The 144,179-nt window shown below is 36.3% G+C and overlaps 1 protein-coding gene and 1 long non-coding RNA gene across 48 annotated transcripts; both read right to left on the bottom strand.

Moving 5' to 3' along the window:
* Positions 1-25,423: 25,423 nt before the first annotated feature.
* Positions 25,424-142,178, bottom strand: ZNF644 (zinc finger protein 644). 47 transcript variants are annotated; one of them, XM_071217265.1, is made up of 11 exons: positions 141,831-141,888; positions 141,530-141,642; positions 123,629-123,687; positions 104,569-104,647; positions 101,373-101,461; positions 90,445-90,505; positions 46,129-49,157; positions 45,352-45,957; positions 43,285-43,407; positions 27,919-28,021; positions 25,424-27,115 (listed from the first exon to the last, which is right to left on the bottom strand). In XM_071217265.1, exons 6-11 carry the CDS (start codon positions 90,486-90,488, stop codon positions 26,923-26,925), a joined length of 4,098 nt encoding a protein of 1,365 aa, XP_071073366.1. In that variant the 5' UTR covers positions 90,489-90,505; positions 101,373-101,461; positions 104,569-104,647; positions 123,629-123,687; positions 141,530-141,642; positions 141,831-141,888; the 3' UTR covers positions 25,424-26,922. The 47 variants fall into 47 exon arrangements, with proteins under 47 accessions (XP_071073366.1, XP_058159169.1, XP_058159172.1 ...); XM_058303186.2 differs by lacking the exons at positions 101,373-101,461; positions 104,569-104,647; positions 141,530-141,642 and adding exons at positions 137,659-137,817; positions 139,778-139,867; positions 140,451-141,036 and having other exon boundaries at positions 141,831-141,880; XM_058303189.2 differs by lacking the exons at positions 104,569-104,647; positions 141,530-141,642 and adding an exon at positions 137,659-137,817 and having other exon boundaries at positions 141,831-141,907.
* LOC131279712 (uncharacterized) lies at positions 56,480-60,984 on the bottom strand. Its single transcript, XR_009187142.2, has 2 exons — positions 59,843-60,984; positions 56,480-58,874 (listed from the first exon to the last, which is right to left on the bottom strand). It is a non-coding gene; the product is annotated as an uncharacterized lncRNA (long non-coding RNA).
* Positions 142,179-144,179: the final 2,001 nt, after the last annotated feature.

The following is a 144,179-nucleotide window of genomic DNA, read 5'->3' as shown; positions in this document are numbered from 1 at the left end:
TACAAACTCCAATTTTTAGAGTTCTCTGCTCAGGCTCCTGTGTTTGAAAGGTCAGATACTTAATCAGAGAGACTACTTTAGTTTCCTTTTACCTCTATTATTTTACAACATAATGGATAAATTTTTAAAGCTCTATGAAATTCTCAATTTAAGCTGAAATCTTTTTTTTTTTAAATGTGGCTTATGACAAAGGAAATAAGATTAGTGGATTTTTTACAGGCTTACTCAGAAGACTATTTTAATATTTGTACAACAAAACTTCTGTAATATAAAATTAGGGTCATATTCAGCCTTTGTTATGAGATGATGTGTTCAAGTTTAAGCAAATTTGGTGCATCCCACTGGGTTCTGTTATTCAGTGAGATGTGCTCCCTGAGTCAGAGGCCAGATGGTGGATGCAGAAGTCTTTTGCTAAAATATGTCTCTGTAGCATTAGAGGAGGTAGCATTAGACTTGGTGACCAGGCTGACACTGAACGCAACTCAGTCACGGTATTTAAATCACATTAAGACTCTTTTATTTACAGCTCCCCTTTGCTTTATGTTTAATGGCTAGCCTCCATGTGGCAATATGATATGCTACCAGTTCTGCCTTTCACCCTTGAAAAATGAACTCTGCATCCCTTTTAGCAGTAAAGATTACATCAAAAATTAATTTTGTTACATATACCAATTATAATTCAGCATAAACTTAATTAAAAAGGAACCTTACTCTTTATAAGCTACTTTTCATATTCTTGATATTCTTTGGGCTAATTTTATTAGTGTTAGGGTGGACACTTTCCTTTATAATTATAGAATTTTAGAAGTAAATGGACAAGAGATCATGTAGTCATTCCCTACTAATAGGGAAATTAAATCAATTCTGACACTTTACTATTCTTTCAACTCCTAGCATTCTTCTGATAATGTCTAATACACTTTAAATTTGCTTTCATCATAGTCATTGTCATCTTTATCGCATCACCATCATCAATTGGTCACACTGGGAAATACTATGTGTTTCCTTTTTAAAGTATTATGGAGGTCTTCTATCTGCAAACTTTTTTTTCTTTCTTCTGGTCAGTGGAAAATTCTATTTATTCAGAAAAAAATCTGGCATTTGGGTGTTTCTGACGGTGTCACAGTATTAGAAAAGGGTACTATGTGAAACCTGTGGCAATGATGGAAAGAGAGCTACTCTCAAGCGAGAAGCCCTCTTTCTTCCTGAGTAGTTTCAACAAATGCTTTCCTGGAATACCTCCCTCTTCCCTCAGTGCAAGTTACTAAGAAATAATTTTTGGCGGGGAGGAGGGCAGGGAGAGTGGAGTCTGGCTCTTCAAGCATATCCACTGGGTTGATTCTGCTTATTCCTAAGGAAGGCTCCTCCCCAACATCCCTAAGTGTTCGTTCTCATTTCTCTGATTTCTATCTTCAGAAATTAGGCTCTCTTTGACTTGTTCACTCTTGACAAGCCTCTCATCATGTTCACTTCAGCTCCTACTCAATACATAATCCTCTTACCTATTCCCTAGTTATGTGACTCCTATTTTGTCCTCCCTCATCCACACTCCTGACATCAACCTAAAAGACCTGTTAAAAGGATTCATATTTACACTTACACATAAAAAGCTCTTTCCTGCAGAAGGAAGTGTCAAGATCCAACAGAGGTACAAGAGGTTCATCACAAGACCTTGGAATACAGATTCTTATTATATTCTTGGTCTTAGAAATCCTTGATAATAGGGTTCTTCTTTAAACCTGTAATATGAATACACCTTATTTACTAAATGATCAGGCCTAAGCCAGATGTCTACTAAAAGAATCAACTCACCCCAAAGCATATAGAATTTAAAAACTCAAGCTAAGTCTTACTAAGCAAGTTATATATTTTCTTTAGGACCAAAGAAATCCATGTTTAAGGTATTATTCATAAAGGACCTATTGAAGTTTGTTCATCTTTAAATTTAGACCAATTTGGCAAAATTATTCAGCTGTATCTTTTCTAAGAAGTAAAACCTCCAGAATGAAAAGTCATCACTTGAGAAATGGTTGGATTTTATTCCACCATGGTAGTTTATAGGTCAATTTAATTTTTTTTTTTATTTTGTAGGTCAGGTCTTTTTTATTTTCTTTTAGTGACTTCATATTAACATCAGTTTCTTCTGGACAGATTAGATCTATCATTGTTAATTAATCTCAAAAAATTCACAAATTAAGACAAGTTAGGGTACAGGAAGGTAGAACTATAGGGGAGAGGCAATCGCATGGCTGGGAATAGCAAGCTTGCCTACTATTATATAAAAGGGAGTTTAAAACTAATTGTGATATGAGGATAACTTCCAATAAAGAACCAAATAAGCCAACCAAACAAAAAATAATAAACACTAAATCCTCTCTACTGGTTATGGTGATTGACTCCATAACCTGTTTCACCACAGGAAAGGGGTAAGCCAATCATAACAATCCTACTCCCTCTGCGAGTGATTGTTTGAGAAGGGGCAAGTGAACACAGTCTGCCAAGGAGAATGGGAGAAGTCAATGAGGGAGAACCTGGGAATGTTTCCTTGCTCTTAAACCTTAAAATTTAAATGATCCTGAGGACTGACTACTTAAAAATTTTTAAATGACTAGTTATCTACAGAATAGCCCATATTAAACGTTCAAATGAATTTCCCCTTTCCCCAAAGATGAATGTAACAGACTGTAAGATGAATTAAAGAAAGAAGTGATAAATTAATAATGGATTGCAGTCAATTCTTTTAGAAGCTCTCTTGGGTTTGTTAGTTTTGGGTATTTAAACTATTCCAATAGAAGGGTTTTAAAAGTATGTCATTAGTAGGTTGTTTTCTTTTCCTTTCATAAAAAAGTACAAGGTCCCTGATCTTTTTCAATCTACTACCTGCTATCTCCCCAGATTACAAATACCAACTGCAGAGGGGCCAATTCAGACTAAAAAAAAACTTGTTTATTACTAATTTAAATCAACTTTTTTCCCCCCTGAACTAGAGGTCAGGGTGAAGAGTGGTCTCTAAAATTCCTTTTCCCTGGACCACTCTGATTACTGTCTATGTGGTAGGAATAGGAGGCAGTCTGACCTTCCACAGGGAGGCAGCCTTGAGCTCAATTTACCAAGGAACTTACATGAGAGGTAAGAGAGAAACGACAAAAGCACAAAGAAAACCAAGAACAAACAAAAGATTACAAAAGAGAAAAGAGTTCTCACTCTAGAAACAAGCACTTTTAACCTGGTTACCTAAGAACTCCACCCTACAACCCAACGACCAACAGCCAGAATCTATTAGCACTGCTTCTTGTGAGACATGAGGACTGAGATGGGATATACCCACTCCTGGAAACTGGAGTGTGCCACTAACATGTGTTACAAGAGAAATGGATTTTAGAACATACCATGGGTCATAATAATAGTTAAGAATATAAACTCTGATGCCAGACTGCCTGGACTTGAATTCCAGCTTCACCATTTATGAGCTGTTGGGGGAAGTAGCTCTCCCTGCCTTATGTTTCTCATTGTAAAAGATGATATTTTCTACTTTGGATTGCTCTAAGAATAAAATAAGATTAATACATGTAAAATATCTGGAAAAGGGCCTGGCACATAGCAAATGCTCAATAAATGTTATTATTATAAACACTATCATTATAATTATAGTATCTGGCTATGAAAAGGAGTTTTGCATTAAAAGGAAAAATAGGTGGTAGGTGTTAAGGATAGTAGGGTCAAACAAGGTTTTTTTTTTTTTTCTTTTTAAGATGGGAAAAGCAACATCTTAAGTGTGGAGTTGGGATTTTGCCAAGAGTACACAAAGTGAGAAAGGGGCAAGGAAGGCATGGGTAATACAAGGGAATGATGTTAATTAAGGACTGATAAATGTAATTTGGGTAAGTTGGTAAGGAAGAATATGAAGGGGCTGAGAGTCAGCAAAAAGGTGGTAAGCTCAATTGACCGTAGGTCCTGGAGAGGTTGAAGGATTAGTGGAGTCAGGGTTTAAGAGAATAAAACTGGAAAGATAGGAAGTGGTAATTTGGAATAGGAATATTGAAACTGAGAATAAAGGGGGGCTGTAGTTAGGGGTACAGACAAGGTTAAGGGAATAATCATGAGAGCAAGAGGCAGAAGTAGGGTGAAGAATAAGTTCAATGGAGAGATCTTATGTTCTTATATGATTTACAATGGCATAGAGGCCCTATGTGGCCTAGCTCTACATTATTTCTTTGACTATATCTTATACTTTTCCCCATGCTTTTCTTTTCTCCAGCCATATGACCTTCTTGTGTTCTTTCAGCATGCTCCCACTTCAGAGTCTCTTGCACTTGCCATTCTCTCTGCCTAACATACCTTTCCCTAAAATAATTACATGGCTAACTCCCTCACCTTTTTCGGGGATTTGCTCTAATGTCACTTTCTCATGGACACTGAAATCCTCAAGAATTAGGACTGAGGTAGTGCTGTAGACAGAGCCCAATACCTAAAAATCTTCAAGGTTTTGGCATACTGGGAACTGGAAGATAACTGCAACAAGGAGGAACAGGGAGTGGTAGAGCCTGATGGCATGAGCTTCAAAACTGAGGATTTCTGGAGAGCAGGGAGGAAGAAGAGTTTGGAAATAAGCATGAGGAACAAATAGCATCAGACCTTTCTTCCCTCTAAAGAGTTAAAAACAATATGAAGTTTATTAAGGTTATTGGTAGGTCTTACCAGGCTTCATCTATTCACTGATAATTGTATATACTTCACTTTCCTTATATTTTGAGGCAGTTCAATAGATCCAGAAAATGGATGAGAATAAAGTAAAATTTAATGTTGTACCAGTATTATCAACTTAGAACCTTTTGGTTTTAGCAGAAAATATGTGAGGAAGTGACTTCCTTTTAAACTGCATGGGCCCAATACCACATAGTAGTCTGTTTTCTCCTATCATCAATTCAAACAGCAACATTAGCTTTGGTCTTAAAGAGAAGGGAATTTGCCTGCTGTGTCCAGGAGGAAACATGACAGTAGCATACATATAAGAGAGAAACAGATATTTAGAGTTACATATCAGAAAACTTAAGTTTCTTCCATCTTCTCAGTGAATGGCTTTATATCCCTATTGCATTTGCTTTCTGAGAGAAAAGAGGTCTCATGAAACTATGATCCATTAGCTATGGACCTCTCAAAGAGCATATAAAATGACAGCAGTGGTCTGGAAAAACCATGTTCACACAGTATTTTTTACTTTAGGTAAGTAATGTTTACTTCTGAAATAGCATGCTAACAGACGTTTTAAATTAGCAGCTTGGTCATCTTGAGCCAAGAGAAATGAACAGCAATAAACATCGCCTTCTGAGGAGCGATGTAGCTCAGTGGTTGAGCGCCTGCTTCCCATGTACGAGGTCCTGGGTTCAATCCCTGGGACCTCCTTAAAAAAAAAAAGTCACCTTTTAAAAATAGTCAAATTCAAAATTTAAAAAGTAAAATACTAAGTTTAAATCACAGGGTAAGAAATTTACTCGTTTCAGTCATTCATGTCTTTGGTTCTAACTTCTGAATAATTAAATACTCTCATTCATTATATACTTCAATGCACTCTCATGAAATATATTTCTAATGACTGTAGTGAATAGAAATAAAGCACTGCTCCGATAGTCTAAAAGGACTGATTCATAAGCTATATTGCTGGAAAAAAAAATAGAGGATTTGAGGCAGCTAAAAGGAACACTGCTTTGAAGCCTAACTACCATGTTTTTAGAACATGTTTTCATAATGATTTAGGGATAATTATCTGGAAAGGGAAATAATATACCACCCTGATTTATACAATCTTTACTCTTATCCATTAAATAAAGGGTTTCATATAATAAAGTATCACACAGACTACAGTATCACTTATCATACTGAAAAGTTTACCAATAACTGAGATGCCAGAATGGAGCCTGGGGAAGTGAGTTGGGTGAACTTGGAAGGTTATATATTCAAAATAATTTATAGATTAGCTTCTGAAGTTTGGATCAAGACCCAGATTAAATACATACTGAATATAATCTCTAAAAATGACATAAAGAAAAAATTTAAAAGCCCATACAGTATGGAAAAGAAGAAAGTGCATTTCGATAAATCAGAAAACAAAACAAAAAAGAAGGCAAATGGAATTTGATTGTGGGAGAAATTCTTAACCCAAACAATGGATGGGAAGACTTCTACAAAAGAGGGGACAGGGGCTCTTAGAGGCTGGGATGCTGTTGGTTCAGACATGGCACAGAGGCAGAGGGAGTCTTCACTAAACCTCAATATTGGTATGTCTCACTCCTTCCCTACAAACACCATAAAGAAGTTGAACAGAGAGAGTATGTATAGACAGGATAGCAAGAAATTTGAAATAAACAATGAGCAAACAATAATCACTAATATTTGAGTAAAACCAACACCATGAATGTAGGGCATCAAACTCAACAAATAGAACCAACCTGAGAAAAAAATAGATCAAAAAGAAAAAGTACAAATGCCAAAAAACAAATGAAACAAAACATCAAACCCCTAAACAAGTCATCAGATAGACTAGAAAATGAACATAGCTTTAGAATCAATTAGTTGAGTTGAAAGACCAAGCCATGAACTTTTTCCAGATACAGTGCAAAAAGACAAAGGGATGAAATGCAAAAAGGAAACATTAAAAGATATGGAAGACAGATTCAGATCCACCAAAAGACATCCCACAAGGAGAGATCAGAGAGCATTAAGACAAACAAGTAAAGAAATAATAAAAATAAATAACCCAGAGCTGAAAACAGACTTCAGTAGTAAAATTTAAAGTATTCACAAAGTGCTGAAGATCAATGAAAAAAAGAGGACACAAACTGATGAACTTTCAGAACATAAAGGATAAAAATATAATCTCATAAAGTATAATAAGATTCACTAACAAAGGAATTACATCAGATTGGCACCAAACTATCTGCAATGCTGAATATAAGAGGACAATGGAACAGAATCTTCAGAGGTCTAAGGTAAAACACTATTCTAACTCCAATCAAATTGGAAATAAATGTATCTTCAGATGTACAAAGACTAAAGAGACCTTACCATCCATATCCCCTTTCTAAAAAGAGTTCCCTGAACTCCCTGAATGATTCTGAGAAGAAGGCATGCATATATAAAACTGTGGTGGGCAAAGAACCAATAAAAATATAAGAATTGAAGTAACAAGGATTGATCCAAAATAGTAAAATCGAAGATATATTTGGGGTGATTAAAAATAAAAGAGATTGTTGAATGGGCAGGAAGTAAAGCATGCTAAAGTTCTTGTACAGCAGTACAAATATTGACTGATGATGCTAATTAAGAATTATGTTAAACTTTGTTTAAAGTTGTTAGGGTGAGGGAATTATGAGAAAATGGGTGGTTTCAACAAAGTTCCCTTTCCTTCTTCTCCCAACACCAAGCTTTTAGAGTCTCCAAAGCTGGGGCTTATAGGCAAATGGTGCAAATGTGAGGCCTGGGGCTCTGTTGGGGTTCTGTAAAGAGAAAAAAAGGGAACTGGTTTGGAACTTTCTTTTCCACGTGTTGAAGCTCAGGGGTGAGGAACAGAAGGTGGTAGATCCTAGAGAAAGTTTGACTATCAGGTATCTATAGATTTCAAGAGGACTTGAATGGGAAGATTAAGTACTTCTACTCCCTGCCCTTGAAGCTGAGGGAAGACAAGAGAGCTCATGGAGCTCAGGGACCAGGGATGCCCTTTAGTTACCTCAGCAGGGACTGTCACATTCCTTCTTACTTATCTAGAGTATTAATAACATGTAGGATACCCCAAAAAACAAACCTGGACTCAATGAGCTGAAAGAATAAAATAACACATTTAAAGTGATGCAGCAACTAGAGAGGAAAATTAGAATAATAAGAACATGTACTCAGTAATATAGAAATGCTAGAGGAGAGCAGATACTGCTGAACTGGTTGAGCATCTGCTTCCCACATACAAGGTCCCAGGTTCAATCTCCAGCCCTGGTACCTTAAAAACAAAACAAAACAAAACAAAACAAACAAACAAAAAAACCCCACACACTTCCAAAAGCTTAACTTTATTTTTAAACTAGAATTTTAATTGATGAATTTAAAATTTAACACATAGGAAACATACATATTTAATGTTAACCTCATCTGTTATTACTGGTTTGAAATATTAAGTGCAAGAATATCTTGAAGTACAAAGTAAACAAATGGAAATCATGAGGGAAAAGATTGAAGAAAACATCAAAGAAATCTAGCATGCAGATAACAGGAGTTATGGAAGAAGAAAAAAGAACAAATGCAAACAATAAAATTATTCAAGAAATGACAGAAGAAAATTTTACCTGATTTAGATAATGACTTGAGACTGTTCATTAAGTTTCAGGCTGGACTGATGCACACATTTAGACATGCCTCGGTAAGGTTCCTGAAGTCTAAGGATAAACAGTGAATCTTATAGTCATTCAGGCATAAAGAGTAAATTATTTATGAGGGAAAAAAATCAGACCGGAAATGAAACATCTAGTCTCTACGCACCTTGAGACTAACTGCATCTATTCATTATGAGAGAACAGGACTGCCCATAAGGATCATTTATCCAATCAATTTCTTATTCTCCTTTCAGGGCAAAGTAAACAACAAATGAACCAGAAAAGAAACCTCACACTGGAAGAAGAGAAAGGCAAACCCTGGTAAGCCATGTACAATTAAGTTTTTAAATGGATAAGGATAGAACTTCTCACAATTGTGAAAATAAGAACTGAAGATTTTTGAAAAAGAAGAGTAATAAAATTATTTCAAAGATCTCATGGTGGGAGAATAGTGACAGAGGTAAAGTATATTACAAAGAATAACAGGGAACTTGCTCTGTCAGTTATCAGACCATAGTATAAAAAAACCTGTTATCAATTAAGTATAGTATTGATTTAGGAAAAGAGAAAAGAACAATGAAACAGAATAGAGATTCCAGACACATGATCCAGGATACATGAGAATTTGATATGTGACAAAGGTAGTGGCTCAACTCTGTTGAACAAGGGAGAACTGTTTGGGAAACGGATGTGGCTCAACACACAGAGTATCTGCCTACCATACAGGAGGTCCAAGGGTTCGATATCCAGGGCTTCCTGGCTCGTGTGGTGAGCTGGCCCATGCAGGGATGGCCCCGCGTAAGGGTGCCCTACGCACAGGAGAGGACCCTGCACAAGGAGAGCTGCCCCAAGCAAAACCGCAGCCTGCCCAGGAGTAGTGCCACACACAGAGAGAGCTGATCCAGAAAGATGATGCAACAAAGAGACACAGATCTCCAGTGCCGCCTGCTGAGAATACAAGTGGACACAACACACAGTGAATGGACAGAGAGAGCAGACAATGCGGGGGGGGGGGACACGACATAAATCTTTAAAAAAGAGAGAGAAAAGAGAGAGAGAGAACTGTTTAATGAATGATGTTAGTATAGCAGGTTACATATTTGGAAGAAGAGAAATGGACTCCTATGCTTCACCATATACAAAAATAAATTTCAAATAAAGATTTAATTCATGTGTTGTTGCATCATAACCTGAAATCTGCCCACTTCCCTAGCAACAGCTAACAGCACAAAACCACAAGTCCGCCCACAAGTTTCTGCCAATCCCCAGCCGCCCCGTAGCCCTCACTCCTCCTGCTCTACCCCGCCCTCCTCATTCTCTATATAACCCACTGCACTTCCTTAATAAACCGGACTTGCGTACCAGACCTGGTCTCCGCGGCATTCTTTCTCCCCTCGCCGCGCGTCCTCCACGCCTGAGAGCCCCTCTGAGGCTGTCTGCCGCAGCCTCAGACGCCTTTGCAGTCAGCTGACCCCTCCAAACCCCCCCGTCAGAGTCGGGGTGCAAGCCGCCCCAGCCGCAATGTGTTTCCATAGTATAGTGGTTATCACAAATGAAGATTTAATTTGAAAAAAAAAAGGCAAGAAAGCTAGAACTACAAGTATTAGTTTTAAAAAGAGATGTGTTTCTTCATTTGATATGATCCTTTATACAAATAAATGCATACATCTGAAAAAGTAACAGAAAAAAAAACATTAAGAAAGCATAATACACAAGCGAGGCGGACTTGGCCCAGTGGTTAGGGTGTCTGTCTACCACATGGGAGGTCCACGGTTCAAACCCCGGGCCTCCTTGACCCATGTGGAGCTGGCCCATGTGCAGTGCTGATGCGCTCAAGGAGTGCCCTGCCACGCAGGGGTGTCCCCCGCGTACGGGAGCCCCACGCTCAAGGAGTGTGCCCCGTAAGGAGAGCCGCCCAGTGCGAAAGAAAGTGCAGCCTGCCCAGGAATGGTGCCGCACACATGGAGAGCTAACACAACACGATGACGCAACAAAAAGAAACACAGATTCCTGTGCCGCTGACAACAGAAGCAGACAAAGAAGACACAGCAAATAGACACAGAGAACAGACAACTGGGGTGGGGGGGAAGGGGAGAGAAATAAATAAAAATAAATAAATCTAAAAAAACAGGAAAGAAAGAAAGCATAATACACAGATTAAGCAAGATTAAGCCTGAACATATATATATAGCCACCAAAATATGAACGGCTATGTTAACCTATTCATTCCAAACAGGGTGAAAAAATAAGATGATCTAGCTACAAGTCACTAACGAAAGGCAAAACTAGAATAAAGGCCTTAGGAAAAAAACAAAAATCAGGTAAATAACACAAAGAAAAAATTGTAATTTTCTGCATTTGAAAAACGTAACAATCCATGAAGTAGATTCGAATAGTCATGAGCCTTTATATACTTAAAAATAATGTTTGGAAAAAAGAAAGCAAAAACTGAGAAATGGACACAATAGCAATTATACTAGGACCCCAACATACTTTTCACAAAATCTGAAAGAGAAAACATAAATAAAATACAGATAATTTGAGCAGCATCTTCTTAAATCTTAATTATACATTACATAAAATTCTATATATAAATGCATAAAGTATGTAAATATATGTCGCAAACATACAAAACTTGTATCCCCAAAATTAGATATTACATTTGTTTTTAAAAGACACGTGACATTACCAAGTAAATATCATTTAGGCCACAGAGAAATTTTCAACAAATTTTCAAAAGGAAGAAATTGGTTAAAAGGGAAATTAAAGTAAAATGTAAGCTAATAAAATTAAAAAGACAATGATAATTCCATATATCTAAACCTGTGGGATATGGTGAAATTGAGATGCATAGAAAAATGAATCCTTTTATGTTCTTGTAAAAACCAAAAATACTGAAAAGTTAAGCCTTAAATTCTGGAAGCTAGAAAAACAGAGTTAATGAATAAAATACCAAGAACAGGTTCTTGAGACTAATTAAAACAAGGAAAAAACTTCAGTAAGTTTAAGTAACAAAAAGAAATAAGCAAGATTAAAGCATTAGTAATGTGAGGGAACAATGCCAACTATGGACATTTATACAAATTAAACCAAGATTTTTGAAAATCTAGAAGAAATAGATCCTTTTCCAGGTAAGGATAACTAAAACTGGCACAAAATAATAAGAAAACTAACCACCAATGATTATATAATTTTTTAAAAAAGGATTAAAATAACCCTGTACCTCAAAAGGTAATAAGCTGGGAATAGACATGGCTCAAGCACTTGAGCACCTACTTCCCACATGGGAAGTCCTGGGTTCAGTTCCCTGTGCTTCCTGAAAAACCAAAAACTAACAGCAAGCAAAACAAACGAAAAATCCAACTCAGGGAAGTAGATGTGGCTCAATGGTTGAGCGCAGGCTTCACACCCACATAAGAATTCCTGGGGTCAATCCCCAGCTCCCAGTACCTCAAAAAAAAAAAGAAGAAAAAAGAAAAAAAAAAACCATAATAAGCTGAGCTTATGGATATGAAAATCTTTAAGAAAGTAGCATTGTTCACATTATGAAAACTCAGAGAACAGACTTTCTAACACATTCTATGAAGCTAGCAAAATTTGGATACCAAATTCAAACAAGGAAATGGAAACATCAATTCCTCAAGGAAAATATAAGCAAATAAAGTTTACCAATATTAACCAATACATCAACACTGAGGAGGAATTTCCACAGAAATCTGAATGGTTCAATGTTTTCTACCCTATTAACATATTACATCAATAAATTAAAGAAAAATCATGAAAACCTTGAGAGACTGAAGACATAAAACAATTTCACAGTCCACAGTTTACTTTACAAAAAAATCTATTAAGCAATGAGATACAAAATTACTATTTTTAACTTGACAAAGTAAGTCTAAGAGAAACTTTCAGAAAAAATCATGATTAATGATGAAACAGTAAAAGCATCCTGTTTCAATCAGCAGCAAGACAGGAATGCCAGTAAAATTCAATACCATACTGGAAATCATTGATAAAGAATAGGTATCAACATTGGAGAGCAAAAGTGTCTTACCTTGCAGAAGACACAATTGGCTAGTAATTTCAAGAGAACTCATATGGTCCCATTTTTCTCAGCTTACTTTATAAATTCAATGCACTTCTAAGCAAAACCTTTGGGCATTCAGATGGAATTTGAAAAATGCTTTCTAAAATACATCTGGATTTCTGGGAAGACAGATTAGAAAGACACAGGACTCACTTCTCTCCCAGAAAAATAGCTAGAGGACAGGCAGAAAACGGCCTGGAAAAAAAATGTTCTAGGGGTTAGGACTCCAGGCTGGACACAAGGCTGAAGGGAGGTGAAAAGGAAAAGAATCGCCACAGTAAAATTCTGAGAAAAAGTTGCAGCAGTAGGAACCCACCTTCAGAGCAGACAGCATTGAATTCTCTGGCCTCTGGCCAGTAACTACAGAGGGAGCCATGGAGCCCACGCCAGAAAAGGGAGAGAGAGGGAATCAGCCTACAGCTAACTGAGCTTTTGGCCAACAAATTTGGTGTATGTCCCAGGAGCCCTTCCAGGCTGGGTGGGGTGGCAACATTGTTTACCCTGGGAGCCAGCAGAGATTCCACCCTCTCAAATACCACTCCACTGACTGGGATTGGTTGTTGAGGATGCAGAGGGGAGTGGAATTGTTAACCACCCAGGAAAAGGGAAACGACTCCCAGCAAAGCAGAACAGCCTCTGAGAAAGACTGATTTGCTGAATAGCTCTGAGCAAGATCCTCTGTCACGCTGTTCTGGTTTAGGTTGCAGCAAACATATTCCCACCAGGATTTGAGGTGAGAGGTCTGCCAAAGAGCGCCATCTGATGGTAGATCAAGGAAGTGCGTGCAAGGACATTAAAAAAGTAAATAAAGGAGAGGATTTTTTGGGCCTTTATAGCGGGACTTCTTAAACTTTTTTGTTCTATGGACCCCTTCACCAATTAGGTGAAAACCAAAGACCCCTTACTAAGTTCACACTACAGTATTATTTAATAAATATATGACACCCACACCAACATGTCCTCACAAGAATGTTTTTTTGAATTTCAATTCAAACTCATGATCTCCTGTGAAGAACCCCCGCTTTACAGCCTTCCTTCCCAACACCCTTAGAAGTAGGTCTGCCACCAAATACTGGGTACATGGCCCAGATGAGAAAATAAACAAGAACAAAAGAGCTAGAACAGGTTGAAACAAGAATCAAAGAATGGCAGTAACACATAGCCTCTCATCAATAATCCCTACTCAAGAGAGAAATTGGGCATCTAAGTACACTCACCATCATAATCAGATGCCTAGAAAGCAGCAAAAAATCACAAGCCATACTAAGAACATGGACAATATGGCTCAAGCAAAGGAATATACCTAAGCCCCAGACGAGATCCAGGATTTGAGACAACTAATCACTGAGGTTTATACAAATCTTCTAAATCAAATCAATGAGTTGAAAGACAATGTGGCTAAAGAGATAAGGACAGTAAGAAGACACTGGGTGAGCACAAAGAATTTGAAAACAGGAATAGTAAAATAACTAAGTATAAGGCAATGAAAAACACAATAGGTGAAAACAAAAAGAAATTAGAGGGAAGCGGACTTGGCCCAGTGATTAGGGCATCCGTCTACCACATGGGAGGTCCGTGGTTCAAACCCCGGGCCTCCTTGACCTATGTGGAGCTGGCCCTCGCACAGTGCTGACACGCGCAAGGAGTGCCGAGCCACGCAGGGGCGTCCCTACACAGGGGAGCCCCACATGCAAGAAGTGTGCCCCGTAAGGAGAGCCACCCAGCACGAAAGAAAGTGCAGCCTGCCCAGGAATGGCGCCGCACACATGGAGAGCTGACACAAGATGATGATGCAACAAAAAGAAACACAGATTCCCGCGCCGCTGACAACAACAGAAACGGACAAAGAAGAACATGCAGCAGACACAGAGAACAGACAACTGGGGCAGGGGAAGAGGAGAGAAATAAATAAATCTTAAAAAAAAAAAAGAAATTAGAAGCATTTGACAGAAGACTCAAAATGATGGAGGAAAGAATAAGTGATGCAGAACGAAGAATAGCTGAAATTTCAGACAGTGAAGAACAGAGAGAAAAAAAGAATGGAAAAAATTGAGCTGGGGTTTAGGGAGTTGAATGATAACATGTAGCACAACAAGCATCATGGGAGTTCCAGAAGGAGAAGGGAAAAGGGGCAGAAAAAGTATAATGATAAGGGAGTTCACAAAAAAAAGAATCTGTCTTTGCAGGAAGCATAAGGGAAACGTATAGCCAGGAAATAATTACAGAAAGAATAATAAAAAAGTAAGAAGACAGATGAAAATTAGATACAACATTTGAAAGCCAAAGAAGAAAATGGTAAGTAAGTAATACATTTACAATAATATCACCAGATGCAAATAGATTACGTTCCCCAATCAAAAGATACAGGCTGATAGAATGGATTAAAAAAACATGAGGCATCCATATGCTGTCTATAGACTCACCTAGAACCAGGGATACAGCAGCTGAAAGAGAAGGGGTAGAAAAAGGTATTCCATGCAAACAGTAACCAATAGAGCAGAGGTAGCCATACTAATATTGGATGAAACAAATTTTAATGCAAAAAAGTTATGAGAGATGCAGACGGCATTATATATTAATAAAAGAGACAAACCTGTAGGAAGAAGTAACAGTCATAAATATCTACGCACCCAACAAAGTTGCCCCAAAATACATGAGGCAAACTCTGACAAAACTGAACAAAGAAATAGTCATCTCTACAATAAGAGATGTCAATACACATATCATATCATTAGATAGAACAACTAGACAAAAGATCAACAAGGATACAGGGAACTTGATCAATATGATAAATGAGTAAGACCTATTAGCCATAGAACATTGCATCCCAAATCAACAGGTTATACATTCTTCTCAAATGCTCATGGATCTTTCTCCAGGATAGACTACATGGTGGGTCACAAAGTAGATCTTAATAAATATAAAAAGACAAATTATATCAAAGCACCTTCTTAGATCACAATGGAATGAAGAAGTCAGTTAATAGAGGAAATGGGAAAATCTGCAAATGTGTGGAGGCTAAACAACACACTCACAAATTATCATGGCTCAAAGAAGAAACTGTGAAAGAAACTAGTTAAGTATCTCAAGACAAATGAGAACACAACTTATCAAAACTTACTAGATACAGTGAAAGGAGTGCTAAGAGGGAAATTTATAGCCCTAAATGCCTATATTAAAAAAGAAATAAAATGAAAGACCTAACTGAACACCTGGAGGAACTAGAAAAAGAACAGCAAGCCAATCCCAGAGTAAGCAGAAGGAAAGAAATAATATAGATTAGAACAGAAATAAATGAAATTGAGACAAAACCAAAAGCTGGTTCTTTGAGAAGATCAATAAAATTAATCTCATGAGAGATTTCTCATAAGAGAAAATGAGAAAATGAATGCCAACAAATCAGATAACCTCAATGAAATGGACAAATTCCTAAATGCACAAACAACCTATATTGACTCTATAGGAAATACAGCAACTCAATAAACTAACCACAAGCAAAGAAATTGAATCAGTCATCAAAAATCTCCCAATAAAGAAAAGTCCAGGACCAAAGTCTGGCTTCACAGGTGAATTCTACCAAACATTTTGAGAAGAATTAATACCAATCCAGTTTAAACTCTTCCCAAAAAGTTGAGGAGGAAGGAAAACTACCCAACACATTTTATGAAGCCAATATCACCCTAATACCAAAGCAAGATAAATATATACTACAAGAAAAGAAACTTACAGACAAATCTCTCTAATGAAAATTGACATAAAATTTTTCAGCAAAATACTTGCAAATAGAACCCATATAAAACAGCATATAAAACAATTACACATCACAATCAAGTGGGTTTTCTTCCTGGTATGCAAGAGTGGTTCAACATAAGAAAATCAATTAACTTCATATACCGCATTAACAAACTGAAGGGAAAAAAAACCACATGATCATCTTGATTGATGTAGAAAAGGCATGACAAAATCCAGCATTCTTTGTTGAAAAAAATATTTCAAATTACAGGTATAGAGGCAAAGTTCCTCAACATAATAAAGGGCATACATAAATTTCCCACAGTAAACACTGTACTCAAAGGGGTAGATTTAAAGCGTTCCCTCTAAGATCAGGAACAAGACAGGATGTCCAGTGTCACCACTGTTATTCAACACTGTGCTTCTAGCTACAGCAACTGGGCAAGGGAAAAAAAAAACGTATCTGAATTGGAAAAGAGGAAGTAAAACCCTCACTATTTACAGACATGATCCTATATTTAGAAAATCCTAAAATATCTACCACAAAGTTACTTGAGCTAATGAGTTCAGCAAAGTGGCAGGATAAAAGATCAACATGCAAAAATCAACAATGTTTCTGTACACTAGTACTGAATAATGTGAGAAGGAAATCAAGAGAAAAATTCGATTTACAATAGCAACAAAAAGAATCAAATATCTGGGAATTTAACCAAAGATGTACAGCACCTACTTTCAGAAAACTAAAAAACATTGCTAAAAGAAATCAAGGACCTAAACAAATGGAAAGACATTCCATGGTGTATTAGTCAGCCAAAGGGGTGCTGATGCAAAGTACCAGAACTGTGCTTTTAAAAAGGGTATTTATTTGGGGGTGAAAGCTTATAGTTACAAGGCCCTAAAGAGTCCAACTCAAGGCTACTTCCTTACCAAACTCTGTTACCACGGGTTGAAGCAAGATGGTGGGTGACATCTGTGAAGGTCCCACCTTCCTCTTCCCTCTTTAGGCTCGGTGTCCAGCTTCTGATCTCAGCTGTAGGCAAGCATAGGGCTCATTCCTGGGGCTTGTTTCTTCCCAGGTTCAGCTGCTCTGTTCTCTTCACAAGGTCAGCTATAAACTCTCAGGTGCATGGCTCATCTCTCTTTCCGGTGCCTTTACCTTTTCTATGGAGCTATCTCTCTTCCCCTGTGTATCTTCTCTGTATATCTACTTTAGTGTTCTTGATTGAGTGTTCATTTATATAGTCCACCAAGGGGGCAGGGACTCAACACTGAGTCACCCTAATGATGTGGTAGAATCAAAGCCCTAATCTCAACATAATTTAATCAAAGACATCTCAGCTGAATTGAATACAGCCAAAGAGTATTAAGCCCAGAGGAAAAGACCAGTTTACAAACATAATATCTCTTTTTGGAATTCATAAATATTCTCAAACTGCCACACATGTTCACGGACTGGAAGTCTAAATATCATGAAGATGTCAATCCTACCCAAACCAATTTATAAATTCAATGCAATATCAATTAATTCCAACAGCTACTTTACAAAAATTGAAAAGTCAATTACCAAATTTATATGGAAGGTAAAGGTACCTGTATAGATAAAAACATCCTAAAAAAGAGTAATGTAGGAGGACTCTCACTGCCTGACCTGGAAACATAATACAAAGCTACAGTGGTCAAAACAGCACAGTACTGGCATAAAGATAAACATACTGACCAATGAGATAGATTTAAGAGTCCAGGAATTGACAGTCACCTCTAGAGTCAACAGGTTTTTCACAAACCTATCAGGTCTACGTTACCAGGACATTTAACAAATGGTGCTGGGAGAACTGGATTTCCATAACCAAAAGAATGAAAGAAGACCCCTATCTCATTGCTATACAAAAACCAACTCAAAATGAGTCAAACACCAAAACATACAATCAGGGACCAAAGAACTCCTGAAATATAATGTAAGGAAACATATACAAGACCTTGTAGTAGGTGGTGGTCTCTTAAACCTTACACTCAAAGTATGAGCAATGAATGAAATAAACAAATGGAAACGCCTCAAAATTAAACACTTCTACACCTCAAAGCATTTTGTGAAGAGGGTGAAAAGGCAGCCTACTCAATGGGAAAATATATTTGGAAATCACATATCTTTCAAGGGTTTAATATCCATGATACATAAAGAGATCCTATAACTCAAAAATAAAAACAAATGACCTGATTTAAAAATTGGCAAAAGACCTGAATAGACATTTTTCTAAAGAAGAAATACAAATGGTGAAAAAACACAAGAAAAAATGCTCAGCATCATTGGTTATTAAGAGAATTCAAATCAAAGCTATAATGAGGTATCATTTCACACCTATTAGAAGGACCATTATTAGCAGAACAGAAACTACAAGTGTTAGAGAGGACGTGGACAGGAATGCTTATTTACTGTTGGTGGGAATGTAGAATGCTACAGTCACTGTGGAAGTCTGTTTGGTGGTTCCTAAGGGAGTTAGATACAGATTAACCAGTGACCTGGCAATACCACTACTAGGTATATAGCCAGAAGAACTGAGAACAGTGACAGGATCAGACATCTGCACAATGATGTTCCTAGAGACATTTTTCACAAGTGCCAAAAGATGGAAAAAACCCAGGTGTCCGTCAATTGATGAATTGATAAACAAACTGGTATATACAAATGATGGAATATTTTCAAATGTAACTAGAAATGAAGTTGTGAAGTGTATGACAATATAGATGAACCTGGAGGGCATTATGTTGAGTGAAGCAAGCCAGGCACAAAAGGACAAATATTGGATGACCTCACTATTATGAACTAAATATAATGAGCAAACATGAAGTTGACAGCTAGTGTATAGGCACCATACAAAAGAATGTAGTTAGCGAATGGAAAGCTGAGGTTTAATCTATGCAGAATTGGTAAAAAGTTGTATGTAAATGTTTGTAAATGAATAGCAATGGTGAAAGTACATGATAGGATTTTTAATTAGTTGTGCTAATATAGGGTATGATAGTGGTTTGTTTTTTGATACATTTTCTTTCTTTTTGGAGTAATGAGAATGCTTTAAATAGACAGAAAATGTGCAACTTAGTCATTATACTAAATGTCACTGACTGTACACTTTAGATAAGCTGTGTGGTATATAAAAAAAATAATAGGGCACTTGGATGAAAATATACTCAACATAAGATACTCAACAACATACTTTTTCTTTTTGAGGTACTGGGGTTGGGGATCGAACCCTGGATCTTGTATGCAGGAACTCAAGAACTGAGCTACAGCAGCTCCCTTGAGTTGGTTTTTTTATTTGTTCATTGTTTTTTTGTTTTTAGGAGGCACCGCGAACCAAATCAGGGCCCACAGGTGGGAAGCAGGCACTCAACCTGTTGAGCCACATCCACTCTCAGTACTTTGATGATGCTCTTTCATAATTTGTCACAAACGTTTCGCATTAATACAAAGTATTTGTGGTGCGGTGATGTACAAGAGCCCTGTATGATGCTATGCATGTTTATTTTGTAAGTTCACAACCTTTACTATATACTTATGTACGTTCATGTATGAATGAAATACTTCAATAAATTGCTTAAAAAAACAAAAAAACTCTGCAGAATGCATCACATAGACACAAAAAGATGGAAAAACGGTAAAAGATCTAGACGGCACAGCGAGAAGACATGACATACATTTAAGTGGAGTCACAAAATAATGACAGAGCAAATGCTGCAGGAAATAGTTGAAGAGGTAATGGTTAGGAAATTTTCAAAAGCTCATCAGAGATCCCAAATGTGACAAAAATGAAGAAATTCCCATCTAAACCAATCAAAGAAAAGACTTTAGAAAGCCAGATATAAAGACAAATGTAGGGAAGTGGATTTGGCCCAAGGGATAGGGCGTCCGCCTACCACATAGGAGGTACAAGGTTCAAACACAGGGCCTCCTGACCCGTGTGGAGCTGGCCCATGTGCAGTGCTGCCGCATGCAAGGAGTTCCATGCCCTGCAGGGGTGTCCCCCGCATAGGGGGGCCCCCCCGCGCAAGGAGTGAACCCTGCAAAGAGAGCCGCCCAGTGCGAAAAAAGTGCAACCTGCTCAGGAATGGAGCTGCACACACGGAGAGCTGACACAGCAAGATGACCCAATAAATAAATAAATAAAGACAAATACAGTAAAAACAGTCAGAAAATAAAGGACAGATTATTTAAAAGTGAACAACAGTTCAACGTGCAAGAATAAAAGCCAGAGAATGGTGGAACAGCTTCAAGGTGCTGAAAAAACAGTTGCCAACCTAGAATTCCAGAACCAATAAAAATGTCCTTAGAGTATAAGTGATTAAATTTGTCTTGAGAGAAACAAAAATCAAGAGTATTTTTCAGAAGACCTGAAAAAATTGAAAAGGATGAACTCAATTATGCTAAAATTAAGATCTATTTAACGAGAGCCACCAAGTAAAATATACAACACTTATAACCAAAGGACTCATAGAATCCTAAGTCAATATGAAAAAAGAGACTCCAAAAGAAAAAAGAAAAAATGGATAAAGAATTTGTAAAGGCACTTTTCAAAAGAGAAAATCCGAGTGGGCAATAAACATATGAAAAAATGATCAACCTCATAGTAATTGGGGAAATTTAAATTAAATTCACAATGAAATACCATGAACACATTCACCAACTAGAAAAAATCTAAAAGTCTGTGACAAAATTACTGGTGAGGAAACAGAGGAGTAAAATGTTTATGTACTCCCATGGGAGCATAAACTGTATAATCATGTTAGAGAACAACTTATGTGACCAAAAAATTCCACTCTTCAGCATGTACCCTAGAGAAATTTTACAGATACTTACTAGGAGACATACAGCAATGTTCACAGCCCCACAGACCTTAATAGCCACAAACTGTGAAATCAAAAACGTATATCAACAGTAAAAATGGGTAACTATAAACAGTAGCATATCCATACAATGCAATAATACACAACAAAACAAAATGCAGCTACAGGCAACAACACAGATGAACTTCAAAGATAATGTTAAGCGAAAGCAAATCGAGAATATATGTGGTATGATCCTTTGTTTCTGTAAAACACAAACACAGATAAAACTAAACCATTTGTATTCATAGGAGGTCAGCCTGTAAAGAATAGGAAAAAAATGATTAGAAAAGTCGGAATAATGGTAATGTGAGAGAGGGAATTCAACTAGGGTAGAGAACATGGGGGGTTCTGGGGATGCTAGCAATGTTCTAAATCTTGATCTTGTGGGTAACTGAAAGATTCTTGAAATGGTAATATGTTTATACATATCACAATGAAAGTTTTTCGACAAAAGGGACTTTGTGCGCAATTCTAAATTTTGGGTATATATAATGTTTTAGAAAGTCTAGCCCATTAAAATAACAATTTAGCCTTCTAAATTCAATTTAAAATGTATAAATAACTGACTTTGTGACTTTTTTAAGTAGAGATTTTACTACACTGCAAGAGGTACTAGAATATTCAAGAGAATTCAAGGTTCTACATATTTATTAAGAGTTTAATTTATTATATTTATAAGGAATATTTATGTACTTGAAAAGGTTTTAAATAAGGGAACTACGGTTCCTGAAAAACAAATTGAATATATTACATTTATAAATGAAATTTAAAATGTTTAAAGAAGTTTAAGTTGTAAATGGGACCAAGCTTGATATTTAGAAGTCCCTTATTTATAAATATTTGCTAAATTCATCAACAGAAAAAGAAAATCCCACAGGTTAGTCTTAAAAGTTTAAGAAAAAAATTATTTGGATTTATTTAAGAAATCAAGCATTCATTTGTAAAAGCCAACTTCCAAATAATCTTTTCCTGCCAATGTCTTCAGAAGATGCAAAACAGTTCACATTTAATCTCTTTTTCCCACTGCATAAAATCAAAAAGCTTGTTTATCTGTTAAGTGCTATGGATTTTCCAGAAAAATGCACATAGACACCCACACAATTTTGGAATCAATTTCAAGATATTCAAAGACCTCTTAAAAGTCATCTAAGGACTACAGGTTAAGCAACACTTATGCTCTCTATTGTCCCAGAGGCCAATGACAAAATCAGAGCTGAAGTTTTTGAGATTCATCATCTAGCAAAACATAATTATAAACTTATTATTTTAAATCTGAAAGTTAATGCCTTTACAGCAAAAGTTCACTTATTTTGTTTTCCTTGTTTTTTTGTTTTTTTAGAGATTTATTTATTTATTTAATTCCCCCCTCCCCCCGTTGTCTGTTCTCTGTGTCTATTTGCTGCGTCTTGTTTCTTTGTCCGCTTCTGTTGTCGTCAGCGGCATGGGAAGTGTGGGTGGCGCCATTCCTGGGCAGGCTGCACTTTCTTCGGGCTGGGCAGCTCTCCTTACGGGTGCAGTCCTTGCGCGTGGGGCTCCCCTACACGGGGGACACCCCTGCGTGGCGCGGTACTTCTTGCACGCATGAGCACTGTGCATGAGCCAGCTCCACACCGGTCAAGGAGGCCCGGGGTTTGAACTGCGGACCTCCCATGTGGTAGACGGACGCCCTAACCACTGGGCCAAGTCCGTTTCCCTTATTTTGTTTTCATTTACCACTTAAATATGAACAAGATATCACTTTTTACCAACTAAGTAAACAAAGTTTTCTTTAAAAGACTATGTTGGCAAGAGTGAGAGGAATTATAAGCCATTCTCATACACTGCAGGTAGGAGTACAGAGTTACATGACTTCACTGGATGATAATATGCAAATTCATAGACAGAGCTTTAAATGTGCAAAAAACATTCAACTCTTTCATCTACCAATTCCACTACTAGAAATTTATCCTAAGGAAATACTTTTGGATGTGCACAAAAATTTACAGCAAAAATGTTGATCAAAAGCACTCTTTAAAATGCTAAAAATCTGTAGACAACAAAATGGTCAACAATACAAGAGAGTAAAGAGAGTATTTGTATGGTAGAATGGAACACTACATAAATAAAAATTTAAAGTATTTTTAAGAAGAATATTTAATGGCATGAAAATGCGTGTGGATCTACTGCTAAGACAATAAGGGTCATTTTCTATATAGCATGATTTAATGATTTTTAAAAAGAAAAACAGGATCTATAAACAGGAAAAAAAAAGTCTGTAAGAGTCATATAATAAATTTTTAGTATGGGGGAATTCCATGTATTTTATCTAAAATCTTAATAACAAGAAAAACTGTCCCTTCTCCCCCAAGGGTTTTTTTAGATTATAGCCATTCTTTGTCCTTGTTCATGTTTGCTTTTGTCCTGATCTAAGATAAGAAACATGCAGTATGAGGCATCAACTTATATCTTTTCTTTTCTTATTGTTGTTGTCTGCCTAGGCAATTAAAGTTACAATTCAAGTAGCTATGATAATTAAGCAAAACCAAGGTAGTATGCTCTCTCCATAATGCAGAAGAGAGGACCAAGAAAGTTATGGCCTATTCATGGAGGATCTATAATTGAACTCAGCTGGCCCTCAAAAAAGAAAAAATTTCCTCATCTTTAAATAAACTTGATAGCCACTCACTGCAGCAGGGTTGAAAGCTGCTTCTAGTCCATAATTTAAAATACCACTGAAGCTGACTGCCTCTTGTGACATTCAAATGTTAACATAAATTAGTATCTAAAGGTTTAATTTATATACCATGCTGCTCTCAAATTTAAAATTAACTTGGAAAATAGGATACTGTATAATATATTATGATCACAATCACATAGAAACAAGATAAATAAGAAAAGAAATGTTCCAAGCTGTTAAAAAGCAGCTGTTTTTGAGTAATGGCACCACAGGTGATTTTCCCTATCTCTTACTTTTTCATTTTTCGAATATTTCTGAAATGATCATATATTACACTTTTGTCGTGAGAACAAAAGCAAAATTATCCTTTGGATTAATATAACTGTATGGTCCCTGAGGAGGTGTGTATGTACTTAGGTATGCCTACTAAATTACTACCAAAAACCCATCATCTCCATCACCTATAATTAAATATATGAAAACTCAAATAGAGATAAGGGCTAAGTCATGGTTCTACTATATTCTAAAGAGGCAGAGTGGAAAATAACACTTTTGGAAAAGTTAACTTGTCTTGCTATTAAATAAATCAACATTTCTAATTGGTTAAAAAAAAAAAAAAGTCCAAATACTAAAGAGGCTCACCTATCTCAGGCAATGATAAAGAATGATAAAGGACTTAAAAAGATTAAGTTAGGAAACACTGAATGCTAACATTATCCTGAAAGGAAAATCTGTCATGTAACTTGAGACAATATTTTATAATTTTCTTCTAGTAGAAGCGGAACAAAAATATATTTTGCCTTTCTATTTGTTAAATGAAAGATAAACTTTGAATACTTCATAAAGAATTCTTTAAATATTTGTAATCCAAGTATTTTACTATGAAAAATGTGTGTTTAATTTACTTTTCAGGATTCCTTTTAGTTAACTATTTCTAATTTGAATCATTCTATTTAGATGATTAATTGTTTACATCCTGAAGGAGAAATGATTGTTTTAAACATACAAAAACAAAATTTATTCTAGGTTTGGTTCTGAAACTTGTGGTCAAAGTAACTTTTCTACTTATATTTATATATCTTGATAGTTTGCTAAGAAAAAACTACAGAGATATAAATTTAAGAGCTGAAAGGGACTCTAGTGAAAGCTACCCTTCCCACCAGGAATCCTATAGTTTATTTTTCCTGGTAAAATCTACTTTCTATGTGGTGTTCTGCAATTAAAAAAAATATATTTAAAGACATAAATAACTCCCAATGAGTCTTGCTCAACAAGAGATAACCTGTAGCACTATACAAACTTGACAGATTTTAAGACAAAAGCAAAGAAATTTAATGTTTTAGTCTTGTCATTACAGGCAAATGCAGTTTCTATTAGACCTTTTGAAAAACTGCTAATTTATGAGTACTTTTCCCTTATTTAGTATCCCAGGGATCAGGAGATCCTTGGATGGAAATGACCCATCTATTTCAACCTCTTAATTTCATATAAAAGGTAGTTCTGGATTTGGAGATTTAATTAATTATGAAGGAGAAAACAATGACCAATCTCACATACATTACTGACCAATTCACTCTTTCTAGAAAAACTACCTTCCGTGAAGAGAATAATCAGGTAAGTAGAAACAATTTAAATCAAATCAAAGACAACCTCAAATAGACTATTTCCACCAATGCTAAAAATAAATGCTTCACAGTATAGACATTATTATTTTCTTTAAGCCTTTTTTTATTTAGAGATTTTTTTTCTGGTAAGGAGATATACCAAAGGAAAGCAATTTCACTGGCAGTGAGGTATGTATATATTCTACCAAAATACTCCTTATTTTAATGGTTCTTAACTTTTATTTACATATGAAGTATCAATGCATATCCTTGGTTCAACTCTAGTATTATCCATACTACATGAAATAAAATGAAATGGTGCTTGCATACAAAACTGTTATTTGTAAAGCAAATCTGATTTTAGATTAAAAGAACTAATGTTTCTTCAAAGTGTTTAAAAGAAGAATCACAATTTATCATGACTAAGACACCTGCACCATATTTTCCATTCCTCACAGCACATTTATTTCAGTAATTCCGTTATGTCGGTTTTAGCATGAGCATAGTGTTACACGATTTTCGTACATATAATCACATCCAAAACAAGTTCTAAATTGTAAATTGTAAACATTCTCATCATATGTAGAAATATCTCAATTGGTGTATTAAGTTTTGCTAACTGATCAAATTTGGAAGAGAATATAAATGAGAAAGCCTATTCTAAATTGTGTAGTGAGCATCATTTATTAATTACATTTCTACAATGTTAAATAAAGAGGCAAACCTGTCCTGTAAGCATGTCATATTTTACGCAAAACAATAAAAAGAAACAAATTGTTAACAAAAGGATGTCTTGCATTAAAGAACATTAGATTTTAAAAATCTATTATGATACAAAAATGTAAAGGGTAATAGCATCTTTGTTGACAAAGTAGGAGGTAGCATGGATGCACCACTTTATTGTCTGAGAAATGCGACTGGAGTAAAGAATATTTCCTTACCACAAATAATTTCCAGGACTATGTACATATTTCTTTTAGAAATATTTGTTTAAACAAATCTTCCTCCTCTTTTTAGTATAAAAAAAAAACCGTTTCATGTGATTTTAAAAAAACACTTACACATCTAGATAGAATAGTACTCATTGCCCTATTTGAGTGAACAGTCTCAAACTATGAAGTACATGATATTTAATGCCCTAAGTTGAGTAAATTTAGTTAGCAGTTCCTGGTATTATACAAAACACTAAATACATACAAACAAAATATAATATCTTATTTTTCTATGCAAGTCTTGTGGGGAATAAACAGAGCCTTAATTCTGGTAACACTGCAGAAAACATAATTTTCCAATAGTCTGTCTATAAGTACCCATGTGCAACAAGTTTATAAATGGCTGCTTACATGTAATGATCTTTTGAATGAACACAGTTAACTGACAAAACTTAGTAAACCTTAAAAACACATCTTCCACCGTATATAAAATATATAGACTACTTACTGTTTTTAGTACTCAATTTGCTCTGATGTCTCTATAATTCAATTTTCCCCATTTTCCTGCTTTAGTATTTATAAATGGATAATTTATTGTGACTTTTTTAAAAAAAGACAAAGAATTTCAAATTTACATCCAATTCAAATTTGCTATTTAAAAGGTTTCCTTGTTCTATGAAGCTGCTTCTGCCATTAGTAGAGAAAATGAAGTTTCTGTAATGGATGCCGGCTTTTTAAGTAGTGACGTGACTTCCACCATGCCAGCTCCAGTCCGTGGAAGATTAGCGTTTACAATGTGTCGTTGTAAGTGCTTAATCCAGTCTTCCTGAACAGACAATGGTCCTCGAAAGACTAGGCCACAAAACCTATAGAAGAAGTTAACAATTCTCTTAACATAACCAATTCCCTTTATTTAAAACCAATCCACAAAATTCCAAACATAGGAGTAAATAAACATTACCACTTATTAGAGTACTTAACTAACAGTTTCTAAATAAATATGAAGTTGAAATGTTAAAACAGTATCAAAATCACTTCCAATTCCTATGTTTACCAATGACAATAAAACTTAAGTGGAGAGGTGGGAGCATTATTAGAAAGTTAAAATTAATTAAGAAGTCTTCATACCTTATACATCTTAATACAATTAAAACAATAACTATATCTCTAAAATGTATTACTCTTTAGGGAAGACCTTTCCCCAATTCAGAATTCCTTAAACTGCAATATGTCTATTCATGTTTGTGTATAGTGTGTGTTTAAGTATGGAAAAGGGTGTGAACAAGTATATAACGCTATACTTACGACATAAGAGGGGAGAGAAAATGTGTTTGCAATAAGAAACACAAGACTTTAAACAATTCAAACCAAACCAAATTAAACCAAACAAGTAAATCAAATAAAATACAAAACAACAAAAAGCCACTTTTATAAATTGCATCATAAGAGTTTCTTGGGTAATGGATAAAACTTAATTCATTAGCTGTTGAAATAAAGTACAATGTATTATGACCTAAGATTTTAAGCCTGTATCCAAAACTTGATCTATAACTTGAATGTTGAGAATGCACCTTCTGCCACAATTTTAAAATCCCAAATAAAATTGCTAATATGTCATAAAACAAAATTTGAAGAATCTGACCAGATTTGACAATATAGGCATATATACCTGCATCGGAGAATATAAACCTCGTCAGCACCATGAGGTAATGTTAGCATTTTCTTCTTGCTTCCAGATCTTGACCTTGATTTCTTTTGCTTACAATCTAAGGCTAAAAAAGGGAAGAAAAAGACTTAACTTACTTATATATTCAATATATACAAAATGTAGATATATATTTCTAGAGGTCAGACTATCTAAATCAAATTAGAAAAAGCCTGCATTTATTTGCCCATTTCCTGAAGCATGCATTAACTTCAGCTGAGTCTCTAATGGCAGATACATCTACTTATATTTTTCTTGTACTATTTTTTCAAATAATTGCTTTACCATACCAAACTAGAACTGAAAAAATAATTTAAATTTACTATAAATAGGACAGTTGTCACAATGGTAATCTTTTCTCTTTGATCATTCATACATTATTTAAACATTTGATTAAATCTCCCTTATTTCCAGGAAAATTATAAGCTTATATTTAAGATCAACAAATTAAATTTGTATCTGATGACTACTCTATTAAGTAGGTCTCACATGCTTTTGAAAACTTAAGGGAACACCAACAATGTAATAAAAGGCTCAACAAAAAATCAATTTTCATTGTGGTTCACTTTGAGTTCTATAATAAACAGCCCTTAAACATTATACTCTGGCCCTACATTTGAAAGTGGGAAAAAAAAAACCTCAACGGCCTTGCATGTAGAGGTCTCATTTTTATTTTACTAGAAAATAATTATAAATCCAGGCTATATCATGTAAATTTATAAATGGACAAGAAGTTTAATACTAACTATTCTTGGCATTATTTTCATTTTACATTTTCTATAATAGTTTATTTTAAAAATATGATTGAAAAAGGGAGGAATACCAAAGATTTTTAAAGGTGACAAAAATTCTAGTGTTCTTAAAATTTTTCCATTACTTAATTCTTCCTTCCATCACTTATCCTAAAAAAAAATTTTTTTTAAGTTTTTTTTTAAAAGGTAAGAATAGATAGGACATAACATTTTATTTGTCCTTGGATATACAGCTATACCATTTCTTCAGACAAAGGGATGACAGTAATCCAGGGTGCTGCTGGTCAATTAGCAAGAAGAGAAAGTAAGAGATTATTTCTAGGGATCCAAGGGGGAGGGATACAAATGTAACAGAAGAGTTACCCAAATGGCTTTTCTTCTGTTAACCTGTAATGTGAAATCCCCTAGGAAAATTCTAGGTAAGAAAGAATAGGAACTGTGAAATGAATTGTTCAAAGTCCAGATTCCAAAAGAATAGATGCGCCTATCACAAAACCAGTAAACATAGTCCCTTATGGTAGTAAAGTGGCAATGCTAACAGAAATGTCATTTAGAAAATTAAAAACCAGAGAAGCCTAAATTTGATTTAAGCCACTGGTTTCAGGTTCTTGTTACCTGTCTGTTTAAAAGTAAACTCTAAGACCCCCTCTTTTTTTGCACATCCTCAGAAGAAGAGTCTAATAAGTAAAGAACTACTGGAAGTCAAGTTAAATATTAAAGAAGGGCTAACTAACTCAAGCTAAACAACCAAAATATGGACTACAAAAATCTTACTAGGTTCTCACTAGTTACCTTGGGTCAGTGCATGGCATATAGTAGGAACACAACAAATACTCCTGAAATAAAAACCAAAGCAACTCAGTAATTTAACCTTTCAAAACTTAGACAGTATGACTAGAAATTAGTTCTAATATAGATAGCATTACAGGAGTACAACACCTCTGTATCATTTGTTTAACTGAGTATGTTGTTAGCAGTCACACTTAAATTTTTCAATACCTAGATATAAATCACTGTTCTAACTCATGCATAGTGAATAAGGAAGCAAAGTTAGGTTCTTTGCAATCAGTAGGAAGAGTGAGGTATCATTTACCTTGTAATCAGCACCTTATTTCTCCTAATTGCTTTGTTGAGAAATTTGAATTTACATGGATTTTAAGCCATTCACACACTGAAGAGTTCAGCGGACTCAACAGGGATAAATGCTACTAGATGTCAGCTATTTTTCCCCGCTATCTATAAGGCAATCCACACATAATCCTTGTTTCCGTTAGGTGGAACAGAGCAAGTATTTGGTATCATAAGGTTATAGTAAGATCTTACTTTGATGAGCTTGCAGGTTGTCAAAATTGCCACACTATACTCAAACTCACTTAAAAATGCAAATAAATTATTGCAGGATATAAATAGAATACATTTTAACAATTCTTTAAAAACTGTATAGAACACTAATGTTACACATGTAAAGTAAATTTCAGGAGAGGGACAGAAAATGGTGGGCAAGTATGCAGGAATGTTTTATCAGTTACAAACCACGTAAGTTACATTTAGATGCTGTAATAATGTAAAAATGAAAGTAAACTTGACGTTTACCCTTAAGTATAGAAATGCTTTTGACTTTAATAGAGAAAAAAAGATCATTTTCTGACTTTTGATGCTGTATAAACTCTATAGAGACTGAAGTTTGGCTGTTTTATGAATGATGAGAATATTAAATGAGAATGTCATTTTTGTACTGGTTAATACTTGAAAGTATTGTGATCTTGGAAAGGAGGACAACTCTGACAGCATATGACATACCCTCCAGTACCAAAGACTCCAAGTAAGGTTACAGAGAACTTCATGCACTGGGAATTCTTGGAAACTTAACCATAAGATACAGATAATAAAACCTGGGACTTCTGGTAGTTATAAATGACTCAGTGGCTTAATAAACTCCACCTCTAAAATTCTTATCTCCTGAAATGTTATTTTTTTTTTAGCAGTAGAGTATAAATTCATTTTACATGGATAGTTCTTTCTGACACCAACCTCTAGCCTCTACCCCTGCGATATTATACAACATTTTAAGAATATCTGTAGAAAACTGAGCATTTAACATATTAATATGCACATAAAGGGGACATCTATATGATATCCTCTAAATCCGGGGTTCTTAACCTTTTTTGTTCCATAGACCCCTTGGCCAGTCAGGTGAAAACCACAGATCCCTTACTCAGTGCACACTATATATACTGTGTATTAAATATATCACACCCGCATGAACACATCCTCACAAGAATGTTTATTTGAATTTCAACCTCTTAACCTCTGGTTAAGATCCCCTGCTCTAAATGAAAAAGATGATTTACACAAAATGTTCTACTAAATGAAAAATATGATGAACAAACATGTCTATTATACAAACGTTCTCATTTAATAGATTGCATTGTATCTACAGGGAAAATAGTTTTATTTTGGGCTATACCAGAAATCAATGAAACATCAAAAGCAGAACTCTTCAATATTTGTGATAGCCAAAGGTTTAACAGTTATTTAGATAAACAATCTGCCAGATAAGTTTGTCATACAACAAAACCTTTCTTGTAATAGCATTTTATTTGTACTTATTTGTTAGTGTAAAAACAAAAAAAACTTTTTCCTTCCAATACATTTGAAATCTAACATGGTTCTCTAAACTTGAAATTTACAAAAATTACTAGATTCATTTTAGAATTCTTCATTTCTTCTCTTTGAATCTAAGAACTTCTTTAGAAAGGCACATATGCAGTCACTCAAACCTTTCTAAGGTTCCTGGAATTCAGGGTGGCAAAAAATAGTTATTATTTTAAACCAGAAGACAGTCAAAAATCTCTGAAGTTATCTGAATTATAAAGGATCTAAATCCCTACTGGAAATATTCTATTTTTAAAGAGAATAGAGCTGCAAGGCCACATACCAAAGTTTTAGAAAATGTCTTTCACTAAAACAGCTATTTTGATCATAGAGGAATATTAAAGAGAAATATAACCAACTTATGAGCCCTCAAATAGGACATCATACTGTTATGCTATGAAATACAACAACATCATCATAACAGTGCCTAAAGTACTAAGCCATATCAGTAAAAAAGCTAGTCAATAAAATAATTCAACACATACAAATTCAAGTCTGGTTTTTTTGAGACATTATATAGTCTTATACATAGAAAAAAAGAATTCACTTTTGGCTCTGACACTGAAATAGAATCCTCTGCCCTTTCCATCTTTCTGCCTAATGTATAAAATAATTGTCTCAATGAATTCTATTTTCCTTTTCCTTCTCTACAGAAATGATGTCACAGAATGAGGACAAATATATTTCATAAAAACCTCTGAAGTAACTGTGATAAAGGAACACACCATAACTAAATTAGCATTCACCACCAAAATACTTTTATTTGCCATCATCTTCCCCTGCCCAATTACTTGAAAGTCCCATTTCACCTGCTTCAGTCCTAACTGTTGTTGGTTTCCCTGGAGTAAAGTTAGACTTAACATAATGACCAGATTATATATACCCAAAATAAGAAGCATGGTAGAGTCCTACTAATGGGATGAACATTTGGTCTCCATCCATTGGCCTGCAGGCCAAAGCAGTTACAAGCTCGTTCAGGAAGACAGTAGGTATAAATAAGGATGACATCAATTGGCAAACCATCATTCCACCATTGTTAAAAAGCTGGTAGTAGTAGTGGGGGTGGTGAGATGGCACCAGGATGCAGATGTCCTGAGGGATAGACAGTGTGAGATGCATAAATAAATTCAATTCTAACTGTTGCCACTAATCTTTCAAAGTCTTAAGCCCCGATCATACAAAGGACTGCAAATAGCATTTTCTTTTCCTGCGCCCCAAATTAAAAAGAAATGGGGCTTTTATTTTTTAATTTGAAGAAACATGTTAGCTAGGATAAAGTGGTGTTGGGGGTGGGGATGGTATGAGGGAAGCACGTTTGCAGAGAAGCCAAACTCTTCATTTCTTCAGTTTATACTTTTCTCTCCACTCACAGTGCCTACAGGATCAGCTTCATGGTTTAACACTCTGCTGTTGCAGGTTTGAAATTCCTAAGTTTTAAACAAGGGTTCCCACATTTCATTTTGCACTGGGCCCTGCAAATTATGTAGCTACTTAAGTACCTACTACCCACAATGAAAAAATCAGCACTGAGCCCCAACCCTTTATCTCTTAGCCCACTGAATTAGCTATTAAAACCAAAACTGTTAAATTCCCACTCTATGTGGTTCATTAAAATTGGAAATGGTTTCCTACTCCCAATATCTTTGCTCCTAGCTATAACCCCATAATCAAACCAGTCAGTATTCCCAAGATGTACATATAAAGTAGTTTAAGTGGTTTATTGTCAAGAAAAGCAATATTCCCCTACCAATCAGGAATTAAGCATACAGATATACAATTAGCAACCTCAGACGTGTTTATTTTCATCATCATTTGTCCTTGATATTTTCACTCTAAAATTGGGCAAAAATTTTCAGTACTCTTTCATTAATTTTAAGTTTCCATTCCCATCGACAATAAATCAACCCAGAATTACAGAGCAATCAGTGGCAGTTATTTAGATCCTGCATGTCTTAACATTTTTTACCTGGAAGAGGACAAAATGCAAAATATCAGAAATGAAAGATTTCCTTTGCTTTATTGTTAATAGGTTTGTAGTGTAACAAGTATTAGTCTAATTAGACAAATAGCTTGAGTTTGTTCTATAAAGTAGCAAATTGTACTAAGGATAGAAAACAGCATTCTTATGCTCTGTTTAAATAAGAGAATTAAAGCAAATGAGGGTAGCTGTTAACTAAGTGTTGGGTCTATTTGGGAGAAGAAAAAATACATGCAATTTGTAGATGCCTCTGCTATTTCAAAGTAGATAGGGTGATTAATGAAAAAATATTCTGGGCAATATTTTCTCAAAATGTGAAGGTAAAACACAAACATAAATATGATACTTCAAAATACCTATTGATGAAATTCGCACATTTTTATAGACAGAGAAACTGGAGGCAGACTAGTTTAACCAGCTTACCAAAAGCTAAAAATAAATACATCCATTCTCTCTGAAGGCCCCATGCTACAAGATGCTTACTGATCAGTTAGGAGTTAATAAAACAATAAAATATTACTTCCTTTCAACACGAGTTAGACTAGAATGTTGTTTTATTTAGCAATATAGGGTCTTGTCATCAATATCAACTACTTCCTAAGATTATGACATCTAAAATTGGAATAAACATGGGAAACAGACTTGGCCCAATGGTTAGGGTGTCCGTCTACCACATGGGAGGTCCGCGGTTCAAACCCCGGGCCTCCTTGACCCATGTGGAGCTGGCCCATGTGCAGTGCGGATGCGCGCAAGGAGTGCCCTGCCACGCAGGGGTGTCCCCCGCGTAGGGGAGCCCCACGCGCAAGGAGTGTGCCCTGTAAGGAGAGCCACCCAGCGCGAAAGAAAGTGCAGCCTGCCCAGGAATGGCGCCACCCACACTTCCCGTGCCGCTGACAACAGAAGCGGACAAAGAAACAAGACGCAGCAAATAGACACAGAGAACAGAAAACCGGAGGAGGGAGGTAATTAAAAATAAATAAATCTCAAAAAAAAAAAAATTGGAATAAACATTCAAATACCTAATAATAAATCTTTATAATCATACTCCCTGCCCTCTAAAAGTCTAGTAATTCCAAAGTACTTTATATGTACTAGGAATAATTGCTTTGTATCATAAAATTAAAATAAGGAAACTAGCTTACAATAATTACACTAATATATATTTTTTAAGGAGGTTCCAGGGATCAAACCCAGAACCTCATAGATGGGAAGCAGGTGAGGGGAGATAAATAAATAAAATAAATATTGGGAAAAAAAAACCCCAACAAGTCCATAGTCCCAGTGTATCTGATTTGATTTTTATAATTTGGAAGTGCTTTACACATTCCAGCCAAAATTCAAACTATAATCAAACATGATGCTGATCACGTATGTTGTTTTATTTAGCTAACTTCTAGCCATGGCCACAAACACATATTTTAAACATTGAATAAGAAGAATTAACCTTATTTTATTCCTCATATTCTAGACACAATAAAGAAATTATAATGACTATTTTTCTACATCCTGGATAAGTGAGGAATTGCCACTGTCCAACAAGTGTTGCCCTAATCTCCAAAAGAGAAAGCTGTGGATTACTTGATTATGTCCATTGAGTCACTTAAAGCATATCACCTAAAGTTTAGTATCTACCCAGCTAAATTCCTCCTTACTATAAGAGTCAACTGTATCATAATCCAGATTATAAATAGCATTCAGGAAAGTCATGTTAGAATGGAAATCATAGCAAACACAAGCACTACAACTGATGCTATGCAGCTATTAGATATATTTTTATAATCCAAACAGAAAAATCCAGGATAAGTCACCTGATTAAAAAAAATTTTTTTTTCACTAACAGATCACACTAACTGCCACACTGTAAACGAAGCCTCAAATAGGGGTGCTCCTGAGGGTTCTGGAGCTCTAAAGTCATTTGGACACTATATAGGCAAGGCACACAATCCCTTAAAATCAGCACCCTTTCAGTGGGCTTTACCCTGAAATATGATAACCTATTTCCCCAGTAGAATTATACATATTTATAATGACCCTACATGTGATTCTTCTACCACTTTTATTTGTGCCTATAGTTAGCACTATGCCTATTACATATATATGCTTAAAATACTTAAATCTTCAGTCTGTTCATATGCCAGTTGAGCCCTAAATCTCAGCAGAGTTACAGTCAACACCTACTCTCCAGTTCACGGGACTCATCCAGGACAACTAACAAAATGATGATAATGGACAGCCCCAATTCCAAAAAACAGAGTATCTACAAGTGCAAGCAAACAGTTCCTTCCATCTGCCCCATAAAATCTAAGTCACCTCTCAATCTGAAGCACAGCAGGTATCACTATCCCCAAATCCTCAAGGCTGAGAAATGAACATAAAGGGGGAATATAACCATGGAAAAAGTAAACTTACTGGTGCTGTGGTAATGAAAGAACATGTTACATTGCTATAAAGATGGTGGTTACCAGAGATTCAGAGGGGAGGTGGGTGGAATAATGGATAGAACATGGGGCATTTTTAGGGCACTGGAATTAATTGTAAACCACAATGTAAACTGCAGACCTTGGTTAGTAGCAATGCTTCAATATTTGTTCATCAATTGTAACAAATGAACCACACACGTGTAAGATGTTACGAATGGAGGAGGATGTAGGAGGGGGAGAGGGTGGCGTATATATAGGACTCCCTTACACTTTTGATGTAACTCTTCTATAATCTAAAACCTCTTTAAAAATAAAATTAACCAAAAAAAAAAAAAGCACAGAAAACAAAACTGAGATTATAGTAAAATAAGAAAACCAAAAAGAATTCTATGGGACCAGATAAGACTTTCATGACAAATAAGTTGTTGGTCAAAAAATATAATCAACAAAAAGGAACTCTTAAATTTCGTAACCAATGACCAACAAAACAAGGCATTATCAAATGTAAGTATGTTATGCCAAAATGGTACAAAGTTTCTGTTTTCCTAAGAACAAACTTACTGACTTATTAAGTATGGTTATTTGGTTTGTTATAGTGGATAGGTAGATCATGAGGTGTTGCTAAATGAATGACAGATGAAGTAATAAAGAATAGGAGGTAGCATGGTGTTACATTTAATAATTGTATAACCATTCTTTCAGTAAAAAAAAAAAAATTGAACCAACTCTGTCTCTTTCCTCTATCTTATTCTTTTACCTCTAATTTACTGCTGAGCCCTGCTTACATTACTTTCATAATATCCTTACATCTATTGTCCCTCCTTTACATTTCTACTATCATTACCTTGGTTAGGGACTCCTAAAATTTCTTTCCCTACCCACCAAATACTTTAAACTTTTATTTAAATAGCAGTTTTAAAAGTTTTACCCAAATTCTAAAAAATCTTTAATGACTCTTCACAACAAAATTAATTCCAACACTATGATTAGCATACTATGTCTTCTACCTGACCCACCTTATCTCCTACTTCCTAGTATTTCCAATAAACTTTCCACAATCCCATATTGTTTTCTCTTTCAGAAATGTTCCTTTCCCCTCCCTCAATCTCTAATTCCCTTTCCATTAGCTATCCTTCAGGGTCAAAATCAAAGACAAAAGACTTGTTGAGTCCTAGTCTAGTTAAAAGTACCTTCTTCTTCATCTAAACTTCACATATTTCATATGTTCCTCTCCAATGGCATTTAACCAATTTGTCTTACATTAGTTATGTATATATGTGCTTTTACTACATTATAAGATCAGATTTATCTCTGCAGTTCTTAGCATTTAGAACAATGCAAAAACCACAGAAGATACTGGGGGGAAAATGCTTGTTGCATTAGTGAATAAATCAGCCCTAAACCATTTAGTATGGGCAAAAGGCCTGATACATGCTGAAATAAAATGGTGATTCTGAATACTCAGATAATTAAATTATATTCAGCCTACTGTTTCACAAGGCAGAAGTAAGAGCATTTTAAAGACTACCATCAAAATGGCTAGGATAATATCAAGTTTGACACAGGGCTATACTTGGGCTACCTGGAAAATCTACTCAACTTGAACAATTCATTATCTTGTTAATAATGAATACATGATATACTATTTTGCAAATATGTAAATACATATAGATATATGCTAACTGGTTAATAAAGAATGGTACTACAGAGTTATCGGTATGAAAATAAAGAAACCAATAATTCACTGGCTCAGGGATAGCTTTTTAAATACAATTTGGCATGTTACTTCTATTTAAAAAAAATATATATATATATATATGTATATATGTATATATGTACACACATGTACCCTTCTCAATGACTTCCTAAATCTTTCAACAAAGCATTCAAACCCAGTTTTCTGGCACCATCATCTTCCTAAACACCTATAAGCGAATCTTTTTGACATTTCTTGAACCACACATTGATTGCATCACTTTGTGCCCACACTTTGTTCTTCTCTGTATGGAATGTTCTGCTTCATATCTTTTTCCTAAAACTCTATTTACCCCTCAAGTCTCAAGTTCAGGGTCTGGCTGAAATCTTAAGAAGCTTTCCTTAATAATCACTTGTACTTATTCCACTGGGTCATGATTATGTTTATGCAGAGTCATAAGCTTTTGCTGAATAAATGAAACTTTTGACCTCTGGTTTTATGTTTTACATAATTTAAAATATAAGAAATGTATTAGTATGAACTCTTTTTATTTCTTTCTTTTCTCCTTTTGATGCCCAATTTAACAATGAGACAAACAGTAAAGCAACAGGGGGAAAAAAGCTAACTTAATTTCCAGCTCCCTCTGAAAGGAAGCCTAAACTATAATAAACAACCTGAATACTTCCAGCAAAGATAAAAATATCTCTAATTTTGATTGTTTGTATACTTGGCCAATAATGTGTTTCTAATAAAGTAAAAGTTTTCAGATGATAGGGACATGTCTTCTCACTTCTCTTGTATCCCACAAAGAACCCAATTTAGAAGAATTATCAATATATTTGCTTTAAGTAGAAGCTGTTTGCTCCTTTAGCGTTTAATCTTATTAAGACTGAAACTTTCCATTTATACTCTTTCAGGCTGAATGGATCACTGGATCATTACAAAAGCATTTATATTATTATATAATAATAATATTGAAAAAGATACTGCAGAGCCATTTACGAAAGGGCAAGTAATTTAATGCCCATTGGAAAGCTTTCATGATACTATTTTTTGTTTTCTTTTCTTACAGCAGAAGGTATTCCAATAATACTTTCCACAACACAAGAATTACTTTTCACACTCACTCAGCACCTGCGCAGTGTTAGATGTTAATTAGCACTTGTTGTTGCAGGCCTCCACAGCCAATCATAATAAATCTGAAAACAGGCAAAAGAATCTAGTAACAACATACAATCTACTACACTCCACTTAAAACAAGAGTGATGGTATGAAAAACAATGATTTTACTATATAAGAATATATACATACACATATACACACATGCACATACTATAGTAGCACAAGTGGTTCTGATTAAAAACCTCTAGTACCAATTTTCAATTTATTTTCTTCCTCATTGAAAAAAATCATTCTTTATAATGGGCTAGCCATTTATTGTTGAAGAATAGCAACAATTATGCTTTACTTTCAAAACATTATCATGGAAGTGTCATGAAGATAAAATGAAGCTTAAGTACAAAGCACTTTGAAGATCCTCAAAGGGAAAGTAAAATACAAGGTAACCACTTTGCTGCCCCCAAATATACATGCTTATAAAAATATTTTTCTTGCATTAATTTTGAATAACTAGAAAATTTCAATTTACTTTAAATTCAGAAAGCCAGCATTTGAGTAAAACATATGATCTAATGATAAAAATTTGAATACAATGAGTAAAGAAAATTGCCTGAGGACACAGATGTTACGATGTCTAAGATATTACTGTTGGTTCTAGCCAGGATGGGTCCCCCTAAGAGTTGCTTATGGCAGTGTTTTTCAATCTGTGGGTGAATGAATGTGTGTGTGAATATGAGTTTATAAGCAGGGTCATGAAGTAAAAGGGAGCCCCAATAACAATCCTGAAAGCCACTGACATCCTTTCTTCTTTTCCAAAGATAACAGAATGCTATGTACCAGAGAGCTGCACTACGCAAACATGCATTCAATCTTACAGATACATTTTCTTTCACAACATTCTCCCTTCTCTCTAATCTAAATTATTTCCCTTTCCTCATCTGCTGAAATTCACTCTTACTTTGACCTCAAAATATTTACCTCCTAATTGCAGACTAAACTAGAAGAATACATTCTGCTTTAAATAATTTTACATATGATTTATTATCCAATTCAGGACACTTATCAGAAAGAAAAAGGGGCCTAAACTAGGATGTATGTTCACTATATTAATAACTTCTTAATATTGCCAGTATAAAACGTATCACTGGGGAGCCACTGTATCTCAGTAGTTGAGTGCCGGCTTCCCACACATGAGGTCCTGGGTTCAATCCCCGGCCCTGGTACCTCAAAAAATAAAAAAAGAAAACAAAAACAGGAGATCATTTAATTAAAATATTTATTAAGTGCAAAAAGCCAATAGTAAAAATCAAATGCATTTTTTAGAATTAGAGCTTTTTATTCAGAGCCACTAGCCCTTTATTAAATTCAAAAGCATTTAATATGAACTTGTCTCATTTTTAATGAAATTATATAATGTTTTTATTAGACTACATAAGGATTTAATGAGGAAAAATTTGGATGAGTGTATAAACCTTTTGGTTAGGCTAGACATAGATTCATTAAAAAAAAAACCAGATTCATAAATGATCTACAACTGAAGGCACAATGTAAGTTCTTAATTTATTTAAACAAGTCAAATGGAAGATAAACTGAGTCAATTTTGGGCAAAATTTTAATCTGTGAAACTTATTCTATTTTGACAATTATTTAATACTGTCCTAACAATGGCTACCTTTTCCATAGTCTTCAATTTCAATGCTTTCTTGCTTTATCAGTTCCTTTTACTAAAATTAGGGAGGTTGTTGTATTTTAGTTTATACTTGTGACTATATGAATTAGGTTTAATGCTAAGTATTTCTTGCAATTTATGCCTTTTCTAACGCTGGGGGGGAGAGGGAGGAAGATTTCTTAGGGCTCCTAACTCCCAGGTTCTATGTTCTTTCTACTTCATTTTTATTTTGGCATTTCCCTGTTCTCAGTTTTCCATTAGAGGAAGCATCCAGGGATAATAGATTTCAAGGGATATACAAAGCCTATATAGAATGATTTTTATCTGTGGATGAAGTGCATGTTCCTATGATGGTGTGATGTGAGTCATAAAACTTTCATAAAATTCTCAAAAAGGGTCAGTGACCCAAAAAAGAAAAAACAAACATTCCATTACAAGTATATGAGTTGTCAGTAAACAGATATTTGGGGATGCAGAGCCAGTCTATTCAGGCTAGCTGGAGTTATGTTATAAGGAATTATTCTCCCCATTAAAGGCCACCAGTTCCCACAGGAGGCTAGAAGTTGGCGACTTCTTAGTCAGTGGGAGTTTATCCTATCACAGGTAAGTAAAAAGGCTTTTTCCTCTTCATCTAGCTGTATCTAAGCATTGATTCAAAAGTGGGTCAAATAATTTAAAAAATCAAGTGAATGAAGACTTTTTGAAATAGGGACAGATACTTGACAATGAATGGAGGTTTCATTCATATTGATTTCACCTTTACATTGTTCGAGTTTTGTGAATAACCTACATTCAGGTGAGGTGTTTAGAAAAATAATTTGTGTGTTATTAATCAAAACAGCCTCTATATATATTTGAAAATATTTGGTGGCCATATGAATTGATGAATTTCTTGTAATAACCCAATGGAACCCTCTGCTTTCTATCAGTGGTACTGAACTGGGAGAAGCAAGTCATCATGTGTAGTTTATAAACAAAATAGAGTATTCTCCATTTGGAAAAATATATGTATTTAAAAAGCTATATAAAAGCTTCTTTATTAGTGTGTATAAGCAGCAAAGACATCTTCTGTGTAGCTCTACTAGCCAAGATTTTCAAAATCAGGGGAAAATGTTTTAGATTAATATCCAAGGAAAAGGAAGAAGATAAGATTTTTTTGGTTATTAAAAGCAGGCAAGGGGTATGAAAAATGCCATCCTAGATTTTCCTCAGCTTTTCATTCCCTTTCTCTTTGCCCTAAGACTGCCAAACTCATATTTTGTATTTTCTACCACTTTTGACATTTTGGCTAGTATTTAGTGACACTGTAAAATTAATATCCCCTATTTTCTTGATGCTCTAGAAGGTGTCCCCATTCATTCTATATTACTTCACTTTCCGGTAATTAAGTGTTTAAAATAATGAAGTGTTCATTAGAATGCATCTTTGATCAATGGAGGAATACTATCACCTTTTTTTGATCCCTGTTTTTTAATTTTTATCTATTCAGATTTACCAGAATGCTCTCCACCCTAAATCCAACTTCCTTTTAAGATTTTCAATTGCTTTCATTTGGAAATAAGAAATCCAAGAAAAGGACCTCTTATATATGGAACAGAATAGGAATTAAGAACAATGGTCTAGGGTAAGAGTGCCTTGATTTGAATTTCAACTCTGCTACTTATTAAAACTGCATACATTTAGGCAAAAAATTTTTAAGTTCTCTAATCTCTAGTTTTCTGTACAGATTTACAGTACTTACAACTCATGGTTGTTGTGAAGATAAAATAATGTTATGCAGGTAAACTGCATAGCACAGTGCCTGACAACACAGTATTTAATGAAAGTCAGTGACTATGATAATAACGATTTCTTGTTTCTACATCACTTATTTTCACTGCCTCTAATGTCTAAAACCACCTTGCAAGCCTGATGAATGTGAAAGTAATATAAAAAGTATAACCCCACAGTAGGAGGACTAATCCAGTACAGTAAAACTCATTCTACTCTCCTCCCTTTATATTATAAATGGTCAACAGTCATCCCTGGTCATATGTGTAACAAATCAGGGGAAAAAGCAAAGAAGAAGAATGACACTAGTACAAGTGTTTTTGGAGGCAAGAACATTTTAGATATAAGTTGTAAGTCATATGAGGAAGAACAGAAAAGTGAAGAATATAACAACTAGAAGAAAGTAGAGGGCTGTGATCTAAAAGAGCAAGAAAAAAAGACTGGAAGAGAACTTTAAAGGATTGGCAAAGGATTTATGTAGATCTATTTAGAAAAGAGAGTGTATTTTAAGATGTAGAGCAATGGAATTTGCTAAAAGCAGGATAGCCTGAAAGGCTATAAATGAAAGAGCAAGGCATTTTGAAGGGCATAAGAAACAGAATTATGTATGAGCTGGTAAAACTTTCACAAACTAGCAGTGTGAAGAGGTATCTGCAAGGTTGGGCAAACCAACCAAAAATAACACAGAAATGTGCATATTAACACTATGTACACAGATATATTTATTAACCTAAATACAGTTTAGGAGCATGAAAAGAAAAATTTATTCCGCTGTCAACATGGGTCGTTATTAAGCATTGCCCCTTCAAAGATTTGATCTAAAAACTAATAAAAGCTCAAATTGCTTGGCTTTCTAGTCAGTTCTACATATCTGAAGTTTTACTCTAATTTCCTTTCCTAATAAAACATTTCCCCAAGCTAGAATTAGAATCCTTTTTACCGAAGAGAGGTGTCCTACTGAAATCTACTAACAAAAATAAATTTAAAAATATAGTATAATTTAAAATCAATGGGAATAATGTAGACTTAGAAGTTCCTCTTTTGGATTATTTTTCCCCAAAATCAAGTCTCAATAGGAATCAAATGAAAAAAAATATTTTACTTAAAATTTTATTCTAACAGTTTACAAGTTGCTGAACTTTTCATGTGTATCTAGACTAAATTGCTGCTTACCAAAGAAAGCTATAAATATATCTGAATTAGCACCAGTCTGGTGAGAAAAAAAGTGGATTGTATCAGACAGACTCTCTGTGATATCTGTTCAAACATACCTGTACCAGTCAAAAGTCCAGCACTCTTCTTTCGTGCATAAGCGCGTAAGTGGTTGGACAGGCTAACAGCACTTGTAAACGTCGTATTGCAATGCACACATGTTCTAAGCTTCACAGGCATACCTATCATTCAAAAGAAAACTATAATCCAGTTCTCACTTCAAAAAGTGAAATTTTCTTAGCTTAAAGTGTGTAGAAAAGTACCACAATAAAGATGGTTTAAAAACGTTCATTGAATTAGCTTAACTTAAAAGGAAGGGGAATTAAATTAACTATTATTAGTCTGTGGTTAGTGTTAAGAGCCAACCCATGCTCTTTGGAAAGGTGGAAGAGGAGTGACTTGACCCTCTGAGTTCCTCTGGGTTTCATACCTACTATCACTTTCTTGCAGATTTCTGTGTTACGCAGATCACTTCCTAAACCTAAAATACAATCCTGTGATTTGAATAGCACAGTTCTGTTGAGAAGTTTCCAAGCTTACAACATTACCAATAAAAAGAATTAAAAAGTCTAGTTGACAAAGTGGTAATTAAAGTGTTTTACCCACAAAACCGTAAAAGGCTCAATACTAAATTAGGCTTTCTGATGAAGGCTGGGAGAAAAGGTGGTAAAACACACCACTGAACAGCTGTTAGGCACAACATTTTATTCAGGGCATTTATGTTCATTACTCTGAATGCGCAATCAATAATGAAAGTTAATGATTTGAAGTTTTTTGTTAAAATCTTTGTGCTAAATAAATGATCAACAAGCTAACATCTTAGTCATCACAGGAAAGAAAACATGTTGAAACAATAAGAAACTCCTAACTTCTTAGACAACTCTCACTCCCCCAACACGTTTTAATTGGTTTTCTTCAACATTACTGTAATAACCACAAATATGATTTTCTTCTCTGAAGTGTACTATATCTTGGTCAACACAGGTAATACATCTTCCCTATATTTCATCCTTCTGAATAATATTGAAAGCTACTGATTTTGACAGACTCTCTTGAACAAAACAAAAAACCCTATTAACCAGAATGCCAAGCAAGACAAATTATTTTTCAGACCACTTACAAAACAAGGTAATCTTTCCTTGAACCAAAACTGCCTTACAAATATTTGGGATTTCCCAATGTTTGCCCAAAGTAAACAAATCGACATTACTTCACAGTAATTCCATTCATTATTATCCACTGGCTAATTACTACAACTTTACACACATTCAACTTAGGTTCCAATCATGAGACCATCTAAATTAATCTTCAACATTCTTAACCTCCAAAAGAAACTTATAAAGACACTCAAAATTCTTCTAATCTAGAAGCATAAATCAAGTTTAGCAATACCAAATGAAGTCTGGCTACCATATCTGCCACATCATTTACAAATACATAGAAATACTCCTTTGACAAGGAAAAACTATTGATGCACAAGCACTAAACTAAATCACCTGGTCTATTTCATTAGACCACTATTGTAAAATCTAAAACACCAAACAAATATATTTTTTATACTTACAACGGTTCTCCAAAACCAAACTATCCCGCAATACAATGAGGAACTGGAGAGGGAGCAGTTTCTTTGAGTTAATCACACCATAGAACAGCACCAATCGATTCACTATAAAGAGTCTGTTTTGTTTCGTTTTCCCTAAGCAGTAGAAAAACCAATAGCTATATCTTGAAAACATTATCACTTTGGAGTGCTGGCAAAAGCATGACAGAGATTTGCCTCTTCAGTAATGCTATGCTTTGAACAAAATCAACCTCCCATCCACAAACCATTCCCCAACAGCCACAGCAAATTTCACTCTTACAGACCAGTTTTTTTGTTGTTGTTGCTTTTGTTCTCACCTTATAGTCTGACCAAGAATTGAGCCACAGAGAACTCAGCGCTGATGAGCATCAACTGATAGGTTATACAGAAAAAAACAGTATAGGAACAATCCTGTACTCTGCAAAAACAGCAGCTTAAAGGACAGGATTCTGAAAATATTTTTTTACAAACTTTCCATCAAAGCAAGCATAATTAAACTGTAATTAAATTATTAATGCTAAGACAGTCATAAATGTTCTCTTACCTGAGTGCATAGTCAAGTCCATTTTTTGTGGCTGATACATCAATGGACTGTCTTCATTTAATGGAAGAACACATTTCTGAACAAATCTCTTTCTTGCAGTTTGATTATGGGTCTTTTGAGGAGAAAGAGCAGAATTTCTTTCTTCTCCCATCCTTTTATTTTTAAGAAGTTCTATCAGTGTAAGAGAATGATTCTTTTTTCCACTAGAAAGATCTGGTTTTGTTTCATCGCATTCATTTAAGAAACTCAGCCCTTCTTCCTCTGACGCAGACACCGATACAGCTTCAGTCTTTAGGCCATTATGGTATGCTTCAAGAGGTATAACATTTTGAGATAAAAAGTCATCACTTGATGCAAGTTTTTGAGCTACAAATGGTCTGGGAATAATACGACGACTGTTCAATGCCTTCAAGATCTTTTCATATTTTTCTTCATTTTGCATCATCTCATTCAGTACACAGATTGGAGATTTGTGAGCATCCCATTTGGTTTTTCCAAGTCTTTTCAGGTGGCCTCTAACATGATTTGATAATCCAATTTTAGTATCAAACCAACCACCACACAGCTGACAAGTGTGTTCAGAAGTGGTTTCAGACTTTTCTATGGCTAAAAAAAAATTTTTTTAAGAGTAATATCAGCATTTTTATTAACTGGCCATCCTAAACCCAATAATTCTGAAATATGAAAGTATGATTCTATAAAGAAAATTCAAATGAAAAATTAAAATCCTCTGAATTTGAACAGACATTAGCCCAAATTACCCAGGTGAGAACTTACCTTTTCTAACTCGCTTAACAGGTGTCCCTGTGCCAGTTCTTTTGAAATGCTGCATTTTGTCACTTGTGGCTATTTGTTCTGGTGATACAACATGACGGGCTTCATAACTTAATCCTGCTCTGTGAAGATGTCCCCGGACATGATTTGACAACCCAACACCTGTTTCAAATGTTGCTGGGCAGTAAGGACAAGATTTCTTCTCAAGAGACAAATCAGTCCAATGAAAAACAGAACTATGCTTTGACAATGAATTTTCTGCATTTTCTAAATGCTGAGGATCATGTATTTCATGCAAAAAGTTATTAGTTCCAGCATCTTCATAATATTCAAAATAAAAGCCATCATTCTGATCATAACCAAGGGTAGTATTTTCTCCAGGCTCTTGACCTTCTACCTTGCTTTTAAATAAAGGGAATAAGTTTACATGTTCTTGATTAATATCATTGTAGGTTTCATCTTCTATAGCATGTGTAGTGTAGTCACCTAGTTCAACATTATCCCAGGAACTTTCATCTTCTGTTTCATAGCTATCTTTCTTTTCAGCAGAATTAAGTTTTTGCAAAACAACAACAGTCATTTTATGCAAAAAATCAGGATAGCTATCCAAGTCTTCTCCAACAGAACTTTCCTTCTTAGATTCCTTAATTACTCTTTTTACACCTACACGCCTGTGGTCTTTGAAGTTTTCTGGCCTTTTGGTGTCAAGGTTGTGAGAATCTGCAATATAACTATTACTGTGAGAATTACTTGATGGAGAAAACAGATGTAAAGAATTTAATGAACTAACTTCTTTTTTGAAATGTAGAGGATATGATTCACCTGATTTTTTTATCATCCTGTAGTTTTCATATTTGTGTCTATATAAATAGTTGCTATTTGTCTTGACATTGGATTTTTCTTTTGCTGCTTGATGGAAATACTTGGGTTTTTGGTCAATATTACTTTTAATCGTAACAGTCTTGTGAGAAGTGTTTTGATTGCACACATTTACACCTGGCTGGGCAATGCTTTTCCGAGCTTTTTGTATTCTATGTGGCCGCCTATGGAATTTTGAAAAATTACTTGATTGTGTGGTGGATCCAAACGTTCGCTTTACATCTTGTTTTAAAGCAGAGTTCTTTGGAAATGTGGTTGACTGTTGTTTAATTAATGGTTTAGTGCTATCAATATCTATAGGTTCTTCAAGGATGTCACTTTTTCTTTTATCAAGTCCAAGAGGACTACCAAATGAATCAATGCCTGATGAGGAATGCAAGTATTCCATGTGTTTTTTTAAAATACTTTTGGCTGAAGTAGTAAAAGGACACATCTTACATATATAGGTAGCTGATTTTTTGGATGACCCTGTAATAGAGTCTTTCGTGAAAGTCTTTTTTTGCGTTTTTCTCTGGGCTGTATCAGAACTGACCACAGGGCATTTTACCACTGCTCCATGGGCAACACCTCGATGGCATTCCAATTCATTTTCTGTCACTGCCATGAAGTTACACTCTTCACAGCAGTAGTACCTTTTATCTTTTTCATGGGTTTTAGCATGTTGCACAAATGTTTTAGGACAATTGGTACCAAACACACACTGAGGACACTGTAACCGCGCACTTCTTCCTTCATCCTGAAGTTCTTTCAGTTCACGAATTTCCTCCATCAACCTCTGCCTTCTTTCTTGGTGAATAATCATATGCTTCAGAAGTGAGTTGCGATCTCGAAATGTCCGCCCACATTCTCTACAAGCATATGGCCTTGGGACATTAAGATGGCGAAAGTGACTATTCCCATCTAAATGATACATCATATGCCTGTGGAGGTGCTTTTTCTCTCTAAAATTCACATTGCACTTTGTACAGGGGTAGAATGCTGGCTCTTCATTACTGAAAGTAGGTGACTCAGAATCACTTTCTTCACATTTCTTTTTTAAGGTATTTGAAAGAAAAGTGCCAGTATGAACAGGTGAACTGTCTTCTCCACACTTATCTGAGTTATAAATTAGATGTTGAAAAGCATCCACAGATTCCAAGTCTTCATCAGGTGATTCAGGCTTCACTTTTGATAATGCATATTTCTGTGAGTCCACTGCTTGTAGTTCTTCATTCTGTTCCAGAAAGTCTACTTCTATCATTTTTGATTTATTGGGTATACAATTAGAATCACTAAAGCAATCCTCAGTATAACGAGTTATCTTGCTCACATCCATTTTTCGCTTTCTCTTTTTTTCTAGACCTTTTTTAGAGTGAACTGGAGCTTTATCCACGTTGTCTTCATTAGTCATAAGAAACTGAATGAACTCTTTTTGGGGATCCCAGTTTGCATCATTTTCTGACCTAAATTCATCTGTACCTGAGGAAATTCCTGTTAAAGAATTGACACAATCATCTTTTACCAATAAACCTTCACTATCCTCACCCACCTCTACTTGATTTATTAAAGTGCCATCTGACTTTATACTATTTCCGACTGAATTCTGAATGTCACAACCAACTGAAGCAGAGGTAGGTAGTTTTTTAATGGAATGGGTTGGATTCTTATCATGTGCTACATCTGATAACAAAAATAAAACTTGGTGCTGACTTGCTTTCTGTGGTGTAGAAGGCTGAAGATCAGCTGTCACCTTCAAAGTTGAACAAGATTCTGCCGTTGGCTGATCCACAGGCTGTCCAGTGGTTAATGATACACTGCCTTTATTCATATTGGAAGTCTTAGTTAAGGAGGAGTGTGAAACTGGTCCATTAACAACAGCTCCTTTAGGCAAGATAAAGTTTTCACTAGAAACTGTAGGAGCACCAGCATGTATAAATAGAGTAGACTGGCCTCCACTTAAGGCTTTTTCAGATTTGTCTTTTGACAGTTCTTCAGGCAGAGTCAATGTATTGTTTTTCTGAAATGATGTCTGACAATCTTTTGGTTTATGAACTCCACTCTCTTTTTCTGAGATAAAACTGTTGTCATCTAGGAGTTCTTCTTTAGCACCAGTAATATCGGTGTTTATCTTCAAATCATCCATATTGCTGGCAAGCCCATTTAACACATTTAGTCTAGAAAATGGAAAAAAAAAATTTAGATTTGCATGAAAGAAAAATACTATTAAATCGTGTATGGAGAGTTGAATGAACACATTCTTATTAGCTTAATTTTCTACTTTTTACATTGAGATTCTAATAATTTTTTTGGAAGAAACACTTTAAAAACTTGAAACACTTAAAAAATGTCTCAAAAGGTTCACCTTTTTTTTTTTCTTCTAGGTAACAACCACCCAATATTGCATATATTAAAAATGTACAGGGGGAAGGGGACTGGATGCAGCTCAAGTGGTTGAGTGCCTGTTTCCCATGTACAAGGTCCTGGGTTCAAATCTCAGTACCTCCTGAACAAACAAACAAAAAAACACCATCTCTCAGTGGGGAGCAGATGTAGCTCAGTGCTTGAGCACTTGCTTCCCAAGTACGAGGTGCCAGTTCAATTCCCAGTACCTCCTAAAAAAATTAAAAAGTATAGGGGAAAGTGACACACACAGTGTAAATGATTATTCTACAGAGGGAAAAGGATTTTAAAATCTCATATATACAAATTGCTAAAAAAAAAAAGAAAATTACCTCATGGATGCAGATTTACTAGGGGCAATCACTCTATAACTACAGAATAGTCAAAACTGTGGAACTCTGCAGCAAAGTTTTGTTACCTAAAAGTTCATTCCTGGAGGGAAGTAACAAACACCATATGGTAAAGGCCTTATTTGAATGAACGGTGTCGTCTTTTTTTTTTTTAGGAGGTACTGGGGACTGAACTCAGGACCTCAAACCTGCAAAGCAGGCACTCAAACACTGAGCTACACCCATTCCTTTGAACACTGTTTTCAGCATCAATGCTTACATACGAAATAGTGACTTTTATTTTTAAAAATTTAAGAATGCTTTGCTCAAGATACTTAAGAATTCTGAAAATTCTATAAAAATTTTACAATGAAACATCATAAATATGGGTTGTTTTTAGCTTAATCTATTTAAAATGCATATATTTTTCCAAACATTTTTGATAATACATTTAATCACTATAATATAGAATAGTCTAAAAGGAAAAGAGACTTCCAAAATTTGAAAAGCACACATACCATGGTTTTAATGACTGCCCCTACTATGAAGAGTTCCCATGTACCCTTTTCTTATCCTGCTTTAGAAACAGCCCAATTGTACTGAATTTGCCTGTCTCCTTGGAAGAATGTAAGCTCTTCAAGGGCAGTAACTGTGACCTAGTCACCTTCATATCTTTAGAACCTACTATAGCTCTCGATGTGGGTACTCAGGAAATATTTATTGAATAAAGAACAAAATGAATGTTGACTGAATAAAAACATAATAACAAGATCAAAATCAAAGTTCCTTAAGTATAAGAAAATAGTTTTCTTCCTATGCAATCTGGATACCCACTCAAAAAACATATTCCATCATGGTTCTGATTTTGTGATTGAGTAATTATAGCAAGGTTCTCAATATCCAATAACCATGATGAACCATTTAAAGAACCTGCTTTTGGCAACCTGAGGTATTAACTATTTGAAGAACTGCCATTACGCTGCACATTTCTTCTGCCTCTGTACATAGTGGTAAGTACAATTTATTAATTCTCCAAATATTTACTGAGTCCTAACTGTACCAGGAACTGCTCTATGTATTAGGGATATAGCAGTAAACAACAGATCAGGCTCCTGCTCTCAGATAAAGAATAAAGCCTTTACAGTATTTTAAATTTGCATAATAAATAACACTATTTTAGGATAGCATGAACATATAATCCAATATTCAGAAATTAAAACACTTTCAATAGTCAATAGTCCTTTGTTTCTACTATCTTTTATGTGATCAATCTCATAATTTGTAAAAAAAAAATCTAATTCTAGAATAAAACCATTTTTCATTACCTTTTCTTCATTTCATAAATCAGAATAAGCACTTAAATGACATTATTCTTTCAATGTGATACATATTTTTTATACTACAAATAAATATTACAAGTATCTTTCTTTAGCATCATTATTTATACCAACAATCACATCCACCCCTTATAGGTCTTAGAATTGTTTTGAGATTGGAAATTTTCTGCAATAAAAATAGACTTTTAATAAGATCATATTCAAGGATATCACCCCAAAATGGTGCTAATGCAGCACCCAGCAGGAATCTCTATATCACATACACAGAAGTTAAAAATGCGCAGCACAAACATGTGCTAGGAAGGAGTGTGCAAATGTCAAAGAAAGGAAAAGCAAGCCTTGATGCTTTACTATTACCTATGCCTGACATTTCTTATTAAATTAGGAAGAAAAAGTAAAATGCCTTAAAAGCAACAATTTCATAAATCTGAAATGGAAGTTTTTTAAGAAAATGTTTAAGCCTGAAAGACAGTTACTTTCTATTCCTGCTTATTATAATCACAGAGGTAGACAAATATATGCTCAGTCAATTTGAAAGCCTATATTAGCTTTTCTCAACAGGAAGCAACATTGCTAACGAAGTGGTAAATTCAGTGTTAATGAGTGGCTTCACTGTTACCACCTCAGAGGTAAAACCTTCCATGTTCCATGTTCCATCCATCTGTTCTGGTGTTAGAGGTTCAGAGATGGAACAGACGCTTCCCATTTAAAGCAATTTCATTGGTACCCCCTGAACAGCAGGGTGACAAACTATGAGAATATCATGTCGGCTTGAAGACTGCATCCTCATTATCAGAATGGCTTTATAAAAGCTTTTCATAAGTTCTTATTCTGAAGATACCAAATGGTGTACCTCAAACACACAGAAAACCATCTATGTGCATCACAGATCTTTCATCTACAAAACATGTCTAGCAAAAAATATATATATATAAAATGAAGTGTTTAACATTTTCACACCTTCTAATAAAATAGGGCTTTCCCTATTTCCTTTATTATTGTCCTACATTAATAATTACCTCTCTTCAAGAATAAAAAAATTACCCTTTTTCAGGTAAGTGGGAAGACTTTTTTGGCACATTAAAGTTCTACTGCATCAATTAAATATGGTATAAGAAATTCACTTATAAGCTAATAATTTAGGAACAATTAAGAGTTTTCCACTTAACAATCGGAATAAAATATTTTAAGTATCAAATGTTCAAAATATTTTTTTTCTTACTATTTAAGACTCAACTGTTGCACTGAGACACAATGCAGGGCATCATAATTAAAATCTGCTGCACTGAATCGTGGCTCTAGTAATTTTTACATCAAACATTATTTCCATACACTCACAGATACTTATGTGATATCTAGACAAGAAAGCATTTGACTTTATAAGCTAATTTTTCGTTGTACCGAAGTTTCAACTACCCTTATAGTCTTACAGTCAAATACTAATAATAGAGCCATCAATACCAGCTATGTTAATATAAAAAAGTATGGAACATATTTGAGATAGATATTACTCACTAAGTTTAAAACAGGGAGGCTAAAATTAAAATAAACTGAAGTTATGTTGTTTGGACCCTCTAAATATCGATGAATTTGCTGTATCAATTAGTATCTTTTTATAAGAGGTTTGGCTATCATTACGATGTCTTCCCCCATGTAATCATATATATAACCATAGGGTTTTTCCTATAACTGAATTAAAATGTACTTAAAAAGATTCACACATGCTATAAAAAGCTGCAAATGGAATTTTAAATCTACATAAAACATATTTCAGTTTCTAGAAAATCATAATGAGTTCTACAGCTATTACTGCCTGTAGTTATATACTGTTAGCATTAAAAAATGTACAAAGGTCAGATCTGTCTTCAAGATGACAGATCATCACTTATATGCCTCAAGCTACACTTATTGTCTCAGAAATCTCAAACATCAGTATTTTTGCAAACTATCAGCACTTGCTATAACACCCTCACTACACTACATCTTGAGGTTACTACAGAAGAAATGAGGTGATAATTGCATATTAACATAATTATTCTGTAATCCCTCTGAGCAAGCTTCCTAGGTCACTCAGTAATTCAGATTAGATACAACCTTCCTGTCATCAAATCTATGCTGTCCACTTTCTGTTCATGAATAATTCTTTTTTGATAGAAAATTAGCTTAATTGCATTCTTTTATGTACATTATTAATTGTATTTATTACAAGTAGGTTAACATTTTGTGGGTACTTCTTACATAATGCCAATTTTTATCATATTATATATTTTTATACACAAAATATAGTACGATTTGCCCTCATTCCACATCAGTTCATTAATAACTATATTACACAGCTATAAATAATGTTGCACACTAGGTGAGTTACAGTTAAGACCTGTCAGCTTGTCACAAAACCACGTTCATTTAAATTTTCCTTAAGAACACATGACAACTTTAGTTAGAAATACATGAGATTGGGTTAAGAAGTGAAAGCCATCCACAACTGTCATTATTGCAAAACAAATCTTAATTAACTGAAATACTACCTCCAAAATTACTGCAGTATTTAGGCCTATATATAGTCTATACACAATGTACAAACTAAATCTCACCCAGTCTACATTGCAGGTAAAGACAGAGCACACTATATAATCATATCATCCTAGGAATAAAGAATCCTACTCTGGATGCTACAAAAAGGAAACACTAAAAACAATGAAGAACATTCATAAGAGATCCAGTATGAGAATGACTCCGAAATGAAGAGGAAATTTGGTTCTGTTTATTGCCTAACAATTAGCACATGCATCTAAAAATCTTCTAATGTTTAAAGCTTTGGTGTATAGAAGGCAGAACACACAATATGTTTAATTCATAAAGAAGTGGATTTTGACTTAAGTACAAAAAACTAAAAACAGGAACCATTCAATACTGCAAAGCTTTGTCCTTTCCAACAGTGACCTGCGAACGTACAACAAATTAGAGTGACCATTTGTCAGGAACACTGTAGAAGAGAATATGGGGTTGGAGAAGACTAAGACGATTTCCAAGGTTCCTTCTAATATGTGCTATGGATGTTTAACATTTACTTCTATATATGTAGAAAGAAATAACGAGCTAAAAATGAGGGTTAGAACTATATTACTAGACTTTTAAAAAACATTCTCTAAAAATAAAAATAACCTGAAGTTATCCTTTGGTTAACTTTAATATGTTGATACACTGATCTTGAACAATGAAAATATGGCACTGAATAATTAACACACTGAATGAGGCCATAGAGCTACCAGAATCATGAGAACTCTACAGTATTACAAGGATGTTATTTATATTGGCAATATGAAATTTTAAAAATTGTCACTGAGTTTGAATGTCTACAAAACTTAGTAAATTATAAATAAAAAAAAAAAATACACTGGGCACAGTGTTATACTGCCAGCAGCATATGGCTCTGCAATGACAACCTAATAATCAACCAAAGGAGAGTTGTACGTCATATTCAGCATGGTACTCAGTGCTTGTTGTTTATGCTTTCACATAGAAAAAAATAAGTGATGGTATTTCAGCTTTCACAGGATAAATAACAGACAACAAAATATGGCTCAAACAACAAAGCTTTTTTTTTTTTTTTAAATTAAAATGAGTAATAAGGGAAGCAGATATGGTTCAAGCAACTATGCTCCTGTCTACCATATAGGAAGTCCAGGATTTGATTCTCTGGGCCTCCTAGTGAAGGCAAGCTGGTCTGCACAGGAGTGCTGGCCCACATGGAGAGCCGATGCAGCAAGATGACGCAATGAAAAGAGACAAAAAGGACAGACAATAAGAGATGCAGCAGACCGGGGAGCTGAGGTGGTGCAAGAGATTGAGCACCTCTCTCCCATTCTGGAAGGTTCCTGGTGCTGCCTACAAGAGAAGACAAGCAGACACAGAACACATAGCAGATAGACACAGAGAGCAGACAACCAGGTGGGGAGGGGGAGGAGATGGATTTAAAAAAAAAAAAGTGCTAACTTCTTTGTTTTTTCAAACTAATTAAACTTTTGACCACAATTACGTAATGAATACAAGTCAGCTCACTGCCAAATGTATCCATTCAAATATTAAACTTAAAAACTTCCAGAACTAATACGTCAACTTTTCCCTCCATCAACAGTATTAACTGCCATAAGCCGTCATTTTACCTTGGACCTTTCAATGTTTTGTAATCTATGATGGATATGCTGTATTTGTGCTCAGGTTTGAGATATTTTAAGACTATTAACTGATCATGTCCAGTAAGTGCAAAAGAAGTGAAAGTATTAAATGTCCTAGGAAGGCAAAGAGTGTAATTATATTAGAAGTGAAAACAGAAGTGAAAATATAGAAAATACTTAAAGGGAAAGGTAAGTATTACATATGCATATGGCTATGCTTCAGAGTCTAAACAATTCTGAAGGGCAAAGAGAGTTTCACCATTAAAAAACCACTGTGCCAATACACTTGACAATAATCAAAGAGATAACAAAATGCAACAAAGGGAGGATTTTGGAATACACTTTCATTTACAAGAATACAGACATTCATATAATATTCATATATAGAAAGGAGGCACCGTCAACAGTAGTACTTTTTGAGTGCAGAATCGGCATCAATATCAGATATCAGTTTGTCTGAAGTTCACTCAGAAAAGGCTAGGAGTTTGTTCAATAACCTAAATGCTAAGCTTGTTCAAAGTACAGCTGATGAAATTTCTGCCCAAACATGTATGATTCCACAGGATCACGTCTCTTAAGAGTATGCACCTCAAAGTTTAGTGCAATGATTGCAAATGCAAATATTAAGGTTTTGAAGGAATTCTCTATGACAGCTGAAGAGATTATTTGTGCCTTAGTAGACTGTCACTATAGATTAAACTATTTTATTTTTGGGAAAAGGCAAGAGAACAGGTACCAACAGGGAAAACAGTGCCTGGAAATAACAAATGTTATGTTAATGTCCTTCTAACATTCCAACAATTTTGCTAACTCTTTCAAATTCAAAATTCAGGTTCAACCATTTGGTTTTTTTTTTTTTAATCTGCATAGTTTGTAATAGTTAAAATAAGACTATTATAAAAGTTCCATCGATTCATTTGCTTATTCATATATCATTAATCATATTCAGAAAATATAAAATTGTTATAGTTTAATGGAATTACAATTTAATATTATCAAGAATAAACATTCCTGATAAACATTATCAAGAACACCAAGAATAAATCATTTTGCTAATTTAAAGTTTCATTTTATTGAAGGGGAGGGTGATTCAGACTGTAAAAAAGTTATTTCTATAATTGTATAATAATCTCAGTACTTAACCATTCATTTGTACATATACATTCAGACGCTAGTATGTAAATTCAGATTTATACCTATTCAGATGAGAAAGCAATCTTTCTTTGAGACATGGAAAAATGAAATAAGACTGTTTTACTTTCTAAAAAATATTTTTATTAAATGTGAGCTTTCTTAGCGAAGTTAACATCATTTAATCAACTTGCCTTTTTCGTTTTTCTGAAAACTAGCAAAGAAAAGCCAAAAACAAAAACAAAACAAACCCAAATCCCAATTATCTTCTAAGAAAAATATTCCAAAGTAATCATTACAATTATCTTCATTTAGTATGGTAAAAATTTAAACAGGAGAAATTTGCTTTCCTTCAGACAAAGTATATTAGTATGTATTTCTCCCACACTACTGGCAAATAACCAACCACTGCTGCTTGTCCTGACTCAAAATTTGAGATGTTAACAAGTTTTTACTTACTACATTTTCAATTTTGAAGTTTCATTTACAAGAACATAGACATTCATATAATATTTTAAAAATGCAAATGCTTATTAATAATCAAATGCATAGCCCTATTCAAACACTTATGATTTAAAATAGTTTCCTTCAGATTTATTCACATATAGAAAGTGGGCACAGTCAAGAGCAGCAACTTTCAACCCACAAGAGACTTACAAAATGCATGATTTCCAATTTATGTAATCCATGAAACCAAAGGGTTATCAATAGTACATTGTTGTTTTGTAAAAGGTGCCTAAAGCATATTTAAAATGGAGATCATTTCATTAAAAGTCATAATTATTCCTAACACAGATCAACCAATACAAATGTATTTGTGCTAGTTTTTCTTATATTGTACTGCTATCTAACTGGGGAAGACTAGTCAATACACATACATGTAAAGAACTATCAATAAAAAGCAATATATACATGTATCTATCTGCTCTGAACTATATAACAGATATAGTTCAGAGCAGACAGAATACTATGGCCACAAAAGCCTCACAGGAGAGAGAGAGACTGCAGCTAAATTTTATAGTGCAGTGCAAAAAGAACCAATATTTGGAGGCAGACAGACCTGGGTTTGAAAAATAGCTCCACAACTTCTATAATAGCTTAAGGCAGTTATTCCACCTTCCCTAAACTTCAGTGACTTCATCTGTAAAACAGGGATGAACGCCACTCACAGGCTTTTGAGGATTAAATAAGACAATGTACATACAACTTAGCACTGTGCCTGGTATTTAGTAATTATTCATTGTTAGTTTTCTGTAACCCTTGCCATTAAGTTGTTTCTTTTTGTAATAATGCTGGATTTGTGCACTGTCTAAAATCTACCTGGGAAAATAAAGTCTCAGAGCTACAGCCAGACTCTCATAGCTCTCTAGGAATACGATGAATGATTTATTCTGGGAGAGGATACCTGGGAACCTTATACCCTGAATGTAAGAATAGAAACCATAGAGGCAGAGGAAATAACATATCTCAAGAAATGCTTGGGCTAGAACAATTAATGACACTCTCGTAGGGACAGAACAGGGTTTTTTATTTAATAAAAAATAAAAGGGGAACTATAGGACTTGGCCCAATAGTAAAAAGGTCATGAAGCGGATCCTCAGGATTTATTATTAAAGGTTTCTGGTTCTTTACTAGTTTTTTTAGTAAGATTCATATCAAGACCATGAATTTATCTTTTCATAAAATCTCAATGAAATGAGAGCAGATGGACTATAACAGTGAGACATACCAGTGCAGATAAAACCACAAACTAGAACAGACAGAACTATAGGTTCCTTGAAAGAATGGAAATGTCAATCACAAATAAAACAACACACTAAAAACAGTTTTATACAACAGTATATGAATCAGAGTAGCATGAGACTTCTCATTGTCAAGACTTAGTGTTAAGAAAATGTAGCAGTAACTTCAAACTTTGGGGTGTAAAATATTTTGACCCTAGGATTCTATACAAATTAAGTAATATTCAGATACAGAGGCACACAAAGTCTCTAAGTTTACCACTCACTTACTGTTTAGTTTGCCAAGGGGCTGCCAATGCAAAATACCAGAAATGTGTTGGCTTTTATAAAGCATATTTATTTGAGATAAAAGCTTACAGTTCCAAGGCTGTGAAAAGTCCAACTCGAGGCACCATAAGAGGTGCTTTCTCACAAAAGTCAGCTGCTACATGTTGAAGCAAGATGTTGGGTGATCTCTGCCTGATCTCTGCCTGATCTCTGCCTTCCCCTCTAGGCTTCCTCTTTCAGACTCAGCTGCTCCGCTTTCTTCCCAATTTCAGATGCAAGCTGGCATAGGGCTTGTCTCTTCCTGGGCCTCCTGTTATCAGTCTCAGCTGCTCCGCTCTCTTCCCAAGTTCAGCTGTAAGCTGTCAGGCACATAGCAGGGTTGGTCTCCTCTTGAGCTGCTCCGTGGGTCCAGCCTCTTGGGGGCTTTGTGCTTAAAACCAGGGGTTCTTAATCAGGGGTCCACAGACCCCCAAGGGGTCCATGGAAAGATTTCAGGGGGTCCGTGAGCTTGAATTGAAAATTCAAAAAAAAAAACAAACATTATTCTTTTGTGGGGATGTGTTGATGTGGGTATGATATATTTATTAAATAATATACAGTTCAGTGTGGACTTAGTAAGAGGTCTGTAATTTTCAATTGGCTGGCAAAGGGGTCCATGGAACGAAAAAGGTTAAGAACCCCTGGCTGAACCAATCTTCTCTCTCACATTGCAAAACCAAATATGCAGACTCCCTTTTTCCTCTGTCCATGTGAGTCCTTTTATATGGGGTGGGGGTGGGGGGTGGCAGGAGTCACATCTCACTGATGTAGTACAACCAAAAGCCCTAAAGCAATTCTATCAAGTAATTTTATCAAGGGTCCCTCAAGTGAATTCAATGCAATCAAAGGGTATCACACCCAGAGGAATAGATTAATTTACAAACACAATCTTCCTCTTTTTGGGATTCATAAAATAATCTCAAACTGCCACTTACTATCGCAAAAAAAAGATTTCCAAACAGGATAAGCATGTGACGGAATCTGGAAATTATTGAAACGAGTATGCTAAGAGTAGTTTCCTTATATCAATGAGGTTATATAAAGATAATATAAAATGAGGTTATGGATACTAATTAGTTAACAGTGACAGAAATATATAAATTTAAATATTTGTTAGAAATTATAAAGTTAATCACTAAAAGAACAAAACAGAAATAAATATACTTTATACTTAAATATCAGTTCTATAAACTATTATTGTATTTTAAATAAAGTAGCATAGTCTCCTTGGGAGAATGAGTGACAAATTTGAAATGAAAAGTTACTAAGAAAACAAAACAAAAGATTTAATAAGTGGTGGAGGAGTGGATGTGGCTCAGGCAATTGGGCACCCATTTCCTACAAGGAAGGTCCCAGATTTGGTTCCCCAGGCTTCCTAAAGAAGACGAGCTTCAATAAGCCAAGAGCAGAAGTGGCTCAAGTGGTTGGGCACTCACCTCCCAAATAGGAGGTCCTGGGTTTGATTCCCATTGCCTCCTGAGGAAAACAATGAGCAGACAGATGAGGCAGCCATCTTGGGGTGTGGGTAGGGGTAATAAAACTTTTTTTAAATAAAATAAAAGATTCAAAAGGTGGGCTGAAGGGCAGAATGGATATATATGATGAACTGAGGTATTTTCCAGAATGAAGATCTTTTAAAAAGGGTGTAGAGAGGTGGTAGAAATTAAGAGGTATGAAGTCTATATCCAGAAATTACATATATCATGTAGAAATTATAGAAGACAACAATAGGGACTGTGGAATAAAAGATACAATAAAAAAAAATTCAGAGCTCAAGAAAGGAAATTTTCAGATTAAAAGGGCTCTCACTGAGTGCTGAGCAACACGAAAGACATTCCAGCAGACAAATTTCAGAACTCTAAAAATAAAAGCAAAAATTCTCATTCTCAGAAAGCAAAGCAAACAAACCCAACCACCTACAAAGGAACAAGAATATATACAATTTATCACCAATAGCGTCTTCAGAATTTTGAGGGAAAATGATTTTTTAAAAATTAAAGTTGTCTCAAATAATTACTAAAGTAGAATATATTTGTTGCAATCTCCTCTACCTTCATTCTGTCCCACTCCAGTAACCTATTTTAATAGCCTGGTGTATCCTTCTACCTCAATTATCTTATTCATACAAACACACACATACACACACATGTATGTTTTGTGTCTACCTTTACAGAAATGGGATATACTCTACACATACTATAATAAATATCTTTAGATAGCTTTATAGTTTAGTTTTTATTTCTATGATGTAGACTCTTTAAAGTTGTATGTGTATTTTTTAGTTTAATACATATTTCCAAATCATTTCCCCAAGTTTGTAGCAAATTGCATATCTATCCCCAATATCTAAGAATGCCTGTTTTCCCACATATTTGCAATTTCTGCCAATATTATGGCAAGAATGTGAAAATACTTTTCCACCTAGAATTCCATAACTAGCCAAACTAATGTTCAAGCATAAGAACAAAATATACACATCTTTGGATAAGTTAGGATTCAAAAAGTTTACCATCCACCAATGAGAGAATTGTTCATGGAGATATTCAGCCATATTGAGAAATACATGAAAAAGGAAAACCTAGGATTCAAGAAACATTAGTGAGCAATTAAACCACTAAAATGTTTATCTAAATCAAAATAATAGTTGATAAGTGTTCAAAAATGATTCCTATAAAATAAGTAAGTGGTTATTAAAAAATCTAGAAACCAGTATCTCAGAAAGATTTCAACATAGAAATAGATTAATAGACAGTGATTTTTAAAAAGTCTTTTAATAATAAAAATAACAAAGAAAAAACAAAAATAAGAGGTCAGAATGGAGTACAAACACAAAGAGAAAACAAAAATAAGAGGTCAGAAAGGAGTACAAACACATCAGCAGTCAGTAAATATGCACGTGAAAACTTCATATACTAAGAAAAGACATTCGGATTTGTTTTGAAAGGAGCTTTAATGCATCCCCCAAAGACCAAGGAGATTAAAGTATAGATAAGGATACAGGGGCTTTTAATAACATAATTAATAAGGTTGATCTAATACAGTGGTCTTCATACTGGGGCATATATACCCATGATATGATATATGATATGACAATCAATTTCCAGATCTTCAACTTCCATATGTACTTTTCCCCTAAACTAATCTGTATAAGAATGCATTTGCAATATTATTGTTCTCCTTCTCTGGCTCCCTTTGAAGATCACCCCTCTTCCCTTTTACAAAGAAAGGGTCCAAAAAACACAAATCTGCAGCCCTCCCCATCTCCATCAGCTAGCTGTTCAGGCCAATAAACTTGGAGCAGTCTTCATTCTTTTCTTTTCCTCACACCCTATACCCAAACCATCAGGAAATCCTATTGCCACTATCTTCAAAATACATCCAGCATCCAATTACTTCCCAACACTGCCACTGCTACATCCAAGTCCCTTATTATCTCTCCCCTGTATTACTTTAATAGTTTCCTAATCTGGTATTACTACATCTTCCCTTACCCCCTACTGCCTATTTTCAAGACAGTAACCAGAGTGATCTTTTAAAACCCAAGAGAGATAATGTCCCTCAAATCCCTGCAATGGCTCCCTGTTCCTCTCAAAGAAAAAAAAAAAAAACAATATCCTTACAACAGTCTAAGGTCCTACATAGATCCATCCCAGTAACTTTTATTGACCTATCATACTCCTCTCCAACTCACTCTGCTCTGACTACACTGGCTTTCTCATTATTCCTGATCATGTTCATTTCCACATTAAGGCCTTAGCATGAACTATTCCCCAGCTAGAATGCTCTTTTCTTTCAAATATTCTTATGGCAAAATCCCTCAAGTCTCTGCTCAAACAAACTGTTATAAATGATGTCTATCTGGACCACCCTATTTAAAGCTACATCTCACATCCCTTCTCCTTCCCCATAATGCCAGCATTGTCAAATTCATGTACAAGAGCCTAACCCTCCCTCCCCATAACATTCATCACCTTCTAATACACTATGTACTGTACTTATTCATTATGGTTATTGTTTGTGCATTCCTCCTCTAGAACTAAAATTTCAAGAGCATAAATCTGTGTCTGTTTTGTTAACTGCATATCCCAAGGACCTAGGAGACTGTCACCAAAATCTTGGTATTATGCATTGCTCTTACATGTAAAAATTTCTGGGGAATCAAGTAAAAGGAAGTTTGAGAATAGAGTTCTTAGAGAGAATGCCATGGCAGTAAAAGCAAGGAATAAGGAACAGTGAGGAGTACAGAGTCTTAGTTAATAGAAAAACAACTCAAAGCAGGATTCCTCCCACATCTTCTTCCTTCCCATACCTCTTTTTCTCTAACTCCTCTCTCCCAGCTTCCCAGTCTAAGAATTAAAATACAGAAGTGAGAAGGTTTTACACAGTGGCATGTATGAATACATTTACTTGAAATTTTAAAAATGAAACTAGATTTTTACTAATAAAGGGTCACTTTGATTTAGCTGTTAAGAATGGCTTTGTTCGGACAAAGCCGACGACACAGGAACAGACACAGAGAACAGAAAACCCGAGGCCAGGCCGGGCGGGGCGGGGCGGGATGGGATGGGGTGGGGTGGGGTGGGGTGGGAGGGGAGGGGAGGGGAGAGAAATAAATAAATAAATAAAATCTTAAAAAAAAAAAAAGAATGGCTTTGTTAAATATATTACATGGCAAACATTTTCTTTAAGTACACTGAATTAAATCTACACTGTGAAGATTCTGAAGAAACTGTATTAAAGCATATATGCAATACATAAATGCTATTAATAGTTTTCCTTTGAGACAAAAATATCAGATGACAATTTGAAAATGCCATAGTTTTTCAAAATTATTTTAGGGATATGGAAAGAAAAAATTTGAAGACCACAGATCAAATACATGAGAGCTCTATATAACAATAAAAAAAGACTTTTTTTAAATAACACACTGATAAAATTTAACCACACAGAAATTTCCAAAGAAATAGAAATCATGTAAACCATACTCTCTGGTTACCATGCCACAAAAGTAGAAATAAAGGACAGAAGGCTAGATCCTACCATCCAGCCAAAATCTATCCATTTGAAAACTTAAAAAATAAAAATTCTTCTAATTCAATGTATTTTTAAAAAGAGGTTAATCTTTAAATTACAAATTATTCTACAACTTTGTGCAAAAGTAAGCCATCTCATTTGGGTTAAAAGATGCAAGAACTCGAAAAAGACAAGGTTTAAATATATATATGCTTAGGCAGTATAGTCTGTACAGTTTTTCTCAAATGCTGCTTCAGGACTATACAGGAAAGTTTCCATTGCTTCATTCAAATATTAAGCACTACTATTTGGACAGTATGACTTAGTGGCTAACAGTGCAAGCCATACAACTAGAATGATAAGATTCAAATTCTAACTTCCCTACTTACTAGCAAGGCGACCCCAGACCTCAATTTCTTCACTATTCCTGTTTTCCATTCTTAAAAAAAAAAAAAGGATAAAACAGTTCCTATCTCATATGGTTGATGCAAAGCTTAAGTGATTAAATAATAAAAGCTCTGAAAGTATTATAAAACCTGACTCACAGTAAGCACTTAATAAGTGTATGCATGCAGATATATGCACATGCATGTCTAAGTACTACCCTAGTCCTTAAGAGCAGAGATACATTGTCCTCAGAGAGTTTTCAGTCTAGTCATGGGCTTCCACCAAAGCACTAAGCTTGAACCTGTCTACAGTGAGAACTTGTCTACAGTGAGCAGACAAGAAAGCAACCCATGTCCTAACCATACTTTTCTTAATATAAAAGTTTTCACTGATAATAAGGAAGAACAGCAACCCTTCCCCAATCTTTCTACTTTCTTATGCCCAACCTACACAGATATCTTCCCTACACATGACTCTAATGAGAAATTCATCGAGCCAACCTTTCTTTTAAGAGGATACCAAGTGTTAAGACTATTGGTCATTTTCTACTTCTTAAGAATTGCTTTAATTATTTAGTATTGTAGGCACATAATTTCAAAGGTAGAAAAGAACCTATTGGGCAAATATTTGTAGTTCTTCAATTTTAATAATGAATTTAGGACCCAGAGAAAGGAAATAATTGTCCAAGGTCACACAACCATACACAAATACACATGTGCACATGCACACACACACAAACACATAAAGTATTAAGTATATTTTGGGACAGGGCCTCAGTAGATCCTAAAGCTTCCAAAAGTTCTGGAAAAATATAAGGCCACATATATATCAAAGGGGGCTGGAGAAGAGTAAAGATAAAAGAGGTAGGAGAAAGGAGCAGGTGAAACTCAAGTGGTTGAATGCCTGTTTCACATGTAAGGTACCTCCGAAAGAGAGCTCTGTAATATATATTTCATTTGCTTTGCAATTTACACCTGCAACTTAGGCATAATATTTGAACATGAAGTTAAAATATATTTTCAAAGATTATTCACTTAAATAAGGAAAAGGGAGACCGCCAGGTAGCAATGGCTACAGTAAGTGGCTATCAAGGCAGACCAAGAAGTAAAGGCCTTTGTGTGCCACTTAGAAGAAAAGTTAAAGCTAGAAAGGGATATGTACCTAGCACAGGCAGAGATGAACCAAGCTGATGATCAGTTAGAAACCCTGGCTTGCAGATACGCTAAGGTTAGGGGCCAAAGGTTGCCTGGATTCCAGGTCTGGAGGATATTAACCACCCCCAGGTGGGTTCCTAAGACTCTTGGGATCCAATAGACTCTTCCTCAGAGGAGGAGAAAGAGGAAGAATAGGAAGTGAAAGACGATAAGGAGTCCCCAAAGGTATGCCTTATAATACAACACAAGTAGAATTAGTTCAGCTGCTAGAAAAGTGGGAAAACTTACCAACATTAATGTTCATTTAGCTGCTCAATTAATAAATTCATTTAGCTGCTCAATTAATAAATTAAAGTGCCCAATTTGCTTTGAAGTAAAAACTTACCAGAAACTGTAACTGAGAGTTAAGATCATTATTTAGATGTCTTTATATTTTAAAACATCAAAAGGATAATATCTGAAATTGCTAACTGGTGCATTTAGCCTAGACATGCTGTTTTGATGGTAATCCTAGACTAATTTACCTATGTTTATAGTTACTTCAGGTCTAGCCTCACCCTTCTGTATGATTGCTTTAGCAATGGTAATTCTAACCTGAATTTAACCTTTATGGTGATTTCAGGACTGGCCTCACCTTTGTAATGGTAACTACTCTATTCTCTCCCGTCTGTATCCATGGCCACCACTGCTCCCCATGGCTTAGGGGAAGGCAAAGTTGAGACACCCCTTAATTTGGTCCTTCCATTGGTATTAATAACCCTGCTTTCTCTCACACCCAGGTGTGGACTTCAATTTACCAACTCCAGGCAAGAGCCCAGAGGGACCCACACACTTTGAAGAGATTGCTGCTTGGTGGACTTCTTGGCTCTCTCAAGGTTGGATGTTACTCTTCAATCCAGCAGCCTCCAGAGTCTTGTTATCTCCAAGAATTGGAGAGAGGAGGTCCTCCCATCCCAAGCATCAGGAATCCTGAAAGCAGCAGGTCAATGACATAAACCAGTTTTCCTTGAGACTTCAATGACCTCAATGAGTATATACTGGAATTAGTGTTGCTCATCCAAGGCCTGTCAAAGTCGAAATGGAAAAGAAGCAAAGCTCTGAAGTAAAGGAAAATGATATAGAGTGTATTTTAAAACACTGGGAACAATTTGGTTATAGGCCGATAATTAAAAAGAACAAAACTCTTGGGTAAAACTGCATGGTCACAGTGCAGGGTGCATTAATTAGAAATAGCCTTCAAAGAGATCTTTTGAACGAAGTATTATCTTACAGTTAAACTTATTTTGTAAAAGAATGAAAATTATAAGTAACAGTGCGCTGTGTTTCTGTATCTAAATCTCCATTTGTGTCTGAGTATTTGCTCAATTTCTATCTTCACACATTGCAATGATAATATCAAATAGACAATAAAAATTCTTTAAAGACCGTTATTCAAATTGCTAAAAATTAAATAAGCGCTTAGATGTCAATGAATATTCCTGGAGCCCAAATTAGAGAAGCTAAGTAGGATAGAAAGGTCATATAGAAATCTGGATATAGAAACTATTAGGAACGGGGAAAAAAAAGTTTTCCTAAACTCCTTGCCCTACCCAGCCCAGCCAGGGCCTTCTGTTTGCAAGAACTATGAGGGAAGGGCTAGGTATGAAAAGACAAGGAAATGTAAAGTTAGCTTAAAACTCTTACCTACTAGGCCAGGGAATTAAGAATCAAGTTTGCTCTGCAATTCTCTAATTTAAACCTTTTAACGGCCTTAAAATGAGAGCAATTAATCCAATTACCAAATTTCAATAAGAAGTCCTTGAAAGCTACAGAAAGCTATTTTCTAAATTATAATTAAACAAATTAAACAATTTAGTTATATATTCCAGAACTTAGCAGTTGGTATGCTTTTAAGGTTATTCACAATTTAAAAATTTTAATAAAGACAAAAAAAGGTTTTAGCCTTCTGTGGAGAGAGACAAGATTATCTCTTGCATAAACTATAATGGTTTCAATTTTATTTAGCTTGAGCGTAATCTCCCCTGGTTTATAGGATACTAATGAAATAAATTAGCATTATATATATATTAAATCTTTTAAGATGATAAAAATTGTACGTTTGTGTTTAATTAATGAAATTGAGATCTGTACTAAATCAGTATATGTATTAAATCCTTAAGATGATAAAGATGATGAAAATTACAAGTTCACATTTAATGAGATTAAGTTAAAAGAAAATACAGCTCGGCCCTAAAGCGAAATGACTAGTTTTCACAGAACAGAATGAGGAATGCAGGACAAAACTTAAGTGGATAAAGTAAATTTCACTGGTTGTTCACAGTTATTCACTAAGCTTAAAGGTAAAGTGAATACTTTATATGGTTATGGTTGGTTATACATACATTGCAAAAGCATTTTCTAAACTGAAATATTTAAATAGCTAATTCCAGGAAACCATTATTAAATAGAAACCTGAATTGATATCAATAACAAAAAGTAACTTATGGTTAATTACAAGAAGTTTGTAAAAGCAGCTTCCAAACTAAAGTACTTAAATAGCTAATTCCAGAAAGCCGTTATTAATAGAAACCTAAATTGATATTGACAACAAAAAGTAACTTAGTAATAGAGAAACCTATCAGAGGCCACCTCAATCTGCATATTAAAGATAATCTTGATTCCACTGGGAACTTTTGGTTTTCATAAAGTAATAGAGAAAGTCGTTTTTCCTTTACTGCTAAAATAAAATACCTGTAAATCAAATGTGATCATGGTAAAGGTGTAAAAGTTAAAAGCAAAATACTAAAATAGTTAAGTTCATTTGACATGTTATAAACTGCATTGAAAATATTTGGAAAGTGAATAAAAATTAAAAGAGATACACTTTAGTAATGTCAAACTCTCTCGTGCATTCAAACCAAGACCAAACACTCTGCATGGTGCCCTCTCCATTTGAGTTATTGGCTAGGTCAGGCACTATGACCCCTAAAACAATAAAGGTATCTACCACATCTCTGGTTATGCTCCTGAAGTGGATGGAGAGTACGTTGCAGTTTCAGACTCCTGCAGTAGCTAGCGATGGCTCAATATGGCCAGATTTACAATGGACCTTGCCTCCAGACTGACTCTGTTTCACAGTGCCGAATAGCACTATGCACCAAGCCAGTAAAACAATGGGGCCTACTTCCCTAGCCCTTCTTGAGGATTAGCGGCACTGCAGAGCATGCTGGCTGTGTGAAGGACAATGCCAGGTGGAGCAATGACTACCAGAGTAATGTAAGTAGAACTTAAACACAATTGGCATTATGGGCTACAGCCATGGAGAGACAAAATGTATGGCATTGCGAACCTGGAGCTCAGATCTATTAACTGCAGCTCAAAGAGGAACTTGTACATTGATTAGTATTAAGTGCTGTACCTATATACCTGATGAATACAATATCTCTTCTCTTCTAGATCATATACAGAAGGATATTGAACATGCTAAAAATCTTTGAAAACTTAATTTTCTAAGTAATTAATGAGCATGTATATAAAAGAATGGCTCTCTTAAGTATTGCCTTTATTTTGCTTGCCATATGCTTATCTAGTTGAAGTTTATTTCTTCCAGAACAAGATATCAGAACAAGGTATTAGTCATGCAGTGATTTCATCCAGTTCAACCACGGTGCTGGACCCACCTTCCCTCAACTTCAGAAGAATACTCAAGAGAGTTTTACACTCCATCAGACAGGGATGACTGCTCTTAACCAGCAGGAAGTAGCTGCAAAAGAATGACCATTGCCCTTCAGCTCTCCCTTAAGAATAAGGGTGTAAACTCTCTAAGAGGAGAGCTGAGGCAGGTTAGTAGTATAGGAAACAGGGAAGGTGAATGATCAAAGTAAAGCCTGCCAAAGACCCTGGTCACGAGATCCAGTTTTAAAGTCCCAGGCTCAAAAAAAGGACCAGATAACTCCAAGCAGAAAGGCCTCACCACTGGATCCCTGAAAGTTGACAGGTGAAGGCAGAAAGGCAATCAATCAGGACAGCAAAGAGCTGGGGCCCTATGTGTATCTATATCAACTCTACTTATGCCTAAACTAGTTTTTGAGGTCCCCATAGAAAACTCAGAGAATTTAGAAGGGGAAAATGTATGGTATTAGAAGTTTTCTCATAAAACTCCCCTACCTGATACTTCGTTATCTTTTAATGAAAATGTTGCTTGTATACTGTTAGACCAGCATGATCTGCCACTTACTGTTCCCCCTAACCATCTTTATTTTCATCCGTAGTGCCCTAGGCAATACCTATCTACAGTTGGCTTTGGCAGTAACCCCTGTTCACAATCAAACCCAATGTTGGGTTTGCACAGACTTACCATCTTTGGGTGCTACTGGTCTTCCTTGAACTGTCATTCCTACAAATTAGACAGTGTGGAACATTTTGCTGGCATGGCAGAATACAACCCATTGACAAGTTTGGAACAAGACCTTCTCATTTAAGACTGAGATTCAGTTGCTGTCTTTCAAGGAGACACACAATCATATTTTTCCCTTGCAAGGCAACAGATGAATAAGCCTAGGCCTTTATTAGGATATGCTGTATATAATGGTTTAGGATGGCTAATGGCTGAATCTGTCACCCTAGATCAAATTGTCCCTGTAAACTGCAACTGTCACTAAAAAACACATAATAGCTTTAGCCAATCACGCGGCTCAAACCCTGAATGGCTCCAAAGGAGCAATTCCCTTACTAAATGAATAAACTATCTAACTACAAATGGTAATTTTACAAAATAGGATGGCTTTAGATGCTCTTATGGCATCACAAGGTGGGACCTGTGCCCTCATTAATGTTCAATGATGTGTATATATTTCTGATCACTCCCTTAATATTTCACAAACTCTAAATCATATGCAGGAGCACATATAGCACATTGACAAATTAGCTACTGTCTGCCTATCTGATCGGTTGAATTTCCTTTCTTGGCCCTGGTAACATTTGTTTATAGGTCTACTGACTTTTGGTGGAGAACTCCTATTATTCTGTTATCTTTTATACTGTTGCTGTAGAATGTAAATGCAATGCTTGTCCTAAGGGCAATGTAGGTTGCTACATGGGAGTGGGGACTCAGTACCCCCCTCCCCAAGTACTCAGCATGTAGCTGCCTCCATGACCTAAACATAAATTGAAGGTTATCAACCCTCCCCAGAGGGAAGAGAATGTATAGATGGGATCATAAACTATAGCCCTCCCAAAGCAATAAACATCCTTGGTAAACGGCCTTCCTATGAGTGTAGTGAAAACACCACCAGTCCTCATATATACATGTTGCATGATCCCAGCAGAAATTCTGGTCTCATACCCTATGGAATGTCCTTCTTCTGAAACCCCTTACATCACCCCTCATTTTCCCATCTCTCTGAGGAGCGCTATCTTTATTCTCCAAACTGCTGCCTTGGCAAATCCTCTTCTGTCCAGAAGTCCCAATGAAGCTTATGTCTGACTCAGTTCCAGGTGTGTTCTTTGGTCTCGCAGCTGCACAAACTTGTTCCCCTCATGAGTTGTGTTGGAACAGAAACTCAGAAAGCATGCCTGGCACTGGAGCTGCTTTTGCCTCAAGAGTATCTACAGATACTAGACCTGCAGATATAAGATTCTATAGAATTTGGGAATAAAATAATTGCAAAGCCAGCCAAGGAGAAAGGGCCTGTTAAATGCCCAATGCTTTGTTTGGGACCATGAGGCTGGCTACATCAAGGGGGGATGGACCAAAAATAGGGCCCTGCAGAGATGTAAGCCTTGTCCAAATCATCCTAATTCCTGATACTGGATTAAAGTGATCCTGAGTTACTAGTGACCATAATCAGCTACCAGACATAAACATCAATCCTCTCAATAACATCCTCTTAGGCCTCAAATTATCTTCACAATTTTTCACATATGCTGTGCCAGGCACTGAAATAGATACAAGAAGGAAAGGCAATATGACTAAATCACAAGAAGAAAATAGGTAATAGAAATAGACCCACAGGAATTCCAGAAAATGGAAATTTTCAGATGGAAACTTTAAAATAAAAAACTGTTATTGAGAATCTGAGTAGAAAATCTAAAACCAAATAAAACCACCAAAGGAAATCCTAGAAGTGAAAAGTGCCATCACTGAAATGAAGATCTCAATGGATAGGTTTAAATGACAAATTAGATACAACCAAAGAGACATTAGTGGGACACAGATGTGGCTCAAGCAATTGGGCTTCAGCCTACCACATGGGATGTCCCAGGTTCAGCTCCCGGTACCTCTTGGAGAAGGCAAGCTGGCATGGCAGGCATGGTGAGCTGATGCAACAAGATGACACAACAAAATAGACACAAAGAGGAAAGACAATGAGAGAATCAACAAAGCAGGAAGCTGAGGTGGCTCAGGTGACTGAGCTCCTCTTTTCCACATGGGAGGCCCTGGGTTCAGTTCACGGTGCCTCCTAAAGAGAAGACGAGCAGACACAGACAGAATAAAGCAAATGGACTCAGAGAGCAGACAATAACCGCAAACTATAATGGCAGAGAGAGGATAAATCAATCAATCTTTAAAAAAAAGAAAGAGCCATTAGTGAACCAGGGAAAGGTAAGAAAAAGAATCAAGAATGAGCAAGGAGAGACAAAAGGATGGAAAATGGAAAAATAAGTAAGAGCCAAAGAGATATGGTGAGAAGATCTAGCATATATTTAAAAGCAATCTCAGAAGGAAAAGAGGGAAAGAATAGGAAAGAAGCGGCATTTTTAAAGATAATGGCTGAGAATTTTCTTAAACTGACAAAAGCTCTCAAGCCATAGCTTCTGGATGCACTAGAAACTCTAATTAATCTATACCTAGATACATCACACTAAAACTGATGATAATGAAAGACAATGAAAAAAAAAAACTTAAAGGCAGACACTGAAAAAAGAATACTTGTATTGGGATAATAATTAGACTGAGAAAGAAGAAAAAAATGTAGCTCTTCACATCTGAAAACTATCTGATACTTACAGTTTAATCATACTGTTTTCTGTTAGATGTAAAAAAAATCTCATAGAATAACCACTTCAGACAAGGTCGGTGTCTGAATATTCCCTGTTCTCACTAAATAAGTCAGGGGAAAGGAAGAGAAACTTCACAAAACAGGATATTCAAACAATCAGTAAACTTATGAAAGGTATTCACTCTTATTTGGAATCAGGGAAATGCATTCTCTAGAAGGCCTAAAATTAAAAAGCCTATTAATATCATCAAGTGTTGGTAAGGACACAGGACAACAGGAAAGCTCATATACTTTTGACAGGACTAGTACCACCACTGTAAAAACAAATTTTGCATTATCTTCTGAAACTGAATAAACACAGGTACACAAATGAACCAGCTATTCCACTCATGGTATACAATCAGAATAAATGTTGCACATGTTCACCAACAGACATGTATAAGAAGGTTCATAGTAGCATCACTCAACCCAAATGGCCAAAAACAAAAAAAAAAAACAAAAAAAGGGATAAACTGAGAAAAATCACATAAGCAAATTACAGCTACATCTGACAACATACATGAATCTTCCAAGCATAATGTTAAGCAAAAAATAAGCCAGAGACAAAATACTACTACTACTATATAATTCTATTTATATAAAGTTCAAAAAACAGGCAAAACTAAGCTATAGTCTTTGAAGTCAGTCTATGGTTACTTCAGGAAAAAGGGAACAGGTAATAATTGGGTGGGAAAACATAGGGTGTTTCTGGGTTGCTGGCAGTATTCTCTTTCTTGATCTGTAGTAGTCATGGAATGCTTACTTTGTGGCAATTCACTGAGCTATATATTTACACCTTGTGCACTTTTCTGTATGTATTATATTTCAATTTTCTTAAAAAACACAAGAACCCCAAGGGCTATCTTTTGCATGTTGTAAATGTAACCTAGAAAACAGAATAAATATACACATTAAACAAATATTTTATTGTGGTAAATGTCTGAGAGTAAAAAATCATTTCTGGGAACACAATAACTTTCTATTTCTTCCACTTCATGATCCTTTGTCAAATTAAATTAAACAAAATATCTTACAAAGGATCGTGTGGGTGTTCAATATGCTGCAGGAAGACTTAATCAAATATACTTTATTAGTTCTGTTTTCCTTCATGTTTCATTTACTTTCAACACCTGAAAAATATCCAATTTTGTAGCTTATATAAGATAAAATACACATCTTGAAAATATTAATACTATAAATGTAAGAAGCTGATGTTGTTTCTAATATTAAAAATACATTTTCCTGACATTTAGTCACAGAAGAGGACTAAGACAGAAAGATAAGTGATACACACCTGAGGCTTATATGAAAACCAAACTATGCCTTGGTTTATATTTTTGTATTACATTACATTTTAATAAAACTCTATTTTGAAACACAAATTACTGTTTGGTTTACAACACAAGAACTGAACATGTATAATATCAAGTTGCTCAATATCAAATAGATTCCCTCTCACTTTAATCATTTATGTAGAACAGAGTACAGTTAACAGCAGTCAAACGGATTCATTTTTAAGCCAAGTAGTGCCACCATGTGGTAGCAAATTCTTTCTCCAAAATACCACTCCAAAAGCACTGGAAAAAGTATGACTGGAATATTAAATGGGAATCAAAGACGTTATCTTGTAACAAACTTAAATAAATAAGGTTCAAGTAGAATTTTTAAATTAACATTTTCTTGGAAAGCAAGTAACCAATGACTAATGCTGTAGTATTTATTTTTGTTGCTTTTTTGTTATTTTTCATTTCCACATCTTCTTGAAAGACTTTCTTAAGGTGCTTTAGAACTTAATGAAAGAAACTGTAACCATTATTAAGTATGGGGATAGAGGGAGGAGAGTGAGAGTAGAGGAAAAGAGAAAAAATTTGCTTTTTAGTTAATATTCTTCTGTATTTGAATTTTTAAAATAGTGTACTTACTTTAGAAGAAAAGGGAGTAAGTAGCTCCTAAGAGTTGTTAAATAATAGAATACTATTCTAATTTGATGAAATATTACCAAAGAAATGGTAAAGTTTTAATATAAAATTTCATATACATGAAATGTCCAAGTAATAAGTTTCCGTTTAGTTCATGCTCCAGCCATTTCTAATGCATTTAGTCCTAGACCTCACATCCTCCCATTCTCCCTCTTTCTCACTGTATTCCACCTATGTTGGTCTCCTTGCTATTCTTTGACCATGTCCCACATACTCTGCACATAATAAAGTATATTCCTTGTGGGTAGAGACTTAGTTTGTTCAATGATGTGCCTTTGGTATCTAAAACGGTACCTAGTGTGCTGAACACAATGACTGAGGATTACTTTTCTCAGCATTATCATAAGCAAAAGGAATTTTAAAAAATAATTGGAATCTTCTCACCCCTATGGAGAGTGATTTTTTCCAGTTCATCACTGCTCTGTGGAACATGACATTTTTCTCTCTCCCAGGACATAGTCTCAACTCCTTAACATATCAAAAGATTCTGTAGGGCCCTGCTTACCTCTCCATTCTGGTTTCACACTTTCCTCCAGTTCTCAGTGACTGTAACTACACTCACCCCTCTCTCAACTTCCCTAAACATGCTCCTTCTTACTATATATAGCATAGGGTCGCCACACATGCAGTTAGTTCCCTTGGTCTGGAATCCTCTACTTTCCTCTCCCCACCTCTAAATTACACAAATCTAGTTAACATAAACTTATAATAATATTCCTTCAAATGACAGTTTTAAATGTTACTTCCTTGACCCACTCTATGTCCTATTCCACTGTCATATGCTCTTGCAGTACTGTTCCTTTCAGGGCTCTAATATCTTTCAAATACTCATCTGATAAGATTACCAATAAATGTATCCATCTCTCCCAAAAGACCAAAATTCCAAGAGAATAGGAACCAGAGCCTTTTCTTATATATACCATGTTTTGAACACTTTGTGCCTACAAAGCGTTTATCTATCTAAATGAAGGAACACAAAGTAGGTTAAATATAAATGAATAAGTGCCCACAATCAGTATTGAGGGAAGCAAAGCAACTTTCTTTTTGACTTTCACTGGTTTTATTAAATACCTTTTTCTGCAAATCCTCTCCCTAGCCACCAGTACGTACACAGAAGATTAAAGCTTATTTGAATATTCATTTAATCATTTAAAAATATATGGAAAGTAAAATAATTTGGGATTATATACCTTATTTCAATTGGCATGTATATTCATGCCGTAACTTTACTTACTTACATACCTCATCACTGGTTATTTTGTAACTTGTTATAAATCCATGGAATACAAAATCTCTCATGTATGTAAATCTGACACGTACTCAAAGATACCAAAGCCCAAGCACTGAAAGAAAAAAATAAATGAGACCGCCTTAAAATGGAAAACTTTTGTGTTTCAAAGGACTGTGTCAAGAAAAATGAAAGGCAAACTACTCAATGAGAGAAAATATTTGGAAACCACATACCCAATAAGGGTTTAATATTGAGAATATATGACGAAATCCTACAACTCAACAATAAAAAGATAAGCAACCCAATTAAAAAATAGGCAAAAGACTTGAATAGACATTTTTCCAAAACAGAAATACAAATGGCTAAACACACATAAAAATTTTTAAAAAGCCCAAAATCACCAGCTATTAGGGAAATGCAAATCAAAACCACAATGAGGTATCATTTCTCACCTACAAGAATGGTCACTATTTTTTAAAAAAACCCAGAAAAGTACAAGTCTTGGAGAGGATGTGAAGAAATAAGAACACTCATTCTTTACTGGTGGGAATGTAAAATGATGCAGCCACTGTGAAAAATAGTCTGGCAATTCCACAGGACGTGAACTATAGAACTGCCAGATTATTATATCTGGCAATCCTGCTATTAGATATATACCAAGAAAAAGTGAAAGGAGGGACTCAAACAAACATTTTCATACCGATGTTCATAGCAGGACTATTCACAATTGCCAAAAGATGGACACGACCCCAAGTGTCCATAAAACAATGAATGTATAAACAAAATGTGGTATATACATATAATGGAATATTATTCAGGTTTAAGAAGGAATTAAGTCCTGGTGCATGCAATAACATGGATTAACATGGATGAACCTCAAGAACTTTATGTTGAGTGAAATATAAGCCAGACACAAATGGACAAATATTGTATGATTTCACTAATATGAACTAATTATAACTCTCGCATAGAGTTAAAATCTAGAATATATGTCATGAGGGGCTGGGTTGGAGGTAGAGAATGGGGAGTTAATGCTTAATTTGAAAAGAATTTCTTTTTAGGTTGGGTGTAAAGTTTTAGAAATGGATGGTGGTGTTAATTACACTCATTATTGTAAGTGTAATTAACAGCACTGAACTATATATATGAATGTGGTCAAAAGGAGAAATTTTAGATTGCATATACATTACTAGAATAACAGTTAAAGGATAAAACATAGGACTGTGTGAAACTGAGAGCCCTATGACTATAGTTAATTTTAATACTCTCATCAATTGTAACAAAGGCACCACACTAATGCAAAGTGTCAACAATAGGGGTATATGGGAACGCTGTATTTTTTTTACATGGTTTTTCTGTAAACCTACAACTTTAATTTTAAATATTTAATAATAAATAAATATATATATAAAGACTACAATTATAGATTTCACGGCTCTGTGAAAAAGTTTGGTATTTTGGAGCAGTTTTACTTACCACCCAGAAGGATGGTTGATGTTGCAATTCAGATCTTAACTTTGCAATCAGAAAGTTGTTAGTTGGGCACTTCCAGCCTTTAAGATGGAACAAAATCAAATGATTTGCAAAGTTCCAACATCTGATATATGTTTTAGGCTATAAAGGTGTCAAAATTAGGGAAAAATAAACGTTAAATATAGAATTACCATATGACTGAGCAATTCCACTCCTTGGTATGTTCCCAAAAGATTTTATTTTATTTTATTTTTTTTTAGATTTTATTTATTTATTTAATTTCCCCCCCTCCCCTGGTTGTCTGTTCTTGGTGTCTATTTGCTGCGTCTTGTTTCTTTGTCCGCTTCTGTTGTCGTCAGCGGCATGGGAAGTGTGGGCGGCGCCATTCCTGGGCAGGCTGCTCTTTCTTTTCACGCTGGGCGGCTTTCCTCACGGGCGCACTCCTTGAGCGTGGGGCTCCCCCACGCGGGGGACACCCTTGCGTGGCACGGCACTCCTTGCGCGCATCAGCGCTGCGCATGGCCAGCTCCACACGGGTCAAGGAGGCCCGGGGTTTGAACCGCGGACCTCCCATGTGGTAGACGGACGCCCTAACCACTGGGCCAAAGTCCGTTTCCCACCAAAAGATTTTAAAACAGGCGTTCAAAGAAATATGTGCATGCAAAATGTCCACAGCTGCACTATTCACAATACCCAAAAGGAGGAAGCAATCCAAAAGTCCACCAACAGCTGAATGGATAAATTGTGCCATACTTGTACAATGGGAGAATTATTCAGTCTCAAAAAGGTATAAGGTACTGATATGCTACAATACAATGCAAATGAACCTTGAAAACATGCTAAGTGAAAGAGGCCAGACACATATGGTCATATATCATATAATTCCATTTAATGAAATATCCACAATAGGTAAACACACAGAGGCAGAGATCAGATTAGTGGCTGCCAAAAGCTGGGGGTGGAGGTGGGGTGGGGGCAGGGTGGGGACTACTTAATGGGCATGGGGTCTTGTCTGGGAATGATGAAATGTTTTGGAATTTAACAGAGATGGCTAAATGCCACTGAATTGTACACTTTAAAATGGTTAATTTTATATTACATGAATTTTACCTCCAAAAATAATTTTTAAAAATCAAATACATTTCTATGTGTTAACAATGAAATTACAGAATCTAAAAGTGCATTATTATTTCCACCAGTCTAAAGAAAATTCATTACTCAGGTACAGGATCAGTACATGCTGAAAATTAGAAAATGCTAATAAAATATATCTGAGAATTTGTCAACTGGAGAGAGTGCTGTAGGAGATGTTACTATCTCATTATCTTGTCATGCTTTTAAGTCATTCAACCAATAGGTAGTTCAGTCTACAAGGACAGATTATCAACAGAAAGTGACTACTTAGAGATTATGTCTTGTCAAGGAAGAGGGAGGATCTGAGTTTTCAAAGATAAATTTGAAGATTAGGGATGAATTTGGGATGAGATTGGTAGGGAAGATATGTGGAAAAGAGAAAGTATGAAGATTTTTTAAAAACAATGATTAAATCAATTAGGCTGCAGCAAAAGGCTTATTAAAAAATAGTAGGGGGAAGTAGATTTGGCTCAACTGATAGACTGTCCTCCTACTACATAAGAGGTCCAGGGTTCAAACCCTAGGGCCTCCTGACCCATGTGGTAAGCTGACCCACATGCAGTGCTGATGAGCACAAAGAGTGCACCTGTAAGGAGAGCCGCCCCGTGCTAAAAAAAAAATGCAGCCTGCCCAGGGGTAGCACAGTACACATGGAGAGCTGATGTAGCAAGATGACGCAAAAAAACAGATACAGATTCCTGGTGCCACTGACAAGAATACAAGCAGATACAGAAGAACACACAGCAAATGGACAGAGAGAGTAGACAACTGGGGAGCAGGCGAGGGGAAGGGGAGAAAAATAAATAAAAACTAAATCTTAAAAAAAAAAAAATAGTACGAAATCAAATTGTTAAAGTAGATTGGAACATAAAATTAGAGGCTTTTAAAAATGAGACCCAACAATTCCTGAATTTTTTTTTGATCAAGTAAGTGATATAATTAGGGCAACTTCCTAGAAAGTTGGAACAAATGGCCTTACACAAAAGAAATGAAGAGATCAATTCACAGATAAAAGCAACAGACAATATGAAGAAAATTAACAGTAATGGGAACTGAAAGAAAAGAAGAATATGCACTACATTGCCAAAGGAACAGCAAAAAGACCTAGTAACTGACCAAATCTATAAAGACAAAAAGTAAGTAAAGGAAATATTTAGAGTGAATGGCAAGAGAATGGTCATCTCACTAGCAGGAAGTTTTAGACATTGTAATGTCAGGATACACAAGTGAAATGTACAACAATCACCTGATTATGTTTTCTTTAGAAAACATGTTTCAATAATGGCAGTAAAAATGTTCTGATTAGAAAAAGTAATGTGTCTGTTGAAAGGGAACTGTGGGGGGCAGGCAGTAAAATATGAAATGGTATAGGGCAATATAAGGAAGAATACATTGTTCAAATAAAACTAGAATCCTTTAAGTTAGGAAAGAGACCCTTTTTAGGAATTTGACCTGTTTGCCACTAAAGTCACTTGACTAAAAATAAAACATGAAAAGGTATTAATATATTATATGTAAATATTGATCATACAACCAATATTTATTGAGTACCTCTATTCCAAGAACTGCTCTAGATGATAAGTATACAACGTGAACAAGACAGGTAAAGTCTTGTCATCATTCATCTTTTATCCTAATAATTTGTTGAATCATGATTAATCTAAAGACATCATTTTAAGCTAAATTTTGTTATTTGGGCTGGAAAAGTTTACATTACCAAGTATTATCAGAACTGGTATTCAGCTACATGGATCAGACACAATTAATGCAAATCCAAGATTTAACATATTTAAAACACCCTTGGCTATTCTCACCATCAGTAGTGAGTAATGCATCAATAAATATACATCAATGACATCAAATATCATTTAATTAATAAGCAGAGGCCAGAATTTCTAATATCAGCAGCTCTTAAATCTATATGGAACGCGGCATTTTTCAACAATGTGTAGGTCAACTAAATATTAAATATATAAACATGTTTTGCAATATCTCACAGAAAGATATTAGAACAAAAATGTATTTGTGAGATGTTACGAAGATTCAACGTTGATGACTCTCCAATCTCTCTCAAGTTATAGATCTGTAAAATCTAACTGCCACCTGACATTTCTACTCAGATGTCTTGAGATAATTCAAGCTTGAATATCTATAACTTAGTTCTTGTTAGCTCCCAACTTCTTCTGCACAATTAGGTCAGAAGCATAAATATCATCCTTAAGTCCTCCCTTATTCTACTTATATTCCATTAAAATCAATCACCATATTTTATCTATTTTGATGTTTAAATCTCTCTCAAATCTATCCAAATCTCTTTATCCCCATAACCACCACTCTCAAGTTAAGCCAGCAGCCTCCTTCTACTAACTAGTCATCCTGAATCCAACCTAGTTTCCCCCCAATCTGTTCTCCACATTTTAGATCAAGACCTTTCCTAAAACAAATCTGATTAATCTTTCATTGCTGTCTCATTATTCTACAAATCTAAAATCCTTAAACTGGTTTCTAAAATTCACAATAAAATAGCCCCAGTCTCACCGTCTATAGTCTTATCTCTCTCTTTTTAAAGACTTATTTATTTATTTATTTATTTATTTATTTATTTCTCTCCCCTCCCCCCCCACCCCGGTTGTCTGTTCTCTGTGTCTATTTGCTGCATCTTCTTTGTCTGCTTCTGTTATTGTTGGCGGCATGGGAATCTGTGTTTCTTTTTGTTGCATCATCTTGTTGTGTCAGCTCTCCCTGTGTGCGGCGCCATTCCTGGGCAGGCTGCACTTTCTTTTGCACTGGGCAGCTCTCCTTACGGGGCGCATACTTCCGCGTGGGGCTCCCCTACGTGGGGGATACCCCTGCGTGGCAGGGCACTCCTTGCGCGCATCAGCACTGCGCATGGGCCAGCTCCACACGCATCAAGGAGGTCCGGGGATTGAACCTTGGACCTCCCATGTGGTAGACAGACGCCCTAACCACTGGGCCAAGTCCGCCGCCAGTCTTATCTCTTGATACAGGCCACTTCTCACAGCCCACACGTGTTGGATTATACATTCAAGACAAACCACAGTTCTTTCAGTTCTGCCAATCTTCCACCCTTTCTCTTCTCAGCCAATAACACTACTTCCCCAACTTTTTATCTAAATAAATCACCACCAGTTCCTCCAAGTTTCATTTTAAATGTCAACACTTCAGGGAGGCCTTATCATGTTTCCATTCAGTCATTCAATAAATATTAAACACCCATTATAAGCAAAGCACTGTCATAGGTGGATGGATATATATTAATAAATAAAACAGAAATGGTAATTGCCTTCCTGCAACATAGACTATTTCTATACTAGCACAACACTAAACATGTTTAATTGTAGTTACATATTTAATCATCTTTCTTCCCTTCCTCCTCAGACTGGTAATTAGTAATGTATATGAGCAGAAACTAAAATAACCAATTCATAAAACATTGACTGAATCAACACATTAAACAAATATTTACTGAGCACCTATCAAGTGACAGGTAAACCCACAGTCCTCAGCCTAGCTACAAGACCCTAAAAGGTTTCACTTATCTGCTTTAATATTCATCTCACAATAACAATATAGACCAGAAGACTTAGGTTGTAATTCCGTCTTTGGAATTATCTGAGATCAAGCAAGTCACTTGTTATTTCTGAAACACATACCCTTCAGTGTAATATTGTAATATTTAAGTTAATGAAAATTATGGAGCCTCCATGATATAATTTAATTCCTGGTAATTTCAAAGTAACTTATCTTGAACAAGAAAACCACTCAAACAGTGAGTTCCTAAGCTATAGTAAAATGTAAACTTCAACATATTTAAGAAAATGCCAGCAACTCTGGCAACATGGGCATCCAGTTAAATGAAACTATTTTTACATATTTTCTGAATATAATGCAAGAGTTTTCAATTCAAGCTCAAGGTCATCCTCCATCGAAATTCTGTCCTTTCCTTAGAGGGCAAATAAAATGTTACCTTTCTCTAGGAAGGCTTTCCTAATCTCTTTCTTAAAAATTTCCTTCACTTTCCTACTATAATACAATAATCCTACCTGACAGTATTCTACTGATCACTTATAGTATGGCACTGAGAATTCTAACCACCAAAGTATCCTTAACATATAGTTAAGGACCTGGAACATATGGTTTCAATAAAGGCTTAATGTATATTTACAATTTAGACCTACTATAGGAGTCTAGACTACAGCAATAGCAAAAATATTTTGTCTGATGTTCATGGTTTCCTGTTTACATACCAGAATATTTGCCACTTAGCCTTTAACTGTTAGGCTGAAAAACACTGCAGATTTGGATAGAAACTTTTATGTAGTATTTACAGGCGTGAATGAAACTTTCTTTGGAAGAACAGATTGACAGCTCAGCTTCAAAACACATCAATGTAGCATTCTTACCCAGTTTAACACATGAAATAGCACAATGAAACCAAGGATGAGTTTTAAGAGCGCTATAAAAACATCCAGGAGTAAAGGCATCCCACTGGGAAATACTGTACAATAAAAGAGCAAACCAAAAATGAGTAAATGTCTTAATCCTTAAAAATAACACAGAGAAAAAACCATCACAATAATGTTCAGAATTTTCTCCTCTTCTTTTTTTCTGGTCTTAAATTTAGTAGTTTCTAGAATTAAAGAATTAAAAAACAGGAGTTTGTTGATTTTAAAGCTAGATATGAAAACAAATAATCCTAAGTGTATTAAGGGCAGTAAAAAAATAAACACAAAGAAGACAAGTATCTAATGACTGAGTTACAGCAATAACAGATTTTTATCAGCTTGCTACTAATTTAAAGTAAAATTTAATTAATGGCTTTTATTTTATTTTTACCTACAGACTTTGCTAAAGTTAGTTTGTAGAAAACTACAAAGAAATTCATGATAAAGAAGAATAGTTCTTTCTCCTCATGGAGTTAATCATTAGAATATAATCACCAGAAAGTAGGAAGGTAGAGAATGAAAAGCTGAGGATTAACCTGCAGAATTGGTAAAAAGGTTATCTGTAAATCTTTGGAAATGAAGAGAAATGGATGAAGCATATCATGGTGTTTGTAACTAGCAGTGCTATTGTATGGGTATGACTGTGGTTAAAAGGGAAAGTCTAAGGTCATGTACATTACTAGAAGGAAAACTAAATACTGTAACATGGGACTGTATAAGATATAAAACCTCATGTAAAACATGAGTATGAGGGATACTGCATATATAAGACTGTTTTTCTAAAACGTAACTACAAATATACCAGAGAAGGAAAAAGAATAGCAGCTATGTATGGTAGGAGAGGCATAGAGATTGAGAAGTGATGAGGCTTTTTAAAAAAATTATTATTGGAATAATGAAAGTGCTCTAGAACAGACAACTGGGGTGGGGGAGGGGAGAAAGGGGAGAGAAATAAATAAAAATAAATCTTTAAAAAAAATTTAAAAAATAAATAAAAGTGCTCTGTGAATGATTTGGGTGATTAATGCACAAACATGTGATTATACCAAATACCACTGATTGTACTCTGGATGAATTTATGCTTTACTGATAACAATAAAATTGCTTTGTTAAAAAAAATAGTTATCCTAAATAAATAGTATGGGGGGGGAGGGCAAACAATCTGGTTATCCAATATTAAACAACTTTTTAATACAATACATTAAACATGAAAGTATACTAATTAATAGTAAAGAGAAAAATCTTTACAAATCATATATTCTCCAATGAAATTTAAGTCATGACTATGACATTTCACATCTTTGAAGAATCTCATAATTAATGAAATTCACAGTAAAATAAATACCATTTTTTATCAGACTGGCAAAGATTAAAATACTGATTAATATTTAGTAGAGTGTGGGAAGCAGATACTCTCACAAACAACTAATGGGAATGTTCAGTGGTATAACCTTGTTGCGATTTTACAATATCTATCAGAATTTAAAGTACACATATCCTTTGACCAAGCAACCCATTACTCCATAAAATTATTCTACAGAAACTCTCACTCCCAAATGATAATCAAGAATATTTACTGCAGCATTGCTCATGAAGTTAAAAAAACTGAGAGATTTACCCAAATATCTATCAATAAGGAAACAGTTACATTAAATGTGACCCATATATGGAAAAACTTCTAAGATACACTGGTAAATGAAGAGCAAAATGCATAATACATACCAGCTACTTTTGGTAACTTATGGACAATATGATACTGAGAGTGAGGAGAAATGAGTTTTTTATTTTAAACATTTCTGTACTATCTGCTTACAAACATAAGCATATGTGATTTTTACTAAAAAAATTAAAAATTTACAATACTAAAAATTACTTGGTAATATACTTGGAAAAGGTCAAATATATATTGAGCAAGTTCATGAAGAATCAAAAACAAAGAATTTTATTAATTACAGGGGTTTTTTTTTTTTCACCCATAAGGAAGTGCTACAGAGAAATGATTGTTAGGCTAATGTGCCAACTTGGCCAGGTAACTGTGCCCAGCTGTTTGGTCAAGCAAGCACTGGGCCAACTGTAATACAAAGACATTATGTACTTTAGTCACCAGTGACTTTACTGCATAGATAGCTGATCACATCTACATCAATCAGGGAGATTGCCACCAGCAATGAGTAAAGCTTTATTCAATCAGTTGAATGCCTGAAAAGGGGAAGTGATTCCAGCATTCAGAGAGAATTTCCCAGCTGTCTTTGGTCTCCTGGAAACTCATCAAGGACCTTCATTGGAGTCCTGATTTGCAGCCTGCCTGTGGAATCTGGACTTGCGCATCCCCACGGTCACGTAAGAGACTCTTATAAAATCACATACTATTGGCAGATCTCTCCTGTTGACTGTTTCTCTAGAGAACCCTAATACAGCTTGGTACCGAGAGTGGGATTCAAACCCATGTGGGCACTAGCACTGCCATGCCCTGGGATTAAAGTCAATGGAAAATTGCAACAATCCAAACCAAGCAGGATTAACAATGGCCCAGAATCTTCAGGAATGAAAGTCTGGGTAACCCCACCAGGCAAAGAACCACGGCCAGCTGAAATGCTTGCTGAGGGTAATGGGAACATGGACTGTATGGTGGAAGAAGGCAGTGATAAATATGAACTTCGACCATGTGACCAGTTATAGAAATGAGGACCCTAATAAAGTCACGAATCTTTCCTTGAGTATGACTATATATGTACATAAAACAAATTCATTTTCTTCCCCAACCTTTTCCCCTATCATATGAAAAGTATTCGTTTCATGTCTTAATATTTAAAAATGTGAAGTTTAAGAGTGAATATTACCCAACGGCTTGTACCCTTCTGCAGGTAATTAATGTTTTTGTGGTTGTACGTAGGAGAGATGAACACTGTTAGGCAGAAATGTATATATATGCATGTCTGTTATTGCTTTTACTTAGAGACTAAATATGGTTTAAGGTAATGTGTATGATTGCTGAGTTGACATGGGGTGAACTGTAATGGTTAGGCTAATGTGTCAACTTGGCCAGGTAACTGTGCCCATTGTTTGATCAAGTAAGAACTGGGCTAATTGTAACAGAAGAACAATTATGGACTTTAGTCACCAGTGGCTTTACTGCATAGATAGCTGATTACATCTCCATCAATCAGGGAGATTGCCTTCACCAATGAGTGATGTTTTAGTCAATCAGTTGAATGCCTTAAAAGGGGAAGTGATTTCAGCACCCAGAGAACTTCCCAGTTCTTCTTTGGACAGCCAACATCTCCCAGAAACGCATCAAGGACCTTGACTGGATTTTCATTGGGAGCCCTGTTTGCAGCCAGCCTGCGGAACATTGACTTGTGCATCCCTACAGTCACGTGAGAGACTCTTATAAATTGCCTACTACTGACAGGTATCTCCTGTTGATTCTGTTTCCCTAGAGAACCCTAATACAAGTGCTATTGAAGATACGGAGGCACAGGAAGTTAATCTAGGAGTTAAGCCAATTATAAGAACAAATAAGGCAAAAATTTATTAAGAATCTCAAATCCTAGGAGTCAGAGATTCTGTAAAATGAAAAAGTTTTAACAGCAGTTGCCTGTGTGAAATACTGAAGTACAAAATGAAGAGGAAGTCTGAATCTCAAGTTCTCAGTTACCAAAGGGAAAACCAGTCTAAAATCTTTTGGAGACAAATAAGTCAAGCAGTTCCAAGGTTAAATTTCTCTGGACCCTCAAACTAAACAGACTTCACACACAGGATGAAATAAAAGAAATAACCAAGCTTCTACAATCATTAAGAATGTCTAAGAAAATCCTGGTGACAGAAGGAACAGTATGAGATGGGGTCAATGTCCAATTTTGTGTTTAACCTTTATGGCAGAGAGGAAAAAGGAAAGTTCCATGGGGACGAACTTCTCCTTGCTTTGGACTTGCTGGAAAGAGAAAAATTCCGAGGTGACTACCATAGCCAACCCAACTAGCCAAATTTCAAATATGGAAGAAGAAAATTAGTGCAAAATGCTTTAAAATGATAAAAGTTGGATTTCTTAGAGTATATTGTTTATATATATATATATATATATTACCTATCTGTAATGATAAAACAAATGTTTCAAAATGATTTTCAGCTAACGGCAAACTTCCTAAGCTACAGAAATAAAAAATGTTATCATAAATCCAGACGTGTCTTTAATTTCTTGCTCCATCAGTACAGATTTTTACCCTCAGGAAAATAAAAAATTTCCTTCACTTCTTACAAATTTAACCATTCTTCGTAATCTTCCACTTGTATTATTAGTCTTATGCAACTCTTAGAATCTTCAGTTTTTAAAGAAATAACTAGTAGAAGCTCACAAAGAGAATATTAAGTGAACTGAGCTAATGACAGCACAACTCAGTGATGAAATTGACAGCCACTGAGTGGACACTTTGGTTGAACTGTACAAGAAAGGGGACCATATAACACAGCGAACCCCATGGTGAATGATGAACTGTTGTTAACAGTACAAATATGAGAATTTTCTCTCATGACCTATAATAAATATACAATACTAATACATGGTGTTAATAACAGGATGGTTTGGGGAAAATATACCAAATTTAAGCTAGGGACTATAGATAGGAAAAATATTATGACAATTAATTTAATCATTTGTAATGACTGTGTCACAACAGCATAAGGTGCTGGTGGTGGGGTGAAGTATGGTATGTGTGACAGTTTGAAGTTCTTTTATGAATCCCCAAGGGAAAAAGATTATGTTTTTGAACTAATCCATTTCTGTGTGTGCTCTTCTGACTGGACTGTGAGGCATGACACAGGTTGGGTTTCTGCCCTGTTGCTGGGCCTAACATAAACAGCAACACAGAGCGACACACAGCAAAAGGGAGCTATGCCATTTTTCCCCAGCCATGCGAGAGAGAAGACTCCAGGTTTGCCTACAGCTGCAGAAAGCCAAGAGGCTGAGAGAGGTCCCAGAGTCCAGAATCAGCAGGGCAAAGAGGCATGAAAAGAGGCCCCCGAGTGGCTGGACCCAAGGAACATCTCAAGGCTAAGGAGAGGAGCCCAGCCATATGCCTGATTGCCACGTGGCAGGACACCAGGATCACCAGTAAATGACTTTGGTGAGAAGGCATCTCTGATGGAGCCTTGATTTGGTCATTTCATAGCTGCAGAACTGTATACTTTTACCCCAAACAAAATTCCCATTATAAAAACCAACCCATTTCTGGTAACTTTGCATTGGCAGCCCTGTGGCAAACTAAGACAGTATCCATGATTGTTCTTTAAAAATTTGAAATTAGGGAAGCAGACTTGGCCCAATGGATAGGGCGTCTGTCTACCACATGGGAGGTCCAGGGTTCAAACCCCGGGCCTCCCTGACCCATGCGGAGCCAGTTCATGCACAGTGCTGATGTGCACAAGGAGTGCCGTGCCATGCAGGGGTATCCCCACGCGCAAGGAGTGCATCCCCTAAGGAGAGCCACCCAGTGCCAAAGAAAGTGCGGCCTGCCCAGGAATGGGGCCGCACACACGGAGAGTTGACACAGCAAGATGACGCAACAAAAAGAAACTCGGTGCCGCTGATAAGGATAGAAGCCGTCACAGAAGAACAAACAGTGAATGGACATAGAGAGCAAACAATGGGGGGGGGGGGCAGGTTAGGGGGGAGAAGGGGAGAGAAATAAATAAAAAATAAAATCTTTTAAAAATTTTGAAATTAAAAAAAAAAGGAATCTTTAAAGAAATAACTAGTAGAAACTCACAAAGAAAAAACTATTAATAGCAAACAACCCAATTTCCATACAGAGATTAATGCCTCCATTTGAAAACAGTCATCAAAATCAGCAATGACACATAGTCTTCCTTAAAGGGTCTAAACTATGAACATTATTAACCATTTTATTCCAACTGGATTCAAAGAAGCCTTGGATGCTTTCTCTTTTCAAAATGGCTCTAATGCTGCCTCTGGATTGCCCTCATTGGACACTTCCTACAGCAACTGAAGTACCACTGACCCTAGTCCATTACAGCCAGCATTCTGAATCCCTATGTGTCTGAGAGAGGACAAGGACTCTGTTGATCTACGTTTAAAAACAGTCAGTGAGTACTTAAGATGTCCTGGGTACTATGCTACTAAGATAAGTAAGTCCTGGATAAGTCTGCTTTCATAGGGCTAAGTCTAGCAGAGAAGACAGACTACTGCAGTATGGCCAGGCCTGGCTCTAAGGATGAGGTGATGCTCAAGATTATCTATTTTAGGAGATAAGGTGACAACCAGGAGGAAGGACACTGACAGGAGAAGTGGGGGATTGGGAGTGAGTAACAACATATATCTAGGAGTGTGAAACATCATTTTTAGTTAATTCTAATAATTCTTGGCAGTTTGGCACAGCTGTAGTGAGATAATTATATACTGTTATAGAGCTTACATTTTATTCTGCAGGTAATGGAGGACAATGGAGGGGGACAAGTAGTAGAAGAAAAGCAGTGCTAAGAAACTGGCAAGTGAGGTCAAAGACTTAAAAAATCCAACAAAATTATAGAAAGAATGGGTAAACAATTTGTAATATGGTCATACAATGGAATATAATCAGCAAAAAAATAGTAAATTACTGATACACTCAACATGGATGAAAGTAAAAAACATGTTGAATGAAAGAAGCCAGACACAAGAGTACATACTATATAATTACATAAATGTATATATAAAGTTCAAGAATAGGCAAAACGAGCTATGCTGATATAATTCAGAAAGATGCTAATCTCAGGAGGAAATGCTATTGGATTGGAAAGGGAAGAGAACAAAGAACTTTCTGGGATAATGAAAATACATCTTGATCTGGATGGTACTTTCATGTGTGAATATATATGTAAGAAGTCATTCAGTTCTACCCTTAAAATTGTATGTGTTTTAATATATGTAAATTATACCTTAATTTTTAAAATGCCCATATAATTGTGATGGAATAATACGTCAGGATAAGTTCAACCAGTTTCATCCCACAAGCAATTTCTTACAGGAAATCAAAACAAAGGTTCTGATGATACTTGATACTGTATATTCAACTAGCAAACAAAATCCCTTTAAGACCATCAAGAGCAAGTCTGGCCTCTCCTTTTTAGAAAGATATATGGTCAAGCATTCTTTACAGTGAATGCTGTGAAAATAAATTATGCTTTCTAATGAAAAAGAAAAAATTAACTATTAACCCTCCAAATTAAGTTTTCGATACTGCAGCACCTACCCTCACACGTGGTACTATAAGGACTAATGAAGTAATTGAGAGCCCAATGGTTACTGCCACTACTCTTGTTATTATATGACAGCAATAAAAGGGAAGGTTTGCTTGAAAGTATGCCTCAACAAATAATTGAGATTACATTATTTAGCTGTACTTTACCAACTACTCAACCACAGCACTTCTCGCCCTCTTTTTCACAAATGTTGAATCAGCAAGTTTTTGACAGCTGAAACATCTGGTTAGATTTTAGGAAGACCAAGTTAACTGCAATTTTATCAAAGTATTCTTTTTAATCTGCTAATATCTTGAAGCCATGTTCACATAACAAATGACAGTAAAAGTATTTTTTTTTTAACCTTTCAACAGCTTATATTATTAAAAAGCATTCTTTCACAAACCAGACCAGAAGTACATGATCACAATTCAATTTTCTGAAAGTGAACAGCCTTGGAAATTAAATCTAATCAGAACACTACATTAGAAAAATCATTCAGTAGAAATGTCCACTTGAAAAATATTAAAACAATCGTTTACACTATTTTAAAAGAAAGAAGTCATAATTTGGGAAATTTAACCCATCTGTGGAAATCCTTTGCTCAAAGAAATAAAGTAAAATTCATGAAAGCAAAGATTATTCATGTACTATGATCCATTAAGGTGCAAGCACTGAAAGCAATTGCACAAATCTCTTACTAAACTAGCTTCTGTATGGCGAAACCAAATACCAACTTGTATATTTTAGTTAATTCAACATAAAAGAATAATAAGTAAAAATAGTTCTAAAATTTGATGTATTTTTATTCCCATCAAATCAACTGGAAGAAGTGTGTCAAAAAGTATATTATCTCAAAATGTTACTAAAAATCTCACTGGTCCTGGACTTGAATGTACTTTTTAAAAAATATAAAATTTTGTATTTAACAAAATAGTCAACTTACCTAGATTTTGTTTTATTAACATCTTGCTGCAAGAACAATCTCATCCGAAATTAAATCAAACCTGCAAGGACACAGGTAAAGATCATCATTTAGGTTTTTGCGTCAGGTATGAATGACTACATCTGCAAAGCACTACTCTCCCAAATTAAAAATGAAACATCCAATTATTTTCTAGACAAACCATCTATCTGAAAAAATGTTCAGCTAAAACATGATCATTTTTACCTTCAGAAAACTACTGCTAAGTATCTTTTTTCCTCAGCAACAATAATCCAAACAAAACTTAAATATTCTAATTCTCTTTAAACAAATTTACAGTGACTTGTTTTCCTTAAATTTTACTACCATGGCAATAATCAGAGTATTTGTTAATAAATACAAACTTTATCTAATATTATCAAGTACATACCAAACAATACACCAAAAAGCTGAAGACAAAAAAGATACAATATGGGATGGCATAAAAGTATATACTAGTAAGTAATCATAATATTGGCTAGTACTTATTAAGTACTTACTAAATGTAAGACCCTGTTATTCTAGAGAACAGCATACACTGATACTCTCTTGTTTCCTCAATTTAATCCTTAATGTAGTATAATGTGACTTTTACCCCAACAATCCACTGAAAATGTACTTACCAAAGATCTACCTACCCCTACCTACTATTTACCACAGCCCACAAACTCTGAAAACTCAAAATGTCCTACTCTAAACTTTACATCTCCTTCCCCTAACTTGAAACTGGTTTATTATTCCCCTGAATTCTCTGTTTAAAAAAAAAATAAGGCACCACTATCTTCTTCACAGTTTTTGATTTTGTTCCTTTCCCCATACCTGCCAGTCTCACATATATTACTATAAACTTACTACTTTTAGACTATCTCAAATTCATCTTTCTCAGAACTATAGGAGTAATCACTTTACAACAGCTGCCCTAAACATGTTTCATCTATGCTTCAAGTCCTTTAATAACACTCACGAACCTCAGAATAAAATCAAAACTCCTTAACACAGAACTTCTTAGCAAGATACTCTATAATCCCAGCCTTATCTGTCTATCCCTAATTACTACTCTCATTCACTACTTTATTTTTCTACATAAAGCCTCTTCAATTCCCAGAAGAGGCCTCATGCTCTCTCAACTTTCATGCCTTTTTACACATTGTTCCTCATACATATAACTGCCTTCTACTTCTTTAACTTTGCTAACACCTTTTTACTAGTCCTTCAATATTTAGCTCAGTCATACTAGCAGATCCTTCTTTTATCCATTCAGTTGTGTAAAGCTGTGTTTCTCAGTTTCTATCAAAACTATCAACCTTTTCTTTTTGTTTCTGTGTGTATCTTCTGAACTAGAGTGTAGACACATTAAGAACAAGATTTCATTTCTCTTATCTTGGCACTCAGTGGATGGCAAATGATAAAAGCTTTAAGAATGTTAAGAAGAGTTGATTAGAAGCTTCATGTTGTATCTCAAAATGTATTTAAGATTATAGAAGGCAAGCAAGTAAAATTCAGGTTAATAAGCTAAATTCACATTTTCAAGGAGGGGAGAAAAAGTTCACATCATCTCTGGATCCAGTAATGTTAAATAATTATATCTAAGTAAAAATACAACTGACAAAATCAGCTCTGTCAGTGCAATCTTGTATTAAATGAATTAATTTTATGGATCATCAATACCAAGATTCTGACACTGAATCTTTCTACCCCTACAGAAAACAAAGTCTGTAAACTAGAATTCCTAAACTAATTTTAGTGTAAGTCTTAAACAGAAAAGAGTTAGAGAAGAAGGCATATGGTTTTAGTACTAATAGTGTCAATAATATAGGGGAAAAAAAGGTTCTCAAACTTTAGCATGAACCAGCAGCACCTGGAGGGCTTATAATACACAGATTGCTAGGCTCTACCCTAGAGTTTTTAATTGAATAGGTCTAGATTAGAGCCTGAAAGAATTTGCATTTCTAGTAAGTTTTTAAAGTGATGCTGATGCTTCCAGTTCACGCACCACATTCTGAGAAACACAGACCTGGAGTTTTCCACATGTTTAGAAGAGATGAGAATATTCTTTGCCATCTCCTGCTGCCAACCACCACTCACCCAAAATTGGATACTGGGATTTGTTACAAACTAAACTATAAATCAAAGGACGAACACGCAGCCCACTCTGAGTTTGCTAAGTATGACAGGCTAAAAAGTGGCCCTCCAAAAGATATTCACATTCTAATCCCTGGAACCTATGAAAGTTACCTTATATCACAAAAAAATGTCTTTGCCGATGTAATTAAGTTAAGGATCTTGAGATGGAGAGATTATCCTGGTGGTTCCTAAATGCAATCACACATATCCTTATAAGATGGAAGGGGATTTGATTATACAAAGAGAAGGCAAATGTGAAGACTGAGCCAATAGAGATTGGAAGATGCTAGCTTTGAAGACTCGAATGATGCAGTCATAAGCCAGGAATGCAGCAGGCACCAGAATCAAGAAAAGGCAAGGAACAGATTCTCCTTTTGAGCCTCCAAAGGACGTGCAGCCCTGCTGACACCTTAAATTTTGGCCCAGAGATACTGATTTCTGACATATGCTTTCCAGAACTGAGAATAAATTTCTGTTGGTTTAAGCCACCCAGTTTGTGGTAATTTGTTTTGGCAGCCATAGGGAGTAATGCACTGAAGATAAATAAGGAACACCTCCACAAAAATGCATTTACAAACACCAAACCCATACACATAATATATAACTTCAACTTCAGTTGTTTACTTTTTTTTACCTTGTTCTCTTCTTACTTATATCTCAAAATCTGAAATAAACTTTTAATTGCATTTGTTCTCCAAATAGTCATACCCACACATTTTAAATACTATCTTTTTTTTTTTCTCTCTCTCTCTCTCTCCCCTTCCCCCCTGCCCCGATAGTCTGTTCTCTCTTTGCTGCATTTTCTTCTTTGTCCACTTCTGTTGTTGTCAGAGGCACGGGAATCTGTGTTTCTTTTTGTTGCGTCATCTTGTTGTGTCAGGTCTGTGTGTGTAAGGCGCCATTCCTGGGCAGGATGCACTTTCTTTCCCGCTGGTCGGCTCTCCTTACGGGGTGCAGTCCTTGTGCTTGGGGCTCCCCTTTGCGGGGGACACCCCTGCATGGCACGGCACTCCTTGCGTGCATCAGCACTGTGCATGGGCCAGCTCCACACAGGTCAAGGAGGCCCGGGGTTTGAACTGCAGACCTTACATGTGGTAGACAGAGGCCCTAACCACTGGGTCAAGTCCATTTCCCTCATTTTTTTAAAAATTTCGTGACATTTGGTAGAAAATAACTATAAATTCATACTTTAAAAATATTATATAATGGGGATTTTAAGTGAGTGCTTGGTGGTAGGTACAGAAAAAAGGAGAACATTTAAAGTTACTGGTATACAGCTGGTTTTACCTCAGCAAGATTTTAAGAAAATATTTTGAAGTAGTTTGATATTATTTATGAACTCCAAAAAATATATATTTGATTATGTTTGTAAAATGGCCTGTTCCTCTGGGCGTGATACCCTTTGATTGGATTAGATTCAGTTGAGATGTCTTTGATTAAATTATATTAAGATTAGGATTTTCATTCAACCACATCAGTAGAATGTAACAGTCCCCTCCCATTTTGTGGGCTATATAAACAGACACTAAATAACCAAGGAAACACACAGAAACAGAGGAAGAGAGCTTTACAGACAGAAGATCCTGAGGCCCTGGGAAGAGAGATGAGCCATTCACCTGAGAGTTTACAACTGACCTTGTGAGGCAACCAGAGCAGCTGAGCCTGGAAAGAAGAGCACCATCCAGTCCACGGCTGGGATAGGAGAGAGATGGGACCATGGGGCCTTAAGAGGAAAGAAGAACTGAATCCTCAAAGATATTACCGACCACCTTGTTTCAATATGTGGCAACACACTTTGGTGAGGAAGTAGCCTTATATTCTTTAGGACCTTTTAATTGTAAGCTTTTACCCCAAATAAATATCCTTTATAAAAAGCCAAGAGATGACTGGTACAGTGCTAATGCACCCATTGGGCTGAATAATACAGATTTATATAATAAAATTTTAAATACATCCTCCCCAAAACCTCAAAATTCCAACTAATCATGAGAAAAGCATAAGACAAATCCCAATTGAGAAATCTCCACAGTATACTCACTAGTACTCCTTAAAAAATGTCAAGGTCATCAAAAATAAGGAAAGTCATGAGAGGTCTTTAGTTCATAATATAATACTTGGATCATTAATTTTAAAAACATATACCATACTAATATAAGATGTTAATAATGGGGGGGAGCAGATGTGGCTCAGTGGTTGAGCACCTGCTTCCCACACAGGAGGTCCCAGGTTCCGTTCCTGTGCTCTAAAAACAAAAACAACAAGCAAACCAAAAAAAAAACAACTCAGGGGAGCCAAAGTGGCTCAGTGGTTGAGCACTGGCTTCCCACATAGGAGGTCACAATCTCAGACTAAGTACCTCAAAAAAAAAAAAGAAAAAAAAGGTTCATAACGAGGCAACTGAGAGAAGTAGGGAAGAATTTGCTCAAATTTTCTGCAAATCTAAAAATGTTCTAAAAAAAATAAAGTCTATTAATTTTTAAAATGATTTAAATACATTTTAAATATAAATGTTTAAACATGTTTTAGAAAATGAAATAATGATCATTTATAAAAGTCTTCAGAATTAAATCCTAAAGTTCCAATAACCCATCAGAAATACATACAAGGGATGGACCAACAGGATGGCAGTGGAATAAGGAGCTCCTAGAGTCAGCTCCTGCCACAGGGCAGTTATTAAATACCCAGAGCTATCTGGAGCTGCTTGAAGCATCTGTTTGGGGGCTCCAGGAGATCAGAAAAGTATTCTGCAATATACTTGAAGGAACTGAAGGAAAAGACTGCCCAACTGCAGAGAAGAGTCACAAGTACAGCACTCCACACCACAGAGGTCGGTGCCCATCCTCCACTGGAGTCATGAGCTGTCCCAGGAATTGTTCCATGGCTGGAATTGAAAGCGCCACTTCCCAAAAACAGGAGGAAGAGACAGTTGGATACCAACTTCAGATATTGATGAGCAAATTCAGTGGGCTAAAATATAATCCTGAGAATATCTGAAGTTTGAAGCTGTCCAAGTCAGAAAGAGGCCGGTAGCTGCCATCTTAACTCTGCACCTGGCACAAGGGGAAGCGGGGTGGACTAAAAATCACAGTGCTGGTATGGACCAGCTTTTTTCCATCCAGATCAGACTGCGGCTCTAGACTTAAGCCCCAGCCCCATCTCTGGTGGGAGGAAGCTGGGAAGACCTGCGTCAGCCTCCCCAGGATATTACCAGCCAAGCCCTTGGAGATGGGTGACCATCCTACTTTGGTAGCACAAGCTGCCCCAGGAGCTATTCTGTGGCTGGAACTGGAAGCTCCATTTCCCAAGAACAGGGCAGGAGGAGACAGGTGGCCACTGATTTCAGTTACTGATTGGTGGATTTGGCTGGCTAGAGTATAATCTTAAGAACAGCTGAAGTCTGAACTTATCCAGGTCAGAAAGAGGCTGGTAGCCACCACTTTGAGTCTGCCCCCAGCATGAGGGGAAGCCGGGCTGACCAAAATTCACACTGATGAAAGGAACCAGTATCTTTCATCTAGATCAGCCTGAAGCCCCTGCCTAGGCTTCAACCCCACCTCTGGTAGGGAAGAGGCTGGTGGGCCCTGCACCAGCCTATCCAGGTAACTGGCTGACACAGACTAAATAATCCAAAGTCCATCAGGGCAACTGTGGTCATCTTGGACCTGCAATGCATATTGCTGCCGACACCTGCAGCTCCATTCCTGCCCCAGGCAGGAAAGAAAGGGACGTGAAGCTTCATCAGTCTCTCTGGGCAACTAGAGTCTAGGCCTGCATGATCTGGACGATTCCACACAGCTGTAACTCTGTCCCTACCCCTGGAAAGGAGAAAGTTGGGAGAAGCTTCATCAGTCCCTGCGGTAATGAGGGCAGCTTGAGCCTCCACAGCTTACAGCACCAACTATATCCTAGGCTCCTACTGCATAACCAGCAAGGGAGAAATGGCATGAAGTCCTAAACTAAAGGGAAAAACTGTACCCAGAATACTCTAGAGTAAGCCAGGTGCCAAGACACCAACAAAAAATTACAATCCATACCAAAAACAGGAAGATATGGCCCAGTTAAAGGAACAAGATAGGCCTCCAGATGACATAAAGGAGTTGAGGCAACTAATCACAGATGTTCAAACAAATCTCCTTAATAAATTCAATGAAATGGCTAAAGAGATTAAAGATATTAAGAAGACAAAGGATAAGCACAAAGAAAAATTTGAAAGTATACATAGAAAATTAGCAGATCTTACAGGAATGAAAGGCACAATAAATGAAATTAAAAATAATTGGAATCATATAATAGCAGATTTGAAGGGGCAGAAGAAAGGACTGGTGAGCTCACAGAAACAGCATCTGAAAAGTGAACATACAAAAGAACAGATGAAGAAAAGAATGGAAAAAATAGAACAAGGTTTCAGGGAACTAAATGACAGCAAAAGACATGCAAACATACATGTCATGGGTGTCCCAGAAGGAGAAGAGAAGGGAAAGGGGGAGAAGGAATTTAAAGAAATAATGATAGAAAAGTTCCCAACCCTACTGAAGGAAATAGATATCCATATCCAAGAAGCACAACATATTTCCATCTGAAAAAATCCGAATAGACCAACTCCAAGATACATAATGTCAGAATGTCAAATGTCAAAGACAAAGAATTCTGAGAACAGCAAGAGAAAAGCAATACATTACTTACAAGGGATATCCAATAAGATTAAGTGCTGATTTCTCACCAGAAACCATAAATACAAGACGACAGTGGTGCACATCATACCACTTGATATCTTGTAGTACCACTTAGGATACAAGAGAAAGACTTCCAGCCAAGAATCTTATATCCAGCAAGACTGCCTTTCAAAAATGAGGCTAAGTTTAGAATATTCACAGATAAAGAGAAACAGAGAATTTCTAACCAAGAGACCAGATTTTCAAGGAAATTATGAAGTATGCTAGAGCTTGAAAAGAAAGGAGAGAGTCCTAGAAGAGAGTCTAGAAATGAAGATTATATCAATAAAAGTAACTAAAAGCCTAGGACCAGATGGTTTCACAGGTGAGTTCTACCAGGCATTCAAAGATTTAATACCGGGAAGCGGACTTGGCGCAGTGGTTAGGGTGTCCGTCTACCACATGGGAGGTCCAAGGTTCAAACCCCTGGCCTCCTTGACCCGTGTGGAGCTGGCCCATGCGCAGTGCTGATGCGCTCAAGGAATGCCCTGCCACGAAAGGGTGCCCCTGCATAGGGGAGCCCCACGTGCAAGAAGTGCGCCCCATAAGGAGAGCTACCCAGCGCAGAAGAAAGTGCAGCCTGCCCAAGAATGGCACCGCACACACGGAGAGCTGACATCAACAAGATTACGCAACAAAAAGAAACATAGATTCCCGTGCCACTGACAACAGAAGCGGACAAAGAAGAACACGCAGCAAACAGACACAGAGAACAGACCCCCCGGGGGTGGAGGGGGATAATAAAATAAATAAATCTTAAAAACAAACAAACAAAAAAAAACCCACAAAGATTTAATACCAATCTTACTCAAGTTCTTCCAAAAAATTCAACAAGAAGGAACGGTACCAAACATTCTATGAAGCCAATATCACCCTAATACCAAAAACAGATAAATATATTACAAAAAAAGAAAATTACAGACCAATTTCTCTAATGAACACAGATGGAAAATTCTTAATAAAATACTTGCTGGGAAACGGACTTTGGCCCAGTGGTTAGGGCGTCCGTCTACCATACGGGAGGTCCGCGGTTCAAACCCCGGGCCTCCTTGACCCGTGTGGAGCTGGCCATGCGCAGTGCTGATGCACGCAAGGAGTGCCATGCCATGCAAGGGTGTCCCCCGCGTGGGGGAGCCCCACACGCAAGGAGTGCGCCCGTGAGGAGAGCCGCCCAGCGTGAAAAGAAAGAGCAGCCTGCCCAGGAATGGCGCCGCCCACACTTCCCATGCCGCGGACTACAACAGAAGCGGACAAAGAAACAAGACGAAGCAAATAGACACCAAGAACAGACAACCAGGGGAGGGGGGGAAATTAAATAAATAAATAAATCTTTAAAAAATAAATAAAATAAAATACTTGCTAATCGAACCCAAAAACACATTAAAAGAATTATCCATCATGATCAAGTGGGATTTATAGCAAGCATGCAAGGCTGGTTCAACACAAGAAAATCAATCAGCATAATACACCACATTAATAAATCAAAGAAGAAAAACCACATGATCTTATCAATTGATACAGAAAAGGCATTTGACAAAATACAGCATCCTTTCTTGCTAAAAACACTGCAAAAGATAGGCATTGAAGGAAATTTCCTCAACATGATAAAGGCCATATATGAAAAATCCACAGCTAACATTGTACTCAATGGTGAAAAAGTAAAAGCTTTCCTGCTGACATCAGGGACAACACAAGGATACCCACTGTCACCACTGTTGTTCAATATAGTGCCATAGGTTCTAGCTAGAGCAATCAGACAAGAAAAAGAAATAAAAGGCATCTAAATTGGAAAGGAAGAATTAAAGCTTTCACTATTAACAGATGATATGATTGTCTATATAGAAAATCCCGAAAAATCGACAACAAAGCTGCTAGAGCTAATAAATGATTTCAGTAGAGTGTCAGGATACAAGATCAATATGCAAAAATCAGTGATGTTTCTATACACTAACAATGCACAATCCGAAGAGGAAGTGAGGGAAAAAATTCCATTTACAACAGCAACTAAAAGAATCAAATATTTAGGAATAAACTTAACCAAGGATGCAAATCACTTGTATTCAGAAAACTATAATGCATTGCTAAAAGAAATCCAAAACGACCTAAATAATTGGAAGAACATTCCATGATCATGGATTGGAAGACTAAATATCATTGAAGATGTCAATTCTACCCAAATTGATATACAGATTCAATACAATTGCAGTAAAATTCCACGAGCATTTTTTAAGCAAATGGAAAACATAATTATCAAATTTATCTGGAAGGGTAGGAGGACCTGAATAACCAGAAACATCTTAAAAAGGAAAAGTGAAGTTGGAGGACTCTCACTTCCAGACTTTAAGTCATATTACCTAGCTACAGTGGTAAAAACAGCACGGTATTGGCATATAGACAGACACACAGACCAATGGAACCGATTGGTGGTTCAGAACCAGACCCTTACATCTACAGCCAAGTGATTTTTGACAAACCTGTCAAACCCTCCCAATTGGGGCAGAAGAGTTTATTCAACAAATGGTGTTGGGAGAACTGGACTTGCAGAGCCAAAAGAAAGAAAAAAGGCCCCTACCTCACACCTTGTACTAAAATTAACTTAAAATCAATCAAAGACCTAAATATAAAAGGAAGTACAATAAAACCCCTAGAAGAAAAAGTAGGGAAACATCTACAAGACCTGGTGGTAGGTGGTGGATTCTTAAGCCTTATACCAAAAGCATGAGCAACAAAAGAAAACACGGATAAATGGGACCTCCTGAAACTTAAAACATTTCTGTGATTCAAAGGATTTTATCAAGAAGGTAAAAAGGCAGCCCAGTCAATGGGAGAAAATATTTGGAAACCACTTATCCAGTAAGGGTTTAATTTTCATTCTATAAAGAGATCATGCAACTCAACAACAAAAGAGCAAGCAATCCAATTTAAAAATGGGCAAAAGATTTAAATTGACATTTCTCCAAAGAGTAAATACAAATGGCCAAAAAGTACATTAAAAAAATGTTCCATATCACTATCTATTAAGGAAATGCAAATTAAAACAACAATGAGATATCATCTAACCACACAGAATGGCCATTATTAAAAAAAGAGACAACAGTAACTGCTGGAGAGGAAACAGGAATACTCCCTCACTGTTGGTGGGAGTGTAAAATGGTGCAGCCTCTATGGAAGACGGTTTGGCAGTTCCTCAGGAAGCTAAATATAGAACTGCCATATGATCCAGCAATTATTCCTCTAGGACTATATCTAGAAGAACTAAAAACTATGACACAAACAGACATCTGCACACCAATGTTCATAGCGGTGTTTTTCACAATTGCCAAAAGATGGAAACAACCCAAGTGTCCATCCACCAATGAATGGATAAACAAAATGGTATATACATACGATAGAATACATGCTACAATAAGAAGAAATGAAATTGGGACATATGTGATAACATGGATAAGTCTTGAAGACATTATACTAAGCAAAGTAAGCCAGACACACAAAAGGACAAATATTGTATGGTCTCATTAATATGAACTAAATACAAATAACAAACACATGGAATTAAAACCTAGAGTACAGGTTATAAGGAGATAAGAGGAAGGTTGAGAAGAACTATGGATGCTTAACGTATGTAGAAGTTTTAATTAACTTGACTGTAAAATGAGGAGATGGATAGATGATAGTAACACATTCTGGTGAGTAACAACTGGTTTATAAATGGGATTGTTACTGAAAAAGGTAGTGTGGGGAAGTAAATGTCAATAGAAAGAAAGCTAAATAATCATCTAGGAACCAAATAACACAGTGAATCCAGAGGCGGTTGAGAACGGTGGTTAAGGGTACAAATGCAAGAGTCCTTCTGTTAGCTAGAGCAGATGTACATCACTATTCAGGGTGATGGGAATATGGAGAAACATGGGAAAACTACAATTGGCGTGACCTATAGACTGTGGTTAACAGCAATACTATAATATTCTTGTATCAATGCCAAGCTATACTGTGCTGATAATGGAGGTATAAGGAAAAAGTGTGCCAAATGTATGTTATGGACCATGATTGGTGGTAACAGTCTGATGATATTACCTCATAATCTGTAACAAATGTTCCACCAGGGTGTGGAGTTGTATGGGAAATCTACACATCTGTATGACTGTTTTGCAAGTTCACAATACCTGTAACAAAAATACATAAAAAAAAAAAAGCATGAGTTGGCAGGAAAATACACCAAATATAAGATATGGAATATAGTTGCTAGTAATATTTTGACAATGCTCTTGCATAATTTGTAACAAATGTTTCACACCAATGCAAAGAGTTGGTGGAGGGGTGATGTATGAGACCCGTGTGATGTTACGTATGTTTATTTTGTAAGTTCACAATTTTCACAATACACTTATTGTTTATGTGTGTTCATATATGAATGATATACTTCAATTTTTAAAAAGTAAAAATGTCAAGACTGGTGAAAATAAAATATGACAGATAAAACTCAAATAGTCAGGAATAAACTTAACCAACAATGCAAAACACTTGTATTCAAAAAACAGCAACTCAATGTTAGAAGAAGTAAAAAAGGCCTAAATAACTGGAAGAACATTCCATGCTCACAGATTGGAAGACTAAATATCATTAAGATGTCAATTCTACTCAAATTGATATACAGATTCAATGCAATCCCAATACAAAGTCCACCAGCAATTTTTTTAATTGAAAAGACGATTATCAAATTTATTTGGAAGGGTAAGTGGTCCTGAATAGCCAGAAACATCTTAAAAAGGAGAAGTGAACTTTCCTCTCTAGACTTTAAATTATATTACCTAGCTATAGTGGTAAAAACAGCATGGTACTGGCATAAAGACACACACATAGACCAATGGAACCAAACTGATGGTTCAAAAAGACTCTCATATGTATGGTCAAGTGATTTTTGACTAGCCTGTCAAACCACACAGCTCAGGCAGAACAGTCCCTATCTCATATCTTGTCCAAAAATTAACTCAAAACGGATCAAAAACCTAAAAATAAAAGCAATAATCATAAAGCTTCTACAAGAAATTATAGGAAAATAGCTTCAAGACCTGGTGTTAGGTGATGGATTCTAAAAGGAGAAAAGAGGACTGAGATGGACTACTGATGTTTAAGTGTGTAGCAGTTTTAATTAGCTTTACTGTCAAAGTGTGGAAGTGTATAGAGTGGATGGTAACACATAGTAACAGCTAGCTTATAATTGGGGATATGCTGAAAATGGTGGTCTAGGTATGTAAATGCCAATTAACAGAATGCTAGAGAATATTCTAGGAACAGACTAGCACAGTAAACCAAGAGGTGGATGCCCTTTGTTAGCTAGAGCAAATGTACATCACTATTGCAGGGCGGTGGAAATGTGGAGAAGCATGGGAAAGATAGAACTGGAGTGACCTATGGAATGTGGTTAGCAGTAATAATATAATAATCTTGCATCTAAGCCAAAGATGTACTGTGTTGATAATGGGGCAGCCTGGAAAATATGTGCCAAACGTACACTATGATCATGGTAACAATCAGATGATATTATATTATCTGTAACAAATTTTTAACCACAGTATGGTGTGTTGATAGAGGCCTGTTGTTTGAGAATTCTGCACATGTGCATGACTGTTTTAGAAGTTTACTATTTCTGTCATTTAAAAAAATATCTAAAAAATAATAATAGGGTGGGTTGGGGAAAAAATACACTAAATATAAGATAAGGACTATAACTAGCAGTAAGATTTTGACTATATTCTTTCATAATTTGTAATAAACATCTCACGATAATGCAAAGTGTTGGTGGAGGGTTGATGTATGGGACCCCGTATGATGTTATACATGTTTGCTTTTTAAGTTCACAACTTTTTCTATACACTCATTGTTTATGTATGTTCATATATAAATGATATAAAGATAATAGTAATAAAAAAGGATTGGGGGAAAATACTTTGGTTAGTGGTAATATTTTGACAATGCTCTTTAATCATTAGTTAAAGAGGTTTAACAACAAAGCAAGGTATTAGCGGTAATATAACACTGTCCTGTATGATGTTATGTATGTTCATTTTATAAGTTCACAACCATTACTGTATACTTATTGTTTATGTTATGTTTATGCATGAGGGATATACTTCAATAAATTTTTAAAAATACAAAAAAATACGTGTAAGAGGATACAGTATTTTTAACAGATGGGTATTAGAAATGGACAAAGACATACAAAAAAACAACAAATTTAGACAAAGATTTTACACCTTCACAAAAATTAATCCAATAAAAAGATCAGTGGTTGCCTGGGGCTGGGGGAAGGGTGTGGCAGAGGTGGGGAAGGGGTGAATAGGTGGCTCACAGGGCATTTTTAGGGCAGTGAAACTATTCTATATGATACTATAATGATGGATACATGACATGTATTCCCATATAACTGTATAACACAAAGAATAAACCCTAATGTAAACTATGAACGTTAGGCAGCGGACCTGGCCCAGTGGTTAGGGCATCCTTCTACCACATAGGAGATCCAAGGTTCAAACCCTGGGCCTCCTTGACCCATATGGAGCTGGTGCGCACAAGGAGTGCCATGCCACGCAGGGGTGTCCCCCGCGTAGGGGAGCCCCACGCGCAAGGAGCGTGCCCCGTAAGGAGAGCCGTTCAGCATGAAAAAAAAGTGCAGCCTGCCCAAGAATGGTGCTGCACACATGGAGAGCTAACAACACGATGACGCAACAAAAAGAAACACAGATTCCCGTGCCGCTGACAACAGAAGCGAACAAAGAAGACGCAGCAAATAGACACAGAGAACAGACAACGGCGGGGGGGGCCGGGAGAGAAGGGGAGAGAAATAGGTAAATAAATAAATCTTTAAAAAAAACTATGAATGTTAATAATAATGTATCAATATTGGTTCATCAAGGGTAAAAAATGTACCACACTAATGAAAGATAATAATAGAAGATACTGTAGGGGCAGGAGGACAGGAATAAAGGGAACTCTATACATTCTGAACAATTTTTTTTAAACCTAAAACTGCTCTAAAAAATAGTCTGTCAAAAAAAATAGTAAAAAAATGCTAATTTTTTTTAAACCAGGGTGGATGAATAGGGAATGGGTTTACCTACCCACCTGAAAAAATTAACAAATCAGAAAATATACATGAAACAACTGCTTTCAGTTATCAGACATTAGGCAAAAAGACAGTGACCCCTGAAAGAGGGAAAACAAAGGTACTGAATACCCCAGCTTACTGCCTAAAGAAAGTAAAGACCCTTACCCAAGGAAGGAAAACCAAGGCAGAGTTCAGTGGTCTCCCTGAATTGACGAGACTGAGCTGCAAGTCAAAGCCAAGGCAGCTAGAGAACACAGAAGAACAAACTAATTAGAGAGAAGACAGCTAAAGAGAAATAAAATTATTTCCCTAAAAAATCCAGATATTTTGTGATTAGAGCAAATATGTAGAGAAACCACTCAAGGCCAAAGAAAGAGCCACCTAAAAGAATGACAGGGAATACTGCTCTAGTCTTACACAGAGTGAGAAATTGTGTCTATTTCCTTCAGACTAAAAGTGGGAAAACTTCTAATTCAGGGAGCACTGGTAAGAGTACTAAAAAGTCTTGCCTAAGTAATGAAGGAAAAGTAATCCTAGACTAAATGTGGTTTAAGAGACAGACCCAAAAAGGGAATGAGACATAGAACTGGGAAGGATTACAAAGTGGTACAAAGAAACTTAAGTATGTAATGAATATATGCAGTATCTTGTTTGCAGTGATAGCTTCCTGAGTGTATCCATATGTCAAAACTTATCGAACAATATACTTTAAACGTGTGCACTTTACTGTATGTCAATTAAGCCTCAATAAATATGTTTTTAAAAACTCCAGAAAACAGGCAGATGATGTGAAGAAGCATTTCACCAAAGATATATGAATGACAAGCACATGAAAAGATACTCAGCATCATTAGTCATTAGAGAAGCGCAAATTAAAAGCACAAAGAGATTCACTATACATCTGTAAGAATGACTGAAATGAAGACCAGCCATACCAAGTGTTAGCCAGTTAAGCCTGGGCCTCCAGAAACCTTGTATACTTCTGTTCTTTCTTTTGGAACAAGCCCAGGAAAACAAACCCAAGCTAACCTGCTGGAGAATGAGAGACCACATGGAAGACGGCCCAAATACTAGACTATAGCCAGCCAACTCCCAAACATGTTAAGAGAACCTAGTCAAGACCTGTTGAGCCCCCTACCAGACCAACCTGCCGCTGCCCAGCAAAGATCAGAAATACCACCTGGATGATAGGTAGAACTGATCTATTAATAAGTGCAACAGTTTAAATCAAGATTTTTGAGTTGTTACACAACAGCAGATACACCAACTCTATCCTAAAGATACAGTATTGAATTTTTCTTGTTCTTAGAGGACTTATTTTAAATTAACAATTGATGGGAAACGGATATGGCTCAACCAAATGGGCTCCCATCTACCACACAGGAGGTCCAAAGTTCGATTCCCAGGGTCTCCTGGTGAGGGTGAGCTGGCCCACGCGGGAATGTGGCCCCATGCGGAAGTGCCGGCTGCAGTGGAGAGTTCATGCAGCAAGATGACCAACAAGAGACACAGAGGAGAGAAAATAAGAAGACAGAGCAGAACAGGGGAGCTGAGGTGGCGCAAGAGAATAATCACCTCTCCCCAACTCTGGAAGGTCCCAGGATCGGTTCCTGGAGCCACCTAATGAGAATATTTTAGGAGATAAGGTGACAACCAGGAGGAAGGATACATAGCGAATGGACAAAGAGAACAGAAAATGGGGGAATGGGTAGGAGGGGATAAATAAAAAATAAATCTTAAAAACAAAACAAAATCCACAATTGACCTATATTTCTTAACTTTTGGTGCCAAGGGAAAAAGAGATACACAAAAGCCTTTCTTACTCTTTTATTAACCGTGAATCTACAAAACATTCTTTCTCAAGTTTTACAAACTTGGAGCCACATAAACTGAGCAAATCAGTTCTGAAAAGAAAGTCACCAGTTAATTATTATTCTGTTTCTAAACAGCTTTCCTGGATTAAATGACATAATGAAATTTTTTCACGATACCCCAAAATCTACGAAAACTGCCAGAGAGCTATCTGTTGTTTTGCCTAACATTTCCTCCCCTACTTTTGTTCACAGCATCTTGGTTTTCCTCTGGGAAAGCATCCTTACTCAATTTTTACAGTGGTGCTAACACTAGGCCCTTGGACCCGGGGATGAAAAAGTGACTACTAGGCTACTCCTAGACATGGTGATTTATTCATGGATAGAAATATAACCCAAAATGGAAGACTTAGAATCCTCCTCAGAATATTTGCTGAGACTATTAGGAAAGAGGCACGCTCTTCTGTGGAAATGATATTTATGAGAATGATGACGGTCACAAAAGCCAGTGGCCATCTTTCCCACCTTATGAAGAGAACATGCTTAGAATTAAGTCACCACAGAAGAACTCAAAGCCAAGTGATACAGACATTATCCAAATGATATCACAAGCACCCAAAGATCCAAACATGCCAGGTAAGTGTAATAAGAACAGATCAGGTAATACTGTTTTAGTTTCCTTGGCTGATCAAGCAAATACCAAAAAACAGGTCAGGTTAAACAATGGAATTTATTTGTTCACAGTTTGAGACTGGGAAAAAGTTCATATCAAGGCATAATTAAGGTGACACTTTCTTCCCAAAGACTATGGCATTCTAGGGTTGTCTGCTGGCGATCCTTGGTCCTTGGCTTGTCACTTGACAAGCCACATAGTAGCATCTCTTGGTCTCTCCTTTCTCTTTCAGGTCCTGTTGATGTTCACTTTCTTGCTTCTTTTGATTTTCTCTATGTGTGAATTTTATTCCACTTATAAAAGATTGCAGTAATGGCATTAAGATCTATCCTGATTGGGCTGGACCACACTTTAACTGAAGTAACCTCATCAAAAGGTCCTGCTACAATGGGTTCACACCAAGGATTAGATTTAAGAACATGTTTTTCTGGGGTATGTACAGCTTCAAACAACCAGGCTAAATAACTCTCTGACTCAGAGCTACTAGAGAAACTGAATACAATATAAAAGCTATCAGCTTGAAAGCATCAGAAAGCTATTAATAACAAGACAGTAAAGAATAATGACACCAAGACCCAAGAGAGTATGAAAATCTATAGATGTGAGCCCAACTTCTAGGGATGCTTCTGCCTTGAGGCTGTTTGCCAATCCTAATGAGGAAACTGAGAAACTTATCAGTGCCTCTGACACTGTTGGAGATCCAGTGGAGCAATAAGTTTAGAAATGGTGAAGATCATACTAAATGCTCCTCACTATGTGAATTCAGACCCTCAAGGACTGAACTCTTGTTAATCCAAAGCAAACAAAGATCCTTGTGTGCATTGTGGCCATTTTTAAAGACACCTACGTGGTCAAATTTAAAAACAAACCAACAAACACACCTCAATCCCAAAAATTTTATTAAGGTAATTCCAGACTGCTAGAAACCCAATGTGTCTGGTGCAAACAAACAAAAAATATCTCTAAGGTACAGAGTTCAAGCCTGGAAAAGCAGCTAGAAATTTAAATGGGGACAACACTGCTGCAAGAGAACCAAAGTAGAAGTAAAACAAGAATTTTGAGTATAAACTCTGCAGATACAGAGGAAACCTGACAGGGTCCACAGAAACAGCAGGCAAGAACTAGAGAGAAGTACTCTGGAAAAATAAAGCTGTATTCTGAGTTTGTTGCTTTTTTTAAACAATGTATTCCTCAACTGTGCATAGCTTGGGCAACAGAAAGCTGAAACTTTACAAGCTTGAAGTATCAGAGTACAAGAGCCTAAACCTAGGAGAACAGATGGAAATTAGTAGAATCCCTAGAGCAGGGTTCTTAACCTTTTTTTGTTCCACAGACCCCTTTGCCAGGTAAAAACCGCAGATCCCTTACTAAGTCCACACTATAATGTGCATTATTTAACAAATATTTCATACCCACACCAACACATCTCAAGAATAATGTTTTTTTGAATTTCAATTTAGGCTCACAGACCCCTAGTTAAGAACCCCTGCCCTAGAAGCAAGAAAAATCACAGGGCTAGCCTCAAAATCAGACTATACATTCCATCTAAATCACTGGGTGACCACCCAATTACTCAGACACAAGGAGACCCATAAAGGTCAGGCAAAAGAAGCAGTAGCTTGCTGGAAGCTGGAAGAAGAAACCTGAGATGCCAGCAGCTGCATATCACAGGGGAGATCAAGTTGGCAGTCTGAGTCCAGGCAAGTGAACTACCTACTAAAACAAAGATCGAAGAACAGTAACAGAATACAGTCATCAAAACATATCCAATAATTCCAGGTTTCAAGCAAAAATCACCAGATACACAGAGAAATAAGTAAGTATGGCCCATACTCAGAAAAACAGGGAGTCATTAAATACTCATTCTGAGACTTGTATGTTGGAGTTAGCATATTGAGTCTTCAAAGCAGCTATTATTAGTATGTTCTAAAAATTAATGCATTCAAAGAACTGGTAGAAACTACCCCCCCCCCAAAAAAAAAAGCTCAAAAATAAAGTAACTGAAATGAAAAATCCACAAGATGGATTCAACAGAATATCAGAGAAAGGATTAGTGACCTTCAAGAAAGAGCAATACATTGTCCAGACCAAAGAGCAAAAAGAAAAATTACTGATAAAATTGCAACAAATTTAACAAAACGCCCCATCCAAAAATTGCAACAAATCCAAACAGGATAAACACAAAGAATTACTCCTATGCATATAATAATTAAGCTGCTGAAAGCCAAAGAGAAAACTCTGAAGCAGCAAGAAAAAGGACAGGTTACAGAAAAGAAATGGCAATATGATTAACGGTTGGCATAATCAGAAACAATGCTAACACTGGAATAACAACGTCAATATTTAGTGAAATAATTCTTTGAAAATGAAAATGAGAATTTGTGGCCAGTAGACAAAACTAACAGATGTTTTTGTTTCTAAAGTAGGATTGGGGGAATAGTAAATATTTAATGCAAAAGATTAAAGAAAAATTACAACAATCAGAATGAGCTGAGATTATGTAGAAAGCTCATTTTAAACCAAATACATCAGTAATTACATGAAATCTAAATGAACATTGTTATAATGAACCACTTAAACACTAGTTATAAGAAAGCTAGTAGAGCTATGTTAATATCAAACTAAGACAGACTTTAAAGCAAAATGCATTATCAGAGTTAACAAAGAACACTTAATAATGATAAAAGGTCAACTCATCAGAAACAATTCTAAATTTGTGTGCTAATAATGTGGCTTCAAATATAAAGCAAAAATGGAAACGTAATAGACCCAAATTCACAATAGTAAAAAAAAATTAAAAGTCTAATAGAACCAGCACATAGAAATTAAGTTACTGAGCACATGAGTTTTGAATAAGATTAATAAAAATTGCTCAGACATATACATACGGCACTCACACCCCAAAAACCTGCAGAATATTCTATTCAAGTATACAAAAAACATGTACAAAATCTGGCGAATAAATGTATGAAAGTGCATGGACACATATGGAATCAGGGAAATGAAAAGAAAAAAAAGACAACCCACTATGAAATACAACAACATACCCTCCAGAATGGTTAGAACTAAAAAGTGACAATATGAGATGCCGGTGAAGATGACGTACAATATAAACTGTGCTGATGAGACTGCATATTGTCAGAAACACTTTGGGGAAAAAAGTTGTTAAAGTCCTAAATATTTACTAAACGTAAGTCTGAGTATGTGTACACTAGATGTATTTAAAGAAATCTGTTAGTTATATTGCTCATAAAAGCCTAAAATTGGAAACAACCCAAAATTTCACTAATAATAGAATGAATGGTACTATAGTTATCCAATAATATAGTACACAGCTAAGAAAATGGATGAACTAGAGTTTTTACGCAACAGGAAGATCACACAAAAAAAGTCTTACACTTAATTTAATGCTTGTACTTTGGAGTCAAACTTAACTGGGAGGGCATGACGAATGTGAGGGAGCTATTAAATGTTTTTAGTATAATGTTGCTTTCATCTTCTGCAGAACATGTAGAACATGCTCTCTAGTAAATACGTTTTTAAAGGTACAGATGTTTTATTATGGTAACTGCAATACAACAATTCTTAATCATAAATTTCTGAAATTATTGTAATTTTCCCCATATCTATTAGAAATTGTTTACCAGCTATTATTGTTTGAAGTGTGATTTGTCTCCCTTCTCTTCCCAACTTCTTGCAAAAAAAAAAAGGTTTCTGTTAATGAATTCAGCAGACATACAATATTTTATAAGCCTTTTGAGCTGTGTGACTTAATATTTGGATACTTGATAATTTATTATGTAATTAATAAAATTGTGACATGCATTAATGTTAATTCAACCATATATTTAAATGGTCTGGGAATGTACAGTTATAGTTCTGTGGAAGAAATAATTTGTTAGTGGTTCACCAGCTTGTAAAAACTGAGTGTGAGAGTTTAAACATCTAAATAAATAATGAAATGCAAAAAAAAGAAAAAAAAAGTCTGGGGAGACACAGAACTTGGAACAGCAAAACAAAGATGTTCAAACATATCTCCTAAAATCAATCCAAAAAGATCAAGAAAAATAGGCATAAAAAGAAATCAGATTTAAGAAGAAAATTAGCGAGTTTAAAAAAAAATGTAAAAGCATGAAAGGAAACATAAAAGAACTTATGGGAATGAAAGGCACAATAGAAGGTGTATTAGTCAGCCCAAGGGGTGCTGATGCAAAATACCAGAAATTGCTTGGTTTTTATCAAGGGTATTTATTTAGGGTAGGAGCTTACAGCTAACCCGGCCATAAAGCCTAAATTACTTCCCTAACCAAAGTCTATTTCCGCATGTTGGAGCAAGATGGCTGCCGATGCCTGCGAGGGTTCAGGCTTCCTGGGTTCCTACATTCCTGGGGCTTGCTTTTTCTCTGGGTTCAAGGTTCCTTTCTTCCTGGGGCTGGCTTCTCTTTCCTCTGTGAGCTTACTTCCCAGGGCTCCAGCTTAAGTCTTCAGCATCAAACTCCAAGATCAGAAACCTCTACTCTGTTCTTCACCATGCCTTTTATCTGTGGGTGGGGACACAATGCCCTAATCATAACTCAATCATTCCCAGGTACAGATCAGATTACAAATATAATCTAATATTTCTTTTTGGAATTCATCAATTATATCAAACTGCTACAGAAGGGATTAAAAATACTCTGGGGGAACACGACAGCACATCTGAACAAGCAGAAAAAGAATCAGCAAACTGGAATAAAGGACACTGCAAATCCTACAGAAAGAAAAACAGAGCAAAGAATTCGAAAATGATCATGGTCTCAGGAAACTGAATGACATACAAAGCACAAAAACATTACATGTCACAGGCATCTCAGAACAAGAAGTGAATAGAAAGGGGCCAGAAAGAATATTTGAGGAAATAATAGCTGAAAATTTCCCAACTCTTACGAAAGACGTAATAATATAAATGTCCAAGAAGCACAACATACTCCATATAGAAAAAAATCCTAAATAGAAATACTCCAATACACATAAATCAGAATGTCAAGTGACAATGATAAACAGAGAATCCTGAAAGCAACAAGAGAAAAGAGATTCATCACTTACAAGGGAACAGCAGTAAAATTAACTGGCAAGTTCTTATTAGAAACCATGGAGGTGAAAAGGCAGTGGTATGATATATTTAAAGTACTGAAAGAGGAAAACTGCTAGCCAAAAAAATTCTTTACCCAGCAAAACTATCCTTCAAAAAAGAGGAAGAGTTTAAAATATTCAAAGATAAACAGAAACTGAGTCCATCAATGAGAGATGTGACCTAAAAAAATTCTATAGGGAATTCTGCAGGCTGAAAGGAAGAGGAAAGAGAAAGAGGTTTAGAGGAGAGTACAGACATGAAGATTATCAGTAAGGATAATTCAAGGGATAAAGAGCCAAAGTAAGATATGACATAAAAACCATAGAATAAAATGGATGAAATACTACTTTACACTAATAATACTGACTATTAATGGTCTAAACACACCAGTCTGAAGACACAAGCTAGCAGAATGGATTAAAAAGTGCAATCCATCTATATGCTGTTTACAAGAGACTCACCTTACATGCATGGACACAAATAAGTTGAAAGTCAAAGACTGGAAAAAAGATGTTCTATGCATGCAGTAACCAGAAAGAAAAGGTAGAGTAGTTATACTTATATCAGATGAAACAGACTTTAAAAAGCAAAACTGCTATTAGAGACAAGGAAGGATAATTATATATTAATAAAAGGGGCAATTCGCCAAGAAGATATAGCAATCATAAATATTCATGCACCTAACCAGGGTGCTCAAAAATACATGAGTGACTCACTGGCAAAACCGAAGGAAGAAAGAGACATCTGTACAATAATATTTGGAGACTTCAACACATCACTCTCATCAATAGAGAACATCCAGATAAAAGATCAATAAGGAAACAAAGAATTGGAAAAATATGATAACTGAACTAGACCTAGTTAGACATAGAGAAAGCACTGCACACCAGAACAGCACAATATACATTCTTCTCAAGTGCTCATGAATCATTCTCCAGAACAGACCACATCATGGATCACAAAACAAGTCTCAATAAATTTTAAAAGACTGAAAGTATACAAAGTACCTTCTCTGAACATAATGGAATGAAGTTAGAAATCATTATCAGGTGGAGAATTGGAAAACTGACAATATATGAAAGTTAAATAGCAGTCTTTATCAGTAGGTCACAGAAGAAATTGCAAGAGAAATCAATCAGTAAGTATCTTAAGGATAAAAATGAGGACACAACATCCCACAAAACATGAGAGTGAACAAAGGCAGTGCTGAGAGGGAAATTTACAGTTCTAAACAGTGAAAAAAGAGGTAAGGGAAGTGTATGTGGCTCAACTGATGGAGCATCCGCCTACCATATAGGAGGTCCAGGGTTCAGTACTCAGGGCCTCCTGCCCCATGTGGTGAGCTGGCCCACACACAGTGCCGCGGCACCATGCAGGGGTGCCCCCCATGTAGGGGTGCCCCATGCACAAGGAATGCGCCCTGCAAGGAGAGCCGCCCTGTGCAAAAAAAAGCACAGCACACCCAGGAGTGTCACTGCACACATGGAGAGATGACACAGCAAAAAGAGATACAGATTCCCAGTGCCACCTGGTAAGAATGCAAGCGGACACAGAACACACAGTGAATGGACACAGAGCAGACAATGGTAGAGGGAAAGACAGAAATTTTGAAAAAATAAAAATGAAATCTTAAAAAAAAAAAAAAGAGGTAAAATCATAGTCAGGAATTCTTAACCTTTTTTGTTCCACGTACTCTCTGCCAGTCAGGTGAAAACCACGGACACCTTACCAAGTCCACACTATACTGTATATTATTTAATAAATATATCACACCCACACCAACACATCCCCACAATAATGATTTTTTTGAATTTCAATTCAAGCTCACTGACCCCTTGTTAAATACCTCGATCATAGTCTTAAACAGCACACCTGGAAGAGGTAGAAAAAGAACAGCAAACTAATCCCAAAGAAAAGAAAGAAAGAAATAACAAAGATTAGAGCAGAAAAAAAATGAAATTGAAATAAATAAAAACAGAATTAATAAAGCCAAGAGTTGGCTCTTTAAGGTCAATAAAACTGACAAATCCTTTGCTAGAGTGATGGAAAAAAGAGAGAAGATGCAAATAAATAAAATCAGAAATGACAGGAAAAAAAGATCATAAGAGGATATTATGAACTGTTTCCCAAAATATTAGACAACTCAGATGAAACAAATTCCTAGAAACACACAAACAACCTACACTGACTCTAGAAGATATAGAAGATCTCAAGAGATGAATTACAAGACAGTGAATCACTTATTAAAAATCTCCCAAAAAATAAATTGTTGAAATTAATGGAAGGACATTCCAAGCTCACAGATTAGAGGACCAAATATCTTTAAGATGTCAATTCTGCCCAAACTGATTTACAGATTCAACACAACCTCAATCAAAATTCCTGGGATGTGGATGTGGCTCAAGCAGTTGGGTACCTGCGTAATACACGGGAGGTCCCAAGTTCAGTTCCTTATGTTTCCTAAAGAAGACAAGCAAGACAGTGAGTTGGCATGATGGGTGAGAGCAGCGAGCTGATGCAACAAGATGACACAAACAAATGACAACAAGATGATTCAACAAGGAAACACAATGAGACACAACAAGTAGGGAGTAGAGGTGGCTGAAGCCAATGGGTGCCTCCTTCCATGGGAGGTCCTGGGTGTGGGTGTGGTTCCCGGTGCCTCCTAAAAAGAAGATGAGCACACAACTAATGGACACAGAGAGCAGACAGCGAGTACAAATGAAGGGGGTGGCGGGGGGGGGGGTGGATAAATAAATCTTTAAAAAAATTTTGCAGCACTTTACTTTGCAGAGTAAGATGCCCACCATTAGCTATTAGGGAAATGCAAATCAATACCACAAGATATCATTTCATACCTACTATTAAAAGAATGGTCACTACTTGAAAAACAGAAAACTACAAGTGTTGAAAAGGATGAGGAGACATAACACTAAAATGGTGCAGCTCTTGTGGAAGTGTTTGGTGGTTCATCAAAAAGCTAAGTATAGGATCCCCACATGATCTGGCAATTCCACTACTAGGTATATATACATACCCAGAAGTACTGAAAGCAGGGACATGCACAGATATTTGCACACCAATGTTCATACTGGCATTATTCACAGCTGCCAAAAGATGGAAGCAACCCAAGTGTCCATCAACTAATGAATGGATAAACAAAATGTGGTATATACATACAATGGAATATTATTCAGGTGTAAGAAGGACTGAATTTCTGATGCATGTGACAACATGGATGAACCCTGAGGACATTATGTTTAGTGAAATAAACCAGATACAGAAGGACAAATATTGTTATCATCTCACAATATGAACAGATTATAATAAGAAAACTTACAGGGTTAGGATCTGGAATATACATTACCAAGAGATAGAATAAGAGAAATGGGAAGCTGATACTTCATTTGAACAGAATTTCTGATTAGATTGATTATAAATGTTTGGAAATGGATAGAAGTGAAGGAGCGCATTGTTCTGAGTATAATTAAGAGCTATGACTGTATGTGAATGCCAGGCATGTCACTAGAAGGAAAGCCAGAGGATAAAGCATGGGACTATCTAAGACAGGGCACCCTGTTGTGGACAATGACTGTGATTAACAGTACAAATATAAAAATGTTCTTTCATAAACATAACAGATACATGTCACTATTACAAGGTATTAACAGTAGAGAGATATATGGGGAATAATATGCCTCCTGCAAATATGGACTATAACTAATGTTTTCATATTCTTCCATCATTTGTAACAAAGATTACACACCAATGCTAACGGTCAACAATAGGGAAAATTGGGTATGGGATCTTTCTTTTTGAAAAAATGTTCTAAAACTGATCATGGTGATGAATACACAACACTGATTACAATGAGAGCCACTGATTGTATACTTCGGATGAATATATATCAATAAAACTTTTATATATCAATAAAACTTTTTTAAAAATCAAATAAAGCTTGTTATGAAAATAAACACTACTTATCACTATCTCCTCTCCCCCTCTCCACATTTCTAACAAAATGCTTACAATGGTCTTGATTTTTCCTTTTAGAACAGACTGCCTCCTTTTTGTAACCCCCCTTCAATTATACCATAGCCCCACACAACTATGACCAACTAAATTTTGACAAAGGTGCAAAAGCAACTGAAGGTAAAGAACAGTCTTTTCCAAAGTGATGCTGGAAAATTGTATATAGATAGACAAAAAAATAAAGTTCAGCATAAACAGCACATTCTATATAAAAACTAACTCAAAATGGACCTTAAGTTTAAATGTAAGATAAACTTTTAGAAGAAAAGATAGGAAAAACCATCAGGGTCTAGTGTCAGGAAAACAGTTCTTACAAATGAGACCAAAAGCATGATCCATAAAAGAAAAAAAGTGATAATTTGAACTCATTAAAATGAGAAACTTTTACTCTGTGAAAAACCCTATTAAAAGAATGAAAAAACAAGTTACTGATTGGGAGAAAGTATTTGCAAACCAGATATCTGACAAAAGACTCTTATCTAAATATAAAAGAACTCTGAAAACTCAACAATAGGACATCAATGAAAACGCCAGAATAAAGACCTCTGAAAATGATCTTCATAAAAGCAATGAGAACACTGGCAATGACTGTCAGAATTCAATTCTTCAGAACTCTGGTGGCTAACCAAATGCTTGCAGCAACCCGGGGAGAGATTATTAAAAAAAGATGGCTAAATCTCAGTAAGAAAAAGAGAGCTCTGTGGTATTTTAACTCATCCTATTCCCTAACTTTGAAAACCAACTACCCACAATTCTGGTAAAAAAGTAGCAGTCTGGTGACCACCAGAGGAATAAAAAAAGGGGTGGAATTCCTTCAATACCCCATTCTCAGAGAACTGTCATTTTTTGACATGTCCAGTGGTTTCCTGAAAGACTGCTCATAAATCTGTCTTAATTTGACCTAAATCAAGATCTCACCTAGTGCAAAAAGGGTTGCACACATGGCAAGGCCTGTGGGAATGTTCAGGCAAGAACTGAGAAGGCGGCAGGTACTCACCTCTGGCTAACCTTAAGACAAGGAGGAAGTGAAGGTTAAGGCTGAGAGCTGAAGCTATGTCCAACACACACAGAGCCCTTCAACAAAGACTGGAAGACTTTTTGGTTCCAATCATTTAAGAAAATCTCTGACCAATCATTAGATGTCCACTAAGCTAACCAAGCAGAGACTTCAGTGGCCAACACGACTAACAATACAGACTTTATAGAATAAGTTCAGAAAAGTCACTAAACAAACAACAAAGAGGAATAACAATAAAGCCTGGGGAGGGAAAAAATCTGATTACAAGATTTGTCACATTATTTAAAATGTCCTATTTTCAACAACAACAAAAAATTACATGACACTTAAAACCCAACGAAGGGCAGCCCATATAAGGGGGGGGGGGGGAGAAGCCAACTGAAACTGTCCGCAAGGAAGCCCAGACATTTGACTTACCAGGCAAATACTTTTAATCAACTTCTTCACATATACTCAAAGAGCTAAAGGAAATCATGCCTAAAAAAGTAAAGGATAGGATGGCTATCTCATAAAAAGAGAATATCAATAAATATACAGAAATTACAGAAATGAATCGTACAGAAATTCTAGAGCTGAAATAAACAATAACAGTAAACGAAAAATTCATTAGACAGTTTTAAGAGTAGATTTGAGCAGGCAAATGAGGATAGGTCAATTGAGATAATGCAGTCTGAGGAAAAAAAACCATATAAACAAAAATGAACAGAGCTTAGGAGACCTATGGGATAAAGTAGCATTAAGCAAACTAATGTACAAAATGGGAGTTCCAGAGGAAAGGGGAAGAAAGAACACTTGAAAAACACTGGCTGAAAACTCCTCGTATTTGACAAAAACAATCCAAACATCTAAGACATTTAGTGAACTACAAGTAGTACTGCGTCAAAGAGACGCACACCGAAACGCAAGCTGTCAAAAGACAAATTCGAAGAGAGAATCCTGGAAGAAGCAAAAGAGAAGTGACTCATCACCTATAGAGATCCTCAAAAAATTAAGAACTGATTTCTGGGAAGTGGGTGTGGCTCAAGCAACTGGACTCCGATCTACCATATGGGAGGTCCAGGGTTCGATTCCCGGGGCCTCCTGGTGAAGGCAAGCTGACCTGCGCAGTGAGTTGGCCCACGCAGAGTGCTGGCCGCAGGCACAAGATGATGCAACAAAAAAGAGACACAGAGGAGAGACACAGCAGAACAGGAAGCTGAGGTGGCATGAGAGATTGAGCGCCTCTCTCCCACTCCAGAAGGTCCCAGGATTGGTACCCAGTGCTGCTTAAAGAGAAGACAAGCAGACACTGAAGAGCGCACAGTGAATGGACACAGGGCGCAGACTGCAAACATAAAACAACGGGGGGTGGGGGTGGGGGGGGAGGATAAATAAGTCTTAAATAAGAAAAAAAAAAAAGAGTCCCAATCATTATCTTCCTCCTGAGTTATATTTGAAATGGCTTTAAGAGAAAAAAAAAAAAGAACTGATTTCTCATCAGAAACCAGGGAGGCTAAAGGTAATGAGAAGACACACTCAAAGTGCTGAAAGAAAAATATCTGATGATTTCTACATCTGGCAAAACTATGCTTCAAATATGAAGAAGAAATTAATGTATTCCCAAATAAACAAAAAACTTAATTGGTCTCTAGCAAGAAATACTAAAGGATATCCTTCAGGCTGAAATGAAAGGACACTAAACAGTAACTCCAACCTACCCGAAGAAATAAGGAGCATAATAAAGACACCTACATACATAAATATAAAAGTATTTTTTGCTTGTGACTTTTATTTTCTCATATTTGGTTTAAAAGAAAATGGCATAAAGCAATAATTATAAATTTGTGTTATCAATATGCAATATATGAAGATATAATTTGTATGACAATAACAGCACAAAGGATAGGAAGGGAATGGAGTTATACTAAAGCAATATTTTTATATCTTATAATAGACTGAAATAAATTAATTGTAATTCCCAGGGTAACCACCAAGGAAATAACAAAATATATATATTGTAATAAAAGAAGCATCAAGGGAATTTAAACAGTATACTAAAAAATACCTACTTACCTCAAAAGAAGGAAATAGAAATAGAGGAACAGAAAAGATGTAAAACATATACAAAACAAACAGCAAAATGGCAGATATAAATCCTAGTTTTTCAGAAATTACATTAAATGTAAATGAATTGAGCAGTCCAATCAAAAGCACAGGTTAGCAGAATGGATTAAAAAAAACAAAAACATAACCCAGCAATATAATGTCTGTAAGAGACACCTTTTAGATCCAAAGACACAAAAATTTGAAAGTGAAATGGATGGAAAAAGATACACCATGCAAACAATAACCAAAAGAGTGCTGGAGTGGCTATCCTAATCTCAGACAAAATGAACTTGATAAGATGATAAAAAGTGCCAACCTGCCTAAAGGACTTGAGAATTATAAACATATATGCACCTAGGAATAGAGCCCCAAAATACCTGAAGCAAAACTGACAAGTGAAGGGAGAACATCTACAGAATATTCAACAACAGCAGAACACACATTTTTCTCAAGTGCATATAGGGCATTCTCCAAGAGAGACCACATGTTAGGCCATAAAACAAATCTCATTAAATTTAAAAGGAATAAAATCATACAAATTATATTTTCTAAACATAATGGAATGAAATTAGAAATCAGTAACAGAAGGAAATTTGGAAAATTCACAAATATCTGGAAGTTAAACAATACACTAAACAGCCAATGGGTCAAAGAAGAAATTATATGCAAAATAAGGAAATATATTGATATGAATGAAAATGAAATCACAACATAGCAAAACTTACAGGATGAAGCTACAGCAGTTCTTAGAGCAGGGGTTCTTAACCATTTCTGTTCCATGGACCCCTTTGTCAGTCAGGTGAAATGAATAATACTATAATTTATTTACTGCATACATTCATAACTGAAGGAAATGCTAGATTTCAGTTAGAGGTCAGAGAAAAAAAAGATGAATTGATTTTTTTCAATTCAAGCTCACGGACCCCTAAAATCTTTCTGTGGACCCCTGGTTAAGAGGGAAATTTAGAACTGTTAGCGCCTATACATTTTCGCAACTATACATTTTTAAAAGATTTCTTATCACTAACTTTTTGCCTTAACAAACTAGACAAAAAATAAACAGAACCCAAAGCAAGCAGAAAGTAGATTAAAGCAGAAATAAATGAAATGGAGACTAGAAAAACAAACAAAATCAATGAAACCAAGCTTGTTCTTTAAAAGATCAATAAAATAGACAAAACTTTAATTAAGACTGACGGGGGTGGGGGAAGAAGCCCTCAAATTACTACAATCAGGAATGAAGGACATTATTATCAACCCTAGGGAAAAAAGATTATAAGGAAATACTATGAACAGCTGCATGCCAACAAATTAGATAACCAAATGAAATGGACAAATTACAGGAAAAACACAAATTACCAAAACGGATTCAAGAAAGAAAATCCAAACACACCTATAACAAATAAAGAGATTTTGTTAGTAATCAAAACACTCCCCACAAAGAAAAACCCAAGATCAGTCATCTTCACTAGTGAAAGAGAGCAAATGTTTAAAGAATTAACAGCATCTGTCACGAACTGTTAAAAAAATAGGAGACAACACTTGCAACTCATTCTCAGACAATATTATCATCACACCAAAACCAAACACATCACAAATGACAAAGCAATATCCCTTTTGACTATTGTTGCAAAAATCTTCTCTATTTCTTCTGTGTTTTTCCCTAAATACATACAATTTAATTCCTTTCATAATCCTGTCCCAATCTGAAATGGTTACTCTTCAAATCAACTACACAGAGATTTCCAGAAAGATGGTGGACTAGAAAGACAGAGGACTCTCTTCTCCAAAAAAATAACTAGAGGACAGGCTGAAACAGACTAGAAAAAGATCTTCAAGGGTTTAGGACACCAGGCAAAGGCCGAACACCGCCCAGAGGAGGGACAAAGGAGAGATATCACAAATCAGAACTCTGAGTTGGAAACTGGTGGCTGCTGCTGTCAGCACCATCCCCCACACTGAAGGCACTTCAAAATTCTCAGGCCTGGGGACCTGATGCTACAGACAAAGGGGGCTCCAGGGATCTACCACCCCAGGAAAGGGGAGAGAGAAAGACAAAGCCTCAGGCTGACTTAGCTTTTGACTTACAAGTTTGGTCTGCTGTGTCAGGAGCCCTCCAGGCCCCACCACTGTTGGTCTTGGGAGCCGAGCAGAGCAGAGAGATGAGAGTGGAAATATTTCCTAGCCAGGAAAAGGGAGGGGCCCACGGAGAAGGGTAGAGAACTGTCTAAGGGGAACTTTGAATTACAAAGCTCCTACCCTCCAGACAGGAAGCTCTATCACATTGATCCTGTCTGTGTTGCAACAAATACACTCAGACCAGGTACTGAACTGACAGCTGCCAAAAGAGCACCATCTGCTGGAAGGTCAAGGAAGTGCATGCAAGAAATGAAAAATAAGTAGGTGCTTTTTCAGGTCTGTACCTCCCTCCACAAGGCCCTAGGAAGTGAGTCTACAATTACTGGGTCCAGTGCCCAATTTTGAGAAACCAGCACAGACAATCTTAATAATCCAAGTCAAGCCAAGAATCAAAGAACAGTGGTAATACACAGCTTCCTGCCACTAACTCCCTACAAAAGAGAAAGAAATTAAGCATCTGAGTAAACTAAACCCTAATCAAATGCCTAGAAATCATTAAAAATTTATGAGCCATACTAAGAAAACAGAAGGTGTGGCCCAAGAAAAGGAATATATCAGAGCTCCAAAAGAGACAGAATTTTAGAGAACTAATCAGGGAGATGGGCACAAATTTCCAAAATCAAATTGAGTTGAAAGACAATATGGTAAAGAGATAAATGACATGAAGAAGACACTGAGCGAGTGCAAAGAAGAATCTGAAATCCTGAACAGAAAAGTAACAGAGCTCATGGGAATGAAAGACACAATAGGTGAGATCAAAAACATATCAGAGACATACAACAGCAGACTTGAAATGACAGAAGAATAAATGATACCAAAGACAGAACCAATGAAATTGAAGAGAGAAAAGAACAGAGGGAGAAAAGAATGGAAAAATTAAGCAGGGGCTCAGAGAGTTGAATGATAACACGAAACACAACAACATATGTGCCATGGAAATCCCAAAAAAGGAAGAAAAGGGACAGAAAGAGTATTTGAAGAAATAATAGCTAAAAATTTCCCAACTCTCACACACAAAAACTGAACTTACATGTCCAAGAGGTGCACTGTACCCCAATCAGAATAAAATCCAAAAAGACCTACTCCAGAACACATACTATTTAGAATGTCAAATAGCAAATATAAAGAGAAAATTCTCAGACTAGCAAGGGAGAGGCAAACCATCACACACAAGGGACATTCAGTAATAATTAGTGCAAATTTCTCTTCAGAAACCATGGAGGCAAGAAGACTGTGGTATGATACAATTAGGATACAGAAAGAGAAAAACTGCCAGCCAAGAATTCTTTATCCAGTAAAAGTGTCTTTCTAATATGAAGGTGAGTATAAAATATTCACAAACAGAAACTACGAGAGTTTGCAAAGAAGAATCCACCTTTGCAGGAAATATTAAAGGAAGCCTTAGAACCTGAAGGAAAAAGGAGAGAAAAGCTTGGAGGAGAGTACAGAAGAAAGAATAACTTTTTGCCTATAAAAAGACAGACAAAAATGTGATATGACATATGAAAACCAAAGAATAAAATGGTGTAAGTAAATAGTGCATTTATAGTAATATCATTAAATGTGAATGGATTGAACTTCCCAATCAAAAGATACAGGCTGACAAAATGGATAAAAAACATGAGCCATCCATATGCTGCTTACAAGAAACTCACCTCAGACCCAGGGATACAAAATGTTTGAAAGCTGGAAAAAGATACTCCACACAAATAGTAATCAGAAAAGAGCAGAGGTAGCCATACTAATATCAGACAAAAGAGACTTTAAATGCAAAAAGGATATAAGAGGTACAGAAGGTCATTATATATTAATAAAAGGGGCAACCCACCAGGAAGATATAACAATCCTAAATATCTATACCCCTAACCAGGGCGCCCCAAAATACATGATACAAATTCTGGGAAAACTGAAGGGAAAAACATACATCTCTATAATAATTCGTTGAAAACATCAACACCACATTCAAATCAGTAGACAGAACTAGACAGAATATCAACAAGGAAACAGAGTTTAATATGATAAACAAGAAACAAGTTAGACCTAACAAACATATACAGAGCACTGCATCCAAATTCAGCAGGTTATACCTTCTTCTCAAGTGCCCATGAATCTTTCTCCAGGAAAGACCAAATATTAGGGCACAATGCAATTCTCAATAAATATAAAAAGACTGAAACTATACAAAGCACCTTCTCAGATCATAATGGAATGAAACTGTAATAGACAGGAAAAAAATTATTTTGCAAATGTGTGGAGGCAGAACAACACATTCCTAAATAATCAGCGTCATAAAAGAAATTGCAAGTGAAATCAGCAAATATATTGAGACAAATGAAAAAGAGAACAAAACTTACCAAAATTTGTGGGATTTAGCGAAGGCGGTCTTGATAGGAAAATTTCTATCTCTAAATTCCTATATTAAAAAAAAAGAAAAAGCTAAACTCAAAGATTTAACTTAACAATTAAAGGAACTAGAAAAAGAACAGCAAACCAATCCCAAAGCAAGCAGAAGGAAATAAAAAATAAGGATTAGAGCTGAAATAAATGAAATTGAGAACAAAAAAAGACAACAGAGAAAATGAACAAAACCAAAAGCTGGTTCTTTGAGAAGAGCAATAAAATTGACAAACCCAAATGGGAAGTGGATGTGGCTCAAGTGATACAGGTTCTGCCTACCATAAAGGAGGACCCATGTCTGATCCCTGGGGTCTCCTGGTGAAAAAGAAGAGAAAGTGTGCCTGCATGGCGAGCCAGTGCCCACACAAGTGAGTCATACAATGATGCAACAAAAAGGGCCCAAGGGGAGTGTCAAGGTGAAGGGCAGCAGAAACTAGGAACTGAGGTGGCACAGCTAACAGGGCACCTCCCTCCATATCAGAGGTTCTCAGGATTGAAACCTGGTGAATCCTAGAGGAGAAAAAATAAGAAGAGATGACCAAAGAGAAACAAATACAGAAGTTCACACAGCGAATGGAATCAGATAGCAAAAACAGCAGGGCAGGGGGAGAAGGGGGGAATAAACAAATAAATAAATCTTTTAAAAAAATTTTTTTACAAACCCCTAGCAAGACTAACAAAGAAAAAAAGAAGATGCAAATAAATACAATCAGAAATGAAAGAGGGAAGTTACAACTGACCCCACAGAAATAAAAAGAATCATAAGAGGACAGTATGAGAAACTGTATGCCAACAAATGACAACCTAGATGAAATGGACAAATTTCTAGAAATGTACAACCAACCTACACAGATGTTACAAGAAATACAAGAACTTAACAAACCAATCACATTTAAAGAGCCTGAATCCGTCATCAAAAATCTCCCAGGAAAGAAAAAGTCCAGGACCAGATGACTTCACAGGTGAATTCTACCAAGCATTTCGAAAAGAATTAACACCAATTCGTTTAAACTCTTCAAAAAATTGAAGAGGAGGGAAAATTACCCAACGTGTTTTATGAGGTCAACATCACTCTAATACCAAAGCCAGATAAAGATACTACAAGAAAAGAAAATTACAAACCAATCTCTCTAATGAACATAGATGCAAAAATTCTCAACAAAATACCTGCAAATCAAATCCAACAGCATGTCAAAAGACTTACACATCACAACCAAGTGGGATTTATTCCTGGTATGCAAGGCTGGTTCAACAAAACAAAATCAATCAACATCATACACATTAACAAATAGGAGAAAAAAGCACAATATCTCAATCCAGAAAAGGCACTGAACAAAATCCAGCATTCTCTTTTGATAAACACACTTTAAAAGATAGGAATACAAGGAAAATCCCTCAGTATGATAAAGGGCATAAATGAAAAACCAAAAGCCATCATAATACTCAATGGAGAAAGGTTGAAAGCTTTCCCACTAAGATCAGGAACAAGACAAGGATGCCTGCTGTCACCACTGTTATTCAATATTGTACTAGAAGTTCTAGGTAAGGCAATTAGACAAGAAAAAAAATTAAAGGCATCAAAATAGGAAAAAAATAAAACTCTCACCATTTGAAGATTACATGATCCTGTACTTAGAAAATTCTGTGAAGTATTCTCAACAAAGTTACTTGAGCTAATACATTAGTTCAGCAAGGGGGCAGGATACAAGATCAACATGCAAAAACCAGAAATCTTTTTGTACACTGAATGAACAATCTAAGGAGGCAATCGGGGAAAATTCCATTTTCAATAGCAACAAAAAGACTCAAATACCTAGGAATTAATTTAATCAAAATAGTCCAGGACCTTTATGCAGAAAACTACAAAACGATGCTAAAAGAAAATTTTAAAGACCTAAACAAATGGAAAGACAGCCCATGTTCATGGATTGGAAGAATAAATATCGTGAAGATGTCAATCTTACAAAAACTGATTTACAGGTTGAATGCAATACCAATCAAAATCCCAACAGATTACTTTACAGAATTAGAAAAGGCAATTACCAAATTCATTTGGAAGGGATAGTGTACCCAAATAGCCAAAAGCATTCTAAAATAAGAAGAGCAACATGGGAGTAATTTCACTGCCTGGCCTTGAAACATATTACAAAGCAACAGTGGTCAAAACAGCATGGTACTGGCATAAAGACAAATTGATCAGTGGACCAGAATTGAGAATCCAGAAATAAAACCTCACCAACATAGTCAACTGGTTTTTTACAAACCTACCAAGTTAATGTTAACAGGACAAAACAATCTCTTCAACAAATGGTGCTGAGAGAACTAGATATCTATAACCGAAAGAATGAAAAAGGGCCCATTATCTCAACTCCCTCCACAATAATCAACACAAAATGGATCAGACCTAAATATAAAAGCCAGTAACCTAGAATAAAATGTAGGGAAACATCTTCAAGAGCTTGTAATAGGTGGTAGTTTCTTGGACCTTACACCCAAAGCAAGTACAACCAAAGAAAAAACAGATAAATGGGACCTCCTCAAAATTAAACACTTTTGCCCCTCACAGGACTTTGTCAAAAGGGAGAAGAGGCAGCCAACTCAATAGGAGAAAATATCTGGAAATCACACGTCAGATAAGAGTTTAATATCCAGGATATACACAGAGAGTTACAACTCAACAATAAAAAGACAAACAACCCAACTGAAAAATGGGCAAAAGAGACTTGAACAGACATTTTCCAAAGAAGAAATACAAATGGCAAAAAAACACATGAAGGGAAGCGGACCTGGCCCAGTGGTTAGGGCATCTGTCTACCACATGGGAGGTCCACGGTTCAAACCCCAGGCCTCCTTGACCCGTGTGGAGCTGGCCCATGCGCAGTACTGATGCGCGCAAGGAGGGCCGTGCCACGCAGTGGTGTCCCCCGCGTAGGGGAGCCCCACGCGCAAGGAGTGCGCCCCGTAAGGAGAGCCGCCCAGCGCGAAATGAAGTGCAGCCTGCCCAGGAATGGTGCCGCACACACAGAGAGCTGACACACAAGATGATGCAACAAAAAGAAACACAGATTCCCGTGCCGCTGACAACAACAGAAGCAGACAAAGACGACGACGCAGTAAACAGACACAGAGAAGAGACAACCAGGGCGGGGCAGGGGGGAGGGAAATAAATAATTAAATAAATCTTTTTTTAAAAATGAAAAAATGTCCCGCATCATTCATGATTAGGGAAATGAAATCAAAACTACAATGAGGGAAGCAGACGTGGCTCAACTGATAGAGCATCCAACTACCATATGGAGGGTCCAGGGTTCCATATCCAGGGCCTCTTGACCCATGTGGTGATCTGGCCCATGCAGTGCTGCCGTGCTCAAGGAGTGCCATGCCACACAGGGGCGCCCCTGCATAGGGGTGCCCCATGCGCAAGGAGTTTGCCCCACAAGGAGAGCCCCCCTGCGTGAAAAAAATGCAACCCACCCAGGACTGGTGCCACACATATGGAGAACTGATGCAGCAAGATGACACAACCAAAAACAGATGCAGTTTCCCAGTGCCACTGGATAATGCAAGCAGAAAAATACAGTGAATATACACAGCAGACAACAGTGAAGGGGGGGGAGAAGGGGAGAGAAATAAATAAAATAAATCTTAAAAAAAAAAAAACGCAATAAGATATCATTTCACATCTATCAGAATGGCTACTATTAAAAAAAACAGAGACCTACAAGTGTTGGAGAGGATGTGGATAGGAACACTTATTCACTGTTGGTGGGAATGCAGAATGATAAAGTCACTGTGGAGGACTGTTAGGTAGTTCCTAAAGAAGTTGAATATAGACTTGCCACATGACCCTGCAATACCACTACTGGCAGATACACACCGATGTTCATGGAGGCTTCAGTCACGATTGTCAAAAGCTGGAAACAACCCAGGTGACCATCAACCAATGAATGGATAAACAAACTGTGGTATATTCACACAATGGACTATTAAGCAGCTGTAAGAAGAAATGAAGTCGTAAAGCATATGACAACACGGATGAACCTGGAGGACATTAGGTTGAGCGAAGAAAGCCAGGCACAAAAGGACAAATACCAAATGACTGCGTTACTATGAACCAAATATATTGTGTAACGTATTGTATGATTAAAAAAAAATTATATGTATCCAGTACATCTAATTGAGAAATGTATGCTTTTATTCAACTGTATTTTCTTTTTAAGATTATTTATATTTTCAGTTATTAAATATACAAAATAAAGTTTTAAAAAACCAAACCTACTGTACAGCTACTCTCCTTTGGTCACCCTTTCCCAGCATCCTAGGTTTTTTTTTTTTTTTTTTTTTTTTTGCCTCTCTCCTGTACTAGATCTTATTTCATGGCTCCTTCCTTTTTTTGGTTTCCCCATCATTTTGATAGAGGCCCTCTTCTGGTAAATTCTTGAGATAAAGTGCATTTTAAATAAGTATTCTAACAACCTCACATGTTTCATATTTTTAGCCTACTCCTACATTTGATAATAGGGTATATACATATACATACAGAGTATATAGAATTAATAGTTTGGAAATAACTCTCCTGTAATTTGAAGAAATTATTCCATTATCTATTCAATTATCAACATTACTAATTCCTAATCCCTTTTTTTAAAAAAGAGAATCATAATACATATTGAATAGAAAAGACTATAAATATGAGGAAATGAGAAACAAACAACATATGGAACAAACTGCTACAACTCAAAATTCAGCATTACAATTACAAGCTCTTTTTAATGGCCATCTCAAATACCTTTTACTTGAAAGTACGGCAATTGGGAAGCGGATGTGGCTCAAATAATTGAGCTCTCATTATTCGTCATGTAATTCTGTTCAACGGCTTTTAATAGAACTCCTTATTTCTAATGACTAGTAAAGGTTCTTCAGATCCTCCTTCTGGCTCAGGTCACAGTCTTATCATGGTTACTTTTCATTGTATTCATTTAAAATAAACTATTTTATCCAAGGAAAACGCTTATATTCCACAATTCTCATCTGTGTGCTTTTAAACATGCCTTTCCCCAGCTTAAAGCACCTTCCCTCTCCACCAATCAGTCCATACTTTTTCAAAATCTAGATAAAACTGTATTTGCCAAGAACCTTTATTAATTAATCCAGCCTTTCTATATATCATTCATATTATTTTGTTTCAAAGAAGCTCAGTAATTTGAATGTTTCCCTAAGAAGTGCTCTTCAAATTGTGTTTATAGATATGAGCTCTTTGGATCAGGAACTAAATTCTGCAGTGCATATGTGCATATCCCTACTGAGACATTTAAGTGAATTTTGTATTATAATACAAATTAAAACAAGCAAAAGTGGGGAGAAATATGACCATGTTTTTCGGAATAGAAAAAAATCAAATCTCTCAAACCTATATTCAAAAACTACATTCATTTCTGTCAAGAGGAAAACACAGAATATACTGTTCAATGTGATTTTCCTACACTCACAAGTTCTTGAGCTATAATTAATAACATTCTAGTAATTTTCTGAGTTTTGAAATCTAGTCCAAAAAAGCTATGTATAAAGTCTTAGCATCCTGTAAATAATAAGCTTATATTTTTTCAACGCCTAATCTAACCAGTTTTATTTTAACCTTATGTCTTAGTCTGCCACGGGGCTGTCGACACAAAGTACCAGAAATGGGTTGGCTTTTATAAAAGGAATTTTATTTAGGGTAAAAGCTTACAATTCTGAGGCCATGAAATGCCCAAATCAAGTCACCATCAGAGATGCTTTCTCACCAGTCAGCTGCTAGTAATCACAGCACGCTACCACATAGTGAAGCAAGATGGCAGGCAACCTCTGCCAAGGTCTCTGCCTTTCCCTCCCGGTTTACCATCTCCTGGAGCCCAGCTTCCAGGGCTCTTCTCTTCAGCCATGAGCTGCTTCATGGGTCCACCTCATGGGGGCTTCTTGCTTAAAACTCTGGCTGCTATCAATACTTGCGTTCTCCCACACAGAAGGGTCAAAAATGGCAGCATCCTTTCTCTCTGTGTCTCTGTTTATTTTGAACCCAGTAAGAGAGCTAAGACCCAAACTAGTTCAGGCTTCACTGACATAGTCTAATCAAAAGTCCTAAAGGGATCTGTTATCAAGTAATCTCATCAAAAGTCCCTTAACTGAATTTAATGCAACCAAAGGGCCCCACACCCATAGGAATGGATTCGTTTAAGAACATACTCTTTTCCTGGAATTCAGAAAATTCAAACTGCCACACTCTATCCTCTAAATCCCAAAAAGTTATGTTCTTTCCATATACAAAATACATTCATTACATCACAACATTCCAAAAACCATAAATCATTTCAGTAAGAATGCTAAGAACAAAATCTCATAAAAATCAGGTATAAGCATGCAGTTTGCCTTGGGGCAACATACCCCTGTGGCTGTAAACCCATGAAACTTAGAAAACAAGTTATCCTTTTCCAATACACAAATTGGGAACAGTCACATGATAAATATTTGTATTAGCATAAGGAGAAATTGAAAGGACAACAGGTTAGTGGTCCCCAACAGTTCCAAAAATCTGCAGGGCATACTCCACTAGACTTCAAAGTTCAAGAGTCCTCCTTAGAGCTATGTCTTCTCATCCGGACCTCATGGGGGCCCACCCCTTCCAAGGGCTCGTCCAATGTCCATCTTCTCGGTTCCACCCTTCTCAAGCATTTAGATGGTGGCTGAGCTCCAGACCTCACCCTCCAAGAACACTAAGGTGATAGCCACACGTTCCCCAATCTCCAGGGGACAGTCTTAAGCCCCTTAGCACAATGGGGTGACGGCGACATTCTCCCTAATCCCTGCTCACAGGTCCAACCCCTTCTGAACAGTGGGGTGGCAACCTAATTGGGAATATGCTCCACCCTCTCTGTAGCCTGGGATAGCCAAACTCTCACTGAACAACCTGCTAGAAGATCCACCCTCTTCAAATGCTGGGGCAAACTCCCTGTCTAGGTGAGGTCTCTCTCCTAGCTCAAGAAGATGTCCCAAGTCCAGAGACCTCCACCCTACAGTTTTCCTCTTGAAGCCGTTTTTCCTCCAATCTCTCCCCTTCCTGTTCCTTTCAGCCCAGGCTGACAGCAGTTCCATTTATACAAATCTTGCAAAATGCTTGTTAGTTTAGCTTGCAGGAAACAGTCCAGGTCACTAGACAGTAAGACATTCCACAAGTCCTTCCTGGATAACTACATTTCCAATCCTAACCTACAAGGAAACAGCTAGCTAATTCCAAGTTAAGTTCTCACTTGGGGAACTCTGGGGGTTTGTTTTCTGGAAACTCAGGATTTCCCAAATTATCAATTTCTGGTTTCTCTGTGCCCAGCAATTCTATCCTCAGCTTATCTCTTTCCTCTGCATTTTGTTATATGCTTCAAGAAGCCAGGCCATATTCTCCACATTTAAACTGCAAATCTCCTCAGCTAAATGCCCAAGCTTATCAATTTCAAATTCTGCCTTCCATCTAATACCAGGTGTCAATTTTGCCAAGTTCTCTGTCACTTTAAAAGCAAGGATCACTTTCTTTCCAGCCATCATTTCTGTCTAAGGGTTCACTGGAAGTAACTATAGGGTCCATATTCCTAATAGTCTCCTCAGAGCAATCTAGGCCTTTTTCCATCAACTACTCACAATTCCTCAAAAAATACCCCTTACCAATTTATAAAGCCATCCCAACACTTTTGGTAATTTCAAGCGGCATGACCCCTACTCTCCTGGTACCATTTTCTGTCTTTGTCACAAGGCTGCCAATGCTGTAATACACAAAATTTAAACTGTCACACATTCTACACTTCATAAACACAAAACCTACAATAAGAAAAGTTGATAGATGAGGTTTTATTATTTTTTCAAGGAAACTATTAAGTTCTCGGAGCAAAAATATATTAAATGTACTTTAGTTTTAAGAATTTCAAGCACTGTACAAATTCCAAAGATAAAACTTTTTTAGAGTAAATATTTTCATTCATAAGCCAAAAGCATTCATAATCCAATGCTAAGAAAGTCTTCATGTTCCATTCTGCACAATTTCACAAACAAAAAAATCCATTTTTCAAAACTAGGCATACTAGAATGTAAAGACCCATATTTTCAATGTTATGTACTTTTTACAACTTTATGTAATAAGCAATACTTATTCCAGAACAAAATGTAATTTCTCCCCGAAGTACTAATTTAATATCGTTACAGAACGGTAAAAGTTCCATTGGTCAGTTTTATGAAATACAATGCTGCTAATTACATTTGATGAGGGGAAAAAAAACTGATTCAAACACCAGAAGTAAAAATCACAAATCAAAAATTCCATTTCAACTCTTGTTTATATAAAGTCTCCTTCATGGGTTTTAGCCATTCAAACTTTTGTTTAATTGTCATTAGGGTAACATTCCAGTTACTTATACATAAAGAAAATCTTTCTAGTTGAAAGGTAGATACTTACCTGGAAACAGTAGTACACCAATTTATTCCTACCCAATCAAAAATACCATATACTTTATTAAGCAAATGTGAAAGGCCTGAAGGCTAAACTTACATAGTGCCTAGAAGCCAGTATTAAAGAGACTCCAAAATGCAACTATATAAGGAGGCAACCTAAGAACTCCTCCACCTACTTCTTGGCTATATGCCTAGAGAATACTGTACTGAAAACAAGCCAGACAATTTGTTATCTGCGGAGGCATTTTAAATCTTTTCAGTCTGAACAAATTTTAAAGTCATAAAACTAACCTCTAAAGAGTTACAGTAGTAAAAATTAAGAAGCATCTCTCTGACCTTGGTATAAGCAAAAATGGAAAAAGGAAAAAAAAAGAACACAAGAAGGTCCATAATACCAACTACCCATCATCTGATTTACCTCCAAATTCACATAACAATGCCAAACAAGGATAGAAGAAAGACTCAAGTACCAATTCTCAACTACCCTTAGAAAGGACAAATATGCCATAAGCAAGTTCAAAAACAAGCAAAACTAATTTATTATAATAGAGGTCAGAATACTTTTATTACTTCTGAAAGGGGGATTAACAGAAGTAGGCATAAAATCCTTACTTCTGTGTACTAAGAGGTGACGCAAAACACCTTTTTGAGTGCTGAAAATGTTCTATTTCTTGATTTCGGTAGAAGTGGCCTGGGTTGATTTACATATAAAAATTCATTCAGCTGTATGCTTATAGTTTGTGCACTTCACTGTACGTATGTTATATCTAAATAAGTCACCAATAACAAATCAATGGCCACATCAGAAACCTTTTCTCATTTCTCACCTTACCTGAAAATTCTTCATCATGACATTACCATAGACCATCAATATTCCCTATATGCAGCCCTTATCACTTTAAAGAAAACAAATGCCTTTGCTAGTATGGTTTCTCCAGCATTTTTCTTATTCTGCCTCATATTAATTCTCTTAAATATTCACTCAATATTCATCAAGTGCTCATGTAATGAGACATGGATTAGGAACCCTCGAACATACATAAACACACACACACACCATATAAAATACAAACCGAATTCCCTAAACTATATTCAGACCATTCTATCATCTGGTTCCAAATTATATCTCTTGCTTTAATTTCCATCACTTTTCTACAGGGATATTGTTGTCCAGTCTTTGCCCTCAGACTCTTTTTTTCTCAGTCATTCTTTAAGGCTCAGTTCAATTTCTACTTTATCCTTTTTTCATACTCCTACAGTACTTACTATCTATACCTGTGCTGTCCAATACCATAGCCATCAGTTTTATGAAGCTATTGAGTACTTGAAATCTGGCTAGTCTAAACTGAGATGTGCTCTAAGTATTTAGGACATAGCAGATTTTGAGTACTTACTGTAAAAAAAGAACATAAAATATCTCAATAGTGTTTATATTTATTACATATTAAAATAATATTTTGAATATACTGGGTTAAATAAAATATATTAATAAAATTAATTTTACCTATTTTCTTTTATTTTTTAATGCCACTATAGAAAATATAAAACTATAATTGAGGTTCAACTTATATTTCTATTGGACAGTACTGACATATACAATTTATAAATGTTCCACAAATTATCTTTAATATATAAATGCCATCCTCCCAATGAGAATGTTAAAGACTAAACACTTCTTTCATAACTATTCTTTTCTTTTATAAACTAAAGATTATACTAGGAGTTACGAATAGTAACTAAACAGGATTTAAGTACCTAATTTTAGTGTCACTTTTTAAATATTTTTAAACAAGGAAGTTTAAGACATTTCAGAGCATAAAAATATAAGAAAAGTTCTGTTTTTGGATATTATAAACTTCTTTGAGTTTTTAATTTTGAGTTAAATGTCCAACAAGAAAAGACAGCATTAAACCTGTGGTAAGCCTAATCACATAGAATATTAGGTCTGATTAAGCTTGAGTTTTTCATATTAGTTACTCAGTAAAGAAAAAGGCAGCTTCCATTTTGGCCAGTATCACTGTACCACTGTCCAGCAGCCAAGACAAAGAGTCTTTATACAGTGCCATGAATAAACAATGTGGTTAATAAGACACCACTTGAAATAAGGGTATGCAGAAAAATACTTTTACAAGGTTAAGTTTTAAAAGCAGGAGATAAAACTCACAAACTGTATAACAACTAGGTAAAAGGACTATATAAGAAGCATACAGTACACGCTTAATTAATGTCAGTTTCATCTCCCTTCCCTTTAATACTAACAATTATATAATGATTATGAGATTATGGGTGACTTTTTCTCCCTTGATATTCCAAATTGCTGGAATGGAATGAAAATATTTTTTAAGCATAAATGAAACTTCTAATATTTCATACTCACACCACTCTTTATAGGAACCCAAAATTACTTTTGATAGCTGTCTTTAATAATTTTGTACAAAAAAATTAAAATTTTTGTTTTGGTGGAGGGAATATCAAAGAGGGAAATGATAAGCTTACGACTATACAAGCACTATATAAGCACAAAGGTAAGTACAGAGCCAGAAAGGAAATAGCAAAAGAAAATGCTGTTTGGGGAAATCCGGTACTCAGATTATCCAGTGAAAAAATAACATCCCCCCTCTTCAATCTAGCTATTGTACCAGCCATTCCTCACTCTCATCTCAGGTTTATGAACCTTACATAACATGAGCTATACAAACTTTACATTGAAATATACATAGCTCTTCTCTCTACTAATGGTCAACACCATGCTCACAGTCAAAAATTAAGAGAGAGTGAAGAAATTTAGGATATTACAACAAAGACAAACCAATACAGTGGTACCTCGGTACTCATCATTAACTGGTCTGGGAAGCATGATGACCATCAAATTTTCCCATAAGGAATAATGAAAATAAATTTAATACATTCCCAAACCAAAGACAATGCACATTTTTAAATCATTATTGAAAAAAACAGGGCTGTATATCCATTATTTTACATGAAAAATAAACCTGAAAATTAATATTTCGAGTAAATAAAAACTTCACTTTTACCTGTACTGAGAAGAGTCCATGGCCTAATGGGATGGTAGGAGGAGAGTGGTGAGGAGGAGGTTACGTGGAGTGTCAGTTGGAAGGAGAGTCCCCCTCCAATAGAACACCAGGCACTTGCACATCAGGAGTTCTCTTTTCTGCTTTTTTTCAACTTGCACCACAGGCCCTGACATACTCTTTGTCACCTTCACTAAAAACTTATCCAATGAGGACTGCTTCTTCTTTTCAGAATTCCTTGAAAATGGGAAACTGGTCATTCAAGAAATTCACATTTCTGCTTCTCAGAGCTTTGTCGGGATGGTACTTCTCCACAAAGTTTTGAACTTCTGCCCAGTTTCTTTTATCAAGGAACTGGGCACACCCTCCCTTATTTCCTCCTCACCTAAAGAAATCTCTTCTGCCACCTCTTGTTTCTTTTCCTTCTGTAGTTTCTGCAGCTACTCAGTGCTGAGCTCTTCACGATGTTCCTCCGCTAATTCCTCGACATCAGCAGCTTTGACCTCCAGACCCATGGATTGGCCCAAATACACAATATCCTGCACAACTATACCCTCTGTACCTGCAGGCTTGGGGTCAGCTTCAAACCCTTTGAAGTCTCTCTGAGTCACAGTCTCTAGTCACAAATTCTGGCCTGGTAATGCCTTCTCTTCTTGTGTGATGTAGTTATACTTGGCATTTTCCAAAACACTCCAGTTTCATCACATTTAAAAACTTGGCAATGAATAAAACCCTTAGCCTCTATGTAGTCTTGAAATTCACTGACAAATTCATCAGCAGACTTTTTTATCAGCACTCACTGCCTCACCATGCCTCACGACACTATGGATGTCAGTATTCTTTTTAAAATTATCATACCAGCCATGCTGGCCTTAAAAATTTCAACACTCATCACTTGGTTCTGATTTGTTTTTCAAAGATCGACATGCAGCACTTTTGCTTTTTCATATATCATGACTTCCAGTAAACTGTCTCCTGCTAACTGCTTCTCATTTAGCCAAATTAATAACAGCTTTTCTACTTCAAGTGTTTGGGAGCACTACTTTGTTACTGCTTTAACTCCTTTTGCAACATCAGCCTTTTATATATTGCTTATTCTTAATGATGTTGGAGACCATCGTTCTATGCATACCATATTCCCTAGCAAATCAGTAACACAAATACTGCTCTCATATTTCCCTATTTTTTTTCCCTCTCAATGGTGGTGCAAAGTAATTTTCTTTTCCACTCAGCATTATCACTGCTCATTTTCTTAGGACCCACAATGAGAAAAAAACATGCAAAAATACATAAAATGACAGAAGCTAAGATAGGAATGCAAAGGGATGTGCACAGGGCAAGTGCTACCACATAACTCACGCGGGATCCTTTGTTTCAGCTGGAAAGGGTAGCAGGTCACAAGGCAACCAACACCAACAAGTTCTAGCTTGCATAACAAGTATCAAACAAATGACAAGTACCAGGACAAAATTTTCACATCAAACTACGTCAAATACCAAATTTGATGAATTTCAAAGCAGTCGAGTACCAAGGTATGATTGTACAATGGTTGAGAAATAACTGCCCTAAATACTCCCAAGTGCATCCACTCATCAGATGGCAGTCATAAAAGGGAATGTATTCTGCTGTTTGAACAGGAGAAGGCACATTTCGATGCCTACATCTGACAACGTCCTTCACAACAACCCTGCCTTTCAATACATGGGCATTAACAAAATAGGACATTAACAAAAGTATACAACTCAAAATCACTCATAGGTGAAAATGTCAAGTTACAGTAGAAAGAATAATTGAACAAGGTATAACAATAATTAGTAGTAGTAGTAACTACTACTAACATTTACTCAGCATTCACTGTGTCAGAAAGCTAAGAACTTCATATGAACTACATAAATCTAAACCCTTAACCTCTAAATCCTTAACCACATGGTAATATATCCCTCCTCCAATAAACAGTGCTCTGAAAGTACTAATTATAATTAACATCTTCATCAAGAAACTGATATAAAAGGTATTAAATTTACAGATAAAAAGATAAAACACCTTGGAAGAAAGGACTAAATTATTTTTTAAAAATTAGATAAATAAGTGATATAATAAAGGTAAACATTCTGTAAACTGTAAAGTAATCCTAACACTTTAGCAGGTATTTTTTATTTTAAATCATGTGTTTGGCTCACAACGTACTTAAGTTTCTTGAGTTTGTATAAAATTCTTTAAAAAGCTGCATTATCAAGATTAATAAGTTTATAATAAAAGTACTAACAGGCTGAATACATAAAACCTGCATCACTCTAACCAACTGCAATAATTGGCTAATAGAATTAAATTTCAAGGAACAAATCACTTATCCATACTTTTTAAAGTTACTTATAAAAGCAGAGTTTCAAGAATCCCAAATGAAATGGGGAAGTAATGCAGACAGAATTGGTGGGGCAAGGAATAGTAGAGGATGAGTGCAAAGGTAATGTCTTTGAAACTCTAACCTTAATCTATTCTTTCTCCCATCCAAGAGAAGTGTGCACTGCTGCTGCTGCTGCTGCTGCCCTAGCAGGCTTCTTTTCCTCTTGAAATCCTCTGCGTTTCTCCTACTGGATAGTTATCTCGCAGGACTCTTTCTTGCTAACATCTTTCAAAGGATTGATCTTAAATTTAAAAGAACAAAAACATACAAACTCTCTATAATCACATGAGTCCCCAGCAAGTTCAAAGAGGACAGTAAGGTCACTGTTCAACTTTTACAGATCTGAGTAAAAATTAAACAATAGAGCAACTGAGGCCCTAGAGATGAGAAAAGTCACCTTTTTCACCAAGACTCCATCTCCCTGAAAAAAGACTATACACTGTATTTGGTGCTACCATGTCTAGATCTCATGTGAACTGTTTGGGTTTTTATTTTGTTTTGTTTTGTTTTGAAGAGGGGAGAAAGGGGAAATAATACTTTAGCCAACCAGCAGGGTGAGCTAGTGCTAGAATCAGTTTGCTTAATTCTCAAACCCCTCAAAATTCAATGGTGTATTATTTTAAATACCAAGAATCTTCCACTATTAAATGCCACTATTTCTCCCTAATGAACCTGAATCAAAAGATGCCACTTTTAAAACTGTTTGTCACTGGTACATTTCAGTAATATTTACAGAAGATTCACAATCTATAAAACACTTTCTCTATACCACAGGGATTAGTAAGAAATAAATGTAAAAACACTTAGAGCTTGCTTAAAATCTATCTAAAGTATCTCAGTATCCATCCTTTGCCCTCATAGTTTACAAGGCTATCAATTTTGAAAATTAAAAACTTTTTTTAAAAGAACTGCTAAACTACTGTTCTAGATAATTCAACATGCCAATTTCTGCATTTGACGCAAACTTGCTGCCTTAAGATCCGCCCAAAAAGCAGTCATGAGAAAAGTATTTCCACAAAAATAAGATCCACTCTTTTCCTTCCCGGATCACATCCTCAGAAAAGTGTCTAAATAAGTAACCAAAACAACAGTGTATTTGGGATGAAAAAAAAAATAAACCTGATTTTCTGGCAGTCAGATTCTCTTAACTGCAGGTATCCCCACCACTTGTAGCAACTATCCTTAAGTTTTTTCCCCTCCTGCTACCCATTACAGTTTCTATTCAACCACAACCTAAAATGCCCTCTTAAAACTTGAAAGACAAACCTGAAAAATGTTTAACCTTGCGGATGACGGTTTTGCTTGATAATTACAAATAACCTGAAAGTAATCCTAATTATCACAAGATTAAAGTACAGTTAAACCCATTCTCTTTCATAACATTGAAAATTAAGAAAGCACTTATTAACTTTCTTAGAAAAATCAATAATTGGGGAGCCCATAGCGCAGTGGCTGAGCACCTGCTTCGCATGTACAAAGTGCTGTGTTCAATCTCCGGTACCTCCTAAAAAATTAAAATTAAAAAAAAAAAAAATCAGTAATTTAAAAGCCCCTTAAGTCTTAAATGGTCTACACTTGAAAACCTCTAGACAAGAGAACTGATTTTGCTAAATTTGACATCCACAGAGGTTACATATCACTGTGGAATCACACCATAAGTATTTTTACTACTTGTTGAATTCCTTAATGGATCTTGCAGATCTATTAGTCAGTAGCAACAGTATTTCATCTTAACAAGTTGTTTCAGACAAAAGAGAAGGGGCAGACTTAGTGACATGTTCATCTATCCAACTAAAATGCTATTAAAAAATAAAAGACATTACCACCATTGTTTTCAGTATCTCATTTCATTTCTTAGGTAATAACTTTTAACAATGGCAGTTATTTCACATATTCCAAAAAGTTTATCAAGCTACCTGGTTTCTTCAATTTTTAAATTTCTGGACAAAATTGCTTTTTGAAAACCTCAAACACCAAAACAAGCAACTGTGTTCTGAATTTATCTGAAATTTATGTACATTGCATCTGAATTTGTTTCACTGGAAGTCACTTTAAAAACTGTCACCAAAGCATGTTAAAAAAAAAAATTTTAAATTTATTGTTACAAATATTCTTGTTAATAGTAGTATTGAGCTGACACACACTCTCAAAACAAATACCCCTGTTTGGTTTTTAAGCCATTATTAGTCACAGATAGTCACCTTCTTATCCCAGCAATCTGACAAATGAAGAGCAATAGAGCAGAAGTTGAGAAACAATTTTCCGTTATGCCATCTCTGGTCCTCAATACACTGTAAAAAAGGGGTTAAGACTAGTTCTCTGAGATCCCTTCCACTCTAAAACCGTATTATTCAGTAATATATTTTGTTAAGGTTAATATATCTCCTATTCATTAACCTAACAAGATTGTTGTCTATTAGGAGAAAAACTAAAAAGGGGAAAATATGTATCTGAAAAGAAACAAGGAAACTGAAAGTTTTAAGTAATGTTAAAATGTTCAAATTTCAATTTGAGCAGAGATCTAAATAAAAGTTAATGATCTAAATCTGTTTAAGTATCCTTCCATCAAATAGTTTTGTTAAATGTGACCAGGCAAAAATAAAACAGCGGTTTCCAAATTTTGAACTGCAAATATTAGTTAAGGATCAATAAACCAAGTATGATGTAGTCTTAACTCTAAACTGTTAGAAATTCTAAAACTTACACTGCCATAATTTTAACAGCAAGACACATAACACTGCATTAATACTAGTCTAACCTTCATGTTTCACCCATTAAAATGTCTAAGCTAAATTATAAACTCACTATAAAACTATTTTTCTTACCAAACTTTCCAATGTAATATAGCTGCCATCGAGTTCCCTGGATACTTACACATAGCATTGAGGGCAAACAGCAGGTTTCCTTTCTTTGAGGAACTTTAGTTATCTATTTTTTTTTTGCAAAGCTTCCCTTCTTGTGGAACCAAAAAATGTAATTAAACTATTGCAGGGAGGGAATGTACGTTAAGGCAAATCTAAGCTATCATCCAGATACAACAAGCCGGACGTTACCGGCCAGAGTAAAATGACGGTGTTTTGGTATCTCCGTTATTAACTTTTATATAAAACAAGGCCATCATTCAGGTCTCTAATGGTGTTTATCCCCTCCTTCAATGTTTCTTAACGACTGCACAAAATTTGAAGTCTAAACATAAAAGTTTTAGAACTAAATATAAATCAGTATTAAAACAGTTCAAGAAACGTTGCCACTAATGTTGCTAAACCATGGATGGATCCCAACAAGAGAGTCGTCTGTGGAAGTCTCTTAACAAGAAACCTTTGGCTCCACCACCTAAGTTTCCAATCACTGAGAAGGGTCTGGGATAACTCTTCTTCAGGTTCACGGCAGAAGTAGAGCACACCTGCTTTCCTCTGGCAGAGATTAAGCTCCCAGGTACACAAAGGCCAGGGAATCAGACCTGGAGAGGCAAAAAGCTTTAGCTGGACACCCACTAAGCCCCTGATAACCCAAAAACCACTTTTGAGTGATTTACCTCTTGCCGTTACTTCCCAGGCACCTAGCGGCCTAAGATCTTGCTGAAGTAGGGGACGAGGGGGAGTGTGATGAGGTCCTGGTCCCATGTAAGGGGTGGGGTGAGTGTAGTTAGTTAATGCCAGAGCCGGCGCTTCGGGCCAAGACCTAGCAGTCTCGAGAAGAGGGATTGGTGACTGCGCTCAGACCGACCCGCTACTCAGTCCATTGGAATGGCGACGCTAGGCTCCCCTGGCCGCCAGATCTCGGCCCCTTCCCCCTAGTGCTCACTGGCTGCTCGCCTTCATGTGACTAAACAAAACCCCCAAGTCTAGTGACCAGCTCAGCCCCTTTGTGTCCGCTACAAGCTCCACCGACGCCACCGTGGAAAGGCTCCCCCCGCCGCCGAGTCCCGCCCCGCGGCGGCGGCCGCCGCTCACCTCAGACTCCGCCGCCCCCCGCGGCCGCCACGGCCGCCGCTTCCCCGAACCCGGGGCCCGGGCTCCTTGTGTAGCACCAACTCCGCCTCCTCGGCCGCCGCCGCCATCTTAGCCTGTGCGGCAAAATGCGTCCTTTTAGATGGTTGGGACTCAGCTTAGGGCGTAGTTCCCCGGGCCCCAGCGCCGCAGGCCGAATCCCCCAAGTTCTTCCGCCACCCTCTGTCCCGCCGCCGCCACAGCCCAGAAGCCCGAAACCCACTCGGATCCCAGCGAATCCGACCAAATAACCCCCGAAACTCACAGTTTGGTGCCGTGTGCGTCAAACCGGGGCGACGTTGCGAGCGCGCGGCGTCCCCGCGTCACACGCCGCTCTGTACGCTACTCGGCTGCAACGGCCCCCTCCGCTCCCCGCTTTTCGCCTCCGGCTCCGGTTCCCAGGGCGCAGGCGCGCTGCTTTCCCGCCTCTGCCGAGCAGCGGGCCGCGGGGGTGACCAGTGAGGAGCTGCTGGGGAGCTTCGCGCCGGTGGAGTGTGTGGGCCAGTTAGACAAACGGGGGCAGCAGAAACAGTGCGCCACTGTTCTCGGGTGCCCGAAACCAAACAAGGTCACCTCCCCCAGCTCTGACCTAATCACTCCCAAGGAGGTTCCCGCCCCAGAGTAGGCACACTCCAAATATGGTGGTGCCCAAACTCTGCAAGACCCAAACGCTAGACAAGCCTGGGCCCTTTAAGGTGGAACAGGCCCGTAGTTTATTTTCACGATCACTACTCTGCCGAAATCTCTTTTATTTTCCTACTGTTGAGGAAAGGACTCACACTTGTTTGCCGGTCAGGATTTGAACTATGGAGTAATGACAGGAAGGTTTTAGGCTCCTGAGGGACCAATTATTAGGAGGTGCTTAATGGCTTGGTGAAACATCAAGTATGGAATCTTAATTAGCTAAACAGCCTAATCTGTACCTAAAGAGATACCCTGAGTTTGGTCCCACTTGGTTCTGTGAGGATATTCCCCCCCCCCCCCCCATATTATTGAATGTAAGATGTTTCTCCAAATTAAAATTACGTAAGAATCATCTGAGATGCCGGTTCACCTTGCAAAGAATCAATAGGCCTGGAGAAGATTCTGGAAATATTTTTTAACAAACTTCCATCGCAGAATTTTTTTTAAATATTTAAATTTATTTTTAAAAGATTTTAGGTTACATAAAATGTTATATTAAAAAAAATAAGGGACTCCCATATGCCGCCCTCCGCACACCTCCAATTTTCCCCACATCGACAACTTCTTTCATTATTAGTGTGGTACATTCTTTGCAATTGATGAGCACATTTTGGAGCATTGCTACTAAGCATGGATTATAGTTTACATTGTAGTTTACACTCTCTCATATTCAATTCTGTAGGTTATGGCAGGATATATAATGGCCTGTATCTCCTTGCAATGTCATTGAGAACAATTCCAAGTTCTGAAAATGCCTCCATATTATACCTTTTTCCCTCTCCCTGACTTTAGCACCTCCAGTGGCCATTGTATGCACATCAATGATATAATTTCTTCCATTGCTAGAATCACAATAAGTCTATAGTAGAATACCAGGGAGTCCACTGTAGTCCATATTTTATTCCCCAATCCTGAGGATTCTAGCATGGTGATGCCCACTCCACCTCTACTTGAGAGGGAGCTTCGATCCCATATGGTTGAGGGATGGGACTCTCTTGCTTGCAGTTGTAGACTCTCAGTTCCTTGGTATGATGGTTGTCCATCCTCACCTCCTTGTTAGTTGTTCTGAGTGAGTTCAATGAACTGGAGAGTAGGTATTGCAACTCTGCTGAGACTCAGGACCCATCTGGCATATGGACAGCCCAGAGATTAAAGCCTCTGGGATGTACACCTACCAACTCCAGCAACTATAGGTTCAAATAAAAGGGACAGAAGAGGCATAGGTAGAGAAGTCACAATTGAGTCCAACTCTGTCACACTCAGGAGCACAAACTCCAAAGTAGGGCCCACTGTCAAGGCAACAAACTCTGGAGCTATCTGCCATGATTGTAGGACCCGGGAGTCTCCACAGCCCTCAGGAACCCCACTATTTGGGGTAGTATCTACTTTGGCTGTCTATGAGATCCTGCTGAGACGTGCATAAGCATTACCTCTCTGATGACCTCCTGACTCACTTTGAAGTCTCTTAGGCTTATAACAGTCATTTGTCTTTACCTTTTCCCCCTTTTTTTCAAGGTCTTTTTCCAGTTGCATCACCAGCAGGTGCCTGGTAGTAATCCCTCGGTGCCCGGGAGGCTCATCCCTGGGACCATCGTAGGATTCTAAGGGCAGAGTTTCACAGAATGCATTTTGAGAATCACTGAGTGGGAGCCATTGCCTTTGCTTTTGAACTGAGCAAGCAAAAAGTTGCTAATATATTTGACAAGAACCAACAGCTTCTGAGGGAGCCACTAGTCTTGCTATAATAAATACTTTTGCTTCTCTGAACCTGTTTTCTCATCTTCTTTATTTTATTAGTTTTTCATTACCTTAGCAGCTACCATGAATTGTGCTCCTCCAAACTCTCAAGATGTTATTGACATTCAGAAGACTACACCATAACTGCATATATTTGACAGGAATGAGGAACATTTCCCCCCTATAGGATGGT

The sequence above is a fragment of the Dasypus novemcinctus genome, chromosome 9 (genome assembly GCF_030445035.2).
Source record: "Dasypus novemcinctus isolate mDasNov1 chromosome 9, mDasNov1.1.hap2, whole genome shotgun sequence".
Taxonomy (NCBI): Eukaryota; Metazoa; Chordata; class Mammalia; order Cingulata; family Dasypodidae; genus Dasypus; species Dasypus novemcinctus.
This window is presented reverse-complemented; position numbering and strand designations above follow the sequence as displayed.

What these genes read in the sequence shown, in the direction of transcription:
- ZNF644 (XM_071217264.1), bottom strand. Translation starts at nt 90,488, where the DNA reads ATGAGATTGTTCTTGCAGCAAGATGTTAATAAAACAAAATCTAG. An exon ending in GGACTTGACTATGCACTCAG is followed by an intron (nt 43,408 to 45,351) that starts GTAAGAGAACAT and finishes TTTGAATGATAG; the next exon opens with GTATGCCTGTGAAGCTTAGA. An exon ending in TGGACTTTTGACTGGTACAG is followed by an intron (nt 28,022 to 43,284) that starts GTATGTTTGAAC and finishes TCCCTTTTTTAG; the next exon opens with CCTTAGATTGTAAGCAAAAG.